Here is a 141002-nt window from a genome sequence, read left to right as displayed (position 1 = left end):
GCCCCTGAGAAGGACCTTTCTGTGATACCCTTTTGGGGAGGTTTCCACATTCTTCATGAAGAGGAGCCAAGATCATCTCTGTAATGGACAAGTGGAGAACCTGCACCCCAAGCCCATGGAGATGCTCCTCTGCATGGGCACGATGAGCCCCTGAGCCTCAAACCCACGGAGATGCTCCTCTGCATGGGCACGATGAGCCCCTGAGCCCCAAACCCATGGAGATGCTCCTCTGCATGGGCACGATGAGCCCCTGAACCCCAAACCCATGGAGATGCTCCTCTGCATGGGCATGCTGAGCCCCTGAGCCCCAAACCCATGGAGATGCCCCTCTGCATGGGCATGATGAGCCCCTGAGCCCCAAACCCATGGAGATGCCCCTCTGCATGGGCACGATGAGCCCCTGAGCCCCAAACCCATGGAGATGCCCCTCTGCATGGGCACGATGAGCCCCTGAGCCCCAAACCCATGGAGATGCCCCTCTGCATGGGCACAATGAGCCCCTTTCCATCCCCATGGGACAGGTTTGCAGAGCAGAAGGGCAGCCCATTCCTTCGGGATGGCCTGAACTCGCAGCCTCAGTGGTGGGTTTCCATATACCACTTGCAGCCATCGGGCAGATAGCTGCGGCTTGGGAGAGGAGAGGAGCTGGGGACCACAAGCACCCCAGGAGCTCAGCTTGGTCCTGCCCAGCTCCCCATCCCTTGCAGAACAAGGGGACATCCCTGCCGTGCAGCAGTCACTGGGAGACGTTGAGCCATGGGGGTGGGCACCCTGAAGGCTGGGGGTAGCCAAGGTCACAGCCAGGGTCCCAGTGGAGTCACCTCCTGCCCTGTCCCTGCACCATGCACCTGGCTCCTCTGCCCGGGGCTTGGCAGGAGCAAGAGCAGCCAGGGCTGCTCCTGCCCAGCACAGTGGTGGCAGTGGGGGACAAGCATCGCTGCCACTCCTTTGCTGAGGACCCCATATCCCGCTGGTTGGTGACCCACAAGCAAGCTCCATCACCCGTGGACCAGAGCTGGTGCTTGAGGGACATGGACTTAATTTGGCTGTACTGCTGGGCGTTTGGGTGGTGCTTCTCTCTTGCTCTGTGCCTCAGTTTCCCTTTCAAGCAGCAGCATCGTTGAGGGCCTCCCCTGGACTCCAGGGACTGAGTTTTGGTGGCTGCTGGCCCTGCTCTGACTCCAAGCCCTTTGAAGGGACCTCAGGTGCTCTGGTGTGCTCCATAACATGGAAATCACTCGTTAGCTTAGAATCACAGGATGGTTTGGGTTGGAAAGGACCTTAAAGATCATCTAGTTCCAACCCCCTGCCATGGGCAGGGACACCTTCCACCAGACCAGGTTGCTCCAAGCCCCGTGATGTGACGGGAAGAAGCAACCCTCATCGCTTCTCGCTGCCCTGACACAGACACCAGCCCACGGCCACCACCAGCACTCAGGGCACCAGCCGTGCCCTCCCATGGTGAGATGGATCCAACCAGCAGGACAAAACCATGACACATGGGCTCCAGAGACGGCGAGCCCCCAGAGAGCTGAGCCTGAGAGACAGGGCTTGGCACTTGGTAATTAATTTAATTACTAAATTAACATTTAAATTGACAAGACCTGGACGTGAAGCCAAGCACTGCTGCCTGCCAGGACTCACCAGACTCCAGTGACCGTGGCCACTCCCAGACTGATGTCCCTGGGTCCCGGCGCTTGGCCAGCAGCACCCACGGACCTCAAGGGCTCTGGTGCCCCAAACCACCCCCGTGTGCCCTGGAGGAGGCTGTTCCTGGCAGAGGGGTCCCCCTTTAGCAGGGGTAAGGGCAGCAGAGCCTGGCCTTGGGGTCCTCCTCTCCCTGCTGAAGCCCCCTCCGCTGCCCTGCACCCCAGCCCCAACCCATGTGGGTGCCCTTGGTTGTCCCTTGATGGGGGGGCAGGAGGCCAGCCCTGTCTGTCCCTCTGCACGGGCTCGTGGTGACATCCAGCGCCGGGTCCTGCAATTACAGAGCGGTGGAGCCTGCAGAGGCTCGGCCATCGCTGACCCCACCACGTCCTGGCCCCACCACATCTCCCCTTACCCCCAGCCCAAATAAACCAACCCCTCCATCTCCACGGCCAGCGACTCTTCTCTCATTTAACAACCACTCCGAAGGCTCCAGGGGTAGATGGGTTAAGTCTCACCCTGGAAAGCACCACGCGTTGTGTTGTCAGTGCAGCATGGGGGATAATTCAGAGCGAATTCTGAGGACCTGGCAGGAGGAGAGCGGTCCCGAGGTGGGGCAGGGGGGCTCTTCAGCCTTGGCAAGGAGAAAAAACAACGATTCACATGCAGAACCCTCTGGGATGAAGCCTGCAGCCATCACTGAAGGGATCACAGACTCACAGAGTGGTTGGGGTTGGAAGGGCCCTCTGGAGATCATCCAGCCCAACCCCTGCCAAAGCAGGGTCACCCAGAGCACGTTGCACAGGGTCGTGTCCAGGCGGGTTTGAATATCTCCAGAGAAGGAGACTCCCCCCTCCCTGGGCAGCCTGTGCCAGGGCTCTGCCACCCTCACACCAAAGAAGTTCCTCCTCATATTCAGATGGAACTTCCCCTGTCTCAGTTTGTGCCCATTGCCCCTTGTCCTGTCACTGGGCACCACTGAGAAGAGTCTGGCCCCATCCCCTTGACACCCACCCCTAAGGTATTTGTAAGCATTGATAAGATCCCCCCTCAGTCTGCTCTTCTCCAGCTGAACAGCCCCAGCTCCCTCAGCCTCTCCTCGCAGCAGAGATGCTCCAGCCCTCTGACCATCTCCGTACCCCTCCGCTGGACTCTCTCCAGTAACTCCTGGTCTTTCTTGAACTGGGGGGCCCAGAACTGCCCACAGTTACTCCAGGTGTGGCCTCACCAGGGCTGTGTAGAGGAGCAGGAGAACCTCCCTCGACCTGCTGCCCACACTCTTCCTCATGCACCCCAGGACACCATTGGCCTTCCTGGCCCCAAGGGCACGTTGTTGGCTCATGGGGAACTTGTTGTCCACCAGAACACCCAGGTCCTTCTCTGCAGAGCTGCTCTCCAGTAGGTCACCCCCAGCCTGTACTGGTGCATGGGGTTATTCCTCCCCAGTTGCAGGACCCTACACTTGCCTTGGTTGAACTTCATGAGGTTCCTTCTCCACCCAGCTCTCCAGCCTGGCCAGGTCTCGCTCAATGGCAGCACGGCCTGCTGGTGTTCCTCCTACACCAAGTCAGGAACAGTCACCTGCCAGCTCCGTTTTGGGGGCAATAGGGTTTGACTAAAGAAGACTGAAGAAACATGAAGGATTGCTACTACGAAGAGAATATTTTATTACTCATAACACTTCATTCAGCTAAATCCACATAGCAATAAACACAGAAATACTTCAGAAAAGTGCAACTTCTCACTCTGCATTTGTAATATGCCCTAATTTTACAGAAGAGACACCAGGTAAACAAGAGTACAGATCCAGAACTCCCCAGGATTCCAGACAAGGAGAACGATGCAACTTCAGGTACATCAATCCTCTTGAACAAAGCTACTCTTGAGCACGCAAAGGGCAGGGGAGGATGGAAAATGTGCTGTGCACCAGGGATTTGGTATCAGGATGGACTCTGATCATCCAGGCTTCATGCAAAGAGCTCCCCTCTCCTACTTGGGGGGAGAAAAGGGCAAAAAGGGGGGAAAGGCAAAATGAAGTGATGACAATAGTAGTTCTAAAATTAAAGAGAACATCCAAGGGCTTTCTAAACCAGACCACAACTTCCACCCCACTCCAAGTGACAGAAGCCACCATTCCGCCTCATGGCTTCTCCCTCAATACTCTGATGGTGTCACACAAACACACTCCCTTTAATAGGGCAGAGGCTGAAATCCCCAAGACTTCAGGAGCCAAAGAGGGGACGCAAAGCGCTACCTGAGAACTGCCAAATCATGCCATAAATGTCAACCTGCAGGTATCCTCTGAGTAAAGATAGAGCAACCGTTTGAGAGCCTCCAAGAGCTGCCCAAAGCAGGTGAAGGAGCCCCAGGCAGTGTGTACTGCATGTTGTAAGTCACCTCAACATCTGAAACAGAAACATGTAGAAATTTAATTCTTAATTTACTCTGTGGATGACATGAGTAAGTAATTCCTCTCCTTAAAAGGAAGAGCTGGGTATTTAAAATGAAGGAAATTAAGAGACCTACTCAGGCAAGATCCCAGTTCTCCTGCAGCCCAAGGGAAACCTGTACTTGGAGCTTCCAGTCAAACCCTCCCATGTTAAACACGCTCCCTCCTTCTCTTCAAGAAGGATTCTCTTCAAGAAGGATTCTCTTCAAGAGAAGAATCAAGAGTTTGATTCACTCATGCCGTGGCAAGAAGCATCCTTTAGAGGTGCAGGAGGAGAGACGTGAATAGCACTTGAAGCTTTTTAAACCACAAACTGGATGCTGTAACACAACTAGAACAAAAAATTCAGCTACGAGCTCTTTCTCGTTGACATTCAACCTTGTCTGGCATGTCTCCTGTACAAAGGTCCTATCGTAGGCCCACGGAAACACAACTTCACCACGTATCTGAGTGAGATGGAGATTAAGCCCGTCAGATCAAAAAGGGAAAAGACAAAACCAAGCCCTCCTCATTTTATCAAACGCTAAAACCAAACCACTGGCTGTTAAACTGCAGTTTAAGCCAACGACTCGCTGTAGACCAACCTTTGAAAAGGTGTATTTTAACTGGAAGCGCCTAATAAACAACATCCCCAGCGTACTTTGATCTATTATCTGCTTCCTCCTCAAGTCTGAAAAGCCTTTGTTCTTATCTGGGAAGTAGTAAAGACCAACTGACAACTGAAAGAAGGTTGTGCACAAGCCCCACAAACTCTAACCCACAATGCAATGAATTACAGTCGTTCACAGTAACACAAGTAAGGGAAGCAAGATCAGAGGGAGGAGATGAAGAGTTCCACAAATGGAACAGTATAAATATATCAAATACAGTAGGAAAACAACGGTAGCAGCAATTTAAAACCAGCAATAGTTACTATACCCTTAAAATACATTCAACACATTGTGCCTGTTGCTGTCACTCCAAAAGCACTACTACGTCTATAACTTACTGCTCAGATCTATCAACAAGAACAACCCCAGGTACTTTACTCCCCGTATTTGTTTTTTTTTTATATATTTCGACTATGAAAAGTTACCAACTTTCAGAATGTGATTTGAAAACATAAATCACAATTTTCTTCCCTACTGCATTTCTAACACTCGCCTGCTGATAGAAAACGGGTCTCTCTGGGAAATCGCGGGTTCCTGCTCTGTGTAGGAGCGTAAACGTAACTCACAAGACGTAACTCCTAACTCTAACTGCTACAACACACACCCAGCCGGCCTCACCGCACACGCTACGCTTTTTACAGTGCTCACCTTTGTTCAAAATTATGTTCCAAGTCACTTGTTCTCTTCTGAGCTACTAGTAGGCTACTTAAAAAAAAACAAAATCCAACACGCCTAAGGCTTTACTCTGCTGCCAGTGGAACAAACGGCAAGACCTCCTTCCAACTCGGTGTAGTCGGGATCCAGATCTGCACCTTTTCTTGAAAACTGACGACAAAGCAGCAGTCAGAAATGCCTTCACACCTTCTGAGACCTACCCAGAGCTGTACAATAACATAAAGAGTAAATGCTTTCACCCATTTTTCCCCACCGCATCAGTCAAATGTACAATCAAGGCAAAAAAAAATTAAAAAAAAAAAAAAGTTTTTTTGGCATTAGATACATTTCACTCAATTGCAGAACGTTTTGGAAATATTTTTCTCTGAAAATAAAAAAATAAATAAATACCGGTGGCAGGTAAGGATTTGTGCAACACAGACCTTCCGCAGCACACGTACATTCATATACAGCAAAATACTTCTCCGTGGTTATAGTGCAAAGCTGCTGTCAGCATGAAATACCCGCACGGACGCAGAAACCTCGGTGCTCTTTAAAGCCATCTAGATGCAACACCTCCAAACCCACTCCGTGCAATCCTGTGGCATCAAGCTGGAAGGGTGTAAGGAGATGGAGGATAAATTTAGATTTAACAATCGTGGCAAAACACTGGCTTTAACTTAAGTGCATCTTAGGTTCTCATGTAACCTTCAATACAGAGGTTGTTTTGTTTAATCGATTTTTTTTATCTAATTACTGTAAAGTGATAGCGGGGAGATGTCCAGAACATCCCTCACTTCATTCTGAAGGCTTATATCAGCAATTTAGTAGCACACATTAACGAGCATTATAGCAGTTAATCAAAATGTAGGTTTTTTTCAAGTGTTGTTTCAGTTAAAAGCATCTTCCACGGCTTTTCTGTGCCAAACCATGGCTTTTATTTGCTGAAATCCTAAATATCTACATGAGAATTTCTCTATCAGTCTGTCTTTTGAAAAAAGTGATTAGCAGCATCATTTTCTGTGATTAGCAGTATCATTTTCTGTGATTATCAGTATCACTCTCTGTGATTAGCACTATCACTCAAGCAAAGGTAGGAAACAGATAATGGGAAGTTGTTCAAAATTTCACAGAATCACAGATTTGCCCTAAAAATTTGCAAATTTGCCCTAAAAGATAAAGAATAATAATATTTGTAAACTGCTATTCTAAAAAATAAGCTTATAAGATATAAAAAAAATAATAATTATTTATTAACAAAAAAGAAAAGGATGTCAGTGTCTCCCTCTACTTTCTTCCTTTTTTTTTTAGACACAGACTGTATGAATTCAAGCCATCAAAAGTAAAAAAGTCACTAACTAGAATTTTCATACTGAATTTCTGAAACCTTTTAAAAAAAAAGCTTAAGATCCTTCAGAGATGTGGGACAAAAAATGGTTACAAAGCCAATTGTAGTTAGAATGGGCAATTTAACCAAGGAGTAACCAAGTTTCTACCCCTTTGGAAGCCGTGGAAAGGCACGATGTAATTCCAAACCCAGGCTGCGAGTGGAACTGCGTGTGTTGCCACTATTGTTTCACTGTCAAGTAAATATTTCAAGATACACACAGGAAAGATACAATGCACCGAGAGCACCTTTAACAACAGAAAGATACTTAAATAGCTGAAAAAATGTCATATTGAACAAGTTGCCTAAACAAGAAATGCTAAGCACTGAACTCTACTTCAATAATTTTGGAAATGAAGAGCTGCAACGACGATACCTACGCACAACAGCTACGAAGAAGCAGGCTTTTTTTGTCAGTTTGGAGCGATATTCTGACTACCCAATTGTAAAACCTTCTCACACAAAAGGTATTGGGTACCTGAAATGAGTTGAAGACAAGATCTACTGGTTAAGACCAGCTGTCTTAAACCCACTGGGGCAGTTCGTTTGTATTGGTGTGCTTAATTAGTCTTTTTAGTCAAAAGGACAGGAAATTGTAATAATAAATTCCGTCCTTTTCTCTCAGTTTCTTTCCTTATCCCAATTTTTTAGCCCAGACTTTGGTGAAAAGCCTGACAAAAGAGTGCTGCTTCTTTACAGAATCAAAGTGTAGCTGTTTGTTTCACACACATACACATATTAAACTGAGTTCTGTTCTTGGTTCCTTTGTTTCACATGCCGCAGTGCAGGTGGTCACTTCTTCAAACTCCACTTAAAGGAGATCTAAGCAGAGCGCCAGGTCAGTCCGTTCTTATCAGGCTCAAGAAAATTCTCAATCAAAGCTTCAATCAGCTTCTGAAGTTCTCCTTCCAGCACGGTTCTGTCACTAGGAAGAGAACAATACCATGTCAGATAAACACCAAGCATCTATTTCACAAAGAAATAAATAACAAGCAAGATCTGATGGTGATGAACTATAATCATAGAATGGTTTGGGTTGGAAGGGACCTTAAAGATCACGTATGATCCCTCTGTGCTCGGCAATGGTGAGGCCGCACCTTGAATCCTGTGTCCAGTTCTGGGCCCCACACTTCAAGAGAGATGTTGAGGTGTTGGAGCGAGTGCAGAGGAGGACGACCAAGCTGGTGAAGGGTCTGGAGGGTCTGACCTCCGAGGAACGGCTGAGGGAGCTGGGGTGGTTTAGCCTGGAGAAGAGGAGGCTCAGAGGTGACCTTAGTGCAGTCTACAACTACCTGAAGGGAGGTTGTAGCGCAGTGGGAGTCGGCCTCTTCTCCCAGGCAGCTAGTGATAGGACAAGAGGACACAGCCTCAAGGTTGGCCAGGGGAGGTTCAGGTTGGACATTAGGAAGCATTTCTTCTCAGCAAGGGTCATTAGCCACTGGAAGGGGCTGCCCAGGGAGGTGGTGGAGTCACCATCTCTGGAGGGGTTTAAGAAAAGCCTGGCCATGGCACTTAGTGCCCTGGTCTAGTTGCCATGGTGGTGTCAGGGCAATGGTTGGACTCGATGATCCCAGAGGGCTCTTCCAACCTGATTGATTCTGTGATTCTGTGACTCCAAGCTCCTTGCTTTAACAAGCTACTTTTCGGTAGACACTATTGCAATATTAATTTAAATTAAATTAATTAAATTAAAGAAAAAAGTAATCGCCACTAGAGGGCTCTAGGCTAGCACAGAGAACACCAGAACTGATGACTGCAAAACCAATGCAAGACTGGTCAGACACAGACTGTAAATGGATTAAAAACTGTTCAAGGCCAGGTTGGACGAGGCTTGGAGCAACCTGGTCTAGTGGAAGGTGTCCCTGCCTGTGGCAGGGGGTTGGAACTGGATGATCTTTAAGGTCCCTTCCAACCCAAACCAGTCTGTGATTCTATGATTCTAAAAAGTAAGACTGAGATACTAATAGAAGAGGTAGATACTCTATATTCTTCTCTACATAGCACCCAGATGCCCATCTCGGGTATCTGATTGTATTTTGACTAAAGTGCAGTTTTGAGGGGATTGAGTAATCAGGCCAAGTGTCACAGCTCACAAGAGGACACCCTAACACACTGATCCTTTCCCTATTTAAATGCCCAGACATTAATTTGAATAAAAAGACAACATCCACACACACAAACACTAACACATTGCAACAGCCCTTTACAAATGCATAATCCCTCTCCTACCCTCGAAGTCTCACTGGAGAGAGAGTGTCTTTTGAGGTTCCTACAGACCATTTCATGCCTTGAACCAGGAAAGCTTGAAAGCTTTGCACTTTCTTATTCCAGATAATAATTGTCATTAACCATAGGTTAATGTCACATGTAGTGACAGAACGAGGGGGAACGGTTTTAAACTGAAAGAGGGGAGATTGAGATGAGATCTGAGGAAGAAATTCTTGCCTGTGAGGGTGGTGAGACCCTGGCCCAGGTTGCCCAGAGAAGCTGTGGCTGCCCCCTCCCTGGCAGTGTTCAAGGCCAGGTTGGATGGGGCTTGGAGCAACCTGGTCTGGTGGAAGGTGTCCCTGCCCGTGGCAGGGGGTTGGAACTGGATGGGCTTTAAGGTCCCTTCCAACCCAAACCATTCTGTGATAGGTATCACTAAAATTAAGGGTAGCTGTATCTTTCTGATTTTCCAGAATGAACAACAGCACAAGCCCATATGAAGCATCAAAGCATCCTCAGGTACTTTGTTTCTCTCCCCTCTACTCTTACTCATCTGGCCTTCACTTGTGTTAAGATTAGGTCAAGGGCAATATTTCTAGCATTTATTTCTTCCTTGTTGGTGCAGCCGTTTGCCTCAACTTTATCTTACCTTTTCTTCAGCATTTACACCAAATGGTACCTTGCCCACTCCCAGGTTTAGGGCAGCATGTTCCAACTGAAGTGAGAACTTCCATACCCACGTAACAAAGAAGTGCATTCCTTATGGCAGACAATCAGAAAGCTTCTCTGACCAAATAAATACAAGCTTCTGACAAGAGCTGGCCTTCAGAGAATTGGGGTGTACAACTCCTACCACTGGTTGCCTAAGTCCAACCAGAACATTCAGTGATGAAAGTGTGCTCACCCTGAATTCCTGGCCCTGGTGAGGCCACACCTGGAGTAACTGTGTGCAGTTCTGGGCCCCCCAGTTCAAGAAAGACAAGGAATTACTGGAAAGAGTCCAGCGGAGGGGTACAGAGATGGTCAGAGGGCTGGAGCATCTCTGCTGCGAGGAGAGGCTGAGGGAGCTGGGGCTGTTCAGCTGGAGAAGAGCAGACTGAGGGGGGATCTTATCAGTGCTTACAGATACCTTAGGGGGGGGTGTCAAGAGGAGGGGACCAGACTCTTCTCAGTGGTGCCCAGTGACAGGACAAGGGGCAACAGGCACAAACTGAAACATGGGAAGTTCCATCTGAACATGAGGAGGAACTTCTTTGCTGTGAGGGTGCCAGAGCCCTGGCACAGGCTGCCCAGGGATGGGGGGAGTCTCCTTCTCTGGAGATATTCAAACCCGCCTGGACACGACCCTGTGCAACGTGCTCTGGGTGACCCTGCTTGGGCAGGGGGTTGGACTGGATGATCTCCAGAGGTCCCTTCCAACCCTAACCATTCTGTGATCCTGCCAATAAGTAGAAATAAATACCAAATCAGAGGCCCCTTCGTGCTATTTTAAATTCTCTGCTCCCGGAGGATGTAGGGATACAAGTCTAAAAGGAGGGGTATTCACACAATTTAGCTTAAGAATCCAATTCAAGAGCCTACTTCTCTCCATTAGCTAGACTGAGAACCCAGGCTCCTCATTTTCACTCCTGATTTCAATGGTGTAAACACACTATTTTTTTCCTTTTTAAACTGGAAGAAGCTGAACCCAGGTGGCTGTCAGAAGGGGAGAGAGCTCTAATTGCTATCTAGTAGCTCAGAGCAACACAGTAGATTCCCAAATGCAGTAGGAATCCACCTGGGTTTAAGCACACTTGCCAACAGCAGCAGAACTTTGTCACTTTTTAATTCACAGAATCACAGAATCAACCAGGTTGGAAGAGCCCTCTGGGCTCATCGAGTCCAACCATTGCCCTGACACCACCATGGCAACTAGACCATGGCACTAAGTGCCATGGCCAGTCTTTTCTCAAACACCTCCAGAGATGGTGACTCCACCACCTCCCTGGGCAGCCCCTTCCAATGGCTAATGACCCTTGCTGAGAAGAAATGCTTCCTAATGTCCAACCTGAACCTCCCCGGGTGAAGCTTGAGGCTGTGTCCTCTTGTCCTATCACTGGTTGCCTCATTCTAAGTGAATGAGGATTTGGGTTAATAAAACAAGTCTCCTACAGTACCAGGTGCTGAAAATTCAATTCTTTGTCTTATCCACTACAGAGGTGGTCTCTTAGGAGCAGGAATGTGCATCACTCTGGCCAGTTTAACAGGCTGGAACAGTCAGCTGAGGTCTCCAAGGAGGCAGCAGAGGAATCCATCCCCACCAGGCAGGGAATCAGTTCCTGCATACTGACCTTTCAGCCCAAAGGCATCTTGCAACCTGCGCGTGCAGACCTGCTACTGACCTCTGCTCGGGCAGCGCGCACATCTCTGCGTAGTACTTGATCTTTGGTTCCGTTCCGCTTGTCCGAAGGGTGGCAACACAACCATTTTGAAATGTAAAGGTGATCATCTGACTGCTTTTACTCACTGGCAGCACCTATATAAACAACAACATGTTATTACAGAACACCCCAAATAACAAAAAAGTGGGTTTTTTTTTTTTAAATACAGCATTTAGTACATACAAAGGTAAATAAACATGCTGAAACCCCCTGCAGTATGCATCCAACAGACTAGAACAAGTGCTTTCAGCCTGACAGGCCCATCACCTAGATCAGACTCAGCATTTCAGAATAACGGCACTGCGTCCTACTCCCATTGGAATTCCAACCTCTGGAAGCCTGCTAGACAGCTTAAGAGTTGGAGGTGCATCAAGCTCACTTCAACTGATGAAGTTCAGTCATTGCTATACAAAAATAGTCAACACAACAGCCAAGGCCTTTCACATTAGAATAGAATCACAGAACGGTTTGGGTTGGAAGGGACCTTAAAGATTATCTAGTTCCAACACCCCTGCCATGGGCAGGGACACCTTCCACCAGACCAGGTTGCTCCAAGCCCCATCCAACCTGGCCTTGAACACTGCCAGGGAGGGGGCAGCCACAGCTGCTCTGGGCAACCTTGCCAGTGTCTCACCACCCTCACAGGCAAGAATTTCTTCCCAAGATCTCATCTTAATCTCCCCTCTCTCAGTTTAAAACCGTTCCCCCTCGTCCTGTCACTCCATGCCCTTGTAAAAAGCCCCTCTCCAGCTTTCCTGTAGGCCCTTCAGGTACTGGAAGGTGCTAGAAGGTCTCCCTGGAGCCTTCTCTTCTCCAGGCTGAACAGCCCCAGCTCTCTCAGCCTGTCTCCAGAGCAGAGGGGCTCCAGCCCTCTGAGCATCTTCGTGGCCTCCTCTGGACTCGCTCCAACAGCTCCGTGTCCTTCTTGTGTTGGGGGCCCCAGAGCTGGACGCAGCACTGCAGGGGGGGTCTCCCGAGAGCGGAGCAGAGGGGCAGAATCCCCTCCCTCGCCCTGCTGGCCACGCTGCTGGGGATGCAGCCCAGGACACCGGTGGCTTTCTGGGCTGCCAGCGCACGTTGCCGGCTCATGGTGAGCTTCTCGTCACCCATCACCCCCAAGTCCTTCTCCTCAGGGCTGCTCTCCATCCATTCTCCACCCAGCCTGGATTTGTGCTTGGCATTGCCCTGACCCACGTGCAGGACCTTGCACTTGGCCTTCAAAGGCCAAGCAGTTTTCTTCCCAGTATATGTTGTTAAGCAGTCTTAATAGACAACGGTAATTACACTGCCATTTAGCTAACACAGGACATCTTTCTCCACAGTTCTTGGTGTATTTAACTTTGTCTCCTCAAAACCCAAACCCCTCCTGCAAAAAATACTTCATAACTCACCGATTTCTTATTTGGCTGACTGCTGTCGTAGCCGGTGGTAACATCTCGTACGTGTAATATATTGTAAATACCACAAAAGCTTGGGTAAGACTGAGCGGCATCAAAGTTTCGAAGCTTCTCAAATATCCTCTTGATAGTAGGAGGATCATAGCACAAGAAATAGGAAGTCTTTGATATGTGATATCCATACCTACAAGCAGATGAACATTTTCAGTTACAAGATTCAGGAGTTTTCTGCACATTTGGTATCTAAAGAAAGCCCCTGTTTGGAAAAGCAAGAACAGAAAAAGAATGGAGTTCTCACAGTTGTGGAAACAGATATTTATAGGCAAATGTTTGGACTCTGAAGCAGATTTCACTGCATTACTCGGATCATCTTCAGCTATTTTTAAATTCAAGCAAAGGTTTCAGTTCCAAAGAAATAAAAGCCAACCATTTGGCTAGGCGCAGCCTTGGTAGCCCTCAGGAAATTAATATGCAGTATGATTCCCACACCATCAAAAATTGTCTGCTGTAGCCACACGAGCAGCCACAACAGATGATTTCAACAGCCTCTGAGGGAAGTGACCAATTATTTCATCCAAGTTGAAATCACTATCCCAAATCAGACCTACTGCAAACACTCACCAGGTGCAGCAACCATGTTTGCATGTTGAAATTTAAGTTGTTCTTCACTATATTCTAGTTGCTCCTCATTCTACAGAGACCCTTCTCTGCAGTTTAAAAAATTAAGTGTGACTGGAAAATGAACCCCTCTGTTCCCATCATCATTGACAGCTTTTCAATCCAGCTGTGCAGAACTGGGTTTGCCACCGTTTGCATATGACAGAGCGAACTTCTGAGTGCCGGCAAGAGAAATGCTGACCATCGTTTGTGCTTCCTCGTTCCAAGTTTCTAAGGGCCACAGTCTGTCTTTCTGCTGGGCTGGCAGGAAAAGGAATGGCGTGTGTGATTTGCTGTAACTGTGCTGCCAGTTCCATTAAAGCACAGGAACTTCTCCTGATGAACTGGGCTTATCACAGAATTGATGTTGAGGTGTTGGAACACCTCAACATCACCAGAACTGATGTTGAGGTGTTGGAGCGAGTCCAGAGGAGGGCGACCAAGCTGGGGAAGGGTCTGGAAGGTCTGACCTACAAGGAACGGCTGAGGGAGCTGGGGGTGTTTAGCCTGGAGAAGAGGAGGCTCAGAGGTGACCTTAGTGCAGTCTACAACTACCTGAAGGGAGGTTGTAGCGCAGTGGGAGTCGGCCTCTTCTCCCAGGCAACCAACGATAGGACAAGAGGACACAGCCTCAAGCTTGGCCAGGGGAGGTTCAGGTTGGCCATTAGGAAGCATTTCTTCTCAGAAAGGGTCATTAGCCATTGGAAGGGGCTGCCCAGGGAGGTGGTGGAGTCACCATCTCTGGAGGTGTTTAAGAAAAGACTGGACATGGCACTTAGTGCCATGATCTAGTTGCCATGGTGGTGTCAGGGCAATGGTTGGACTCGATGATCCCAGAGGGCTCTTCCAACCTGATTGATTCTGTGATTCATTTTGTTGCTGTGAATTGTGTCCATAGCTGTTGAATACAGGCCATTCCTTTAACCTCTGTTCTATTACAAATCTCTGCAAGAACAACACGTGATCTTCTAACAATCCCCAGACCGTGTTTAAGTGAAAAGAGTAAGTGTTTAAAGAGAGGCACACAGACCACAACTAAGATATTGCTACCCATCAGAATATAAGAGAAGTAACACCGCATGGATCAAATAAGACAGAAAAGTTTGCTCTGCAAAAATTCTACTATTTCACAATTTCTTGGAGAAACATGATAGAAAGGGCCTCTTCAGTCCTTTGGGAGATATGGTATTGAAGTGGCACCTGTAATACTGAAGACTGTAGTCCATCATAGCATCAGAAAAAACAACTTAAAACGAGAAAACATCTGAGGGATGCATTAAAAATATTCACTAGATTATTCCCAGCTCCAAAATAGTTAAGTAGAACATACAAAAAATACAACTTACGTTTCATATATCTCAATGAGTTTCTGTGCTAGCGTTAGGTTCTTGCTCTCCAGGTAGGCTGCCATTTCAGCTATGACCACAGCTGCGCTTACACCATCTTTATCCAACACTGATGTGCCACACATAAAGCCTAGAAATAAAAAATTAATCGTGGAAAAATAACTATTACACTCACTTACTTGATTGAAGTTTTAAACTTTTCCCTGTAAAAGAAAATTGGCCGATATATTTAAGCTGTTTTTATTACTGTGTGTGCATTCCCCTTCTCTAAATCTAATTAACTCAGGGGTTACAGGGCTGGAAAGATACGTGCTATAATCAATTAATTCCAGGCTGATAACATCTGCTCTCTGAGGAGACCTCTCATAGCACAGTGCTAAACATAATGTGTTTATTTTGTGCAAGCACACCAATACTGCAAAGAGTCTTGCCAGTAACTGGAATCAAAGGAACCCACGTAGATACAGCCTTAGTAACCCATAAACCAGTGCTCCACAGCACTGCCAAGCTGCCTTCTTTCTGAAGGGATGCACGAGCAAGATCTTAACTCCTTATGGTTAAAGGAGCAAGTCCAGAGGAGGGTGTCCAAGCTGGTGAAGGGTCTGGAGGGTCTGACCTACGAGGAACGGCTGAGGGAGCTGGGGGTGTTTAGCCTGGAGAAGAGGAGGCTCAGAGGTGACCTTAGTGCAGTCTACGACTACCTGAAGGGAGGTTGTAGTGAAGTGGGAGTCGGCCTCTTCTCCCGGGCAACTAGCGATAGGACAAGAGGACACAGCCTCAAGCTTGGCCAGGGGAGGGTCAGGTTGGACATTAGGAAGCATTTCTTCTCAGCAAGGGTCATTAGACACTGGAAGGGGCTGCCCAGGGAGGTGGTGGAGTCACCATCTCTGGAGGTGTTTAAGAAAAGACTGGACATGGCACTTAGTGCCATGGTCTAGTTGCCATGGTGGTGTCAGGGCAATGGTTGGACTCGATGAGCCCAGAGGGCTCTTCCAACCTGGCTGATTCTGTGATTCTGTGAAAAGCTTCTTTAATTTTACGAATGAAACTAGCCTGGACACTCACCCTCTCTAGTGCATGCTTCATTTTCAAATGCCATATTATATATGAATATGGGGTCCCAGAAAGCTGCCATTTATCCTAAGAAGTGGAGAATTCCCATAGCCGAAACGTTCACTAAGCAGTTCTCTACAGATAAGTGGTGTCAGCAAGATTATCAAGATAAATAGAGCGCTCGAGGCAAGGTCAGCAGGAATATTCCTGGAGGAACTGCAATACTGGGACGATGGACAGTGTGACCGAAGCAAGTTCCACGTAGCCATGAATAGTGAGTCCTCACAGAGAGGACAGGAGGACACAGCCTCAAGCTTGGCCGGGGGAGGGTCAGGTTGGACATTAGGAAGAATGTCTTCTCAGCAAGGGTCATTAGCCATTGGAAGGGGCTGCCCAGGGAGGTGGTGGAGTCACCATCTCTGGAGGGGTTTAAGAAAAGACTGGACATGGCACTTAGTGCCCTGGTCTAGTTGCCATGGTGGTGTCAGGGCAATGGTTGGACTCGATGAGCCCAGAGGGCTCTTCCAACCTCATTGATTCTGTGATTCTGTGACCTGTAAGATACTGCACTAAGAACAGATCCTGTGCTTAATCTCAGCTGAAAGGCCACAACAGTAGTTTGGCTCTGGCAACTCAGGACTTTCAACCTGTATCAGAACAGGTTTGTAGCAGGAAACTGCAGAAGCACAACACCAGAACCAGAGATTCATATATCATTTATGATGATAGTTGGTGAGTTGATTTGATGAGAGCAAAGTACCAATACTAGAAACTACAAGAAGAAAAATTAAGTACTTCCGTGTTTCATTTTATAACTAAGATCACTCATTTTTCGTCGCATTTCCCCCACCCAGGTCTCAACATTTTTAAGTGATATTAACACACATACCAATAGACTCTTCAAATGCAAAGAGAACTTCTTTTCCATTATCTAGGAGATCTTTTACTCTGCTTCCAATCCATTTAAAACCAGGGAGTGTTTCCTGAAACAAAACAAAGAGTCCATTAAATACACACTTTCCATCTAGTTTCAAGTCAAAGAAGAAAGTGTAGCCACTATTCCCTTTGCTTGAGGACATTTTTCTGATTTTCTTGAAATAATTTCCCTGGATTTAAATCTAATTTAAATCTGATAGAAGGACAGTAAAGACAAACATCATACAAGTCATATCTTCAGTTTAGATTATGAATCTAAGGTAGAGTCACTGGATAGCATTTTACTAGTGGATACTCAGCTAGGACATGAATATTGAATTAAGGAGTAAGTGTGCTTGAGTGTGGTTCTCTCAGAGATCAGAGAAGATCTGCCATGGTGCTTATCAGAGGAGACAACAGTACAAAGCTATTCAAAAGGAAGAGTTACAGAAATATAAACAGCAATTTTGGGTGATGGGAGGAAAGAGCACTCCTTGTGCTCTTCAAATCATGCAAAAGCAGTCAAAAGCTTAGAAATGGATCTTCTTGGAGAGAGGGGAAGTACAAAGAGGGGAAGCTTTTAGAGGAGACCAAGGGGTTCTGTAAATTCCTGTATTCCAGTCAAATGTATCCCTTTCCAGAAAAAAAAATACGATCAGTATTTAGTGAGATAATGAAATTCCCTACAAGGAAGTGATATTCAAGCCAATTAAGCATATCTGGACAGTCAGTCACAGAATCCCAGAATCAATGAGGTTGGAAGAGACCTCTGGGCTCATCGAGTCCAACCATTGCCCTGACACCACCATGGCAACTAGACGAGGGCACTAAGTGCCATGTCCAGGCTTTTCTTAAACACCTCCAGAGATGGTGACTCCACCACCTCCCTGGGCAGCCCCTTCCAATGGCTAATGACCCTTGCTGAGAAGAAATGCTTCCTAATGTCCAACCTGAACCTCCCCTGGCGAAGCTTGAGGCTGTGTCCTCTTGTCCTATCGCTAGTTGCCCAGGAGAAGAGGCCGACTCCCACTCCGCTACAACCTCCCTTCAGGTAGTTGTAGACTATCATCTAGAAGACGTCATCAAAACCACACTTACTTCAAAGTGAAATCCCTCTTTAAGTGCAATTGCCCTCAAAATTTTCGAGGAGACCGTGGTCGCTAACATGTAAACATTCTTCACATCAGCATCTTCGGAGCAGTTTTCCTTCCAGCAAGAAAACATCCACCACCCAAACAAAGCCGCTAGCTCGTTGCCAGTGAACACCTTCCAGCAGCCACTGCAGACAGGATAGGAAACACAAGAGCTCTTTCAGGTTTCTCAGGAGCATCCACTCAGGGGAAGATGTTTTCTACAGTCACTGGAACAACAGGGATCGGAGCACACTACTGACAAGCTGCTCTATACAAAGCCACCGTACTAAGAGGACTCCACATTTATCACATCTCCATGATTTACAAGCCCAGTGCACTCTGTCAGCACACAAAGATACCAATTAAGTATCCTTGCTGTCAGCTTTAAGGTCTTTTCAATTTATCCAACAGAAGTAGAGCAGTCTGTACATTGCAGTCAGGCAACGCCTGTGCAACCACATGTTACAGACAGTTACTTACACAAGGATCAGAATTTTAGCCTGTTAGTGGAAGAAAAATAATTTCTATTCAATATGAAGAAGCCAGCAGAAAAAAAAAAACCAACCAAATAAAAAACCCCAAGAAAGCCCAAAACAGCTAACTGTCCCGAGGCAGAATTTGTTTGCCTAATAGAAGTGAAAAAAACCAGTAAGAACAAGATTTTACTGGTTTTAGTAACCACTTAACTCTTCAGTTAAGTTTTATTTGGCCAGTTACTGTAACACTGGTAAGTATTTAATCTATTCTGAGTTATTAACTGACTTTATTTAAAATACTTTATTTAAAGTATTTTATTCATTATTAACTGACTTTATTTAAAATACTTTATCTCAGGTCGAGCTACACCAGAAGATGAAGCTAGCAAGAGAAATACCCAAATAGCTAAGTCACAACAGGAAAGAGTGGGTTGAAGGTGTGTGCCTATCAATCATCTGGGGACACTCTGCAATTTTCACTACCTCTTCTGCAGAAAGAGATAAAATAAAAAGGTCCCATCACTTACTTCTGCTGTTCTGCCACTGCTAGTCTATCTGCATCTGGATCAGTGGCCACTACTACTCTAGCATTTTCTTTCTCTGCAAGTCTCAGTGACAACTCCTGGTGGGAGGAGAGGGAAAAAAATCATCACAAAATCAAATAAACCCACAGTCTTAATTATATATAACATGCAGTTAAAGAAAATCTCATCTGGATTGCCCACTGCATTAACACAGCTGAGAGCCAGGTACTCCCTGGTCTCTTCCCCAGCCAGGTACTTTTCACCACAGTATCATATACAAACAGAGAAAAGTCTACAGAAATACATAAATTTGATGAAGTAGAAACAAAAATACCAGCACAGATTCGCCTTCTTCAGGATTTGGGCATTTGACAGTAGAGAAGTCTGGATCTGGATCTTTTTGTTCAGGTACTGGAATGGGGGGCTGAAAGCCAAATGCTTTGAAAGCCAACTGCACATAGTCGTGTCCAACGCCGTGAAATGAGGTATGAACAAACTTCAGATTTGTTTGCATGTTTAGCTCCCTGAGAAGGAAAAAAAAAGAATTTCCAGAAGATTTCAGTTATTTAACAAGACTACTTTCATGTGGGAAAGCAAAGCAAAAGAAAACGCAATTACACTTTGTACTATTCTGCTGATTTCTGCATTAGTTTCAAAGGACTGAGTGAAAAATGCTCATTTGGACTTTCACTAGAAATTGCTGGTTTAAAGCTTCTTCTCCTGGAAAATGAGATATTTACCTTCTGCTGAATCAGCTGAAAGGCTCCCAAGAATGAACTGTTAAATCCTGCATCAAACTCGAGCCCTTCCACCACCCTGAAGATGTTACTCGGACTCTATTCTACCTACATTATTCATCCTCTTCCATTTATTCTTGTCTTCTGCCCCACCTAAGCTTTAAACTTCATCTTCTCACCTCTATTCCATGCATGAACACCTCACCTTTACTCCGAATTTCTACATTTTATGCAGAACTCCGGGCATATTCATTTGTATAAAATGGTTCACATCAGGGTGCTTTACTGTAGCCCAGTGTCCAAAGGCAGGCTCCTTTGTTGTCAAGAAGTATGGTTTACTCCTAATGATGGTGACCATCTAATTTAATGACACATTAGAGAAGGGATGGGCTGAGACAGATTAAAAATTATTCCCACCATGAAGAGCACAGAGCAATGGCCTCTAGCAGAGGGTGATGTCTGTGGCAGAGTGGAGCACCCAGCTTCTGTGAACCATAAAGACAGAAATCAAGTCACTGATTTGTGACAATAAAAATCACTACAGGCAGGTTCAAAACTGTTAAAATTTTGGAAGACAGCCCATGCCCTATAGCCAAATCAAAAATGTTTATGTATGGCAGCATGCTGTGCTTTATTACTGAAGTCTGTCTGTCAGCACTCCATTTTCCACTTGTAACCCAGAGCTTACTTAAAAACATAATTTAAGTACATTTTGCTTCATACAATACCTATGATAACAGATTTTTTTCAGATCTTCCATGTAACAGTCACAAATTTTCTTCAGAGGATCCTGTCTAAGGGGACTGGTGTCCACTAGATTCTCATTCCAGGAGCCATTCCATGGTTCAACGCACTCTTCTATACATTTTATAATTTCCTTATCGTGAGGAGAGGTGATCTGTGCCCCATTTTCCCAATAAACCTGGTATAAGTTTAAGGAAAACAAGACACAGTTTATTGACAGAGATTATCAACTTCATAAATTCTTTTAGCTATGGGATTCCACATACTTTCTGCTTCTTGAAGTCACACAGAAAAGGCTAGCATCACAAATCACAGAATCAATGAGGTTGGAAGAGCCCTCTGGGATCATCGAGTCCAACCATTGCCCTGACACCACCATGGCAACTAGACCAGGGCACTAAGTGCCATGGCCAGTCTTTTCTTAAACCCCTCCAGACATGGTGACTCCACCACCTCCCTGGGCAGCCCCTTCCAATGGCTAATGACCCTTGCTGAGAAGAAATGCTTCCTAATGTCCAACCTGACCCTCCCCTGGCCAAGCTTGAGGCTGGGTCCTCTTGTCCTATCACTGGTTGCCCGGGAGAAGAGGCCGACTCCCACTTCACTACAACCTCCCTTCAGGTAGTTGTAGACTGCACTAAGGTCACCTCTGAGCCTCCCCTTCTCCAGGCTAAACACCCCCAGCTCCCTCAGCCGTTCCTCGGAGGTCAGACCCTCCAGATCCTTCCCCAGCTTGGTCGCCCTCCTCTGGACTTGCTCCAACACCTCAACATCTTTCTTGAAGTGCGGGGCCCTTCTACATCACTAGTTTACGATTTTAGCATGCAATGACAGCTACTCAGCAACACAACCTATTCTCAAAAAAAAGCTGCTATTCAACTATTATGACCGAAATCATCAGGTCATGAGAAACTGAAACTGGGCACTTACATCTGAGAGTGTTGTGCAATCTGTAACAGAAGGAAAACATTACCCTTCACAGAGTCCCTGGCATTGCTTTCGAAAAAGAATTTTTGAAATCAACTCAAACCAGATAAGCGGTGTGCCAAGGTACATGTTTTTCCCTAACTGAACAACTATAATCTTTCAGCTGGAAAACACTATCAAACCCTGAACTATAAAAAGTCTTTGTTAAGGAATTATTTAGATGCCAGTTTTCCCACAGTTTGTTTCCAATAGCACGGCGGAGCTCACAGTGCAGACTTTCTACTCAGACTGATCTGTCTCTCTTCTTGTCCACTGGCTTTCATGAAACCCGTAGGTACTCAGTATCGTCAAATTTGGTTAGAATTGTCCAAAACCTTCAGAAGCTACTGAATTTACAGGGGAAATAGTGAAAGATAAAACAATTCCTGTGAAAGACTAGAAAAAACAATATCCTGACAAAAGTAAAATGCTTTGTATCAGAAGACACAAACATAATAGCTTCTTGATATATGAAGCACCCAGAAAACTGATGTGGCTTATCTTCTTACTCATTGCCATAGCTAAGCAGAAGTAAAGGCTGGTGAAGTACTTTACAACTTGTTCCACAGAGGACAAGTGCAGTGCAGGAGCATTGCAGTGCAGTGAGGGAGCTGGGGTTGTTTAGCCTGGAGAAGAGAAGGCTCAGAGGTGACCTTATTGCAGTCTACAACTACCTGAAGGGAGGTTGTAGCGCAGTGGGAGTCGGCCTCTTCTCCTGGGCAACTAGCAATAGGACAAGAGGACACAGCCTCAAGCTTGGCCAGGGGAGGGTCAGGTTGGACATTAGGAAACATTTCTTCTCAGCAAGGGTCATTAGCCATTGGAAGGGGCTGCCCAGGGCAGTGGTGGAGTCACCATGTCTGGAGGGGTTTAAGAAAAGACTGGACACGGCACTTAGTGCCCTGGTCTAGTTGCCATGGTGGTGTCAGGGCAATGGTTGGACTCGATGATCCCAGAGGGCTCTTCCAACCTGGTTGATTCTGTGATTCTGTGCAATCACCTCCAAGACTTATCTCTGTGCAGAGCAAGATTAATTTTCCTATCATTGCCATTACTCACTAACCTGTTACTAAGCTTCTAGAATGCTAAGTTGAGTTAAAGTTTAGAGTTTAGTTCAGATTTTTATAAAGTTTAGAAAGAAAATACTATGTTACCATCCTGCACAACTGGCATTTGCTATTACGGAGTGTTATAGCTTTCCATGCTTTCAAAATCAAGCCAACCACCTCTCTCCCAATGCCCAGAAAAACAACCTTACAGAGAACAACACACTACTACAAAGTTTTATTAATCAACTATTAAACCATCACCACCTTCAGTACGGTTACCTACTGTGTTGACTAATTCACCTAAGTTCTAGCTTAGTTTTAAACTCATTTGAGGTTGTAGTGAAGTGGGAGTCCGCCTCTTCTCCTGGGCAACCAGCAACAGGACAAGAGGACACAGCCTCAAGCTTCGCCAGGGGAGGGTCAGGTTGGACATTAGGAAGCATTTCTTCTCAGCAAGGGTCATTAGCCATTGGAAGGGGCTGCCCAGGGAGGTGGTGGAGTCACCATCTCTGGAGGTGTTTAAGAAAAGACTGGACATGGCCCTTAGTGCCCTGGTCTAGTTGTCATGGTGGTGTCAGGGCAATGGTTGGACTCGATGATCCCAGAGGGTTCTTCCAACCTGGTTGATTCTGTGATTCTGTAATACTGAAAAGCAGCTGGCTGTGGCATGCTACAAACTTCAAGTTCAAGCCTTACCTTGTATCCATTGTCCTCCTTCCGGTTGTGGGATGCTGTAATCATCACACCAGCCACAGCTTTGAGCTGCTGAACAGCATAGGGCTAAAAGGAAACCCAGAAATGTTGATTTACCCAAGAGTTCTGCAGCTGGTACAAATAAAATTATATTATTCGACAGATATGCGATAGGTTGCTACAAGAGAAGTGGCTCTTAATGTTTCACCAGTTTATCTGAAAAGAGTAAACAGAAAAAACAGAATGAAGGAATTCACCAAAAGGCTTGTTGAAAAACAAGTTACAGGGATTTCCAGCTAAAGAGCATCCACTCCTTTCAGCCCTCCCCTCGAAACAAGATCCGCAGAGTACACAGCACACTAGAAAAGCTTGCAGAATACAAACCAAGGATTTAAAACCCTGCAAGAAAAAGCTTCTGTGACTAAACCAGAAAGCTCTGCTTTCTGAGACACTAAAAGTAGAGGTAATCCTTCATTTCTTCCACTCTAAGCAGTAACCTTTTAAACACTCCCTTAACTGCGTGGTTCAACGCTATAATAGAGAAGATAACTCACCACAAATGGTGTGGGGACATAGGTGGAAAAGAAGTAGACAGGGACATCTTTAGCCAGCAGGACTGCAGCAGTGAGCTTGGCAAGTCTACCAACACGAAAAAGAAAACATACAGTCAACCCAGCTCCCCACAACAATCCAACAGCCATATGGCATTACTGTAAACTTCATTTCATTTGTTTCTTAAATCCCTTTTTTTTTTTCCTTACATTAAAAGTAGTATCCTACAGTTTGCACAGTCGATGTAATACGGTTTTCAGGTTGTAGAATCTGAGACAGTGCTTTTATTTGTGGTTTGAAGAGCACAAGGCACTTCAGTCAACGATGTAAATAAACCAGTGATAGCAAAAACAAAGATACAGAACCTCCTGGTGTGACACTTGTCTTTCATTCAAGGACAGAACCAACCTCCCACAAAGTTTTAAGTTGCCAAATGTCTGCAACAGCAGGTTTGGGAAAGGGTTCAGTATCCCAGAGAGCAAAGCTTGTTGGCCAGCCTTGTCCAGCAGCTTCAGACAATATCCATGAAGAAGATCTACTCCTAAAATAAACTTCTGCAAACCAGCACGCTCTTATTCCAGAAAGTTTAGAAACCATAACAGCATCTGTGTTCTTAAACCTTGCCTTTATAATGAACTTTTCCTTTCAAGCAGCATGGAAACTCTTTCAGGTAACTGTTTGATATGAAACTGTTTGTTTCAAATCAGCTACACACAATTAATTATATTAATCCCAATTAATGGGAAGTCTAGGGGGAAGAGTGGTTAGAAAGAAGCCCAGCGGAAAGAGACTTGGGGGTGCTGATCGACAGCCGGCTAAACGTGAGCCAGCAGTGCGCCCAGGTGGCCAAGAAGGCCAATGGCAACCTGGCCTCTATTAGGAATAGTGTGTCCAGCCGGTCTGGGGAAGGGATCGTCCCTCTGTACTGGGCACTGGTGAGGCCGCACCTTGAATCCTGTGTCCAGTTGTGGGCCCCGCACTTCAAGAGAGATGTTGAGGTGTTGGAGCGAGTGCAGAGGAGGGTGACCAAGGTGGTGAAGGGTCTGGAAGGTCTGACCTCCGAGGAACGGCTGAGGGAGCTGGGGGTGTTTAGCCTGGAGAAGAGGAGGCTCAGAGGTGACCTTAGTGCAGTCTACAACTACCTGAAGGGAGGTTGTAGTGAAGTGGGAGTCGGCCTCTTCTCCCAGGCAACTAGTGATAGGACAAGAGGACACAGCCTCAAGCTTGGCCAGGGGAGGGTCAGGTTGGACATTAGGAAGCATTTCTTCTCAGCAAGGGTCATTAGCCATTGGAAGGGGCTGCCCAGGGAGGTGGTGGTGTCACCATCTCTGGAGGGGTTTAAGAAAAGACTGGACATGGCACTTAGTGCCCTGGTCTAGTTGACAGGGTGGTGGTCAGGGCAATGGTTGGACTCGATGAGCCCAGAGGGCTCTTCCAACCTGATTGATTCTGTGATTCTTGCTCAGAGTCAAAACAGATGAGAGATTACATAGTGTAAGTTTGCTTTGCTCACTCTTTTTTCACAGACAAGCATTAATTCTTGCTTCCTTATCTCCCATGACGAGTATGCTGTAGTCTAAGTTTCAGTTACTCAGAATTTCACTATAGCGCCTATCAAATGAAGCCTGAAACCACTTAAAAAGAGTTTGAGAGCTCAGCTTGTAGTTGAAGTTACTGAAATTTTGCTTATGTATCACAATGGTTTACATCAATTTAGTTGCAGGATACAGCTGGATGGTCTGCCGTCTCCCTCAACGCTGGAACTGATGCAAAGACAGGGGTGCTCCTGCTCACACAGTGCTGGACAAGCACACTGATCCACCTGAAAACACACTTTTGGGGAGGTTCAGTTTGATTTTAGTACTATTACAGCTACGCATCAGTCCAAGGGGACAGAAGAAACATGTATTGAGAACTGATTTGCTCCTTCGACATGTGAAACATGACTGTGCTGCCATCAAGTCTGATTTCCAAGCTTTATGGGGCTGAAAATGAATGCTCTTCTTACACTTCCACATGTTTAAGCTGTGCCTAACCCAGACAATTTGGGTAATAGCCTCGCAAATACAGTGTAACAGGTGAGTTTAAAACCCTTATGCCAAAGCCTGGCGAATAATGTGCCGCAGATATTTGAAGACCACAAGATGTGGAGAGGCAGACTTCAGGGGAATGGAGAAACTCTTAGAAGGTCACTAGATTCTGTGCTCTGTTATACCAAGAACTTTTACAGCCCTAGAATATGAAATGTTGACAAAAATAATAAAAAAACCCTACATTAGTTACAACAATTAACTATAATAATGATAATAACTACACGAATTAGTTTTGGTTGAAATGGACCTTTAAGATCATCAAGTCCAAGCATTGACCTAGCACAAGAATTAACTACTAATTAACTGAAGAATAATGAGCTACAGCGTTGTTTTTTTGTAAAGTGTGCCATTACAAAATATGTTTTAGCAACCTGAATGACAAAGGATTAGGATTCCTTACGGAATTCAGAAAGCACTTTTTTTAGAGATCCTCTAGCCCCTTTCCCTGCAAAGAGCATCATCTTTGTCGGCGACACGGACAGTGGGATTGAGCGCGCCCTCAGCGAGTTTGGGATGACACCGAGCTGTGCGGTGCGGTGACACGCTGGAGGGAAGGGATGGCATCCAGAGGGACCTGGACAGGCTGGAGAGCTGGGCCTGTGCGAACCGCATGGAGTTCAACAAGGCCAAGGGCAAGGTCCTGCATGTGGGTCGGGGCAATGCCAAGCACAAATCCAGGCTGGGCGGAGAATGGATGGAGAGCAGCCCTGAGGAGAAGGACTTGGGGGTGATGGGTGACGAGAAGCTCACCACGAGCCGGCAATGTGCGCTGGCAGCCCAGAAAGCCAACGGTGTCCTGGGCTGCATCCCCAGCAGCGTGGCCAGCAGGGCGAGGGAGGGGATTCTGCCCCTCTGCTCCGCTCTTGGGAGGCCCCCCCTGCAGTGCTGCGTCCAGCTCTGGGGCCCCCAACACAAGAAGGACACGGAGCTGTTGGAGCGAGTCCAGAGGAGGCCACGGAGATGTTCAGAGGGCTGGAGCCCCTCTGCTCTGGAGACAGGCTGAGAGAGCTGGGGTTGTTCAGCCTGGAGAAGAGAAGGCTCCACGGAGACCTTCTAGCACCTTCCAGTGCCTGAAGGGGCTACAGGAAAGCTGGAGAGGGGCTTTTGACAAGGGCATGGAGTGACAGGATGAGGGGGAACGCTTTTAAACTGAAAGAGGGGAGATTGAGATGAGATCTGAGGAAGAAATTCTTGGCTGTGAGAGTGGTGAGACACTGGCCCAGGTTGCCCAGAGAAGCTGTGGCTGCCCCCTCCCTGGCAGTGTTCAAGGCCAGGTTGGATGGGGCTTGGAGCAACCTGGTCTGGTGGAAGGTGTCCCTGCCCATGGCAGGGGGGTGGAACTAGATGGTCTTTAAGGTCCCTTCCAACCCAAACCATTCTGTGATTCTGTGACTGGAAGTCTACGTTTTAAGCATTCCAGGTTGAGATATTCCCAGTGCAAAAATACACTGAGAGTGCAGACTACATAAGGGTATCAAATACCAGGTTACAGTAGGCTGAAGGTAGAAGCCTTCTCCCCCGAGCAAGCTTAAATCAGATGCATAATACAAAAGAACGACAGTGTTAACAATAGCACACTAACGTTTATTAGCCATTGGAAGGGGCTGCCCAGGGAGGTGGTGGAGTCACCATCTCTGGAGGGGTTTAAGAAAAGACTGGACATGGCCCTTAGTGCCCTGGTCTAGTTGACATGGTGGTGTCAGGGCAACAGTTGGACTCAATGAGCCCAGAGGGCTCTTCCAACCTGGTTGATTCTGTGATTCTGTTTAGGGATGTCAAGCTAGATGTTAGTATTCCAAATTTACCTTCACGTTCAAATTTCTCTCCGGACATATCAACTTCATAATGTCTGCCTAACGTTCTTGTGCACTTAGACTGTAAATTCTTTGGTGAAGTGACTAGCCTTACATTCCCCATTTGCTGGTAACTGGTATTATAAGGGTTTTAGTCCGTGCCTCTCTTCATTACTAATTAAATGGGCCAGGGGAGGGCCAAGAGTGTGTGAAGTTCATGCCAAAAATATTCTGATAGAACGGAATGCATTCAAAGCCACAATTTAATTTCGAGTCTTGCAAATGTAATCAATACTCATACTTCTTACTGCTGCAGTTGCTGGTCACCTGACCTCGTGTGTCATATCCAACAACAAAGCCTCTCTGTTTAAAGTCTGAAAAACACCTCTCGAGATACTTGTAGATCCCCTGGAAAGACAAAAAAGAAGAAGAAAAAAATAAAGAAGGGAAGAATTAGTGCAGCACACACTAACATTAAAAATGATTTTTCAGGATATCAAATGTCAGTAGTCAAAATACAGCTCAGCAAAACCATCAATAATGATATTCACAACAGCAGCATATTTCTTTTTCCCCAAAGTATTCACAGAAAGAAAGAAAGCAAACAGGGCAACAGCTGTGGGGAATAAAAGCAGCACAACAATAAGTGACCAAACAGCATAAACAGGAAGCTTGAGCCAACAAAATCCTCAAGGAGCAAACACTTGTTTTCAATCAGTCCTGGACTTTCATGTATTCAACCATCTTCTTAATGATCCAGTTGAGAAAGATCCATTTTTGAAAGTCCGTCCACTCAGGCAATATAAGGCTGGTGCTAGTCAGTGCTAGTCTTTATAGCATCATAGAATCGTTTTGGTTGGAAAGGACCTGAAGAAGAGGAGGCTCAGAGGTGACCTTAGTGCAGTCTACAACTACCTGAAGGGAGGTTGTAGTGGAGTGGGAGTCGGCCTCTTCTCCCAGGCAACTAGCGATAGGACAAGAGGACACAGCCTCAAGCTTGGCCAGGGGAGGTTCAGGTTGGCCATTAGGAAGCATTTCTTCTCAGCAAGGGTCATTAGGCATTGGAAGGGGCTGCCCAGGGAGGTGGTGGAGTCACCATCTCTGGAGGGGTTTAAGAAAAGCCTGGACATGGCACTTAGTGCCCTGGTCTAGTTGACATGGTGGTGTCAGGGCAATGGTTGGACTCCATGAGCCCAGAGGGCTCTTCCAACCTGATTGATTTTGTGATTCTGAAACACGTGTACTCAAACAAAGAGTTTAAATCTCATGCAGTTTACTTCAGAAACAAGTTCTAATCTGCTTCCCCGAGTTTGCTTTTTCTAACTTGATATAATGTTTTAATAAACAACTAAAAATAGAAGCTCCACAGAGGGAGCAAATGAAAACAACCCAGTTTGTTACTTTCAGAAACCAGCAATGCCCATGAAACAGAACTTGCAAACACATTCCCTGCTGACCAAACTGAAACTTTGCACTTTCTGCCAAGAATGCGGATCAGTCAGCCGATCCAAGCTCGGTCACGCTTTCACGAGACTGGAAACACAAAGGCAGCATGCAACGTTCAGGCACTGGGAGCGTGAGCAGCTCCAAACTCAACAGACTGCACAGGCCTAAAAGCAAAGTGACTATTATTAACTTCCCCTGCATGATCAAGGTGTTTACTCTGCTTCAAAGAAAAGTGGATTCGTTTAAAGGAACTTTGCTATTCTTAACAATTCCACCACTGGCAACAAACAATAAGTTTTTAAACTATTTTTTTATTAATTTCTTCAGCTCGTTCCCACAGGATCAGCAGAGATGACCTGTTCCACATCTGCAAGTTTCGTTCATACCACTACAGTATTAGTAGCAGATGAGTTTGGCATACTCAGATTAGTAAGGCTAGAAAAAGGAAGCATCATTCTATGGTGTGCCCAGTTTACAGGTTAGAAACGTAAAGAAAACTTTCTGTTAGACCCAGAATCACAGAATCAATCAGGTTGGAAGAGCCCTCTGGGATCATCGAGTCCAACCATTGCCCTGACACCACCATGGCAACTAGACCAGGGCACTAAGTGCCATGTCCAGGCTTTTCTTAACCCCCCCCAGAGATGGTGACTCCACCACCTCCCTGGGCAGCCCCTTCCAATGGCTAATGACCCTTGCTGAGAACAAATGCTTCCTAATGTCCAACCTGAACCTGCCCTGGTGCAGCTTCAGGCTGTGTCCTCTTGTCCTATCACTGGTTGCCTGGGAGAAGAGGTCGACTCCCACTCCACTACAACCTCCCTTCAGGTAGTTGTAGACTGCACTAAGGTCACCTCTGAGCCTCCTCTTCTCCAGGCTAAACACCCCCAGATGATACTGAAGAAAAAAAATGGTCAGATATAAGGTTGGGTTTGAAACCCTACCAATAAGCTCCAAGATGTTACTTCTCTTCTTTTCAAAGCCTGTCTAAACAGCTCTTGGAATTTGGTTTCACTGCAGAAGTCTGGGCTCCAGTTGTACAAGTCAGACAGCAGCAGTATGTCAAACAGCTTAACAGAGTCCCAGCTGTTCCAAGTTTTAAGCACACCACTTCATCCAGAGCCAACAGAAAACAAACTATTTCAGTCATGTCTACTGAGGGACTTGTATCAGAGCGTTAGCCTGCAAAGAGATAACTATTTTAAAATGTTTAAGTACACAGTATTAAATGAGAGATTTTATCAATCCTTTGTAAATCATATAATAAAACACCTTTTATCATATGGCTGAAGCTCCATTTATAAAAAAGCTACTTGACAAAGTAGATAAGATTCAGTGGGTTTGTCATAACGAAAACTTTGTATTGATGTCCCAAGGACAATGGTTACAAATCTATCAGTTCATTATATTTTTAATAGTTAAGACTAAAGTTGGGAAGAGATAAGATGTTTAAGTATATTTAATATACACAGCCCAAACCCATTTGTATTTTATATCACACAAAATCCCAGAATCAATGAGGTTGGAAGAGCCCTCTGGGATCATCGAGTCCAACCATTGCCCTGACACCACCATGGCAACTAGACCATGGCACTAAGTGCCATGTCCAGGCTTTTCTTAAACCCCTCCAGAGATGGTGACTCCACCACCTCCCTGGGCAGCCCCTTCCAATGGCTAATGACCCTTGCTGAGAAGAAATGCTTCCTAATGGCCAACCTGAACCTCCCCTGGCCAAGCTTGAGGCTGCGTCCTCTTGTCCTATCACTAGTTGCCTGGGAGAAGAGGTCGACTCCCACTGCGCTACAACCTCCCTTCAGGTAGTTGTAGACTGCACTAAGGTCACCTCTGAGCCTCCTCTTCTCCAGGCTAAACACCCCCAGCTCCCTCAGCCGTTCCTCATAGGTCAGACCCTCCTGAGGAAATGCGGAAAGGAAATATGGAACATCCATTTTCTGACTCATGCTATTCGTTTTCAAAAGGATTCAACACTTCTTTTTCCTCTCCTCCCACTACGTTCACTGGGGTGAGGGAAACCTCTGTTTTTCAGATTAAGAACCCAACTGCTTTTTGCTTAATATTTACCGGAATAAAGTATGTGCAAGAATGACTATCAAAGTCAGGAATTGTAGTTTAATGTGACTATAACCCTGGATAAATCAATGTTCAAATTCAGACTCATTTCATGTGCTCAAAGTCTGAACAATATCAGATCAATTTCAAATGTACTCTGAATTAATGTCTTATGAAGTTTAGTTGTGAAGAGTAGTCATTTATCAATTTTTCCCCAGAACAAGTAGATTTGAGGAACACATCAGCTGAAAAGTGCTCTGGTACTGTACAATAAGCAAATTTAAGAACAAAGCCACTACAAGACAGCAATATATAGAAAAGGAACATGAAGCACTTTTGATCAAAAACTAAATCAACATCAACTGTTCTTTCCAAAGGTGTTTATCAAAAAGGTGAGGAAAGAAATGAGACAACTTGACACCAAGTACTTTGAGAAAGGCTATATCATCTGCTCTTGAACAAAACAGTGCTTGAAAGAAAAGCAGACATGATTAAGCCTTATATTAATCAACAGGCTGATTCATTCAGACAACCACCACACATACAACTCATTAACATTGTTGAAAGAGAAGCAGGGAGGTAAACGGAGAAGAGTGCGATCATTTTCCAGCTCCCTTCTGGCATGCAAGACCAAAATCGACAGAGGAAAAAAGGAGGATAAAAGATATTGAAGAAACAAGTCCAGAAAATTGTATTTCTAGTTGTTAACTTAGCTCATCAAAAGAACCTAAAATATGGTTCAAGGAAAAGATGTGTCAGAAGTGAGGAGTCTCTGCCACCAGCCTTCCCCACCACAGCACTGATATCACTCATGTCCCCATGGCAGCCTCCATCCAGCTCCTCAACTCCACGTATCAGCTTTTGTGCCCTCCTAAATGCACGTCCAATGCCACCACCAAGCAGGGCCTAATCTCTGGCAGAAGAGCAGGAAATTCAGATTAAAGCCTCTCCGGCCAAAACTCTATCCCACATGCACACCATCCCATCAGACCCTTTCCAACAACACTAACATACAACTATCAAAATGGCAGTCTAGAATCACAGAATCAGCCAGGTTGGAAGAGCCCTCTGGGATCATCGAGTCCAACCATTGCCCTGACACCACCATGGCAACTAGACCAGGGCACTAAGTGCCATGTCCAGTCTTGTCTTAAACCCCTCCAGACATGGTGACTCCACCACCTCCCTGGGCAGCCCCTTCCAATGGCTAATGACCCTTGCTGAGAAGAAATGCTTCCTGATGTCCAACCTGACCCTCCCCTGGCCAAGCTTGAGGCTGTGTCCTCTTGTCCTGTCGCTGGTTGCCTGGGAGAAGAGGCCGACTCCCACTCCACTACAATCTCCCTTCAGGTAGTTGTAGACTGCAATAAGGTCACCTCTGAGCCTCCTCTTCTCCAGGCTAAACAACCCCAGCTCCCTCAGCCGTTCCTCGTAGGTCTAAGTTCCAAGATCTCCCTGTCCATATTCAAATCAAGAAGTCCAGCTCAAAACACTCGACTCCAAACTTCGAAGAACTAGTCCTTAAAAAGATCAACATCTGTTTACAGCGTTTTCTTAGCAAATAATTCCATAATGATATCTCTAAGCCAAATACACAAATACTAAATCATAGATAAACCATGAATCATCAACCTCTCTGATACAATATATAACACAAGATCCACAGTTTGAGAGTTTAAGTTCATATCACAGAATCACAGAATCATTTAGGTTGGAGAAGACCTTGAAGATCATCAAGTCCAACCGTTAACCCAGCACTGCCAAGGCCACCACTAACCCATGTCCCTCAGCACCACATCTACACGGCTTTTAAATCCCTCCAGGGATGGGGACTCCACCACTGCCCTGGGCAGCCTGTGCCAGTGCTTGACAACCCTTTCGGTGAAGAAATTGTTCCTGATATCCAGTCTCAAATTACTTTCTTGCATCTCTACTTAAAAAAAATGTCAAGAGCTACAGAGCTACAGCAATGTCAGTGCACTTAACCACAGTATTTTCTACAACTATCCAATCCTGTTGTCAGTAACACAGCCAGTGTTACTGGAAGGATTCCCCAGAAGTTAAACGATTTACAATACAGATGTTCTTCATGGTCAGTCTACATTTGCTTTTTCATAGAATCACAGAAGGGTTTGGGTTGGAAGGGACCTTAAAGATCATCCAGTTCCAACCCCCTGCCACAGGCAGGGACAACTTCCACTAGACCAGGTTGCTCCAAGCCCCATCCAACCTGGCCTTGAACACTGCCAGGGAGGGGGCAGCCACAGCTTCTCTGGGCAACCTGGGCCAGGCTCTCACTACCCTCACAGGAAAGAATTTCTTCCAATATCTAATCTAAATCTCCCCTCTTTCAGTTTAAAACCATTCCCCCTCGTCCTGTCACTCCATGCCCTTGTAAAAAGCCCCTCTCCTGCTTTCCTGTAGGCCCTTCAGGTACTGGAGGTTCCTTCAGGTTCCTGGAGGCCCCCTTCAGGTACACCTTCATCTTACTTCCTCTTCACTTTCTTCATAAAACCTGCTATTTTTGTACAGTTATTCACAAGTTTGGCTAAAAATGAAAGAAAAGGCTCATTTGGTTGAGGGTAGGTTTGCTTCTTGGGTTTTCTTGGTGGATTTTGTTTAGTTTTTGACAAATACTAGAAGTTCTCATGACAGCTAATGATTTCCAACTTCAGAGCAGTATAATAGACTCTAACTACTGGCCAAATTCCAGTAGAAGTGATTATATTCTGCCTCCTAGGATGCCCAGTTAAAGCTGTTCAAGCTACTTTATTTTCTTCCAGCACTAAACATTTCATGCTCTCACTCTACTGTTCAACGGCTGCTGCTTTTCACCCTCAGCTTGTATTTCAGTGGTACACTATGTGACCCAAACGTTTCCTGTGAAACCATCCCATTGTCTCCTGTGTTCAGCTTACCTGTGTTGACTGGATCACCGTAAGATCGTTGATGTAGCAAAAGCCTGCTCCCATAGCAGAGCGAAGCCCGGCAGTCCCAAAGGTCAGCCTGCAGCAGAGACGATCCCGTAACTCTTTATGCTTTCCATTCTGTAGCAAGCTTTCAATCTGTTCCTTTGTTTTTTGGTTCTGCAAAAGAAGATTAAGGTCTTCATTTAGTTCTTGAAATCAGGATCTGAACTATATTGGGGAGGTTCAGGTTGGACATTAGGAAGCATTTCTTCTCAGAAAGGGTTATTAGACATTGGAAGGGGCTGCCCAGGGAGGTGGTGGAGTCACCATCTCTGGAGGGTTTAAGAAAAGCCTGGACATGGCACTTAGTGCCCTGGTCTAGTTGACATGGTGGTGTCAGGGCAATGGTTGGACTCGATGATCCCAGAGGGCTCTTCCAACCTCATTGATTCCGTGATTCTATATGCTTATTGTTTTTAAATAATCCCTAGTTCTGCAGTGCAACAAGTTCTTCCCATCCTATAAAACGCCTGTCTGCACAAACAAGCCTTCACTGTCACTCTCATTTCTATTGTGTTCTCTTTTCTGTATCACACTTATTTATAAAAGATTCAAGAGCTCTGTCTGCCATTGATACACTGATGTGTTTGCCTAGACATTAATACACTCTCCAGCCACATGAAGCCTGGAAGTGAGGGGTGCAGACCTTACAACAGGTTTTTCCAAGGCAGGTAGCACAAATTAATTCTTGATCTGTGCTGCTGGAAGACAGACAAAAATCTGAACTTCAAAGCAGTATTTCCTTCCTCCCCACCCGCAGGAAAGGTCTGTAAACAGGCACAGTAAAATAAAGCTGACATTGTGAACTCAAAAATAAAGCTTGTCTTTTCAAGTTACATTACGCAGAACCACAGAATCAGGTTGGAAGAGCCCTCTGGGATCATCGAGTCCAACCATTGCCCTGACACCACCATGGCAACTAGACCAGGGCACTAAGTGCCATGTCCAGGCTTTTCTTAAACCCCTCCAGAGATGGTGACTCCACCACCTCCCTGGGCAGCCCCTTCCAATGGCTAATGACCCTTGCTGAGAAGAAATGCTTCCTAATGTCCAACCTGAATCTCCACGGTTAATCGTTAGTGAGGTAGGTACAAGAGAGTCAATGCTCCTGTTTACCACAAGCTCTCAAAAAAAGGTAGGTATTTCTGTCAGAAAAACCCAGCCACTTTTCACACTTTCCCTTCTTGGTATATACACTGGATATAAGTGGGTTGGGGGAAAAAAAAATAGTCCTACTGCTGAAGGTAAGTACCACATCCATCATTATAACAGCCACTTCACTCTCCAAACTTAGACTTTTAATGGTACTTCGGAGGGTCTCAAGAATCTCGTCAGTAAAACCCAGAGAATTGTCCTACTAGTGATAGGACAAGAGGACACAGCCTCAAGCTTCACCAGGGGAGGTTCAGGTTGGACATTAGGAAGAATTTCTTCCTAAGAAAGTGGTGTCTCACCACCCTCACAGCCACGAATTTCTTCCTAAGATCTAATGTATGGAGCAGCGTGGGCAAGAGAGACCGATTACTGAAATCTCCCCCTGTGCACTCAGTATTTTCCCCAAGTTTCCATCACTGTCGAAGCCATGAACCTCCAAATGTACACAACGCACGTACACACACACTATTTGCTCTTCGTAGTTATTCTGCACCCTCAACTAATATTGAGGCTAGGAAAACACGGGACAAACCAGGAAAACTTTAATATTAATTACCTATGATGATTAGAATTAGACAGTCACAGAATCACAGAATCAACCAGGTTGGAAGAGACCTCAGGGATCATCGAGTCCAACCGTTGCCCTTACACCACCCTGTCAACTAGACCAGGGCACTAAGTGCCATGTCCAGGCTTTTCTTAAACCCCTCCAGAGATGGTGACTCCACCACCTCCCTGGGCAGTCATGATAATACCGACCACACTATTCTGGGGAGATCTGGGGGAAAGTGAGAGAAGACAAGTCTAGTTTGATTAAAAAACCCCAATGATAGAAGAATATTGATGTCTGTCCTCTTACAACATGTAGTAACATGGAACGATTCACCCATAGATGCTGTCTTGAAAGAAGTGGATGAGTAAGGACCCGTGGTTTATAATAACAGGGATTTTGAAGGCTCTATAAATTCATTTAATCATCAACAAACTCAGCCTGTCGTATAGAGCTGTAAAAAACAACGACTCCAGCTGTGTAATAGTCCAGCTCAGGCTGCACAAGTGCTTCTCCGAAACGGTGTTGCTTCAAGCAGGGTCCTAAGGAAGGGTTAAAAAAGGCAAATGGAATGTGAAAGGCAAGGGTGAAGCACCCCTGACATTTAAAATAGAGGTCAGCCAGGCACAAGGCAGCCCCTGTAGCAGAGGGAAACATGCTCTGCTCAGAGGGAGGTTCTTCAGCAGGATTTGAAAAACGCTGGGAAAAGCACAATGATACGAGCTGCAGACTTGCATTAGGGGAAAAAAAATAAAACTTGGTGAAAAATCTGAAACTGTTTCCACAGCTTGACAACAGATCTTGAATGCTAACAGGACGAGACACACAAATTTAAAATAAATCTTTAATTTGTGCCTTAAAATAAAAAGGCAAGCCATTATTGTTCAGATGGCTCTGCGACCGAAGCGAGCCGTTACTCCCAACACAGCTAAAAAAAGGCCTAAACATAAACCAAAAACAATGGGGCACGACAGATATTAAATCCCAGAAGTGAAAGCTTCTCTTTTAGCTGTTCACAGGCAGTCAACCAGAAAACAAATGACTAATCTGAAAAGCATCTGAGGCAAGAGCGTATGAAAACCTCATTTCACACTATCATAATTCAATATATAGTTTTTCTTTAAAATAAGGTTATTGAATTACACAGAATCTTTAATAGCCTTTTAGGATACGCTGTGTTGCTTCCCTGCAAGAACAGAATAACGTGTAGTACATCACACAGTTTATGGTCTGGGGTTTTGCAAAACTGAGGCAAGACCTCTTCTCCCAGGCAACTAGTGATAGGACAAGAGGACACAGCCTCAAGCTTTGCCAGGGGAGGTTCAGGTTGGACATTAGGAAGAATTTCTTCTCAGAAAGGGTCATTAGCCATTGGAAGGGGCTGCCCAGGGAGGTGGTGGAGTCACCATCTCTGGATGTGTTTAAGAAAAGACTGGACATGGCACTTAGTGCCCTGGTCTAGTTGCCATGGTGGTGTCAGGGCAATGGTTGGACTTGATGATCCCAGAGGGCTCTTCCAACCTCATTGATTCTGGGATTCTGTGAAGACTTTCCCAAAGACTTTCCCATTTATTTTACAAATAGATTAACATATATTTTTGATTGAAGCTACCTTATTTCTTTCCTAGGGAACAAAAATGAGTCAGCCAAAATAACATCCAAATAACATTTTAATTCGCTCAGGTCGCATTCAGTTAGCTAAAATTTCCTGCAAGCAGGCAAGAAAAAAGGAGGAAAAAAAAGTTACAAGCTAAAGAATCACAGAACCACAGAATCAACCAGGTTGGAAGAGACCTCTGGGATCATCGAGTCCAACCGTTGCCCTGACACCACCATGGCAACTAGACCAGGGCACTAAGTGCCATGGCCAGTCTTGTCTTAAACACCTCCAGAGATGGTGACTCCACCACCTCCCTGGGCAGCCCCTTCCAATGGCTAATGACCCTTGCTGAGAAGAGATGCTTCCTAATGTCCAACCTGAACCTCCCCTGGCCAAGCTTGAGGCTGTGTCCTCTTGTCCTAGCGCTGGTTGCCTGGGAGAAGAGGCCGACTCCTACTCCACTACAACCTCCTTTCAGGTAGTTGTAGACTGCACTAAGGTCACCTCTGAGCCTCCTCTTTTCCAGGCTAAACAACCCCACCCCCCTCAGCCGTTCCTCATAGGTCATATCCTCCAGACCCTTCACCAGCTTGGTTTCCCTCCTCTGGACACTGAGATGAGAGGCTTACTAGGAGCTTTAAGCAGTTCATTGATGTATTCAAAAATAATTGTAACAGAATTTCTCGAGCTGCTGAAGCTAAGCAAGGCAGCAGCACGGTGTTAGCACCAAACTCAATTAGCTTAGGAACACAAACCCAGAACAACCCAAGTGCCTGCTCTTAACCGTTGCCTGGATTAGTACGTCAGTAAGCTCCGTTAATCACAACGCAGAAGCCTAGCGCAAGCAAAAGAGAAGTTCCTTAGAGATTATCAACTACAATAATCAGGCATTATTTTTAATATCCTTAAAAAAACCCAACACGGCTGCCTAAAGCTTCCTGTCTTAAGCAGAAATAAACTAGGCTGTTTCATGGAAAAATAATCATTCCTTAATAAAAGCAACAGTCTACAATATCTTTACGCCCCCAATGGCTTTAACAAAGAAATTCAAATTCTTCTCATGGATTTAGTGATTAGAAGAGCCCACAGAATTTAGTGCTTTGTCTGAAGTGGAGCAGTATGTGGATGTCAACGATATGAAAACAGCATTTATTTCCATACCCACCAAACATGCAACATCTCTGCACTGCTGGCCAACAGGACTTTCTGGAAGAGCAGCTGAAGCACTCCCGGACAGCAGAGCAGCTCAGGGAATGCAGGTCGGCGTAGGGACCCCAGGCACAGAATCAACCAGGTTGGAAGAGACCTCTGGGATCATCGAGTCCAACTGTTGCCCTGACACCACCATGGCAACTAGACCAGGGCACTAAGGGCCATGTCCAGTCTTTTCTTAAACACCTCCAGAGATGGTGACTCCACCACCTCCTTGGGCAGCCCCTTCCAATGGCTAATGACCCTTGCTGAGAAGAAATGCTTCCTCATGTCCAACCTGAACCTCCCCTGGCGAAGCTTGAGGCCGTGGCACTGTGCCAGCAAGGGCAGCATCACTGTTGGAGGCACAGCGGGTGGGAGACGAGGGCAAAGGTGCTGTGGTGAGCTCAGTGCCTGCAGCCTTACCCCACCAACACGACCTGTGGTCTTTCCTCGAGTCCTCCAGCTGCTCCAGAAGCGCTGGCGACTCATCTGGTAGGGATACCCCAAGGGGTTCAGGGGCTGACTGCCAGGTACTGGTTTCTCCTTCACTGCCCTGTGAAGTTGAGCAGGGAACATCCCAGTAACTAGTCTCCAGTTGCTAACCCACACTAGGTAGGGGTTAGGGAAGGGGGAAAAAGAAGAGGCTGAGTCTATTTCAGTCCCATGTCTTTGGCAGGGTCTGCTTGCTGCGACAGGAACACGTGTGCACAGGCCTGAGCCCAGCATCTGGCACAACGTCCAGCAGAAGCAGCACTGATGCTCCTCAAAGAAAGGACAGGTTGACCCTTCAAAGCCTCTGAGCCCCACACTGGCTTTCAGAGGATTACTGACTGGTGGAAAAAAGCATCTGGCAGAGAGCAAGGTCCTTCAAGTCCACAGGGAACGACCTCCCAGAGGCAAAGAGAGTGGGGAAGAAGGTGAGACCCACACACAGACACACACCCGACAGGGATGGGGAGACTGCTGCTGCCAAACAGCCTTCCACACATCTGACAAGCAGCCACCACGCCATAGGGCTCCCCCCCCACACATATATATATAGGTCAGGAGGCAGGACAAGGCAGCAATCAAGAGGCAACAGACACGGTTCCTCCTGCTCTGGGTGGGGAAGGGGTCCTGGCCTCTGTCAGCAGAGTGCAAGGAGGCAGCAGATAAGGTGATGGCGGCCAGGAGGGCCCTGGGAGGAGAGGCTCGTGCTACCTGAACGTACACTGTTGGGGCCAGAAAAGGGACAGGGAAGGAAGGAGGTGACTGGGCTGGAGTTGGGTTTCTGACTGTGGCTCTCGCCTTGGTTCAGCAGGGAGAGGATAAGTACGAGAAACAGCACCAGTTCCCTCACAGGGTGAGTGCTCCAGTCCCCTGACCATCCTGGAGCCCCTCTGCTGAACTTGCACCAGTTAGTCCATATCTGTCTTGTACTGGGGGGGCATAAAACCAGATGTGGTATCTGGATGCAGGCTCACAAGTGCTGGATGCAGGCCCACAACACTTCAAGAAAGATGTTGAGGTGTTGGAGCGAGTCCAGAGGAGGGCGACCAAGCTGGGGAAGGGTCTGGAGGGTCTGACCTACGATGAACGGCTGAGGGAGCTGGGGGTGTTTAGCCTGGAGAAGAGGAGGCTCAGAGGTGACCTTAGTGCAGTCTACAACTACCTGAAGGGAGGTTGTAGCGCAGTGGGAGTCGGCCTCTTCTCCCAGGCAACCAGCGATAGGACAAGAGGACACAGCCTCAAGCTTCACCAGGGGAGGGTCAGGTTGGACATTAGGAAGCATTTCTTCTCAGCAAGGGTCATTAGCCATTGGAAGGGGCTGCCCAGGGAGGTGGTGGAGTCACCATCTCTGGAGGGGTTTGAGAAAAGCCTGGACATGGCACTTAGTGCCCTGGTCTAGTTGCCATGGTGGTGTCAGGGCAATGGTTGGACTCGATGATCCCAGAGGGCTCTTCCAACCTGGTTGATTCTGTGATTCTGTGAGTTAAGGGAGAGAATTCCTTCCCCACAACGGCCCAGGATGCTGTTGGGGAGGCCGCTGGCTCCTGTTCAGCACGCTGCCCACAGAGCCTCCCAGGGCTGTCCCAGCAGAGCCCAGCCCCAGCCTGCACTGCCACAGGGATTCCTCTTTCTCCAGGGCAGCCTGTCCTCACTGAATTTAACTTCATGGTCCTGCTGGTCCCTTCCCCTGGCCTGACTGCTTCCCCCTGAACAGCAGCTCTGCCCTCAACTGTCTACATCCCACCCCGGCAGCACCTACAAATGTGATGTGAGTGCCCTCAGAGACATTAATCAACCATTTTAATATGTAAATTTGTGAAGCATTCTTAATTTTTAAATAGCTTTGAGGCTCGCCACTTGATACGTGGGAAGTGAAGAGCAACCAGAGGTCAGGCAATGTTTTCCTATCCCATTTCAAGTAGACTCTACCCAGCACATCCAGGGAGTCCTCTCACTCTCACACAGAGCAGGGTTTTGCATTACTGACAAGCTAGGAGGAAAGAATTAGACTATCAGAACCTCCCCCTCAGTGTTGATTCATTGTCACAAAGAAATGGAAACAAGAAACGTTTCTAGTTGCCATGGTGGTGTCAGGGCAATGGTTGGACTCGATGATCCCAGAGGGCTCTTCCAACCTGGTTGATTCTGTGATTCTGTGGTTCTGTTACCTGTGCTGTTTCTGACTTTAGTTCTCAGTCAGGAACTTTACATAATGTGTATTAGTGGTCCTGTGGAGTTAAATTTTGAAGTGGTTATAATGGTTTTTAATAAGAGAGAAGGAGATGAGCCTGTTGGGGGTGTGAGATATAGTTTAAACAGCTGTGTATAAAAATGTACTGGCAGAATCAGATATAGGACAGAACTGTGGGGTCATCTCCTGCAGCAGTCCAGTGTAGCACACAGAATCACGGAGTGGTTAAGGGTTGGAAGGGCCCTCTGGAGATCATCCAGTCCAACCCCCTGCCCAAGCAGGGTCACCCAGAGCACGTTGCACAGGGTCACATCCAGGTGGGTTTTGAGTATCTCCAGAGAAGGAGACTCCCCCCTCCCTGGGCAGCCTGTGCCAGGGCTCTGCCACCCTCACACCAAAGAAGTTCCTCCTCATATTCAGATGGAACTTCCCATGTTTCAGTTTGTGCCCGTTGCCCCTTGTCCTGTCACTGGGCACCACTGAGAAGAGTCTGGCTCCATCCCCTTGACACCCCCCCTAAGGTATCTGTAAGCGTTGATAAGATCCCCCCTCAGTCTGCTCTTCTCCAGCTGAACAGCCCCAGCTCCCTCAGCCTCTCCTCGCAGCAGAGATGCTCCAGCCCTCTGACCATCTCCGTACCCTCCGCTGGACTCTCTCCAGTAGCTCCTGGTCTTTCTTGAACTGGGGGGCCCAGAACTGCACACAGTTACTCCAGCTGTGGCCTCACCAGGGCAGTGTAGAGGGGGAGGAGAACCTCCCTCGACCTGCTGCCCACACTCTTCCTCATGCACCCCAGGACACCATTGGCCTTCCTGGCCCCAAGGGCACATTGTTGGCTCATGAGGAACTTGGTGTCTATCAGAACATCCAGGTCCTTCTCTGCACAGCTGCTCTCCAGTAGATCAGCCCCCAACCTGTACTTAACCTGCAGTTGAGGCTCTGCAACATCAACATGCTTAAGAAAGCCTTGAGGTTTTGTTAAAAAAAATATTTATTCTCTGCTGAATTCCATGTTATGCAGCTTCACCTTCGGTGTTCCACGTACTGCACAGTTGCCTACTGACACAGAATTACCCTTTTTTTGTAGCTCATCAGGATACATAACCTGAAACAACTGGAGAATTAAAGTACAAGGGCATTAGCAGAGTATCACTTACTGGTTCTTTCACTCCCAATCACATTAACAGTGTGTACTTAGTGCCAGAGTTAGGTTTCAAAGCTAATAACCTGTCAAAATTACTGGCAGATTACAAGCAATCATTTTTTGCTTTCCAGACACCCTTTGCATCTGCAGCCTGGAAGAAGGGGGAGAAAAGGTCTCAAATTCACTTAGAACTCAGCAAATTTGACAGCCACAAATTAAGTGCATCAAGCTCTGCCAGCGCCAGCCTTTGGTTTTTAACGACCGACTGTTTTAAGCTTTCTCCCAAATTAAATCAGGTTCAGTTCCTACTATCCAAACCTATCAGAGCATCTGTTTGTAGGAACTCCTAATGAAGACAAAAGCATTGGCCGGGGCATAGCTAATCACAGAATCAATGAGGTTGGAAGAGCCCACTGGGACCATCAAGTCCAACCATTGCCCTCGCACCACCATGGCAACTAGACCAGGGCACTAAGTGCCATGTCCAGGCTTTTCTTAAACCCCTCCACAGATGGTGACTCCACCACCTCCCTGGGCAGCCCCTTCCAATGGCTCATGACCCTTGCTGAGAAGAAATGCTTCCTAATGGCCAACCTGAACCTCCCCTGGCGAAGCCTGAGGCTGTGTCCTCTTGTCCTAGCGCTGGTTGCCTGGGAGAAGGGGCCGACTCCCACTCTGCTACAACCTCCAATCAGGTAGTTGTAGACTGCACTAAGGTCACCTCTGAGCCTCCTCATATACACAACTTAAGACCAGCAATGGCACTTGCATCAAGTTCTCATTCACAATTCCTTTAAGAAATTGTAGGTTCTCATTTCCTCTTGTTAAGCAAGAAATGGTTGTTTCCTAGTCAGCAACCACACCAACATTTTGATGTGAAAATCGGTTGGGTAACTGCAGGCAAGCAGTTACTCAGGCTAGTTACTGCAGTGGGAGAGGGAAAGGTGATGGTAGAGCAAAGCACAGCCTCTACATATGGCTGTAGGTACCGTACTTGAGAGGTAGACTGTTCCCTACGTAACATCCCTTGTCTCTGTCAACCCACTGAGAGTTTGTCTTGTTCTGTTTTGTTGCCAAATCCTGATCCCTCAATGAGCCACGACACCTCCGTAACAGTTGGCTTTTTCTGGTAGGGAGCCCATAAGAGTGTAGGAAGTCAAGAGGAAAGAACATTTTAGGCACAGTCTACACCCACTCTGCCTGTCTGGAGTGAGCTGAGGAATAGTTTTGCTCCATGCACCAAAAACAGTCCTCCAATTCTGTCCCCAAAGGCCCCATACCTCCCCCATACATCACACAACCCACCAACACAGGAATCATAGAATGGTTTGAGTTGGTTAATGGTTAAAGATCATCTAGTTCCAACCCCCTGCCACGGGCAGGGACACCTTCCACCAGACCAGGTTGCTCCAAGCCCCATCCAACCTGGCCTTGAACACTGCCAGGGAGGGGGCAGCCACAGCTTCTCTGGGCAACCTGGGCCAGGGTCTCACCACCCTCACAGCAAAGAATTTCTTCCTAAGATCTCATCTCAATCTCCCCTCTTTCAGTTTAAAACCGTTCCCCCTCGTCCTGTCACTACTTGGTTCTCTGCTCTTCCTGAGGGTTGTGGTAAGATTGCACCCAGGAAACAAGAGAACATCTTTCTGTTGGCATTCATTTCACTACTTCTATTTTTTGTGAAAGATTTTGTACAGTTTATATAAACAAGTTAAAGCAGATTTTTGTTTCACAGAACAGGACCTCCACAGGTCATCTTTTCCAAGCCCCCTGCTCAAGCAGGGACACTGACAGCCAGTTGCCCAGGACTCTGTCACAGAGTCAATCAGGTTGGAAGAGCCTCTGGGATCATCGAGTCCAACCATTGCCCTGACACCACCATGGCAACTAGACCAGGGCACTAAGTGCCATGTCCAGTCTTTTCTTAAACCCCTCCAGAGATGGTGACTCCACCACCTCCCTGGGCAGCCCCTTCCAATGGCTAATGACCCTTGCTGAGAAGAAATGCTTCCTAATGTCCAACCTCAACCTCCCCTGGCCAAGCTTGAGGCTGTGTCCTCTTGTCCTATAGCTAGTTGCCTGGGAGAAGAGGCCGACTCCCACTCTGCTACACCCTCCCTTCAGGTAGTTGTAGACTGCACTAAGGTCACCTCGGAGCCTCCTCTTCTCCAGGCTAAACACCCCCAGCTCCCTCAGCCGTTCCTCGTAGGTCAGACCCTCCAGACCCTTCACAGGGTGCTGCTGAGGGTCATACCCTTCCAGACCGCTGCTGAGGATCTGCAAGGATGGAGACTCCACCACCTCCCTGGGCAATCTGTACCAGGGCTCAGTCATCCCCACAGTAATAAAAGTGTTTCCTGGTGTTCAGAGGGATCCTCCTGTGTTTCAGTTTGTGCCCACAGCCTCTGGTCCTGGCACTTAAAGAGGCTGTAATACATTTGCAGTGAACCAACGAGACGGAAGCTAATTTATGGATTTTTTTTCTCCAGTGTCTAACCAAAGCGTGTAGCACAGGACAGGCCCTGGCAACATCTCTGGTTCATGTCAGGGAGAGAAAGATGCAAGTCCTGCAGTTCACACTGAGATCTCCTCAGGACCATCAGCAACTCATGGATGCAGGGTTTGGAGCCGGACATGTCTTTAATCTCAAACGTGTGAAATATTACCTCCAGTCAAACTTGACAAGGATTTTTTTTCCAGAATTTAGCCTTCAAACCCACACATCTCAGGAGCACAAGTCTTTGAAACTGGCAGGAGGTAGGACCTTTGCTGAGCTGCTGTTCTTTAAATTGTTGCTACAGCTATTTTCCCTCCCCAGCATTATCAGTCATTACTTTATTAATGTTTGTTTCTTCTTGCTTGAATGGTCCATGCCACCGTGATGCACCAGTCCTGGTGATATCACACCAGGCAGAACATTGGTGGTGGCCCAGGAGTTGGTGACAAGCCAGCCCCAGGTGGGCACACCAAGGGCTGGACCAGACAGGGCGGCTGTTCCTCCTTTGTTCCTTCTCCTGTGCATCACAGCTGGACACCCAGACAGGGATGGGACCAGACCGCAGCACGCTCCTGTCCTCTCTCTCCAGAGATTGGGATCCTGCCTGGATCCCACCACAGTCACACAGGGAGCTGGAAGCTCCCCACAGCCATGGGCAGCGGGAGCTCCCCATCCTTTTACCCTGGAGAGCTGTGGGCTGGACCCCACATGAGCTCCTGGCACCATCGCTAGTGATGCAGTGGCCAGAACACTGGTGGTGGCCCATGTCACGGAGAGGTGGGTGGCATGGGTAGCCCAGGAGGGGTGTCTCCTGGCTATCTGGGAGACATGGGATGGACAGCTTTGGCAGGAGGCTGGGAGAGCCCCAGGCAGGCAGGGGAGGTCTGAGATGATGGAAGGTGACTGGTTTTGTTGTTGATCCTCCCCTCCAACAGGTGCAGCCCCAGACACAACCAGACCAGAGCCTCCGCTAAGGAGAGCACTGCACCCTTCTACAAGGACACTGACCTAAGGACAAGAAAACACACACAGCCCCAGTCTGTACTGCATCATGGACCTACAGGCAGCTGGAAGCTCCCCACAACTGAGGACAAAAGGATCTCTGCACCACCTACCACCTCCGTACCCCTCCACCTCCACACCCCTCCAGCAGCTGGAGAATCCCCACAGCCATGAACAGAGTAACCTCCCCACCACCCACCTTAAGAACATAAAGTTCCTCAAAATAAAGTTTCTGATTCATGAACCCGTTGACTGGCTCCTCCAGTTTGTGCTGGTTTTTTTGGTAACCTTTTGGGGCTGTCCCTTGTTGTCCTTGTTTCCTTATATTTACAGAATCACAGAATCAATGAGGTTGGAAGAGCCCTCTGAGATCATCGAGTCCAACCATTGCCCTGACACCACCATGGCAACTAGACCAGGGCACTAAGTGCCATGTCCAGGCTTTTCTTAAACACCTCCAGAGATGGTGACTCCACCACCTCCCTGGGCAGCCCCTTCCAATGGCTAATGACCCTTGCTGAGAAGAAATGCTTCCTAATGGCCAACCTGAACCTCCCCTGGTGAAGCTTGAGGCTGTGTCCTCTTGTCCTATCGCTGGTTGCCTGGAAGAAGAGGCCAACTCCCACTCCACTACAACCTCCCTTCAGGTAGTTGTAGACTGCACTAAGGTCACCTCTGAGCCTCCTCTTCTCCAGGCTAAACATCCCCAGCTCCCTCAGCCGTTCCTCATAGGTCAGGCCCTCCAGACCCTTCACCAGCTTGGTCACCCTCAATCAATGCAGCTGCAGCAAGGATGACAAACAAAAAATCCACTCCCTTTCCCCCACCAGCCTCGATCCATTCCCTGAACAACCACATGAATATTGTGCCAGCTCTGGCAGGTAGTGAGGGGCAAGTATAGCAACGAGGAAGGGTGAGACTACCTTCTTTCTGCAATTCTCTCACTAGGACAAGAGGACACAGCCTCAAGCTTCACCACGGGAGGGTCAGGTTGGACATTAGGAAGCATTTCTTCTCAGCAAGGGTCATCAGCCATTGGAAGGGGCTGCCCAGGGAGGTGGTGGAGTCACCATCTCTGGAGGGGTTTAAGAAAAGCCTGGACATGGCACTTAGTGCCCTGGTCTAGTTGCCATGGTGGTGTCAGGGCAATGGTTGGACTCAATGGTCCCAGAGGGCTCTTCAACCTCATTGATTCTGTGGTTGTACCAAGATGGGTTTTGTGCCCCAGAATCAACTATTTCAATAATTCACAATTTTATCTTCCATGGTTTAATGTTAGAGCTTGTGACACATACATGTAATTTTGAAGAACTTCTCACTAGTGGCCAATTCCTAGACTTTATTTTCCCATTTATATTCTTAAAAATTCACTTAAAAGTCTTAATAAGAAAAAATATTGCAAGTTGAATGACAGGAGTAGGTTATTGGTCTGTAACTACTAAGTCCATTTCCTCTTGAAACACATGTTAAAAGTCACAAAAAATAAAAGAACACTGAGAGACACTTCAAAAAAACCCTAAAACCAACCAAGCCACCTTGTTAGCAATTAGGAAGCCATCCATGCCACGGTCGTGCACTGACAAGTCCATGAATTAGTAAAATAAAACAAAAGTACAGTGAATGGGGTCTGCACAAACAGCTCCTGCAGAACTAAATCAAGTTTTTCCCCCCATGTGATGTTCTAACAGCGCCTTTGTACTAACCACCAAACATCCCCTTCTCCCAGGTACGCTCCACCACAACCACCACAGCCCAGAAACAATCTGTGTACAAACTCTTCGTAGAATAGAATCACAGACTGGTTTGGGTTGGAAGGGACCTTAAAGACCATCTAGCTCCAGCTCCACTGCCACAGGCAGGGACACCTTCCACCAGACCAGGTTGCTCCAAGCCCCATCCAACCTGGCCTTGAACACTGCCAGGGAGGGGGCAGCCACAGCTTCTCTGGGCAACCTGGGCCAGGGTCTCACCACCCTCACAGGCAAGAATTTCTTCCTAAGATCTCATCTCAATCTCCCCTCTTTCAGTTTAAAACCATTCCCCTCGTCCTGTCACTCCATGCCCTTGTAAAAAGCCCCTCTCCCCTTCTCCATAGCTTTACTGAAGCTGCCCTGAGCACGACCAGGGAACAGGAGCCTTGTCAGCGATCCTGCCAAGCTGATTAATAAACCAGCAGCCAACAGCTTGAGCTCAGGCTTCATTTTCACACAGCGAGGACTTACCGAGGGAAAGCAAGAGGGTACTCATTATTTACTCTGACTTGTAGGCAAAGCTGCGAGTCCTTCTTTGGGACCAGGCTTTTGATTAAGTAGATCAGGATCTTCATCACAGTGTTCTCTCCCACCATCTGCTGAGCCAGGATCTGACCTTCAGACTTACACCGAAACCTCCTCTGCTGCTACACACAACAAACGCTCAGCTACTGAGCACACCGCATCTTCACGCTACTCTGTGTGTAGAACATTCTTGCCCCTCTATAAAGCCACCTAAGACAAGCACATAAAATCATTACTACAACCAAAGTCCAAAGTTCTAACATTTGCTCTAGAGAGATGTGGTTTCCTCAGAGACAACTGCTCTGACACGGCTTTCTACACAAGCCAGCCCCCGTTAAGAGACTCCAGGCAGATGTGGAAGTACAATAGGAAAGTTAGAGAGTGGATGAAGAGGAATTAAAGGGAGAAACTATAGAACAACGACTAATTGTTCACATAGTTTACCAATGAGGACCTAACAAAAGGCGGGTGCCTTGTGCCTCCAAGCCTGTCTCAAAGAAAAATGTAAACACGCAGCAATTAAGGAGAGAGAATGGGAAAGGGGGGAGATTTCGTTAATGATCTTCCTTTAAGCCAGTTGGTACAAGCATTAATGAAGATGTATGAGAGGAGGAAAGCAGAAAGCTCATCATCTGGTCAGGTTTCCTCCACCCTGCCAGTCATCAGCTCCAGTTTTAGAAGAGGTTAGCACATATACCCACATCAAAAAGGATGAAGAGCACAGCTCTAAGAATTAATTACAGCAAGTAATTTTCAATTAAGTTAGAGGACAAAAGCTCCCCACAGCTAAATACAGCTGTGAATGGAGTGCATAGATTTTTTCCTTCATCAGAGGCAGCTGAAGTCCCTCTGGTCAAGGAAGCTGGGAGTGGGGAAGGGGTGACACAGAGGCAGCTCCCTGTCAAGCTCTTTGATAAGCAGCACACCTCCAGAGACCTCATTTCTTAGGTTTGTGGTGAAATACGAGGGCATCAGACAGATAATCCTTCCTCGTGCCGTACTTGCTGGTTTCTCCTCGCCTTCCCATCCCACAACACCTTCAACTCTTTCATTTACATCCTCTACAGAGGGACTGCAAGTGCTTCTGAAGCGCCCATGCCCCCAGCCCCTCTCCTGCAAGAGCAGAGTCCTCCTTTCTCCAGGCAATTTTGAGTTGTCAAAATTCACAGGAACTCTCTTTGAAATCCCTCCAATAAGTTCAAGCAGCCTTGTAGGAAAGGTCACGATTATCACCTGAGGAAGCGAGGTTACACAGAAACAATCAAACTGACTCTTCAGTTTGTATTTTATCGCTTAATTTTGGCCTTAGAAGGAGCTAGAAAAACAATATTTCACTATTGCTGGTTTTAATGAAAATATTTTTCCCCAGTAACCTTAACATTAAAAAGTCCATGTTCTCCTGCTTCATACATTTTTAGGATAAACATGTATTAATCTGTTTTTAATAAAATCTTTCAATACACTAACCAGAAGATATAGCAAAAAAAACCCTATTTACTAGAGTTCAGTCTGGGTTATCAAGTGGATTATCAGGAATGCTATTTCCCCTTTTCCACTCCTTCCCTCCCCCGTGCCACTACTCCCAGATATTTTCACAACAGCAGCAGCTCCGGGGGCAGAACGTGCAGGTGGCAAGCTTTAATTCCTGCAAAAATGGGAAGATGCTCTTTCCTCTCAAGCAGCAGAAAGCTCATCTAAGGGCCATCACGCTGAATTTAGTCGTAGCCCTCCTGCTTTGATCTTGACAGAATGAAACTAAAAAGGAAATGGTATAAATACACCAAGAATCACTTTCATTAAAGTAAAAAGGATAAAAAAAGAAGCCACAGACAGAACCCTAAGCCACTGGTGCACAGATAGTCTACCCTCCCCCATCTCCAAGGTATTTTTTAAAGCACAGGCCATGATGCTTGGACAAACCAGCTAAAAAGAAAAGGAACCCTTTCAACAACGAGTTAAGCAAAATAACCTCCAATACCACATTATTATTACAGCCCCAAATTCACTTTGGATGGTTTAATCAGAGCAAACCAAGCCTACAGCCCTCTTGATGCCCTGTTGGAGCTGAAAAGGAAAGGATCGTGGTAGAGCTTAGACCTCTGGAGTCTTTTTTTCTTTCCTGGGGAGGGTTTTAAATTCAGGACGCTACAAAAAATACAAAATTATGCCACTCGACTCATTGCCATTAATTAATCCTTCCTTAAACCCGGGTTCACAACACACACACTCCCATCTTAACGAAGCGGCGGTACCAACGTGAAGCAGGTGCCGTACTCCATGTGCCAGCAAGATGACATCATGCCATCCCCTCCTCAGGTGCAGCCCCCTCACCTTTTCCCACTAATTAATTTTTCAGCCACATCAGCCTTTTTTAGCTGTTTTTCGAAGGGCACCCGCCACCCCCGATCTCAGGGCCCTGCTGAGGGCCGGCTGAGGGCCCCGGGGAGGGCGATGGGGCCGAACCCCACCCTCAGCACCAGGCGGGATGGGAAGGAGATGGCACAAGCGATGGGATCAACGACAAAACGACCCCGGGAGGGCGGAGAAGTCCCCACCGGGGAACGAGGAAGGGGGTCCCGCTGCCACCCCCCGCCACACACCCACCTTGTCCCAGCTCAGCCACTGCCACACCGCCTTGTCCAGCTGCGCATCGCCGGTGCTGCGGGCGACGAGCACGTTGGAGTTCACGTCCCCAGGAGCTCCGCACTCGCCCATGTCGCCGACTGGGGGGGTCGCGGGTGGAGGGACGACGACGACAGAGGCGGCTCCGCTTCTTCCCGTCGCTGCTTCACTTCGCGACGCCCGTCGCGGCACCGCGCATCGCCTGAGGGAGGGGGAGAGCGAGAGGCGGCGGGCCGGTGCCCCAACGCCCGGGTGTAGGCGGGGGGGGGATGGGAGAGGGGGCTCCCCGCTATTTACCGCAGCTCCAGGCTCCCGACGGCGAGTAACGGCGATCGCCGCCTCAGCCGGCAGCGGGAGCGGCGCGCGCCCGGCCCCGCCCAGGCACCGCCCGCCGCCGCCGCCGCTCGACAACAACCGCGGCCCCGCCCCCGCGCCGCCGCCCGCCCAATCCCAGCTCGCCCGCTCCACTCGGAGGGGCGGGGGGGAGCGTCGCAATGCCTGACGGGAAATGTAGTCCGGCCTCCGCCGCGGGCCGCAGAGGGGCGGGGCTGGCGGGCGGGGAGAAACTACAACTCCCGGCAGCCCTCGCGGCGCGGCGCATTCGCCTCAGGGCGGGGAGGGGGGCCGGAGGGCGCCCGGCTTTGCCCCCAGTCAGCCGGCGCCGATGCGGGGGGTTCGGCTTCTCCCGCCGCACGCCCTCCCCGGTAGCCATGTCTCGCCCCTCAGAGGCCCCGGCTCCGTCTTTCTCCCGGCCCGGGGTGGTGGTACCGGCCCCACGGGCGGGCAGCCGCTCAGTGTCACATAGCGCTTGGCCTTCAGGAGGCCTGAGTAGGGGGAGGCGGAGGGGGCTGGATGGAGGCTCCCTCCTTTTGATCTCTTACAGCCTCACTAAACAGGCGCTTTCGGCCCCCTGGGTGATACATAAGAAGAAAAGCTAAAACCCTCCTGGGCTGTGCCCCTCCTTCAGCCCCTGAGGCAGACTTTAACGCTGCCGAGGGCACCATCTGTTCCCTCTGAAAGGATAATGGAAACGGCACCACCCCGGGGGAAAAGCGCGTTGTTCACAAGCATTTCCAGAAGGGCTTCGGCAGCAATTAAATTGCCATTAGGAGGAAAATCGTAACCCCCACCTGCCCTTCGCAGGCCGCTTCAGTTCTAATTGAATTGTCTGTCCCCAAGCAGAAGGCCGCGGTGGTGACCACATCCCACAGCACATCCTCATCCCACAGAGCATCCATCCAGAGGGACCTGGACAGGCTGGAGAGCTGGGCCTGTGCGAACCGCATGGAGTTCAACAAGGCCAAGGGCAAGGTCCTGCACGTGGGTCGGGGCAATCCCAAGCACAAATCCAGGCTGGGCGGAGAATGGATGGGGAGCAGCCCTGAGGAGAAGGACTTGGGGGTGATGGGTGACGAGAAGCTCACCATGAGCCAGCAACGTGCGCTGGCAGCCCAGAAAGCCACCGGTGTCCTGGGCTGCATCCCCAGCAGTGTGGCCAGCAGGGCGAGGGAGGGGATTCTGCCCCTCTGCTCCGCTCTCGGGAGACCCCCCCTGCAGTGCTGCGTCCAGCTCTGGGGCCCCAACACAAGAAGGACACGGAGCTGTTGGAGTGAGTCCAGAGGAGGCCATGAAGATGCTCAGAGGGCTGGAGCCCCTCTGCTCTGGAGACAGGCTGAGAGAGCTGGGACTGTTCAGCCTGGAGAAGAAGAGGCTCCGGGGAGACCTTCTAGCACCTGCCAGTACCTGAAGGGGCTACAGGAAAGCTGGAGAGGGGCTTTTTCCAAGGGCATGGAGTGACAGGACGAGGGGGAATGGTTTTAAACTGAGAGAGGGGAGATTGAGATGAGATATTGTGAAGAAATTCTTGACTGTGAGAGTGGTGAGACCCTGGCCCAGGTTGCCCAGAGAAGCTGTGGCTGCCCCCTCCCTGGCAGTGTTCAAGGCCAGGTTGGATGGGGCTTGGAGCAACCTGGTCTGGTGGAAGGTGTCCCTGCCTGTGGCAGGGGGTTGGAACTAGATGATCTTTAAGGTCCCTTCCAACCCAAACCAGTCTGTGATTCTATGATTCCTCGCCGAGGTTGCCATAGTGACAGCAGGCAATGCAGATGGATGCGAGGCTTTGGAAAGAGGGCGGTGGGATGGCTGCCCAAGGGATGCTGGATGTGAAGGGAGGTACGAAACGTCGGGGTTGTGAGTGGCACAGGCTCCTGGCGGGGGTGGAAAGAGAGACTGAAGGGAGAGGAAGACACAAGGGGGGGATGACAAAGATATGGCGAGGAGGTTTGGGGTAGCCAAGCAGCACAGCAAAGGATGTTGTTGAAAACTGTAAATATAGAAGGGAACTATCCATCATAAGAAAGCTTAGAAATCTCAATTTAATATCTCTCCTCTTCAAAGCTCTCAAGTCCATGTCCTGAAGGGACCTCGTTCTTGGCTGCCGACACAAACAAATCCTCCGTTCCAGAGGTCTGACTCGGGTGTGGGGAGATAAACCTTTAAATTGGTCTATAACAGTAAATTACTGATAGAAGTCAACAGAAGATAAAGATAAGAAGAAGGAAGTAAGTCAACATAAGTCTTCTGTTATCACTAAAGGACTCTCCTGAGGTTGTTTCTGGTATAGAAGGAGGATTCTGAATACTCATAAAGTTAGGGTGAGGAAATCAGGCATGACAGATGAATCAAACAGTGAGTGAGTGGGATACTCCATCTCTGGATGGATTTGGAGGATCCATCCTTTGGTACTGATGCTTGGAGAAGGAGTAGGCCTGCGAGGCAGTAGGAAAGGACCCCACAACTAGAGCTGCCGTGTTGTGGGCCTTGCAGGACCACAAGCTAGAGATGACCCTGCCAGCCCAACCCAAGAGCAGGACTATGCAGCTCCACGCTTCCCACTAGCTCTGGCTTCACCCCATGGGCTTCTGTACCCGATGTCACCCCCCCCTGCCATGTTGTTTCCTCTCCCGTTCTTATTTTTTCTCTTTCTCATACAGCTCCACGTAAAGAGGTGACATCTGTAGCAGTGCTGATGCCATCCTGAGCCAAGCAGTCTGATTAAAACCGTGACCCAAACAGCCAGATGCTGGCACATTTCCCCAGACCTCAGAATAGCTGACAAGGGTGGCTCCTGCAGTGAATTTGCACCTCAGAGTCAGCATGAGACACAGCACTTGCTTTTCATACCTTTGCTACTCTTTTTCTCCTCTTTTCTGTTTTGTCTTCAAGGAAAAAAGGCCAAAGCCCAGCATGGCAGGAGCTCCAGCCCAGAAAACCTTTATTTTCCCCCCCCAAAAAAGACAATTACCATGTTAAATACCTCTCCAAAGCCTGCTAAACAGGAGTGTTTCTAACAAAAACTCTGTAGCTATTTAGAAAGGCAGTAAGAAATGTTGTTAAAATGACACTTCATACTTCAAATGCTTCAAGTCTTGCCTTCTTTTTTTTTCCTATGTGCTTAACAAAAGCTTTAAATTATTCTAAATGGTAATTTTTTGCCATCAGAGCAGGCAGGCTCCGTCTGCATGTGAAACCTTGAACCTCATGAAGTGGTTTCACGCAGGACAGTGGCAGCCGTGCCCACACCCTGCGTTATCAGTGCTCAGCTCTGTAGCCATGATTAAAAGTGGGATTTTCCCTTCAGGTATCTAGATAGGAGAATTATTCTCTCAGATGTCAGTGCTCCTCCATTATTATTTCCCTGAGGAACAGAAAAAACAGCCTCATGGAGGATAAAAGCCTCCACCTGTTATTTCTTTACCAGGAATAACCACAGCATGGAGGGTTTGAAACTTCTCAGGATCTCTCAAATGCATCTGAAATCAAGAGAGAGACGATCTGGCTTCCAAATATTTCCCCATGAGAGGACTTTGGTTATTTAGCTCTGAGGCACCACAGCGCATACAGCAGATGCCAGGCAGCCCGAGCAGCTCCAGAGCAGGGCAATGATATCAAAAGATTATAGCTGATATGGCTTAGATCACGCTTATGGAGATTTGCTGTGTTTGCCTGGAGAAAACACTGACCTCACGGGAGATGACAACTAAGTCCGATGTATTTGAGGGTTAATCAGCCACCAGAAGAATTTTTAAAGCTGATTATGTTGCTACAGGAAAGTTAAACTGAGTTCCATCTGTTTCAGTGCTGTCACAGAGAGCGATAGCGAAGAAGCTGGCATGATTCTGGACTGCGCCGCGCTGGAGCCCCATCACGGCTCTCCCAGGCACTTTGGGGTGATTGCAGAGCTCCCCGCACTCACCAGCTGTGCATGTTGCCAGCAGAAATCTCTGTTTTCATTTATTACTAATAACAAAATTTCCAGTCCTCATGGCCGTGGAGGAAAGCCAGAAAATAGGAAATTAATATGCAAGTGAAGGAAACATTTCTAAGCGTTCACCCTCACGTATCATTTTGCCTAATTGAGGCACAGCGTGCTCAGACCAAGCTGAGCAGCAACAAACAGTCTGGGGACTAAAAACCAGGGAGAGGCCACATTGCCAGCGATGAATCTGAGCCAGGCTGGGAGGAGAAGGGCTGACAGGCTGCTGGCAGCCGGCAGCTCGTGTGCTGGGAGCTGCCAGAGCCAGCGGGGACCGTGGCAGAGCTTAGTGGGGGGGAATGGCTTTTTCCTAGCCAAAATGAGCGGCTGCATCCACATATGCATATGTATGACTGTGTGCATGTGTGGCTTGTGCTGTCAGGGAAAGGCCCTGCTCTCTGTGCTGCTGTTGTGAAATTCAGAGTTCCCACACGTAGCAGAATTGCAACTATGAAATGGCAGATAACTGTCTGTGCCCCCAAAATGAGAGTTTTATTCTAATGTAAACAAAATAATGTAAGTTAACAGACTCATTAATAACATATAGCCCCTGTTTGGGATTTGCAGTTACACAATCACAGAATCACAGAATCAACCAGGTTGGAAGAGCCCTCTGGGCTCATTGAGTCCAACCATTGCCATGACACCACCACGTCAACTAGACCAGGGCACTAAGTGCCATGTCCAGTCTTTTCTTAAACAGCTCCAGAGATGGTGACTCCACCACCTCCCTGGGCAGCCCCTTCCAGTGTCTAATGACCCTTGCTGAGAAGAAATGCTTCCTAATGTCCAACCTGAACCTCCCCTGGCGAAGCTTGAGGCTGTGTCCTCTTGTCCTATCGCCAGTTGCCTGGGAGAAGCGGCCAACTCCCACTTCACTACAACCTCCCTTCAGGTAGTTGTAGACTGCACTAAGGTCACCTCTGAGCCTCCTCTTCTCCAGGCTAAACACCCCCAGCTCCCTCAGCCGTTCCTCGGAGGTCAGACCCTCCAGACCCTTTCCCAGCTTGGTCGCCCTCCTCTGGACTCGCTCCAACTCCTCAACATCTTTCTTGAAGTGCGGGGCCCAGAACTGGACACAGTATTCAAAAACATCTGTACAGTCACGTTCGCATCCTCAGCGATGTGGTACCACAGACCGAATCCTCACCCACAACAAACCCGTTTAGCTCTGTTGATCACACAGCTCTGAGCCGAAGAGCCTCGGGACTGAACCCACCCAGTACAGCGTTTCCATGGCAATTTTACCTCACACAGTTTATTCCACATCGCCTGCAAACAGCCCGGGGCTCCCATGATATTCCAGGTTATTTTTCTGCTCCTGGTTTCTTCAGTGAGCCAGGATGAACCCAGCGCATCCTTCCAGCTCGCTGCCGAGCCTGTGCATGCCCTCGCTCTGCGGCACATCTTTTGTTTTATTATTTATGTATCCTGAACATCCTGTTCTCTGGTGCCTCTTGGGTTACCTGCTAATAAAACAGCAACTCCTATCCTTTCATTTCTCTCTCTCAGAGTAAATTACTGCCAGGAAGGCAGCGCAACTCTAAACGCAGGCAGTAATGACATCCCTGCCAGTTCATAGCATGCTGTACAGGGAGGGGTGGGTGCCTTTTTGGGCCTGAATGCCATTTTTAATCCGTTCTGGGGTCAAAGCAACGAAAGTGCTTTGTTCTGAAGCAGAGCATGAAGAAAAGGAGCGGGCTGGCAGGTGGGAAGGGTGCAGCAGGGACTGCTGAGATTAGGAAATGGCTTTCAAATTCTTCAGCTGCTCCTGGCTTGGCGCTTCACGATGGCAGGGCCGAGGAAGGCCTGATCCTGCACCCACCGGCACTGACAACATGTTCCTTGGCTTCCTCAGGAGCGTAACACCCTAAATACCCACGCTTTAAAAGCAGTATGTAACGTGCAGCTCAGAGCTGCTGGAAAAACCTCTGCTCCCAGCCCAAAGGGAGGGCAGGGAGCAGCTCTCAGAATCACAGAATCAACCAGGTTGGAAGAGACCTCAGGGATCATCAAGTCCAACCATTGCCCTGACACCACCATGTCAGCTAGACCAGGGCACTAAGTGCCATGTCCAGGCTTTTCTTAAACCCCTCCAGAGATGGTGACTCCACCACCTCCCTGGGCAGCCCCTTCCAATGGCTAATGACCCTTGCTGAGAAGAAATGCTTCCTAATGTCCAACCTCGCTGTTGCCACAGTCTCGCCTCCCTGGTTCACGGGCCCAGACACAGCCAGTGAGACCTTTCCTAACAGGCAGCTTGGAGCCAAAACCACACCACAAATCCAATTGTGCCCGTGGGCACGTGTCTGAGGCAGCAGCCCTGAGCCAGCAAGTGGAGAGGAACTGGGGCTCATCACCCCTTCCCACCCTAATCTTGTGTCCTAGCTGATTAAAAAAAACCATTTTATAGGCTCTAGTGACTAAGCACTTAATCTAAGGCTTAATCACATAGGGGCAATGGTATTTAATGAGGCCTAGTGGCACAGTGGGTTAGTGTGCCAGGCGTAGCTGCCAGAAAGCTGCGGTGAGCATCCCCGTTCCCAGCATCCCTCCGCAGCAGGCCCTGATCCAGCTCTCCACGGCTGCCCTTCGCTCGGGGCACGGGCTCCTTCCAGGGCTGCTGTTTTCCTGGGGGATATTTCAGCACCTCCTGCTCGCTCGGGTCTCAGCACCCCGGGGGAAGCTGGCTTCGGTCACCAGTCCCCTCGTATATCAATGCCTGTCCTTTACAAACCAGAAACCAAACACAGACCTGGTTATTTTTAATCCTCCCCTCTAGGTATTAATAGCCTACGCGCGTGCTTTGCTGAGCTGTTGTCCAGCAGCTGCATCCATCTGCAGAAAAGAGATGTGATGGGCCCATTGCCTCTGGTGAGAGAATGAGAAAGGAGTACGGATCAGGCTTTTCACCCCCATTTATCCCGTTGATTAATCCCCAAGTATGGGATAAGTTGTGTGGAACTGAGGAAATTTGTACTGGAAACTTTCTGCAAGGGGAGTATGTGAGATCCCGGCTGCCCAGGATTTCCTGATTGTCAGTAAAAATAAATTATGCCTTGATCTTTACTAAGAAATGCTGCTTTTTCTTACCATATCACAGAATCAGTCAGGTTGGAAGAGCCCTCTGGGATCATCAAGTCCAACCATTGCCCTGACACCACCCTGGCAACTAGACCAGGGCACTAAGTGCCATGTCCAGGCTTTTCTTAAACCCCTCCAGAGATGGTGACTCCACCACCTCCCTGGGCAGCCCCTTCCAATGGCTAATGACCCTTGCTGAGAAGAAATGCTTCCTAATGTCCAACCTGAACCTCCCGTGGCGAAGCTTGAGGCTGTGCCCTCTTGTCCTATCGCTAGTTGCCCGGGAGAAGAGGCCGACTCCCACTGCGCTACAACCTCCCTTCAGGTAGTTGTAGACTGCACTAAGGTCACCTCTGAGCCTCCTCTTCTCCAGGCTAAACAACCCCAGCTCCCTCAGCCGTTCCTCGTAGGTCAGACCCTCCAGACCCTTCACCAGCTTGGTCACCCTCCTCTGGACTCGCTCCAACACCTCAACATCTTTCTTGAAGTGCGGGTTTTGTAGGTACCCCTAGAGAAGCCAAGCTGAGCTGAACTGCCCCATGATTGCACAGTCCCAACGGTTAGTTTTATGACCAGACATAAAATTGATAACGTTGCTATAGCTTATCACAAGTACATGTAAATCATCCTTCAGCTGGACTGACCCCAGGTCTCCCTTTCCCCTCACCTGGATGAGAACAGGGGAGGAAAAGGGAAAAAAAAGGAGCAGAAAAAGGGGGCCAGGGCCACGTCTTACCCATGAGTGCAAGATGTCATGTAGAGAGGGTCCAATGTAGCCCCAAATCCTGACTCTGCTTGCTGAAGGCTCCTCCACTAATTAATTTGGCAGCTCTCAGTGCCAATTTGGGAGCATACGCAGACAGCCTCGCCGTTGCACATGCAGGCCACCACAGTACCAGACCCCAGGGAAGGGAGATGCTGCTCTGCCTAGAGGCTTGGAACGCCAAAGTCTCCTGAAAACTGCATTTTTCCATTGTATGCTTTAAAAAAAAGCTTTTAAAATGACTTGCAATTCCTGCAGAGCTTCCAAACGGGTCAGATTCTTTGGTTTAAGTCACTTTTGTTTCTCTCATCCCTCTGGACAACGGTGTTGCTCCAGCTGTCATGCTGCAGGGCTACAGCAAGGCAGGTTGTAGGAACAGGCTGCACCTTTGGTGAGAGGAACTGATGTATTTAGAAGGAATGGATGTGTTTGAGACACTGAGGGTTTCTGACATGAAGGAAGAGCTTGTGTGTCCGGGAGTGGCCCCATTCCCGTAATAATGACCTCGTCACCTTGCAGAAAATCATAGAATCACAGACTGGTTTGGGTTGAAAGGGACCTTAAAGCCCATCCAGTTCCAACCCCCTGCCACGGGCAGAGACACCTTCCACCAGACCAGTTTGCTCCAAGCCCCATCCAACCTGGCCTTGAACACTGCCAGGGAGGGGGCAGCCACAGCTTCTCTGGGCAACCTGGGCCAGGCTCTCACCACCCTCACAGGAAAGAATTTCTTCCTCAGATCTCATCTAAATCTCCCCTCTTTCAGTTTAAAACCGTTCCCCCTCGTCCTGTCACTCCATGCCCTTGTAAAAAGCCCCTCTCCAGCTTTCCTGTAGCCCCTTCAGGTACTGGAAGGTGCTAGAAGGTCTCCCCGGAGCCTTCTCTTCTCCAGGCTGAACAGCCCCAGCTCTCTCAGCCTGTCTCCAGAGCAGAGGGGCTCCAGCCCTCTGAGCATCTCCGTGGCCTCCTCTGGACTCGCTCCAACAGCTCCATGTCCTTCTGTTGGGGCCCCAGAGCTGGACGCAGCACTGCACAGAGCAGAGCAGAGGGGCAGAATCCCCTCCCTCGCCCTGCTGGCCACGCTGCTGGGGATGCAGCCCAGGACACCGTTGGCTTTCTGGGCTGCCAGCGCACGTTGCCGGCTCATGGTGAGCTTCTCGTCACCCATCACCCCCAAGTCCTTCTCCTCAGGGCTGCTCTCAGTCCCTTCTCTGCCCAGAGATCCAAGTCCTTTTAAGGTAGCCCTGGGAACGCCCAACCCCATCTCCGAGCAGCGCTGGTTGAGTTACCTTGCAGGAGGACATCACGTCTGCTCTCCCTCCGGAGGAAGATGGGCAATAATGAATTAGTAATATCACGGCTTGAAGCCGCCCGTGTTTCCATAGGATGCTGTGAGCTGTGCCGCAGGGCTTTCATCCGATACAGAATCACAGAATCACAGAATCAATGAGGTTGGAAGAGCCCTCTGGGATCATTGAGTCCAACCATTGCCCTGACACCACCATGGCAACTAGACCAGGGCACTAAGGGCCATGGCCAGGCTTTTCTTAAACCCCTCCAGAGATGGTGACTCCACCACCTCCCTGGGCAGCCCCTTCCAATGGCTAATGACCCTTGCTGAGAAGAAATGCTTCCTAATGTACAAGTTGGGGACAGACCTGTTGGAGAGCAGCGTAGGGGAAAGGAACCTGGGGGTCCTAGTGGACAGCAGGATGACCATGAGCCAGCAGTGTGCCCTTGTGGCCAAGAAGGCCAATGGCATCCTGGGGTGGATTAGAAGGGGTGTGGTCAGCAGGTCAAGAGAGGTTCTCCTCCCCCTCTACTCTGCTCTGGTGAGGCCGCATCTGGAATATTGTGTCCAGTTCTGGGCCCCTCAGTTCAAGAAGGACAGGGAACTGCTAGAGAGAGTCCAGCGCAGAGCCACGAAGATGATTAAGGGGGTGGAACATCTCCCTACTGAGGAGAGGCTGAGGGAGCTGGGTCTCTTTAGCTTGGAGAAGAGGAGACTGAGGGGTGACCTCATTAATGTTTATAAATATGTAAATGACAAGTGTCATGAGGATGGAGCCAGGCTCTTCTCAGTGACATCCCTTGACAGGACAAGGGGCAATGGGTGCAAGCTGGAACACAGGAGGTTCCACATAAATATGAGGAAAAACTTCTTTACAGTGAGGGTGACTGAACACTGGCACAGGCTGCCCAGAGAGGTTGTGGAGTCTCCTTCTCTGGAGACATTCAAAACCCGCCTGGACGCGTTCCTGAGTGATATGGTCTAGGTAATCCTGCTCCGGCAGGGGGATTGGACTAGATGATCTGTCGAGGTCCCTTCCAATCCCTAACGTTCTGTGATTCTGTGATTCTGTGTAATGTCCAACCTGAACCTCCCCTGGCGAAGCTTGAGGCTGTGTCCTCTTGTCCTAGCACTAGTTGCCTGGGAGAAGAGGCCGACTCCCACTTCCCTACAACCTCCCTTCAGGTAGTTGTAGACTGCAATAAGCTACCCACAGCACTGAACCCCATGGCCTTGCACCTGCGCACCCAGGACATGTCCCATTTCTTGTGGGCAGCGATTGCCACTGATGTATGAACTGGCCTTAACCCCCTCCCGAGCTCTTCCACCCCTCGCTTTGTAGCATTTAGTTGTAGTTCTATGCGTGGAACAATTAGAGTTCGTTAGGACTCCTTAGTAGCTAACAGTCATTTAATTAGCAAATAAACAGTCTACAACTACCTGAAGGGAGGTTGTAGTGAAGTGGGAGTCAGCCTCTTCTCCCGGGCAACTAGCGATAGCACAAGAGGACACAGCCTCAAGCTTGGCCAGGGGAGGTTCAGGTTGGACATTAGGAAGCATTTCTTCTCAGCAAGGGTCATTAGCCATTGGAAGGGGCTGCCCAGGGAGGTGGTGGAGTCACCATCTCTGGAGGGGTTTAAGAAAAGACTGGACATGGCACTTAGTGCCCTCGTCTAGTTGCCATGGTGGTGTCAGGGCAATGGTTGGACTCGATGATCCCAGAGGGCTCTTCCAACCTCATTGATTCTGTGATTCTGTGTAAACATCACCCAGTGGCATCTATGCACCAAACCTATCAGCCAAATGGTGCTGCAGTGCCTACTCCAGGTCGCAGCGTGCTCCAGCAGCACAATGAGCATAACCAGCAAGAGCAGCTGACAGGGAGGGTGAGAAGGGCCTGGGAAGTTACCCCGGGAAGCACAGGGGAACCTCCTGCTGCAACATGGAAGCTGCTTGTCCAGCATCCATCTGCTGCAGTGCAGGGGATGCTCATCTGGCATCTGTCTGCTGCAGTGCAGGGGATGCTCACGCAGCACGTCTCTGCCCTGCCATGAACTGGGAGCACATTCCCTTTCCCTCTCTTTTCTTTTTTAATGTTTCCCAAGATTAACTTTCCCCATCGCAGCTGCTGTCGACCACAGGCTGCAAACCCTGCAAATAAGTGTTTTGGGTCCCTCATTACAAGAAAGACCTTGAGGTGCTGGAGAGAGTCCAGAGAAGGGCAACGAAGGTGGTGAAGGGTCTGGAGCACAAGTGTGATGAGGAGCGGCTGAGGGACCTGGGGGTGTTTAGCCTGGAGAAAAGGAGGCTGAGGGGAGACCTTCTCGCTCCCTACAACTACCTGAAAGGAGGGTGTAGCGAGGGGGTGTCGGTCTCTTCTCCCAGGTAACAAGCGATAGGACGAGAGGAAATGGCCTCAAGTTGTGCCAGGGGAGGTTTAGATTGGAGATCAGGACAATGTCTTCCCAAAAAGGGTTGTCAGGCACTGGCACAGGCTGCCCAGGGCAGTGGTGGAGTCCCCATCCCTGGAGGTATTTAAAAGCCGTGTAGATGTGGTGCTGAGGGACATGGGTTAGTGGTGGCCTTGGCAGTGCTGCAGTCCCTCTGTGCTGCATATTCACCTGCCAAAACCAGTACACCACAGACTGCCAGAGGCGCCTCTCGCCGTTAGCTAAACACTCACCGATACCCGCTGGCATCGCTCGGCGATCCCATCGCTATCAGCCCCTGCACCGCTACCCTTTCACCTGGCACATTTCTTATCGAAACGCCCAGCATCAAAGCGGTCCCAGCAAAAGGCCTCCACAATTCCCATCGCTCCAACAATCCCACTGTGGCTTCGCTCAGCCAAGGTCAGCCTGAACTTCCCCTGCACACGACATTTCGATATCCTTTTCCAAGTACCAGGCAAAGTGCTACAGACATCATGTCACCCGTGACTCCTTGGTGCACGCCAAGGAAAAAATCTTAAATAAATTGGCCTCCCAGGAGCCCTAAAACCCGAATGCAGTCAGCTAGGATCTGCACGGTTGGATTTAGGGGTTCAGACGAGACCAGCGCTTCCCCAGCTCTCCTCTCTGTGTCCCCAAGCTCATCTCCTTGCTGTTAAAACAAACTCCATGAGTGTTTCCAAGAAACCGTCTGCTCCTGGGGCTGCAGCACAGGGAGCGAGGCCAGAGCCCCATCAGCTTTGACGAGGAATCTCTGAGCTCTGGGATGAGCACCTAATTAGTCTCGAAATCCTTCCCTCATCAGCTGAAGCAAACGCATTTCAGGAGGCTCCTAAATCCATCCTCCCTCCTGTATCAGTCTACAACTACCTGAAGGGAGGTTGTAGTGGAGTGGGAGTCGGCCTCTTCTCCTGGGCAACTAGCAATAGGACAAGAGGACACAGCCTCAAGCTTCACCAGGGGAGGTTCAGGTTGGACATCAGGAAGCATTTCTTCTCAGCAAGGGTCATTAGCCATTGCAAGGGGCTGCCCAGGGAGGTGGTGGAGTCACCATCTCTGGAGGTGTTTAAGAAAAGACTGGACGTGGCACTTAGTGCCCTGGTCTAGTTGCCATGGTGGTGTCAGGGCAATGGTTGGACTCGATGATCCCAGAGGGTTCTTCCAACCTGGTTGATTCTGTGATTCTGTGATCCCCATGTTTCCTTACGCCTCCAAACATCCTCAGCAGCCCAACACAGCCCCCTGCTGAGGATGAGTTTGTGAAGCCGATCCGGAGCCATGAGTCCCATGGGGACAACAGCCAGCCTGGAGCTTTGGCCATCATGGGGACACCAAACCAACCTGGAGGTGTGGGTCCCAAGGACACCAGCCAGCCCAGAGCTGTGGGCATCATGGCGACACCAAACCAACCTGGAGGTGTGGGTCCCAAGGACATACCAGCCAGCCTGGAGCCATGGGTCTCATGGGGACAACAGCCAACCCAGAGCCGTGGGTCCCATGGGGACAACAGCCAGCCCGGAGCCATGAGTCCCAAGGGGACACTCAACCAGCCCAGAGCTGTGGGTCCCAAGGGGACAAGCGTGGCTGCTCTGGCCCCAGGGGTGCCAAGGTGCCCTGGCGAAGGAGCAGGTGCCCGTGGTGTGGGGACTCTGAGGCAGCTGCCACAAGGTGGCACTGGCACCTTGTCACCCAGCCTGGTGGTGTCCAGCTGGAGGCCCCAGGGTGGGGACACCCAGGGCATCCCCCCAGCCCTGCTGCAGGCTCTGGTCTGAATTTAATTGCGGGGAAGGACGGGAGGAGCTGCCAATAGACAGGAAATGGGGTGAATAATGATCACCACAGGAGTTAGGTCTTGCAGGAGCATTTTCCCCCCTTCAGGGTCTTCTGGATTAGGGAAAAGCAGGATTTTAAAGTTTTTTTAGGACTTGCCACCCTGTAACAGACTTGTCCCACCCCGGTCATGGCAGCAGAAGGGACTCTGGGGTCACCAGATCCATGCCAGCCTCCCCCTCTCCCAGGAGGGCCGGTGGCCATCAGGAGAGGCAAGAAGACCACATCACACAGAATCACAGAATCAACCAGGTTGGAAGAGCCCTCTGGGATCATTGAGTCCAACCGTTGCCCTGACACCACCATGTCAACTAGACCAGGGCACGAAGTGCCATGTCCAGGCTTTTCTTAAACCCCTCCAGAGATGGTGACTCCACCACCTCCCTGGGCAGCCCCTTCCAATGGCTAACGACCCTTGCTGAGAAGAAATTCTTCACCAAGGGGGGTTTGGGTGCTCACCATTCAGCACCCGTCCCAGGATGGGACCCCCCCCATCCTGACTCCACAGCTCATCCCAACGGAGGAGCTGGTACTAGAGGAGGCCAAACACCGCGGCGGTGGAGAAGACCCGAGCGCGGTGTGCGGTGGCACAAACCAACCCGGCAGAGCGTTGCCGTCTCGGCTCTCCCTGCCTGGCCCGATTCCCCCGATTTATTTGCAGATAAAAGGTTTATTTTCCTTTCCCAGCCGCTGCGACTGCAAAACAAACACGGCGAAGCCTCTCAAGCTACTTCCCGCTTGGGCCAGCTGCCAGGGGGACGTTGGTGCCGTTTGACCCCGCACCCCTGGGAAGCCCCACTGGCACCACACGCCCAGCTCAGAACTCACAGCGGGTTCAGCCCCAAAGCGGGCAGCCCCCGAGGGCTCCCCAAAACCCCCCACCTTGGGTTTTGTGCCCAAGCCGAGGGCATGGGACATCAGGAACCGGCTGCTGAGCTGCTGCCGTCGCGGTGCCCCCGGTGCCAAGGCTTCCAGCCCTACCCCAAACACACATCCAGTATTATTTTTTTGGATTAGGGTTTGGCGTCACTGTTTGGGCTCAGGCATCGCCTGAATGCAGGCGGAAAGACCCTTACGGGACAGTTAATCTAGCTGCAATTAAAGACATTAATTATGCCATTATTAACAGGTTAAAACGTGCGAGGGACCGGGTCACCAGTGCTGCCCCACAGCCTGTTTTGAAGGACAGGGACGTTTACTGTCCTGGCCACCGGCCACTCCATGCCCCAGTCCCAAACCTGGCCAGTTTAATAGCGGAGCCGAAGCCAAGGAGCGCAGCAGGACCCGAGGACATCCCCTTCCCGTCCGCCGCTGCGCCCTCGCCCCGTGGAAAACACATTTGGGACCTGTGGTACAAAAGGCCAAAGCTACAGCCGACAGCAGGAAGGAAGCAGGAAAAACTTCGGCAGCACCGGCCGGAGCCCGGAGAGACCTTCGGGGACGCGCAGAGCCGGAGGTTCGGGCCACGCTCGCAGCGTGTGCCCGCGGCTCGAGCGATGCTCCCCGGCCAACAGCGGGGAGAAAGCGTCTCGTGTCCTGGGAGGAGGGCTGCGATGCCAGCAAGGGGTTGTCCATGAATCACAGAATCAACCAGGTTGGAAGAGCCCTCTGGGATCATCGAGTCCAACCGTTGCCCTGACACCACCATGGCAACTAGACCAGGGCACTAAGTGCCATGTCCAGGCTTTTCTTAAACACATCCAGAGATGGTGACTCCACCACCTCCCTGGGCAGCCCCTTCCAATGCCTAATGACCCTTGCTGAGAAGAAATGCTTCCTAATGTCCAACCTGAACCTCTCCTGGCCAAGCTTGAGGCTGTGTCCTCTTGTCCTATCGCTGGTTGCCTGGGAGAAGAGGCCGACTCCCACTTCACTGCAACCTCCCTTCAGGTAGTTGTAGACTGCACTAAGGTCACCTCTGAGCCTCCTCTTCTCCAGGCTAAACACCCCCAGCTCCCTCAGCCGTTCCTCGGAGGTCAGACCCTCCAGACCCTTCCCCAGCTTGGTCGCCCTCCTCTGCACTCGCTCCAACACCTCAACATCTTTCTTGAAGTGCGGGGCCCAGAACTGGACACGGGATTCAAGGTGCGACCAAAACACACCTTGATGTTCCCTCAGCAGCAGGTTCAGCCCTTATAGCATCCCTCGGACTCCAGCAGCCAGGGTAGGGCACTGGCATGGAGACGTGCCCCACGGATGACCCCCAACGCTGACTTTGCTTGGAGAAGAAGCAAACGTGACCGCACTGGAAACCACCACCTGCTTTAATTCCCCGCCAGAAAAGTGGGGCCCAGCCCGGCTCAAAAATTACAGGGTTTTAGCACCAGAAAAGCCCGCTAGCCCAGGTCACGGTGCTGCTGGCAGCCCATGGAGGTCAACGCTGGCCAGTCCAAGCAGGCAAATGGTGAACTTTTCTTCTGGAAGACCCCTGTGAGCCTTGGCAGGCCACGGTGGGAAAGGAGCTGCCTCAGCCATCCCCGTCCCCCCGGGGCTCAGCCGAGGTGGATTTGAGGGACTGGGACCTGCCCGTGGGTCACAGCCTGCCAGCTCCTGGCAGACGGGAGCTGTAGCCTGGCCAGGATGTCCCCGTGGTGCTCACACCGGGGCTGAACGTCTCCATGGGGACACCAGGGAGGGGGTTCCCAGCAGCTTTGGGGCCGGGCTGGCCAGCAGCGCTGCCCCATCCCACAAGGAGCGGGATGCGCAGCAGCAACGTGACCCCAAACCCACCGGCTCCTGGGGGACAAGGCGTCGGGGCCGGGCTCAGATCATGGAGACCCTGTTCTTGATGTAGACGTGGTACGGGTCGCTGCGCTTGTCCACTTTGCGGGAGCGGGTGTAGCCCAGGATGAGGCTTCCCACCGTGGCGGCGAAGAGCGTCATGACGAAGAGGATGTACATGTAGGCGTTGTCGTTGCGGCCGGGACGGCCAACGCGGGTGCTGGCGTTGCGTGCGGCGGCGGTGGTGATGGCAGGGCGGTCAGTAGCGCAGAGGACAGCCCCGTGCAGCGTCTGGTTCAAGACATTAAGCACTGCCTGGAGGCTTCGGTGCCAGGTCTCCGTCCGGTTGTCCTCCACCATGTCCTCGCCCAACCTGTGGGGAAGGACGAGGATGCTCAGCCCAGGCTGCCCCCGCAGCGGTGGTGCCCCCAGGATCACAGAATCACAGGATCAACCAGGTTGGAAGAGCCCTCTGGGATCATCGAGTCCAACTGTTGCCCTGACACCACCATGGCAACTAGACCATGGCACTAAGTGCCATGTCCAGTCTTTTCTTAAACACCTCCAGAGATGGTGACTCCACCACCTCTGGATGGTGCTGGGGATGTCCTGCCAGACCCCAAAATGGTCCTTGAAGCACCTCCTCTGCCACACAGCGAGGGTAGAAGTGGGGGCATCCAAGCCCTTTGCATTCCTGGCAGCCCCCTCCCCAAATTTCACTCCTTCCACAGAGGGGATAAAGGCCCCCGGAGCTTCGAGGCAGCTGCCTGCCCCCCTCTCCTCCCCAGGGCTGGGGACAATGGGGGGACACAGCTATCCCAGGGGGCCTGAAGAGTCGAGTTCAAAGCTTGCTTCCCTTAGGGGAGTAGGGGACAGTGGGCACCACCCATGTCCTGCACCCCTGCAGGGTGCAGAGCCAGCACCCAAGGGACCCTGGGGGGGCTGTCTGGGGTCCCCCATCCTAAATAACAGCTCCAGGACTGATCCTGCCATGCATCGACCCCACTCGCTCTGGGCCAGGTCCCCCAGGATGGGCAGGGACCCCCTTTTCTCCTCATTGGTCCTAGCCAGTGGCCAAGAGCCGTGACCACCTTGGCAGGGGGGCACAGCTTCCCACGCACCCCCATGGACCCACCCTGAGGGGTTTCTGCCCTAATCCCCCCTGGGGATTTCTCTCCCCATGGATCCCAGACCCCCTCTGACCCCCCCCCCACCCCAGGACACGGTGTCCCTCTTGCCAGCCCACCCTGGACCCCCAGGTGCCCTCTGCACCCTCGTGCCTCGCCGGGGCCTCGGAGCAGGACAGGAAGGGACACGGGGACATGGGGACATGGGGACACGGGGACATGGGGACACAGGGACACGTGTGCCATCCTTTGGGACTCACTGGCCTCACAAACCTCTGTCGTCCCCCAGGGTGTCCACCCCGACCCCCCCTGGTCCCAAGCACCCCGTGCCTGCAACACCAGCAGCTCTGCCCCATGCACAGAGAGCTGACCCCCTTCCCCCAAAAAAAGGGTCACCCCAAACCCAGCAGTGAGGAGGAGGAAGGGGCTGAGCAGCCACGAGGCCACGGCGATGGGCTCGGACCCGCCTGTCTTCCTGACTTACAAGACCAGTTTAAACCAGGAGGAGGCTGAATTGGGGAGATTTAGGGTAAAATCTGGGTTTATCCCAGGAGGGGATGCAGCATGGGGGGGACCCCGAGTTGGGGAGGGGGTGTAGGGCCAGGGAGGGGAAGGGGGGAGCTGGAGGGGTGGGAAGGGGGGGTCACACTCACCCGGGTGCCCTCCGTGCCTGCGCGGCTGCCAGGCTGAGCCGGGACTGAGCATCGCGGGGCGGCCGGGGCTGCCGGCGGGGCTGGGAGTGCCGGGCAGCCTCCTCCCCTTCCCGGGGCAGAGCCACCTGCCAGGGCCACCCAGCCCCGCCACGGGCCACCAGCCCAGCCCCAAGCCCAGCCGGATACCGGAGGCTTTAAGGGGCCGGGGGAGCCGGACCCCGCGTTTCCCTCCCGGCACACGCTGCCGGTCACGCTTTCCTGTCCCTCCTCCGTGTGTCCCCGCTGTCCCCAGGGCACCCAGCCTGCCCGGGACACCTTCGTCCCCACTCGCCATCCCCACGCGGAGCTGAGCCAGCTCCATGAAATGGGCTTTTCCTCCCCATTGCCACCCACCCCGGGACCCTTCCAGCCCCATCGCTCCCAGCTGCACCCTTCGCCCACCCAAAACCCCCGGGCAGGCACCCACGGGTGGCTCGCAGGGAGAGACACCCCAAAGCTTGTGGGGCAGAAAGAAAACCCAGAGCAGCGGTGAGGGGCTGCGGGAAGGGCCAGGTCCTGCTCGGAGCACGGCACAGGGACTTTATTTGCCATTTCCCATTTCTCCTGACCCCAAAGGGGTCCCAGCCACCCGTGATCGGTGCCTGCAGCACAGGCTTCGGGTCTGCCAGCAACGGGGGACTCAGAAGTGGCTGTAGTGATGCCAACAGGGGAAGGTTTCAGGGAGCCCAGACCCCACTGCACCGGGAGAGCCGTGAGCATCCCCAAGGGGCAGCAGGCAGCTCTGGGGAGCTCAGTCTCAGGTTGGCGTCTTACCCCTTAAGAAACCCGTTGATTAAAATCAGTTTATGTGTGTCTACCTACAGGTTTGCATCGACAGGCACAGACCCCAGTGCCATCGGGACCCCAGGGTGGGCACAACCCTTCACCCAGGACAGCTGCAGCGATTTTGGAGGAGCCCACACCACCTGCACGGACCCTGGTGGCATCTCCAGCACCATGGACTCAGCAAGAGCAGGTCCCCATTGCCCAGCCAGGATGCTCCATCCCACACCGCGTGGTACCATGGGGTCCAGGATGGTCGTGGCTCCTCTCCTCAGGCACCCCGACCCCTTCCCTTCCTCCTCCCGCTTTCCCACCACACCAGCATCGCTCCAGTGGCCTTTTAATCACTGTTTACAGCCTCTTATCAGCGATTTTTCCACCCGCCCCGACACCACGGCGAGGATCTTGGCCACGCAAGGATTTCTGCAGGCGCAGGGCAAGAAAAAGGTCGTTATTCATAAAGTCTGGGGGTAAATAAATGAACAAGGGATCGGCAGCTGAAGTTCCCAGCAACTCTCTTTATAGAAAACCTGCCTCTTTTTACGCAGCGGTGAGCGGATGCTCGACGAACCCGTCCCTCCTCCTCTTCTCCAAAGGGTGTGTGAGTGTTCACCTGAATTTTGGACTTTTTGAGGGAGAGAGGCAGAAAAAATCCCCAAAAGTGCCTGTTTGAGCATTTCCCCAGCGAACAACGGGGACGTGATACCCTTGGGAGTCTCAGCCGAGGGATGGAGACCTGTGGGGCTGGGGGGAGAAGCCCCGACGGAGGTTTGGGTGTTGAAGCAACAGCCCGAACCTCTGTGCCACCGTTCACACATGGTCTGTAGGCGAAGGCACGAGAGCTCTTGTCTTGGAGTAACGCCCCGGGTGGCTGCCGCACCATCCGTCGGCCGCGCCGAGGGTTTGCCGAAACACCCAGCCGAGGCGCCGCGTCTCTCCTAGTCCCCGGGGTCTTCCGAAAAGACCAAGGTGCAGTCGAACACCTCCTGGAAGGAGTCGAGGAAGGGCTGGAGGACGTGCTCGACGGCGACGTGCCGCCCCAGCTCGCGGCTCAGCGAGGTGACGCCTTTCCCCTCCAGCCCGCAGGGCACGATGTGGTCGAACCAGGTGAGGTCGGTGCAGCAGTTCAGCGCCAGCCCGTGGGAGGTGATGTGGTGTCCACAGTGCACCCCTGCGGGGGTCAAAGCACCCACCCGTCAGCACCCATCCCCAGGGACGTCGGGGACTGAGACATTTAGTGACCACGCTGCTCAGGCATGGGGTGCAGCGTGTCTGGCTCCCTCCACTCCAGCCCCACATCCCTCAGCACCTCCCACCGTTGGGGTTTCAGGTGGGCTCAGACACGGCGCCGCGGTGTAAAGGCGGGGGGGGTCCGGGCTGGCAGGACCCGACTGGGGGTGCAGGGCTCCAGGAAGGGGTACAGGACGTGGGGCTGCGGTGTAGGGTCTGCCTGGCTTGTAGGGGAACAGCACGGGGGCTGGGGACCATGGGGCAAGGAAAGGGGGCAAGGTTGGGGGCAAGGAAAGGGGGTGAGGCTGGGGACCATGGGGCAAGGAAAGGGGGCAAGGCTGGGGACCAGGCTGCAGGCACCCAGCCCTGGGTGCAAGGGTGCAGAGGGTGCAAGGCGCTGGGTGCAGGGCCCTGGTTCTGGGTGCAAGGCCCTGGCTGGGGTTCAGGGGCCCAAAATCGTGCTGACCCCCCCTCCTCAGTGCACACTCCCCCGTGCATACCCCCCCGGTGCACCCCGTCCCGTACGTGCCCCCCTCCCTCGGTACATGCCCCCTCGGTGAACCCACCCTCCCGGTGCACCCTCCTCCGGTGCATGCGCCCCCCCCCCCCCCACCCCGGTAACACAACCCCCGCCCGCCTCCAGTCCATGTCTACCCCCGGTGCATACTCCCCGGTGCACCCCGCGCCCGGTACATCTCTACCCCCGGTGCATGTCTACCCCCGTGCACACCCCCCTCGACGTCACGCCCCCCCCGCCCCGGTGCACGTCTACCCCCGGTGCACGCCCCCCCCCCCCCGGTGTACCCCCCCCTCCCGGTGCACGTCTACCCCCGGTGCCCCCCCGCCCCAGTGCACGCCCCCCCCCCGGTGATCGCCCCCCCCGGTTCCCCCCCCTCGGTGCACACCCCCCCGCCCCGGTGCACGTCTACCCCCCGGTGCACCCCCCTCCCGGTACACCCCCCCCCGGTGCAACCCCCCCCCGGTGCACGCCCCCCCCCGGTGCCCCCACCCCGGTGCACACCGCCCCCCCCGGTGCACGTCCCCTCCGCCCCGGTGCACGTCTACCCCTGGTGCCCCCACCCTGGTGCACATCCCCCCGCCCCGGTGCACGTCTACCCCCCGGTACACCCCCCCCCCCCGGTGCCCCCTCCCGGTGCACTCCCCCCCCCGGTTGCCCCCTCCCGGTACACACACCCCCCCCGGTGCACACCCCCCCGGTACACACCCCCCCCCCGGTGCCCCCACCCCTGTACAGCCCCCCCCGGTACACGCCCCCCCCGGTGCCCCCTCCCGGTGCACGCCCCCCCCCGGTTCCCCCACCCCGGTACACTCCCCTCCGGTGCCCCCACCCCGGTACACACACACACACCCCCGGTGCCCCCCCCCGCTCACCGATGGCGCACAGCTTGCTGTCGCCCACCCAGACGCCGGTGTAGGGCGGCGGCAGCGCGCGGGCGGCGGGCAGGCCGAGGCGGCGGCTCAGCCGCACCACCAGCGCCTCCAGCGCCGCCACGTACCCGCGCAGCGGGAGGCGGCGCCGCCGCAGGTCGAGCACCGGGAAGGCGAGGAGCTGCCCGGGCCCGTGGAACGTGATCCGCCCCCCGCGCCGCGCCGCCGCCAGCCCCGCGCCCCGCGCCCGCAGCCGCGCCGCCTCCGCCGCCTCCGGGGCCCCCCGCAGCCCCCACGCGTACACGGGCTCCGCCGGTTCGCTCAGCACCACGCTCTCCCCGGGGCTGGAGCCGGGACCGGGCCGCGCCGCCCGCACGCAGCGCTCCTGCACCCGCAGCGCCTCGGCGTAAGGCCGCAGCCCCAGGCGGAGCACCCGCACCGGCCCCCGCGACATGGCGGCGGCGGGGGGGGGGGACCGGCCCGGGGAGAAGGGAGTGGAACGGGTAAGGCCGCGGCCGCCGGGGCCGCCGGGAGGGGGCGGGCGGGGCGGAAGGCACCGAGATCCGGGGTGGGGGGGCGCTGGTGGGAGATCCCGGGGCGGCGGGGGGACGGGGAGGAGGGGATGGGGATGGGGACAGGGATGGGGACAAAGGATGAGGGATAGGGGACGGGGATGGGGACAGGGATGGGGACAAAGGATGAGGGATAGGGGACAGGGATGGGGAACAGGGCAGAGGGGACAGAGGATGGAGGACAGGGGACAGGGATGAAGGGAACAGGGGGATGGGGACAGAGGATGGAGAATCATAGAATCACAGACTGGTTTGGGTCGGAAGGGACCTTAAAGACCATCTAGTTCCAACCCCCTGCCACGGGCAGGGACACCTTCCACCAGACCAGGTTGCTCCAAGCCCCATCCAACCTGGCCTTGAACACTGCCAGGGAGGGGGCAGCCACAGCTTCTCTGGGCAACCTGGGCCAGGGTCTCACCACCCTCACAGTCAAGAATTTCTTCCTCATATCTCATCTCAATCTCCCCTCTTTCAGTTTAAAACCGTTCTCCCTCGTCCTGTCACTCCATGCCCTTGTAAAAAGTCCCTCTCCAGCTTTCCTATAGCCCCTTCAGGTACTGGAAGGTGCTAGAAGGTCTCCCAGAGCCTTCTCTTCTCCAGGCTGAACAGCCCCAGCTCTCTCAGCCTGTCTCCAGAGCAGAGGGGCTCCAGCCCTCTGAGCATCTCCGTGGCCTCCTCTGGACTCTCTCCAACAGCTCCGTGTCCTTCTTGTGTTGGGGGCCCCAGAGCTGGACGCAGCACTGCAGGGGGTGTCTCCCGAGAGCGGAGCAGAGGGGCAGAATCCCCTCCCTCGCCCTGCTGGCCACGCTGCTGGGGATGCAGCCCAGGACACCGGTGGCTTTCTGGGCTGCCAGCGCACGTTGCTGGCTCCTGGTGAGCTTCTCGTCACCCATCACCCCCAAGTCCTTCTCCTCAGGGCTGCTCTCCATCCATTCTCCACCCAGCCTGTGTTTGTGCTTGGGATTGCCCCGACCCACGTGCAGGACCTTGCACTTGGCCTTGTTGAACTCCATGCGTTTCGCACAGGCCCAGCTCTCCAGCCTGTCCAGGTCCCTCTGGATGCCATCCCTTCCCTCCAGCGTGTCACCGCACCGCACAGCTCGGTGTCATCCCAAACTTGCTGAGGGCGCGCTCAATCCCACTGTCCGTGTCGCCGACAAAGATGTTAAACAGGACCGGTCCCAATCCTGACCCCTGAGGAACACCACTCGTCACTGGTGTCCACTGGGACATCGAGCCGTTGACTGTAACTCTTTGAGTGCGACCATCCAGCCAATTCTTTACCCACCGAGTGGTCCATCCATCAAGTCCATGTCTCTCCAGTTTAGAGACAAGGATGTCATGTGGGACAGTGTCAAATGCTTTGCACAAGTCCAGGTAGATGACATCAGTCTCTCTTCCCCTGTCCACCAGTGCTGTAACCCCGTTGTTGAAGGCCACCAAATTTGTCAGGCACGATTTGCCCTTGGTGAAGCCATGTTGGCTGTCACCAACCACCTCCTTGCTTTCCGTGTGCCCCAGTATAGTTTCCAGGAGGATCTGCTCCATGATCTTGCCAGGCTGAGGTGGGACTGACTGGCCTGTAGTTCCCCGGCTCTTCCTTTTTCCCCTTCTTGAAGATGGGGGTTATGTTTCCCCTTTTCCAGTCAGTAAATGGGATAGGGATGGGGGGAGAGGGGACAGGGGACAGAGATGGAGGGCGGGGGACAGGCACAGAGGATGGGGACAGGGATGGGGGATAGGGTATAGGAGAGAGGGGACAAAGTTGGAGGATAGGGGACAGGCACAGAGGATGGGTATGGGGGACAGAGGACAGAGGAGAAGGGACAGAGATGGAGGACAGGGGACAGGGATGGAGGATAGGGGACAGAGGATGTAGGACAGGAATGGGGTGACAAGGGGATGGGGACAGAGGATGGAGGACACAGGACAGGGATGGGGGGATAGGGGAGAGGGGACATAGGGAACAAAGATGGAGGATATAGGGGACAGTCACAGGGGATGGGGACAGAAGATGGAGGACAGAGGGGACAGAGATGGAGGGTAGGGGACAGGCACAGGGGATGGGGACAGAGGATGGGGACAGAAGAAGGGGGACAGAGATGGAGGACAGGGAGAGGGGACAGGGGGACAGAGGATGGTGGTTTGGGGCACAGAGGACAAGGCCTGGGGACATGGGACACGGCCTGAGACAGGGGTCCGGGGATGGGACCTGCAGTGGGGGATAGAAGACATGGGATGGAGACAGGATAAGAGATTGGGGACAGGGGGATGGTGCCTGGGGACAGGGGTTAGAGATAGGGGACGGGGCCTGGGGAGGGGGAATAAGGCACGGGGAGGAGGTCAGGGGCCTGGGGGTGGCTGATAGGGCCCAGGGCTGTGGGGAGGGCATGGGGGGGAGAGATAGTGCCCCAAGGTTGGACCTTACTGAGTTCAGCCATTGAAACCCAAGCGAAGCGCTCCCAGCCCGTGGTCCTTCCGACTTACCGACCCCGTGAAGCGTGTGAAAGTGCGGTTTGGTTTTATAGAGCAATCGACTGGGTTAATAAACTCTTATTTTTATCGAAAATACGCCTCGCTGGTGATCTGCCCTGTGTCGCCACAGATAATTCAGCTGTTGTCCGACAGCAGCGTTAACTTCGGTGTGGGTATTTGTGAGGAAGGGAAGGGGCTTCCACCCAGAGGGACCTGGACAGGCTGGAGAGCTGGGCCTGTGCGAACCGCATGGAGTTCAACAAGGCCAAGTGCAAGGTCCTGCACGTGGGTCGGGGCAATCCCAAGCACAAATCCAGGCTGGGCGGAGAATGGATGGAGAGCAGCCCTGAGGAGAAGGACTTGGGGTGATGGGTGACGAGAAGCTCACCAGGAGCCGGCAACGTGCGCTGGCAGCCCAGAAAGCCAACGGTGTCCTGGGCTGCATCCCCAGCAGCGTGGCCAGCAGGGCGAGGGAGGGGATTCTGCCCCTCTGCTCCACTCTTGGGAGACCCCCCCTGCAGTGCTGCGTCCAGCTCTGGGGCCCCCAACAGAAGAAGGACACGGAGCTGTTGGAGCGAGTCCAGAGGAGGCCACGAAGATGCTCAGAGGGCTGGAGCCCCTCTGCTCTGGAGACAGGCTGGGAGAGCTGGGGCTGTTCAGCCTGGAGAAGAGAAGGCTCCGGGGAGACCTTCTAGCACCTTCCAGCACCTGAAGGGGCTACAGGAAAGCTGGAGAGGGGCTTTTTACAAGGGCATGGAGTGATAGGAGGAGGGGGAATGGTTTTAAACTGAAAGAGGGGAGATTGAGATGAGATCTGAGGAAGAAATTCTTGGCTGTGAGGGTGGTGAGAGCCTGGCCCAGGTTGCCCAGAGAAGCTGTGGCTGCCCCCTCCCTGGCAGTGTTCAAGGCCAGGTTGGATGGGGCTTGGAGCAACCTGGTCTGGTGGAACGTGTCCCTGCCTGTGGCAGGGGGGTTGGAACTAGATGATCTTTAAGGTCCCTTCCAACCCAAACCATTCTGTGATTCTATGATTCCCTTTGTTTCCCCATTTTCTCGATGAAAAGCAGCGAGCACTATAATGGCTTATAAAATTAATACAGCCCAGGGAATAAAAAAATGAGGAAAAATCCACCATAAACCTCACGAGGTCATCGGGTCAGCTCATATTCGAGCACACGCAGCAACACCCAGCTTGCTTCGGCTCTGATCATCACCTCAACCACCCGCTTCAGGAGAGCTGCTCCGGGTCTCTTGGCAGGAGAGACTCATATTTTGCACCAACATCGTGCGTCTATCAAGCTATTTCCTTTTTTTTATGATTAAGCATCAACTTCTTCCCTGGAGATCAAAGCCCAACGCTCTTCCTTTTTGGCTCGCGGCGGTGCTGCCTGCGTAAGATGAGGAGAGTTGTGTGTAATAGGGCCGGGATCCTCGTAAATAAGACGCCAGAGATGAGCGGCGGTTGCGTTGTTGGGGTATTTACTGTCAATATCCTGCTTTTGAAGAAGGAAGGAAATCTGGATGGACGGGAGCTTCACGTTTTATCCTTCTGTTGGGGTTGGAGTATTTTTTTTAAGGGTTTTTTTTTGTTTTTCCTTCATGATAGGGTAATTTGCTGTCAGGTCGTACCTTTTCCTTTGAGTACCTTAAACATTAGCCGTGTCTCTTGAATCCTCACAGAATCACAGAATCAATCAGGTTGGAAGAGCCCTCTGGGATCATCGAGTCCAACCGTTGCCCTGACACCACCCTGTCAACTAGACCATGGCACTAAGTGCCATGTCCAGTCTTTTCTTAAACACCTCCAGAGACGGTGACTCCACCACCTCCCTGGGCAGCCCCTTCCAATGGCTAATGACCCTTGCTGAGAAGAAATGCTTCCTAATGTCCAACCTGAACCTCCCCTGGCCAAGCTTGAGGCTGTGTCCTCTTGTCCTATCGCTAGTTGCCCGGGAGAAGAGGCCGACTCCCACTTCACTACAACCTCCCTTCAGGTAGTTGTAGACTGCACTAAGGTCACCTCTGAGCCTCCTCTTCTCCAGGCTAAACACCCCCAGCTTCCTCAGCCGTTCCTCGGAGGTCAGACCCTTCAGACCCTTCCCCAACTTGGTCGCCCTTCTCTGGACTCGCTCCAACACCTCAACATCTTTCTTGAAGTGCAGGGAAATTCCTTTTCACGAATTCCTTTGCTTGCGCAGCCGTTTTTCCTGCACGAGAGCATCCCTTGGGGAGCTTTAGAGCTGCTGCGACTCAGGGCTTAATAGCAGGAAGGGGAGGGGAGGGCAAAGGTGGTGGCTGTGAAACAGGTGCCTGGCAAGAGGGACTGTCACAGCTTGCGGAGAGCTGCAGACGGATGCAAAGGGCAACATCTTGGCTCCGGGAAAGTCCGGGACAAAATTCCTGTTGACTTTGGCAAGGTCGGGATGTCACAGAGAGGTGACCGGGCTGGCCCAACGTCACAGGCAAAGCCAGGAGTGGAGTGCCCAGCCCGGGCTGCCCCTCGTACCTCCTGGTAGGGCATCCCCCTCCCCACACAGCCCCAAGGCTTTCAGCAAAATCCCTTTTTTCTTTTTTCCCCGCAAGCAAATTGTCCTTGAGGGCCACAGCAGCAACGGGGCAAACTGCTGCTCAGCTTGCATGGACTAAGGACATCAATTATTTCATGGAATCATAGAATCACAGAATCGTTTTGGTTGGAAAGGACCTTTAAGATCACAGAATCACAGAATCAACCAGGTTGGAAGAGACCTCTGGGCTCATCAAGTCCAACCATTGCCCTGACACCACCATGTCAACTAGACCAGGGCACTAAGTGCCATGTCCAGGCTTTTCTTAAACACCTCCAGAGATGGTGACTCCACCACCTCCTTCAAGACCAGTGATGCACAACCTCCCTGGAGCTCTGTCCCGCCGCTTGACCATCTGCATGGAGAAAAAGCTTCTCCTTCTATCCAGTCTGAACCTCTCTTGTTTCAACATCTGCCCATCTATTTACCTCAGAGTGTAAAGCAGGTGCGAGTGAGATCACAACCAGATCCCATGGCATTTTCATAAACAGAAAAGAAATCCTCAGCTAAGAACTTCGGTAAACTCATTCTTACCCTCAAGCCAATACCCAGACACACACACACTGTGCCCTGAAGGTGAAAAGTGTAGTTTTACAGTTACCAGGTGCGTCAACCCAGGTCAGGAAATCATCCCGAAAGCTGAAAGCAGGAAACTTAAAGGAGGAAAAAACAAAAGATGAAAAGAGACTTTTTTTTTTTAATGCTGAGGAATGTGTTAAGACTTGCACGCTCCTCCCGTAAATCAAACACAAACATCAGGCCAGGAGCAAAATGTCGCAAGACAAGAATAACTACAGTGAAATGAAGAAGAAGAGAGAAGAGGAGTGTGAGAGAAAGTGCACGGGACCGCAGGAGGAAGAGGATGTTCCCAGCAAAACAAACATGATGCCAGCTGAGTAATGCCATTGTTGTGACCAGGAGAGGAGCTCGCTGCGGGGCCATGTGCGTCACGTGAGCTTATTTTAACACTTATTATGTGCAATTTCCTTCCCTGACCTTTGCCAGGTAAAAAATGTTGCATTCGAGTGAGGATCTGTGTCTGCCTGAAGTTCTCAGGGAGTGAGTGCCTTCATCTGGAGCAAGGCACGCTCCTGCTAAATGTGGCTCCCGTCCAGCGGATCTTCTCTGGGGCTCTGTGCCCCTCGGAGCTGTGCAAGAGCACAGTTGCTCCTGGGATCACGCAACCCAGTTCACCCAAAAACCAGCTGTTTGCTTATAATGGGTTATTCTTCAGCTTGCTCAGCTCTTTAAGGCATCACAGCAGTGATTTGGCTCTTCAGCCTGGAGAAGAGAAGGCTCCAGGGAGACCTTCTAGCACCTTCCAGTGCCTGAAGGGGCTACAGGAAAGCGGGAGAGGGGCATTTGACAAGGGCATGGAGTGACAGGACGAGGGGAAATGGTTTTAAACTGAAAGAGGGGAGATTTAAATGAGATCTTAGGAAGAAATTCTTGCCTGTGAGGGTGGTGAGACCCTGGCCCAGGTTGCCCAGAGAAGCTGTGGCTGCCCCCTCCCTGGCAGTGTTCAAGGCCAGGTTGAATGGGGCTTGGAGCAACCTGGTCTGGTGGAACGTGTCCCTGCCTGTGGCAGGGGGGTTGGAACTAGATGGTCTTTAAGGTCCCTTCCAACCCAAACCAGTCTGTGATTCTATGATTTCAGGAGTGCCAGTGCACACCATGCAGTGGGGATGAAGGGGAGTGGGCAATCTCAGCCACAATTTGCATGAGCTGGAGCTGCTGTGAAGCAGCAACTGTGTGAGGTTCAACAAGGCCAAGAGTTGGGTCCTGCACTTGGGGCACAACAATCCCCCACACTGCTAAAGGCTGGGGGAAGAGTGGCTGGAAAGTGCCTGGGGGAAAAGGACCTGGGGGTGTTGGTCGATGGCGGCTGAACATGAGCCAGCAGTGTGCCCAGGTGGCCAAGAAGGTCACCAGCATCCTGGCTTGTATCAGCACTAGTGTGGCCAGCAGGACTAGGGCAGGGATCGTCCCCCTGGACTCGGCACTGGTGAGGCCGCACCTCGAATCCTGGGTTCAGTTTTGGGCCCCTCACTACAAGAAAGACCTTGAGGTGCTGGAGCAAGTCCAGAGAAGGGCAACGGGGCTGGGGAAGGTTCTGGAGCACAAGTGTGATGAGGAGCGGCTGAGGGACCTGGGGGTGTTTAGCCTGGAGAAAAGGAGGCTGAGGGGAGACCTTCTCACTCTCTACAACTGCCTGAAAGGAGGGTGTAGCAGGGCGGGGTCGGTCTCTTCTCCCAGGGAACAAGTGATAGGACGAGAGGAACCGGCCTCAAGTTGTGCCAGGGGAGGTTTAGATTGGAGATCAGGGACAATGTCTTCACCAAAAGGGTTGTCAAGCACTGGCACAGGCTGCCCAGGGCAGTGGTGGAGTCCCCATCCCTGGAAGGATTCAAAAGCCATGTAGATGTGGTGCTGAGGGCCATGGGTTAGTGGTGGCCTTGGCAGTGCTGGGTTAATCGTTGGGCTTGATGATTTTAAGCATCTTTTCCACCCCAAACAATTCTGTGATTCTATGATTCTGTGATGCCACCACTGCAGCAACACTTTAACTGGCATGAGCCCGCACGCTGTCAGACACAGCAGTGCCACTGTCCAGCTGCTCCCCAGCAGCAGCATTTGTGAGCTAGGGTGTCACACAGAATCACAGAATCAACGAGGTTGGAAGAGCCCTCTGGGATCATCGAGTCCAACCGTTGCCCTCACACCACCATGTCAACTAGACCATGGCACTAAGTGCCATGTCCAGTCTTTTCTTAAACCCCTCCAGAGATGGTGACTCCACCACCTCCCTGGGCAGCCCCTTCCAATGGCTAATGACCCTTTCTGTAAAGAAATTCTTCCTGATGTCCAACCTGAACCTCCCCTGGCGAAGCTTGAGGCTGTGCTGTCGAGCTGGTTTGGGAGCTTGATCCAGACTAAAATTAGACCAGGTCTGTCTTGCACAAGCTGAAGAGCACTGTAGCTCTCTCGCTATTCCCAGCAGTAGCAGCAGAGCTTCATCGCCGAGGCTGGTGGCGTGCAGCTCCAGGGCTGCCAGGAAAGCGTGGTGTCCAGCTGTCACCTGCTGACTCGACAGGGTATAGCATGGAAGAGATGATTTGCCATCTGCAAGCTCTGTGAAGCAGATGACCCCTTTCACAACTGTAGTGGGTCTTTTTCAGAATTGCTGTTTCTTGCTGCCACTTATTAACTCTGTTATGGGTTATTTTCTCCCAAATCTACTAACCAGCTTTTTTTGGCAGTTGAATCACAGAATCCCAGAATGGTTAAGGGTTGGAAGGGACCTCTGGAGATCATCCAGTCCAACCCCCTGCCCAAGCAGGGTCACCCAGAGCACATTGCACAGGGTTGCGTCCAGGCAGGTTTTGAATATCTCCAGAGAAGGAGACTCCCCACCCTCCCTGGGCAGCCTGTACCAGGGCTCTGCCACCCTCAAAGAAGTTCTTCCTCATATTCAGATGGAACTTCCCATGTTTCAGCTTGTGCCCGTTGCCCCTTGTCCTGTCACTGGGCACCACTGAGAAGAGTCTGGCCCCATCCCCTTGACACCCCCACTAAGGTATCTGTGAGCATTGATAAGATCCCCCCTCAGTCTGCTCTTCTCCAGCTGAACAGCCCCAGCTCCCTCAGCCTCTCCTCGCAGCAGAGATGCTCCAGCCCTCTGACCATCTCCGTACCCCTTCACTTGACTCTCTCGAGTAATTCCTTGTCTTTCTTAAACTGTGGGGCCCAGAACTGCACACAATTACTCCAGATGTGGCCTCACCAGGGCAGTGTAGAGGGGCAGGAGAACCTCCCTCGACCTGCTGCCCACACTCTTCCTCACGCACCCCAGGACACCATTGGCCTTCCTGGCCACAAGGGCACACTGCTGGCTCATGGTGAACTTGTTGTCCACCAGAACACCCAGGTCCTTCTCTGCAGAGCTGCTCTCCAGTAGATCAGCCCCCAACCTGTACCGGTGCATGGGGTTATTCCTCACAAGGTGCAGGACTCAGAATCTCACCAGCAGCTAATAAAGACATCAAAGAACCCATCTTCAGCCTATTCCCAGAGCTCAGACCCTACAGTGCAAGGGGTAGCTTATATTTTCTCATTACTTTCTTTGGCTGGGGTATAAGATAGGGAGGAGGGAAGAATGGGTAGTCATTCTTCAGAGGATTTTCATTATTTCCTAGCTCTGACTCTTGTTTATCTGCTTTAATAGCCTGTCTGCTCGTGGGAACAGATCCACATAGCTGCTAGCAAACAAGCTGTTCTGCCACAGCTCCTTCTGTGCCCATCCTACTATCGAATAAATGTCAAATACTCCATGCTGAGGCACAATAACCATCTTGAAATAAAAGACATCAAGAACAGGAGTCCATCGGGGAAGTATTCCATCCATCTTCCCATGCAAACAGTGCAGAGAACATGCTCGGAATGAGATGTGGGTGTTCGTTAACAACATGACGTCAGAAATGCCAGCTACTCACCGAATCACAGAATCAATCAGGTTGGAAGAGCCCTCTGGGATCATCGAGTCCAACCATTGCCCTGACACCACCATGGCAACTAGACCATGGCACTAAGTGCCATGTCCAGGCTTTTCTTAAACACCTCCAGAGATGGTGACTCCACCACCTCCCTGGGCAGCCCCTTCCAATGTCTAATGTGTCCAGTTCTGGGCCCCGCACTTCAAGAAAGATGTTGAGGTGTTGGAGTGAGTTCGGAGGAGGGCGACCAAGCTGGGGAAGGGTCTGGAGGGTATGACTTATAAGGAATGGTTGAGGGAGCTGGGGGTGTTTAGCCTGGAGAAGAGGAGGCTCAGAGGTGACCTTAGTGCAGTCTACAAGTACCTGAAGGGAGGTTGTAGTGGAGTGGGAGTCGGCCTCTTCGCCCAGGCAACTAGCGATAGGATAAGAGGACACAGCCTCAAGCTTGGCCAGGGGAGGTTCAGGTTGGACATTAGGAAGCATTTCTTCTCAGCAAGGGTCATTAGCCATTGGAAGGGGCTGCCCAGGGAGGTGGTGGAGTCACCATCTCTGGAGGTGTTTAAGAAAAGCCTGGACATGGCACTTAGTACCATGGTCTAGTTGCCATGGTGGTGTCAGGGCAATGGTTGGACTCGATGATCCCAGAGGGTTCTTCCAACCTGGTTGATTCTGTGATTCTGTGACCCTTTCTGAGAAGAAATGCTTCCTAATGTCCAACCTGAACCTCCCCTGGTGAAGCTTGAGGCTGTGTGACTAAACACGGGAAATTCATCATGATGCTTTTGAAGACGTTCACGTCAGTCATCTTTGTTTAGATGGGATAACATGTACTTGGTGGTAGCAGAAATCATATTCTTCTGGCAGACACATTCCCGGTTGGCAACACGTGCCTTTTTCTACTATAGTGCTTAAACCTTGCGTTTTTATTGTTTGAGAAGGGACTCCTAATACAGAAGTACAAGAAATCTGGGCCCAAAAGCCTGTCCAAAGTATAAAAGTAAATCTATCTGCTCATACCAGAGGCAACATTTCTCTTTATGAAGGCTGGCACTGTGACACGCCACAAAACACGTGAGTGGACTGGGAACCAGCTCCAGATTAAGACATTGAAATTTAGGTGTCTCCACATATGCTGGGTGTCTAAAACTCTGTTTCACTAGTGGAGAGAGTAGGCAGTGCTGTCAGCGGTGCCAGGAGTGATGTGGCTGATGGAGACAGACAGCGACCGGCTGTCGGCTGCTGTCCTCCACTGGTTGCCACAGGAGAGATGCATTCCTGCTCATATATCCTTCTTCCACCCAAAAACTTACCTCAGTAGTTCTTTAGATGCCTCTCCTTCGTCAGCATTATTGCTGCCTCACTCTTTGAGCATCTCGAGATTTTTTTCTTGTGAACACACATAGAAAAGAACATAGAAAAGGCGATGGAGCCGTGCAAACATACACATCTGTCTCAGATCATAGAATCATAGAATCATGGGATTGTTTTGGTTGGAAAGGACCTTTAAGATCATCAAGCCCAACCCTTAACCCAGCACTGCCAAGGCCACCACTAACCCATGTCCCTCAGCACCACATCTACACGGCTTTTGAATCCCTCCAGGGATGGGGACTCCACCACTGCCCTGGGCAGCCTGTTCCAGTGCTTGACAACCCTTTCAGGGAAGACATTTTCCCTGATCTCCAATCTAAACCTCCCCTGGCACAACTTGAGGCTGTTTTCTCTTGTCCTATCGCTTGTCTCCTGTGACACTGATTTTTGTTCTAGTTTATGGACATGCCTGTTCTGATTCTGACCCTTGCAAGCCTAGAAGCAAATTAATTATTTCCTTATTGCAGTCTACAACTACCTGAAGGGAGGTTGTAGCGCAGTGGAAGTCGGCCTCTTCTCCCAGGCAACCAGTGATAGGACAAGAGGACACAGCCTCAAGCTTGGCCAGGGGAGGTTCAGGTTGGACATCAGGAAGCATTTCTTCTCAGCAAGGGTCATTAGCCATTGGAAGGGGCTGCCCAGGGAGGTGGTGGAGTCACCATCTCTGGAGGTGTTTAAAAAAAGCCTGGACATGGCACTTAGTGCCATGGTCTAGTTGCCATGGTGGTGTCAGGGCAATGGTTGGACTCGATGATCCCAGAGGGCTCTTCCAACCTCATTGATTCTGTTATTCTGTAATTCCCTCTGTTTTTCTGACCGTGTTTGATCCTAAGTCTTCCAGCGATGATTATCTCTTTGATACAGTTCAGGAAAGCGTCATTGCCCTGACTCCTTCCTTAGCTCTGACTTGCCCATCACACAGGTTTGCTACTGAAAGGCCCCACTGGTTCTACCTGGTTATTTGTAATTCATCCTGGTGGCAGAAAGGAGGCGGCTCAACCTCTGTCTTACGTATCTGTCTTCCAACTTTCATAACCAAAATCCCCCACTTCTGCGCAGATGGGATGAATTTCTGCCCCAAAACTGGATCTTCAGAAGCCTCTAATAGATCTGATGCGCTCCCAAAGGAAATGGGTGCTGGTATCGAGATGATTTTTGCTCAGATTCAATTAACTGTGCTTTGATTGGGATCTCTGCATTTCTGTTCTCCCTTCAGCATCGCTCGGTTGCTCAAGGAAGTCCCCCCTCACACGGCATTAATTAGAACTTCAACAGAACTCCTTTCACTCCAGCTCCTCCTCAGGCAGATGCTTGCCAGCTACTATATATAATAAATTTCCAGAGACTCTGCCCATTCTTTTCTGTTTTTTTGCAAAGCGCTGGTGAAACAACCATTATTGTGAGTCCTTGGGCACAGTTTCTCCTGGTGCTGGTGGTTTTGGCTGTGGGCAGCTGTCAGGACAAGATATTTTGTTACTAACAAGAAATCTTTGAAAGAATCCTTTATAGTGCTTTGGGAAAAAAAAAATTGGGGAGTTGGGATACTTGGGCTTTACACCTGGGAGTACTGAAAGATTCTTGGATAAATCACATAACCTCTCTGTGTTTCAGTGTCGTCATCTTTGAAACGCGGATAACACTTCTCTGCTTCTTCAAAGAGGAATGTACGTTTAACATACTTTTTTCAGAGCCTCATATAAGAGTTCAGAGTCACAGAATCACAGAATCAATGAGGTTGGAAGAGCCCTCTGGGATCATCAAGTCCAACCATTGCCCTGACACCACCATGGCAACTAGACCAGGGCACTAAGTGCCATGGCCAGGCTTTTCTTAAACCCCTCCAGAGATGGGGACTCCACCACCTCCCTGGGTAGCCCCTTCCAATGGCTAATGACCCTTGCTGAGAAGAAATGCTTCCTAATGTCCAACCTGAACCTCCCCTGGCGAAGCTTGAGGCTGTGCCCTCTTGTCCTAGCGCTAGTTGCCCGGGAGAAGAGGCCAACTCACACTCCACTACAGCCTCCCTTCAGGTAGTTGTAGACTGCACTAAGGTCACCTCTGAGCCTCCTCTTCTCCAGGCTAAACACCCCCAGCTCCCTCAGCCGTTCCTCATAGGTCAGACCCTCCAGACCCTTCACCAGCTTGGTTGCCCTCCTCTGGACTCGCTCCAACACCTCAACATCACCTCCAAGCATCCATCAGTTTGCTGCATTACCATGAGATCATTTATCTTTGTTCCCATTTTTCCTTCTTTTTAAAATTACTTTATGTATTTTAGCTATGAAAGATCATTTACAAGTGTTACCAGCCAGGAAAAGAAGACAGGGTAAGTTCTAGTCTTCAGCTCCTCGTTCAAGTTAACGAGCCAGTCCATAGCTACATGGCTCTAATGTGCAACAGTAAATAATCATAGAATCACAGACTGGTTTGGGTTGGAAGGGACCTTAAAGATCACCTAGTTCCAACCCCCCTGCCACAGGCAGGGACACCTTTCCTCTAGAACAGGTCGCTCAAAGCCTCATCCAGCCTGGCCTTAAACACTGCCAGGGAGGGGGCATCCACAGCAGCCCTGAGGAGAAGGACTTGGGGGGGATGGGTGATGAGAAGCTCACCATGAGCCGGCAACGTGCGCTTGCAGCCCAGAAAGCCACCCGTGTCCTGGGCTGCATCCCCAGCAGCGTGGCCAGCAGGGCGAGGGAGGGGATTCTGCCCCTCTGCTCCGCTCTCGGGAGACCCCCCCTGCAGTGCTGCGTCCAGCTCTGGGGCCCCAACAGAAGAAGGACACGGAGCTGTTGGAGCGAGTCCAGAGGAGGCCACGGAGATGCTCAGAGGGCTGGAGCCCCTCTGCTCTGGAGACAGGCTGAGAGAGTTGGGGCTGTTCAGCCTGGAGAAGAGAAGGCTCCGGGGAGACCTTCTAGCACCTTCCAGTGCCTGAAGGGGCTACAGGAAAGCTGGAGAGGGACTTTTTACAAGGGCATGGAGTGACAGGATGAGGGGGAATGGTTTTAAACTGAAAAAGGGGAGATTGAAATGAGATATTGGGAAGAAATTCTTGGCTGTGAGGGTGGTGAGACACTGGCCCAGGTTGCCCAGAGAAGCTGTGGCTGCCCCCTCCCTGGCAGTGTTCAAGGCCACGTTGGATGGAGCTTGGAGCAACCTGGTCTAGTGGAAGGTGTCCCTGCCCATGGCAGGGGGTTGGAACTAGATGATCTTTAAGGTCCCTTCCAACCCAAACCATTCTGTGATTCTGTGATTCTATGAAAATCTCCTGACGAGTGGTTCCGTCCCATAAGTCATGGCACTCCATATCGACCTCTCAAGTTCCCGAAGCCAGGACTCCTAGAGATGATATATAAATCAGGAGAACATCCATACACCCACAAAGGTAACATTTCAGTGATCTGTTCATCAGAGGAACTCTCTTCTGACCCTAAAAGCACGTTTTTCAGCCCAGCACTGCATCCCACCTGAAAACACAGAGGGCAGAGGAAACACACATCAGTTCTCTCCCGCAGAAACGGATGTCGTGGTGGTGTTAGACACTAAGAACTTATTTCTTTTGTGTTGCTTTTACCTAACTGTCAGTAAAATGAAGGAAGCCACCTGCGTGCCGTGGTGGTTTCATATGTTATAGACTATTCCCGACCATTTAAATCTTAGGCTTAATTTGTAGGCAACACTTTGCTGACCTGACTAGATGGTAGGTGGAAAAAAGCAATTCATTGAGCTAAAACAAGATGGTAAATGCGCAGGAGACAGAAGGATTTGGGTCAGTGAGGTCCAGGGAGGGTGGGAGAAGCCAGATATCCCTCTTCCAGCAGCAGCAATCCCTTAGAGCCAGCCAGTCCCCACGTTGGGGACAGTGTGGGGCCGTGGGGCTCTGAGGGAGTGGCGTGGGGACATGTGAGAGGACAGCAAGGGGACGTGGGGCTGTGAGGGGATGGCGTGGGGACATGTGAGGGGACAGTGTGGGGCCGTGGGGCTGTGAGGGGATGGCATGGGGACGTGTTGAGGGGACAGTGTGGGGCCGTGGGGCTGTGAAGGAGTGGCGTGGGGACGTGTGAGAGGACAGCATGGGGACGTGGGGCTGTGAGGGGATGGCGTGGGGACATGTGAGGGGACAGTGTGGGGCCGTGGGGCTGTGAGGGGATGGCATGGGGACATGTGAGGGGATGGTATGGGGCTGTGAGAGGATGGCGTGGGGACATGTGAGGGGACAGTGTGGGGCTGTGAGGGGATGGCATGGGGACGTGTGAGGGGACAGTGTGGGGCCGTGGGGCTGTGAGGGGATGGCATGGGGACGTGTCAGGGGACAGTGTGGGGCCATAGGGCTGTGAGGGGATGGCGTGGGGACGTGTGAGGGGACAGTGTGGGGCCGTGGGGCTGTGCGGGGATGGCATGGGGACATGTGAGGGGACAGCGTGGGGCTGTGAGTCTGTGAGGGGACGGCGTGGGGACGTGTGAGGGGACGGCATGGGGACGTGTGAGGTGACAGTGTGGGGCCGTGGGGCTGTGAGGGGACGGTGGGAGAATGTGTGAGGGGATGGTATGGGGCTGTAGGTCTGTGAGGGGGTGGCGTGGGGACATGTGAGGGGACAGCGTGGGGCTGTAGGTCTGTGAGGAGATGGCGTGGGGACATGTGAGGGGACGCGTGAGAGGACAGCACGGGGCTGCGGGTCCATGAGAGGACAGCACGGGTCTGTAGGTAAAAAAGTGGGTCCCTGGGAGGACAGGGTGGGTCTGTGGGTCCGTGAGGGAACAGCATGGCTCCATGAGGTGACAAAGTAGGACCGTGGGGGGACAGCGCAGGGCCTTGTGGGGACAGTGTGGGGCTGTGGGTCCGTGAGGGGACAGCGTGGGTCTGGTGGGGCAGGACGGGGTTGTGGGTCTGTACGGGGACAGGGTGGGTCCGTGGGGCTGTGAGGGTACAGGGTGGCTCCGTGAGGGGACAGGGCGGGGCCGTTGGGCCGTGAGGGGACATGGCGGCTCCATGAGGGGACAGAGTGGGGCCGTGAGGGGACACGGTGGCTCCGTGACGGGGCGGTGCGGGCAGAGCGGGGGGCGTGGCCGGGCCGGGGCCGCACAAGGCCCGCGCGGCACCGCCCCGCCCCGCGCGCTCCGGTTTGTCCCCGCGCGGCTGCCGTCGCGCCCGGCCGCGTCCCGGCGGGTTGCCATGGCGGCGTGCGGGCGGCCGCGGCCCTGAGCTGCGCGGGAAGCCTTCCTCCCTCCCTCCCTCCCTCCCGTCTGCGGCCTACCCGCCCCGCCCCGCCATGGAGGACGAGCTCTACCTCGAAAACATCGACGAGTTCGTCACCGATCAGAACCGCATCGTGAGTCCCACCTGCGCGGGGAGGGTGCGGGAGGCCGCCGCCGTGGCATGGTCCCCTCAGCAGGGAGCGATCCCAACCCCCCCCCCCCCAGCCTCTTCCTACTTTCCCCCTCAGCGTGGCTGCCGTTTGGGGGGGGGTTCAGCCTGCATGTTTGGGGGGGGGGGGGGCATCAGGGTGGGCCCCAAACCTTGCTCCGGGGGTGCTGGAAGCGGAGGGGGCTGCAGTGCCAGGCAGGGCCTGGGGTCGCACCGCGGCAGGTTTCCCCCGGTCTGGTGAAGCCCAAACCCGCCGGCAGCAGCCGTTGGCAGTCGGAAGGTGAGGCAGAGGCAGTGGCCCCCCTCGTCCCCATCGCACCCACCTGCGGGACACGCGTGGGTGCCCAGCCTGCTGTCAGCAGGCACAGAGGAGAGGCGGCCTCCGAGCTGCAGCTGCCTTAGCCCCTCAGGGCTGTTTGCTCCAGTTTAAATCAGTTTTGGGGCTGTACCTGCGGTGCCTGGCTGCGTTTATAGTGTTTGCTTTTCCACAGCTCACAATGGAGAGTTAATACTGGCTTTCTGTCAAGCTGGACAAGAGATGCCTTTCTTGTCAGGACTTTTTTTTCCGCCTTTGACTTTAAATTAATTTAGTCTCTGAAGAGAATTGGTAATGGCATCATTTATAGCGCAGGAAAAGCAGCTCTCCCCAAATTCCTTGTGCTCCCTAATAGATGTCCTGGTTTTACCATAGAATCACAGGATGGTTTGGGTTGGAAGGGACCTTAAAGATCATCTAGTTCCAGCCCCCCTGCCACAGGCAGGGACACCTTCCACCAGACCAGGTTGCTCCCAGCCCCATCCAGCCTGGCCTTGAACACTGCCAGGGAGGGGGCAGCCACAGCTTCTCTGGGCAACCTGGGCCAGTGTCACACCACCCTCACAGTCAAGGATTTCTTCCTAATATCTCATCTCAATCTCCCCTCTTTCAGTTTAAAACCGTTCCCCCTCATCCCATCACTCCATGCCCTTGTAAAAAGCCCCTCTCCCGCTTTCCTGTAGCCCCTTCAGGTACTGGAAGGCGCTAGAAGGTCTCCCTGGAGCCTTCTCTTCTCCAGGCTGAACAGCCCCAGCTCTCTCAGCCTGTCTCCATAGCAGAGGGGCTCCAGCCCTCTGAGCATCTTTGTGGCCTCTTCTGGACTCAATTCAACAGGTCCAGGTCTTCCTCAAAAAAAAAAACCAACCCACTGTAGTGACAGCAGTGTTTTAGCTCAAGGTATGAACGACAGAAGTGTATGAAACTGGTTTTCCCCATGAAAGGCTGAGGCAGTCTGGACCACTATTTCAGCTTCAAAGTAAAATTACTACTTATCATCTGTAGCCTCTTGAAGCCTTGCTATTTTTAGGACAGTTCAGAAAAAATGGTAGGCATGCATGTATGTTTCTTTGAAAATAAAGATTTTTGCCTAGAAACTGATGCAGTAAAGTTGGTGCATCTTGTCTGTCAAAGTTGTTGTCTTAAGATGAGCTGCTGACGGCATTATAGTTTATTTCAGTAAACTGCTAGACTAGTAAAATTCAATTTAATTGTTCTATTTGAAACAGGAGAGGCTGTAGCCTGAGGATTAGTTTAAAAAGGTGGAGTGGGAGAAGAAACAGGTATAAAAAACATACCTCATCTAAATAATGCAGCAAGTCAGTGGCAGGGCTGCATTTAGAGCTGTAGTCTCCTGAGATTTGGCACACTGTGCTGTCAGATTTGTGATACAGCTGGAGATCCCCATGGCCCTGTGACAGGCGAGGGTGGCCAAAATCTGATAAATCCTTGGCAGTTGTTTGGGAGAGCAATAAGAGCTTCACACAATTAAAAATTGTGCTGTTTAACTTTTTTTCTCCTTTGTGAAGCTCAGCAGGGCAGGTGTTTTGAAGCACTTTTGTTCGTGCAGTGGCATTTCAGGAAGGTGTTCACAAAACCATGTCTTTTAGGGTAGTTTGTTTAGTTCTTAGGAATTCAATCTACTAATTAAAGCACACGTGGGTGGGTGAGTGTCTGTGCACTCTCACTAACAGGTTTTGCTGTGGGTTTCTTGGAGGGGGGGTCTAAAGAGTTCGATTTACCCATGAAACGAGGAAAGGAGGGTGGTTTAACAAATCAAGAGAGGGTTTATTACTCAAGTTGTTATTTTTCTTGTACAGGTGACGTACAAATGGCTGAGCTATACTCTGGGAGTTCACGTCAACCAGGCTAAACAGTAGGTATTAGTGCATCCCACAAACTTTTTATTTTGTGGCAAAGCCTTGTTAATTACTGTTCTCATGATTGTGGTTAATGTATTAAAATGATCTCTCTGGAAATATTTAAAAATCCTGTGTGGCTTCTCAGGTACAGTCATGTTATTCAACATGCCTTACTCCTCCTGCAGGCAGATCTTGCATTGACTTTGGTGGGAGTTGTGCTTTAGAGAGCAGAGCCTCAGTTGGGCACCTTATGCTGCTTTATATCATAAATACTTAGGTCAGGATAGATGTTTTAGAGTTATTTTACTACAGGAATGAATGTAGGTCCTTTCAGCCCGAAATGCAGATGTGTTTTGTGACCTTGGCTCCAGTCCTGCCAACAGAGCTATGAAGAATCTGCCACTGCATATCTCAGCTCAGGATGCTGTACGTTATCCACAGATATTGCTGGGAGCAGAGTCAGGAACATGCACCAGCACTAACAGTAACTGTGGCTTATGTGTGTGGCAAATACTCATCTGCTCTGATCACCTTGCTGCGTAGTGCATGACCCGTTATAAATATCTACTTACCAGGCTTGATGGGCACAGGGAAATGTTTGAAGGATGAGGAAGTCAGCTGTACTGTCAGAATGTTTTTACTTCTCCAAATTTAGCATAAATATGTAACCTTGTCTTGGTGAATTTTGAAGAACAAAAATTACTGTAACCTTTTAAATATCCTATAAAACAAAGAATGAGCTCTTGAGGATTCCGAGGCTGTTCCTACACCGCAAGGTAAAAGTTAAGCATAAGATTTGGTGACCTTATTGCAGTCTACAACTACCTGAAGGGAGGTTGTAGTGCAGTGGGAGTTGGCCTCTTCTCCCAGCCAACTAGCAATAGGACAAGAGGACACAGCCTCAAGCTTGGCCAGGGGAGGTTCAGGTTGGACATTAGGAAGCATTTCTTCTCAGCAAGGGTCATTAGCCATTGGAAGGGGCTGCCCAGGGAGGTGGTGGAGTCACCATCTCTGGAGGGGTTTAAGAAAAGCCTGGACATGGCACTTAGTGCCATGGTCTAGTTGCCATGGTGGTGTCAGGGCAATGGTTGGACTCGATGATTCCAGAGGGCTCTTCCAACCTGATTGATTCTGTGATTCTGTGATTTGAAGGCTCCATAAGAGTGTCAAGTCCCATGATACAAATATTTTCTCTCCTTGTTTTTGGCTATAGCTTGGACCTAAAGGGGTATTTGCTGCGTTCTCAGTGGCAGTGTACTGAGCCCAGCTTCACCTGTCTTGTCCAAACTACTACAATATCAACTCGGGCATCTAATGTTATGAAGAGATTGTTTGGTCTCTTTCCTCTGCGTGTGTTTGAACAATTTAGATGATGTGTAAATCTGAGAATGCTTCAGTGATGCTGTAGACCTGACTGGAGAGCTCTGCTGGGAACAATCCTGGTCACACAGTAAACTAGAAGGAGCCAGAGAACTTTCTGCTGTGCAGAAGAAGAAGATGACCCAGGTGAAACGGAGGCACCTTCTCAGACCCTTAAAAGCAACCTGGAGATGGAGAACTCACAGAATCACAGAATGTTAGGGATTGGAAGGGACCTCGAAAGATCATCTAGTCCAATCCCCCTGCCGGAGCAGGAATCAGTGGCATAAATGGGAGCTGAAATCTTGAGTCTCAGCTCAGTCTCCTCATCACTAATCACCCTTTTTCATCCTGTTTCTGATCACCGGGTCAGTGGATGTAACTGGGGTTGTGTATGTACACCTGGCAATGTGATCAGGTACCCACAATCACCAGTTCCTCTGTCAGGCGTTTCAGAATGCTGGGTTGTAATGAGGGAAACTGCCTTCTGGAGGGGGAGACTTTGGAACAAGCTGCTCAGAGGGTGTGAGACCATCTGCAACCAACCATTAAAGCTTTGAGAGTTGTATTCATTTCACCTTGAATTTATATAGTTGTTGGACTCAAAGTGGCAGAGGAGAAAGGTGTCTCAGTAAGATTAATTTAATCCTGGTTAAAATAACTGTGCTTATGTGAAATGTTTCCATATCAGGCTGGCTTTGCTCTTTCTATGTAAGCTTCCTGGAAGGGGTGGTGAGGGGCCTTTTCCTTTCTAGGTGATTAACACTGATTTCTTTTGTGCAGGATGCTGTATGATTACGTCGAGAGGAAACGGAAGGAGAATTCAGGAGCTCAGCTTCATGTCACCTACTTAGTAGCAGGAAACCTCATCCAGAATGGACACGTTGTGAGTGTTTTATTTCTCAAAGGTGTCTGTGAGCTCTTTGTTCTTGTGTCTTCTGTCTTGTTTCGTAATCTTTGGGTCAAAAGCTGAACCTGCTTTCTTTTTCCACTAACTGGCACAGTGTGCTAGGGCTTCTGTACATGTACAAAACTGCTTGACCAACCTGGTCTCCTTCTATGACCAAGTGACCCACTAGTAGATGAGGGCAGGGCTGTGGGTGTATCTATCTAGACTTCAGTAAGGCATTCGACACTGTCTCCCACAACATCCTCCTAGACAAAGTGTCTGCCCGGGGCTTGGATGGGTGGACTTTTTGATGGGTTAAAAACTGGCTGGATGGCCGAGCCCAGAGAGTGGTGGGGAATGGGGCAAAGTCCGACTGGCGGCCGGTCACCAGCGGTGTTCCCCAGGGCTCAGTTCTGGGGCCGGTGCTGTTCAGTATCTTTATAGCTGATCTAGACGTAGGGATTGAGTGCACCCTCAGTAAATTTGCAGATGACACCAAGCTGGGTGGGAGTGTCGATCTGCTGGAGGGTAGGAAGGCCCTACAGAGGGATCTGGACAGCTTGGATAGATGGGCCGAGACCAACGGCGTGAGGTTCAACAAGAACAAGTGCTGGGTCTTACGCTTGGGCCACAACAACCCCCTGCAGCGCTACAGGCTGGGGGAAGAGTGGTTAGAAAGAGCCCTGGGGGTGCTGATCGCCAGCCGGCTGAACATGAGCCAGCAGTGTGCCCAGGTGGCCAAGAAGTCCAATGGCATCCTGGCCTCTATTAGGAATAGTGTAGCCAGCCGGTCTGGGGAAGGGATCGTCCCTCTGTACTGGGCACTGGTGAGGCCGCACCTTGAATCCTGTGTCCAGTTCTGGGCCCCACACTTCAAGAAAGATGTTGAGGTGTTGGAGCGAGTGCAGAGGAGGGCGACCAAGCTGGTGAAGGGTCTGGAGGGTCTGACCTCCGAGGAACGGCTGAGGGAGCTGGGGGTGTTTAGCCTGGAGAAGAGGAGGCTGAGAGGTGACCTTAGTGCAGTCTACAACTACCTGAAGGGAGGTTGTAGTGAAGTGGGAGTCGGCCTCTTCTCCCAGGCAACTAATGATAGGACAAGAGGACACAGCCTCAAGGTTGGCCAGGGGAGGTTCAGGTTGGACATGAGGAAGCATTTCTTCTCAGCAAGGGTCATTAGCCATTGGAAGGGGCTGCCCAGGGAGGTGGTGGAGTCACCATCTCTGGAGGGGTTTAAGAAAAGACTGGACATGGCCCTTAGTGCCCTGGTCTAGTTGCCATGGTGGTGTCAGGGCAATGGTTGGACTCGACGAGCCCAGAGGGCTCTTCCAACCTCATTGATTCTGGGATTCTGTGAAAACAAGGCGCTCTCTCTGTCCCAGCATACAAGTGATGGGGAGGAAAGATCAGTTGCTCATGATTTGGTAACACAGTGCTGAATAACACACCAGGGTTTTTATTTATTTCATTTAAATCCTGTTACAAGTCATCTCTCAATCTTACCACTATTATTGGACAGCAAAGATTATAAAATAGTCTGGGGGGACCCTTGTGAGATCAGCTAATCCCTTTCCCAGGGTCTGCTGTGGAGTGGAAGTGTGCTAAGTAGTGTTTGGAGAGAGCTTGGAATTCAGTTAGAATAGAATAATAAATAAATAGAATAATAAATAAATAGCTGAATTTGTCTTGTTAAATAAAGTAACTTTTTTATCCTGGTATAAACAAATTTATAAACAGTATTTTGTATTTAAAACACATTGACTTATTAAGGAAAGGAATCACTACTTAATATATTTATTTTTTCTCGTTGCTGCTTGTCAGATTTTCAAGAATCTCATCGAAAATTTCAGACAGGTACCCCAGGGGTTTTTGAAAGAAGATGAGCAAACTGAGTGCTTGTTTCTCTTTGCTCTCAGAAGAATTCAACAGCCAAACACTAACTGCCTGTGACATTCCACCAGGTGTCTATTTGTATCTTTAGATACCCAAATATGTCTTACAACACAATCCACAGTTTTCATTTAGAATTTGTACATCTCAGGGTGTCCTGGCTTTTATTTGGACATTAAAAAAAAAACAACCTTTTTTTTGTTTTCCTAAATAATAAACTGATTCACACGCATAGAATATTCTCTTTACATCTCCAAATTTGCCTGAAATTGAAGATAATTATTCCATTAATTCTGTATAATGGTGTGCTGGTTTTGGCTGGGATAGTTACTTTTCTTCATAGTAGCTAGTATGAGGCTGTGGTTTGGATTTGTGCTGAGAATAATGTTGATAACACGCTGATGTTTTAGTTGTTGCTGAGCAATGCTTACATTAAGCCGAGGGCTTTTTCATCGGTTAGTGGGTGGTGGAGGATGATGCTGGGCATTACTTGTTTTGTATATTCTATTATTATTATTATTATTCCTTTTCTGTCCTATTAAACTGTCTTATCTCAACACACAAGTTTTTTTTCCTTGATTCTCAAGGACTTGGGGCAAAGTGCAACTGGCGGCCGGTCAATAGCGGTGTTCCCCAGGGCTCAGTTCTGGGGCCGGTGCTGTTCAGTATCTTTATAGATGATCTAGACGTAGGGATCGAATGCACGCTCAGGGAATGTGCAGATGACACCAAGCTGGGTGGCAGTGTCGATCTGCTGGAGGGTAGGAAGGGTCTGCAGAGGGATCTGGACAGGTTGGATCGATGGGCCGAGACCAACGGCATGAGGTTCAACAAGAACAAGTGCTGGGTCTTACACTTGGGCCACCACAACCCCATGCAGCACTACAGGCTGGGGAAAGAGTGGTTAGAAAGAGCCCTGGGGGTGCTGATCGACAGCCGGCTGAACGTGAGCCAGCAGTGTGCCCAGGTGGCCAAGAAGGCCAATGGCATCCTGGCCTCTATTAGGAATAGTGTAGCCAGCCGGTCTGGGGAAGTGATCGTCCCTCTGTACTGGGCACTGGTGAGGCCGCACCTTGAATCCTGTGTCCAGTTCTGGGCCCCGCACTTCAAGAAAGATGTTGAGGTGTTGGAGCAAGTGCAGAGGAGGGCGACCAAGCTGGTGAAGGGTCTGGAGGGTCTGACCTGTGAGGAACGGCTGAGGGAGCTGGGGGTGTTTAGCCTGGAGAAGAGGAGGCTCAGAGGTGACCTTAGTGCAGTCTACAACTACCTGAAGGGAGGTTGTAGCACAGTGGGAGTCGGCCTCTTCTCCCAGGCAACCAGCGATAGGACAAGAGGACACAGCCTCAAGCTTGGCCAGGGGAGGTTCAGGTTGGACATTAGGAAGCATTTCTTCTCAGCAAGAGTCATTAGCCATTGGAAGGGGCTGCCCAGGGAGGTGGTGGAGTCACCATCTCTGGAGGGGTTTAAGAAAAGCCTGGACATGGCACTTAGTGCCCTGGTCTAGTTGCCATGGTGGTGTCAGGGCAATGGTTGGACTCGATGATCCCAGAGGTCTCTTCCAACCTGGTTGATTCTGTGACTTGAGCCACTTGAGCAAGTGGCTGTGTGGTGCTTAGTTGCCAGCTGGGGTTAAACCATGACAAATGGAATATATTTATTTAAAGCTGTACAGATAGTGTCACATTTATAGCCTCAGTTTAAGAGGTTTTCCCCCAATTTCTTTTGGAAATAATAAGGCAGCATCTCTTTGCTCACCGAAATCAGTGAGAAATTTGCAAACATATTGTGGTATTTTAAAATTTGCCGTAATGTATTTAAAACAAGCGAGTGAATTCTGACATAGGACATATATACTTGTTTGTTTGGCTTTAAATATCTTATTTTTGAGTACTGCAGTCCCAGAGGCTGCTAGGAAAAGTGACCTGCAGTTGCAGTAGGTTGTTAGGGGCAGAGGTGAAGCAATGCCAGGGTTAGGAATGCCACACAGGAGGAGTTTAAAGCTCCCCAGACCGGGTGTCTGAGGGCTAGCTGGAGCAGGAAGGAGAAGCGATCAGATCTCGAAGGTACTTCACAGAATCACAGAATCAACCAGGTTGGAAGAGCCCTCTGGGCTCATCGAGTCCAACCACTGCCCTGACACCACCATGGCAACTAGACCAGGGCACTAAGTGCCATGTCCAGGCTTTTCTTAAACCCCTCCAGAGATGGTGACTCCACCACCTCCCTGGGCAGCCCCTTCCAATGGCTAATGACCCTTGCTGAGAAGAAATGCTTCCTAATGTCCAACCTGACCCTCCCCTGGCCAAGCTTGAGGCTGTGTCCTCTTGTCCTATCGCTGGTTGCCCGTGAGAAGAGGCTGAAGACGACGTGGTAGGTAATATCTGGCACAAGTCAATTTTGGGTAGGGAAGGGATGCGAGCACTTCAGATGCAACCTGTGCTTGCTGGTAACGCTGCACTACTGTGTGCTGTCAGTAGGTGTAGCCACAAGGCCATGGATTCAACTGTGAGACTCATCTGAAGGGAGATACGGCTAAAAATCAGTCACAAATAATTCTCATCGTATCTTAAGCACTGCACGCTCTGTACTTGCAACTTTTTATCTGCCTCTGTGAGAGACCAAGACTCTCAATCTTTACTATTTCAGGTTGCCTACATTTTCTTGCCCTTTTGCTGGCTGGTCTGTGGTATCAGTTAAACACAAACCTAATGGCTGGATTTCACAGAATCACAGAAACACAGAATCAACCAGGTTGGAAGAGCCCTCTGGGATCATCGAGTCCAACCATTGCCCTGACACCACCATGGCAACTAGACCAGGGCACTAAGGGCCATGGCCAGTCTTTTCTTAAACCCCTCCAGACATGGTGACTCCACCACCTCCCTGGGCAGCCCCTTCCAATGGCTAATGACCCTTGCTGAGAAGAAATGCTTCCTAATGTCCAACCTGAACCTCCCCTGGCGATGCTTGAGGCTGTGTCCTCTTGTCCTATCGCTAGTTGCCTGGGAGAAGAGGCCAACTCCCACTCCACTACAACCTCCCTTCAGGTAGTTGTAGAGTGGGTGATGACTGTTTTAAGACATTGGCAGAGTTCTTTGCAGCTATAAAGCTGTACCTATAATCCGTAGGCTTTCTTATTCAACAGATATCTGAAAATACTGGCTTTATGTACAACAGGCCTTTTAAAATTTTAAAATTGCCGTTTATTTATTTTTTACAGTGCCACAAGGTTGCAGTAGTGAGAGAGGATCAACTCGAAGGTAAGCAGATCGTGAAAATTGTGTGGTTTTAAGTTTTCTTCTGTGAAAGAACAGCAAAGTGAGTAAAGCTCAGAAATTGCCATCCCCACATAAATGCCTAGTCAGGCTGGTGGGTTCAGGTGTGTGCTTTTTGTACTGGCTTTTTCTCAGAATTTTGAATATCTGAGCCAACAGCTGTGTAACTTCAGACTTGTAATTTGGGTCTGATTTTTTTTTATGTTGAACATTTTAGTCAGCGATTTTTTTCCACCTCCCTGCCACTGATAGACAGCTCCTCCTTGAAAGCAACCATATCTGAGCAGTGTGCAGCAGTGTCTCACAGTGTTTTAGAACAGAATCACAGAATCAATGAGGTTGGAAAGAGACCTTTGGGATCATCGAGTCCAACCATTGCCCTGACACCACCATGTCAACTAGACCATGCCACTAAGTGCCATGGCCAGGCTTTTCTTAAACCCCTCCAGAGATGGTGACTCCACCACCTCCCTGGGCAGCCCCTTCCAATGGCTAATGACCCTTGCTGAGAAGAAACGCTTCCTAATGTCCAACCTGACCCTCCCCTGTTGAAGCTTGAGGCTGTGTCCTCTTGTCCTATCGCTGGTTGCCCGGGAGAAGAGGCCGACTCCCACTTCACTACAACCTCCCTTCAGGTAGTTGTAGGCTGCACTAAGGTCACCTCTGAGCCTCCTCTTCTCCAGGCTAAACACCCCCAGCTCCCTCAGCCATTCCTCATAGGTCAGACCCTCCAGACCCTTCACCAGCTTGGTCGCCCTCCTCTGGACTCGCTCCAACACCTCAACATCTCTCTTGAAGTGTGGGGCCCAGAACTGGACACAGGATTCAAGGTGCGGCCTCACCAGTGCCCAGTACAGAGGGACGATCACTCCCCCAGACCGGCTGGCTACACTATTCCTGATAGAGGCCAGGATGCCATTGGCCTTCTTGGCCACCTGGGCACACTGCTGGCTCTTGTTCAGCCGGCTGTTGATCAGCACCCCCAGGGCTCTTTCTAACCACTCTTCCCCCAGCCTGTAGCGCTGCAGGGGGTTGTTGTGGCCCAAGTGTAAGACCCGGCACTTGTTCTTGTTGAACCTCACGCCGTTGGTCTCGGCCCATCTATCCAACCTGTCCAGATCCCTCTGCAGGGCCTTCCTACCCTCCAGCAGATCAACACTCCTACCCAGCTTGTGAACAATTGTGAGCCTTCAGGCTCCCAAGGATGCTGAAGTAGGTAATTCTAGTTATTGGTTAAATGCAATTTTGCCCTGTGTGATGTGGGTATTAGTTAAATGTCCCATGAGAACGTTCTCACTTTTGTCTGGGGTATTTGCTTTCACAATAAAAGGTGAAAAACCCCACCACTGTAACACTGCTTTCCTGCAACTGCTCTCCATCTTACTATCTTTCCAGGTCTGGTCCTCCTAATGAGATCTGATCCGTAGCGATTGAAACACAACTGCAGGCTCTTCATCCCTTTCAAATAACATCTTATGCATTTGACAACGTACTGTGGCGTTTGTGACCTTAAATATCCATACTAATGATCTAACTTTGCTTGAAAGACTTGTGTGATTTTCCTTTTTGAAATCTGAAGTGGATTTCTAGCTGAAGGTTGTCTTCATCAGTGTAGCGTGTTGTCAAGCAGTGCAACTGCTGTCTGTCATGTTTGTTGGATTGTGTGTGCTGCCTAATGTTCTGTTTTGCTGTGGAGGAAGGGGTTGTTCATGTTTTTTGTATTAGAAGACAGGCCAAAGGTATGAGTTACATCTGGAAGAGGCTGAGATTTGTGATGGGAGTAGGGCTGCATCGTCTAGGACTGGCCCCAAGAAATGATTACCTGTGTGTTTTTACAGTGCCTAGATGCTCTGTCTCGGACCAGGACTGTGCAGGAAGAACAATATAAGCAATGACCAAAGAATTCCTAAAAACCAGCTCTTGTCTCAAGGGGGTAACAGTCTAAACAGCACAGAAGAGACAAAGGATTGATTCCAGCAGACTACCAGAGAAGACACTGTGACTCTAGCTGATATGGTGGATGCTACCTTAATGGCAGAGGCAGTTCCAGCAGGGCAGGGTTGTGACCATCTATTTTCTTCCTTAGCTTTAGGTAGTCGTATAGACATTCTGGATCCTAAACACCAGATATTTTGAAGGTAAACACAGAGAGATTGCTCTTAATTCAGTTGTGAGAGAACCAAGGGTGTACAATGGCAAACATATTTGCCAGGCTTGTGGAGTCTGTTACCTTGAATTCTCAGTTAGTGAGCACTGGGAGAACGTACAATTACACATTTTTATTTTCAGGTCCTTGCTGTCAAGTGGTGCTCCCAGGCAACTAGCGATAGGACAAGAGGACACAGCCTCAAGCTTCACCAGGGGAGGGTCAGGTTGGACATTAGGAAGCATTTCTTCTCAGCAAGGGTCATTAGCCATTGGAAGGGGCTGCCCAGGGAGGTGGTGGAGTCACCATCTCTGGATGTGTTTAAGAAAAGCCTGGACATGGCACTTAGTGCCCTGGTCTAGTTGCCATGGTGGTGTCAGGGCAATGGTTGGACTCGATGATCCCAGAGGTCTCTTCCAACCTGATTGATTCTGTGATTCTGGTCTGTCAGTCTTTCTCCATCCTTGGTAGAGCCTGATACTTAATGTTGCCACTTGATTCTGTAAAGGCTGTGCTAACAGAGGACATTTTTTCCTTTTTCCTCCCCAGCAATGAAGTCTAAACTAGCCACGATTGCGAGTGTGCATGTCTACAGCATCCAGAAAGCCTTGCTCAAGGACAGTGGACCACTCTACAACACAGACTATGATATCGTCAAAACAAACCTGCACAACTGCAGCAAGTGAGTTGCATCTTGGTTTTTCTTCTTATGCTATTTGATTTAGCCTGGAGAAAGGAGGCTCAGAGGTGACCTTAGTGCAGTCTACAACTACCTGAAGAGAGGTTGTAGTGGAGTGAGAATTGGCCTCTTCTCCCAGGCAACCAGAGATAGGACAAGAGGACACAGCCTCAAGCTTTGCCAGGGGAGGTTCAGGTTGGACATTAGGAAGCATTTGTTCTCAGCAAGGGTCATTAGCCATTGGAAGGGGCTGCCCAGGGAGGTGGTGGAGTCACCATCTCTGGAGGGGTTTAAGAAAAGACTGGACATGACACTTAGTGCCCTGGTCTAGTTGACATGGTGGTGTCAGGGCAATGGTTGGACTCGATGATCCCAGAGGGCTCTTCCAACCTGGTTGAGTCTGGGATTCTGTGATTCTGAGACCGATGAGATGTTGCTACATAGTGCACTTCAGCAGAAGTCAATGGTTACCAGATATGCCTGGATTTTTAGAAAGCTGGAAAAAGATATCTTCTAAATCCTGCCAGACCAGTCCCCAGACAGCACATTGTATGATTGTTTCGTAAACTGAGCTATTTCCAGCTTACAGTTGGTTCACTTGCTCCGTTACTCCAACGGGCAGACGGTTCCAGTACCTTTCTTCTCTGATGGCTAGAAACGTTTTTCTCATTTCCAGGCCACACTTCATCATGACCATTTTTATCCAGTTCTCAGTCACACAGGAAGAGTAAATTGAAACAGACTGACAAAAACATGACTGATGCGCTCAGCAAAGCACTAACATGAGCTTGCCTTCTGTTTTGTGAGACTCTTTTCATCCACTGGACTTATCCACCTCTCTGAAGATGTCTTCACAGAATCACAGAATGTCAGGGATTGGAAGGGACCTTGAAAGATCATCTAGTCCAATCCCCCTGCTGGAGCAGGATTACCTAGATCATGTCACACAGGAACGCGTCCAGGCTGGTTTTGAATGTCTCCAGAGAAGGAGACTCCACAACCTCTCTGGGCAGCCTGTGCCTGTGCTCTGTCACCCTCACTGTAAAGAAGTTTTTCCTCATATTTATGTGGAACCTTCTGTGTTCCAGCTTGCACCCATTGCCCCTTGTTCTGTCAAGGGATGTCACTGAGAAGAGCCTGGCTCCATCCTCATGACACTTGCCCTTTACATATTTATAAACATCAATGAGGTCACCCCTCAGTCTCCTCTTCTCCAAGCTAAAGAGACCCAGCTCCCTCAGCCTCTCCTCAGAAGGGAGATGTTCCACTCCCTTAATCATCTTCGTGGCTCTGCGCTGGACTCTCTCTAGCAGTTCCCTGTCCTTCTTGAGCTGAGGGGCCCAGAACTGGACACAATATTCCAGATGCGGCCTCACCAGGGCCGAGTAGAGGGGGAGGAGAACCTCTCTCGACCTGCTAACCACCCCCCTTCTAATCCACCCCAGGATGCCATTGGCCTTCTTGGCCACAAGGGCACACTGCTGGCTCATGGTCATCCTGTTGTCCACTAGGACCCCCAGGTCCCTTTCCCCTCCGCTGCTCTCCAACAGGTCTGTCCCCAACTTGTACTGGTACATGGGGTTGTTCTTGCCCAGATGCAGGACTCTACACTTGCCCTTGTTATATTTCATTAAATTTCTCCCCGCCCAACTCTCCAGCCTGTCCAGGTCTCTCTGAATGGCTGCGCAGCCTCCTGGTGTGTCAGCCACTCCTCCCAGTTTGGTGTCATCAGCCAACTTGCTGACAGTGCACTCTATTCCCTCATCCAAGTCATTAATGAATATATTGAATAGTACTGGTCCCAGTACCGACCCTTGCGGGACTCCGCTAGATACAAGCCTCCAACTGGACTCTGTCTTGCAGGAACTCACTTTGCATGTAGAAGATGAGAGCCTGAGGCATAGGGGAAGCACACAAAACAGACCAAGCAGCACAAGTGTCCTTCATGGTTGAACTGGAGAAAGGTTGTCCTAGAATTCAGAGGGACTTCAGTCTCCAGGGGTCATTGTCTCTCCTCCTGCACAGTGCCTGGCAGCTGTGGCTTTTCAGTTCTATATGTTTCCACCACGACAGCTTCAGCTTGATGTAAACAGTACGTACAGTGCCGTGACCAATCTGGTTTAGAAGGGGGATGCCTGAATGTTGTGTCATAGAAAGAGTATAGAATTAGTAGAAATGTAGCTGTCTGCAAAATGTTGACAAGAGAGTGGCTGAGAAAATAATGTCCTAGAAAGTGTGTTTCAAATGTGAGTGTCACAGAATCCCAGAATCAACCAGGTTGGAAGAGACCTCTGGGATCATCCAGTCCAACCATTGCCCTGACACCACCCTGTCAACTAGACCAGGGCACTAAGTGCCATGGCCAGTCTTTTCTTAAACACCTCCAGAGATGGTGACTCCACCACCTCCCTGGGCAGCCCCTTCCAATGGCTAATGACCCTTGCTGAGAAGAAATGCTTCCTAATGTCCAACCTGAACCTCCCCTGGCGCAGCTTGAGGCTGTGTCCTCTTGTCCTATCGCTGGTTGCCTGGGAGAAGAGGCCGACTCCCACTGCACTACAACCTCCCTTCAGGTAGTTGTAGACTGCACTAAGGTCACCTCTGAGCCTCCTCTTCTCCAGGCTAAACACCCCCAGCTCCCTCAGCCGTTCCTCGGAGGTCAGACCCTCCAGACCCTTCCCCAGCTTGGTCGCCCTCCTCTGGACTTGCTCCAACACCTCAACATCTTTCCAGAAGGTTTAGACAATTCAGATTCTGAAATAGCTTTCTGCAGCCTGTGTGTAAATCTCTGCCTGGCTTTGGAGCAGAATTTCCCAAGTAATCTAAGAAAAATTCAGCTTCTTCATTTGTGACCTGGCTGAACTAAATTCAGACTGACCATGTTCCCTCTCCCTTGTCAACTACATGAATTGTCTTTTACACTTGAGACAAGATTCCTGCAAAAGACAGAGGTTTAACTATGCATGTTTATAGCAAACAGAACCTGCTGCCTTCTTATACTTCCCTGGCAGTCCATACATCTCACAAGCTCTGCAGCAAGGATCTTTATTCTCTTCTGTGTTTATGTGGGACCCGTTATGCTGTGAGGATGGTGGAGGTAGCAAGATGTATTAATATAAATAACTGGATTTAATGCCTGTTGCTAATGTCAGCTTCCCAAGCGGAAGCAGCTCCTTGCTTGCAGAGCACAGTCGAAGCATTACTTGTTTTCTTTTTTTCAGTGATTATTTAGTGAATTTTGGATCAAGCCCATAAGCTATAGTCACACAGCAGCATTAAGGCAAGCTAACTTGGAATGTGGGAAGTTGAGATGTGCTGGCTGCACAGTCAATACAATCATTGATGATAAAATATTTGCACTCTGGAAGGTTGGTGGTGTTGCTTACGGGTGTGTTTGGAGTAGGGGTGAAAGCTGTCCCGAAAGCAGGGTTGACCATGGTGAAAACAGATTGAAAGTAGAAAAGAAAGTAGGAATATTTTTCTTCAATGTCTTCTTTCCTTCCTTTAAAGGTCTGAATGTCAAGAGGTTGCTGCTGCAGCCTAGAAATGCTGTGGAGATGGTGTTGTTTTGTTAATACGTTACAGTTTCTGATCTCAGTAGAAGCGGGCTGTGCATGTGAGCTGCTAGTGCTGAGGCACAGAAATGAATTGGCAGAAAACTGGTTTATTTCTTATGCAAACAAAATATGCTGTGTAATTCAGTGGATTGGAAGGCGTGAGTCTGTGCTCTTTTGTGGCATTTCTGTAGGAAATCTGGAAAGCCTCGCCTGTGACTTGCACAGTGGGGAGCAGAGTTCAGTTATTTTTGGGTACTGCTATTCCTGACTGTCAGGGAATTGTATTGTAACTGTGAGCACATCGTTTAATTCTTATATCTCCCTATCCCCAAACAATCACGTTTCAGACTGTTAGAAGCTGAGCTGCATCTCTGTCTACCAGTGATTACATGGAAATGACTTTATATAGTTAAGTCTGAACGTTGTGGGTATCTTCTGAGCCATTTAAGTAGTTTAGTTTCAGTCGTGATTTACTTACCTGGCCAGTACGATTGTGGCTGCTTGGTGCAGCAGTAGTGGACTCTGTCAAACCATCTGAAAGCTTTAAATGTTTTAGATCATCCCTCTGTACTCGGCACTGGTGAGGCTGCACCTTGAATCCTGTGTCCAGTTCTGGGCCCCGCACTTCAAGAGAGATGTTGAGGTGTTGGAGCGAGTGCAGAGGAGGGCGACCAAGCTGGGGAAGGGTCTGGAGGGTCTGACCTCCGAGGAACGGCTGAGGGAGCTGGGGGTGTTTAGCCTGGAGAAGAGGAGGCTCAGAGGTGACCTTAGTGCAGTCTACAACTACCTGAAGGGAGGTTGTAGTGAAGTGGGAGTCGGCCTCTTCTCCCAGGCAACCAGCGATAGGACAAGAGGACACAGCCTCACGCTTCGCATGGGGAGGTTCAGGTTGGCCATTAGGAAGCATTTCTTCTCAGCAAGGGTCATTAGCCATTGGAAGGGGCTGCCCAGGGAGGTGGTGGAGTCACCATCTCTGGAGGGGTTTAAGAAAAGCCTGGACATGGCCCTTGGTGCCATGGTCTAGTTGACAGGGTGGTGTCAGGGCAACGGTTGGACTCAATGATCCCAGAGGGCTCTTCCAACCTCATTGATTCTGTGATTCTGTGAATGCTCCAGCTCTTGCTAACAGGTTCAGCTGATCTTTTCAGTAGAAGTCTCCATCACTCTCATTCTGTGCCAGCCTTTCTTTCTTGTCCCATGCACAAATTAATTTTTCCCCCATAACAGGAGAACACAGGACCAGAGAAGCAAGGTGCTACCAGGGGAGGAAACCAAGGTGAAAAATAAGAAGTTAAAAGGCTAATTACATTTTTCACTCCGTCACACAGGTTTAGTGCCATTCAGTGTGCCGCCGCGGTCCCCAGGACGCCGGCCGAAGTTTCTGAACCGCAGACGTCTGTGCAGGCTGGTTCCCAGACACCGAGTGACACGAATGCTGCCAGAGTACCTGTGGTCAACGGCCATGGTCCATCAACCTCTAAGCAGACCTCGCAGCAGCCCAGAGGGATCATGGGAATGTTTGCAGCGAAAGCGGCTTCCAAACCCCAGGACACAAATAAAGAAACTAAAGCAGAGGCGAAGGAGGCCCCAGGTGTAAGTTACCTCACACCCTTTGGCAGCCCTCTGGGTTAATAGCTTAATGAACCGCTCTTACTCGACCTAAATAACCTTAACCACCGCAGTGCAGCCTCGTCCACTGCTTCTAGTGCTAAACTTGCTGTCCACTGAGAGTGCTCGGTCACTGTTTTGTAAGTATTTAACTGTATAGTACAGATGTGCCTTCTGTCAGTCAGCTTGGGCAGAAATATATTGTGCCACACTCAACCTCTTCGCACAAGTATATTTGCCATAACTTTGCTTTGAAATTCCTCCTTGAGCGATCTCTCAGAATCACAGACTGGTTTGGGTTGGAAGGGACCTTAAAGATCATCTAGTTCCAACCCCCTGCCATGGACAGGGACACCTTCCACCAGACCAGGTTGCTCCAAGCCCCATCCAACCTGGCCTTGAACACTGCCAGGGAGGGGGCAGCCACAGCTTCTCTGGGCAACCTGGGCCAGGGTCTCACCACCCTCACAGCCAAGAATTTCTTCCTAATATCTCATCTCAATCTCCCCTCTTTCAGTTTAAAACCGTTCCCCCTCGTCCTGTCACTCCATGCCCTTGTAAAAAGCCCCTCTCCAGCTTTCCTGTAGCCCCTTCAGGTACTGGAAGGTGCTAGAAGGTCTCCCTGGAGCCTTCTCTTCTCCAGGCTGAACAGCCCCAGCTCTCTCAGCCTGTCTCCAGAGCAGAGGGGCTCCAGCCCTCTGAGCATCTCCGTGGCCTCCTCTGGACTTGCTCCAACAGCTCCATGTCCTTCTTCTGTTGGTGGCCCCAGAGCTGGACGCAGCACTGCAGGGGGGGTCTCCCGAGAGCGGAGCAGAGGGGCAGAATCCCCTCCCTGACCTGCTGGCCACGCTGCTGGGGATGCAGCCCAGGACACGGTTGGCTTTCTGGGCTGCCAGCGCACGTTGCCGTCTCCTGGTGAGCTTCTCGTCACCCATCACCCCCAAGTCCTTCTCCTCAGGGCTGCTCTCAATCCATTCTCCGCCCAGCCTGGGTTTGTGCTTGGGATTGCCCCGACCCACGTGCAGGACCTTGCCCTTGGCCTTGTTGAACTCCATGCGGTTCGCACAGGCCCAGCTCTCCAGCCTGTCCAGGTCCCTCTGGATGCCATCCCTTCCCTCCAGCGAGTAGAAACCAGCATAGCTGCATTATTGAGACAATTGTTCCGTTGTCTTCAGTCATGCCAATATATACACCGGTTGAGGATCTCGCTCTCTCCGTTGTGCTTAAAAGGATTTGTTTTGAGCAATAAGTGAAATGTGAGAAGTCCAGGTCTTAAAAGTATCAAGGTGTTTAAACTTGGTCTGTGAGGGAAGTTTCAGAGCTTGACCTGTGCAAGACTAAATTGTTTATCTTCTCAACTGCTGTTCTTCCAAGATAGGATTACGTTTTAATTTTAATTAGTATAATTGTTTTTAAAGCAATGTGGCCAGTAAATGAGTATTAAAATGGTAATGTTCCCTGCATATGGTTTGGCTTTTTTATAACAGCTGAGTACATTTTGGTCCATTTTTCTAATTTTTGTAGTGAATTTAGAACTGGTGAAATATGCTTGTCTGAGTGTTTTGGGAACTTTAGTGTCTGGTTGCCTTTTGTGCATGAAAATAAATGGGATTAGAAGGCCAAGCTTCCTTAGGTGTGGGATTTTTGTGTATGTGTGTGATTTTTCATTTTGGTGGTGGCTATATTAATGGAATGGAGCAGTGATATTTTTTGCAAACGACTCAGCAGAACAGCATACGTGCCAGGGTAGCTGGATAAAGTCTTCATGGTTTGGCCAATCTGTGTTCTTTCCTCTGTCGGTTACTGGGAGTTGAGGCACTGATAGTTTGCAAAAAGCACAAGTTCTTTACTGGGAACTGACCCAAGTCCTAACCACTTATTTCAGTAACGCTGTCAGCCATCAGATGGGAATGTAACCCAAGTTAAATTTGAAGGCCTGGCTAAGGAGTCCTGAGTAACTTACTCTCCACCCTTTGATGCATGTCATATCCAGCATCTTCAAATTCTCCCAACCAGATACTGAAATCTAAGACACTGAGTAGTCAACAAATTACACATATTTATTTTGCTTGTCCAGAAGCAGTACTATGCATTTTGAGGGCTGGGTTGCATGAGTAATTCCTGTGGTTACTCCTCTGTTTGCTTCTAGGTGTCTGCAGTAAGCAGCAAACCACCAGCGAAGGCCAACATAATGAACAACTTCTTTGGAAAAGCTGCCATGAGTAAGTGCTTTATAACACGCGTCTGTTTTCACAAACCATTGTGGTCAGGGACCAGTCTGCTGGAGTTTTTTTTTAAAAAAAAAAATCCTGAGGGATATTGGAAATCTCTTTTTCTTTTTTTTTTTTTAAAAAAAAGCTAAGTAGCAATTAAAAAAATCAGTGATATCAGGTGTCTTGTTATACAGCTGTGATGGGAGCTTATTGCAGTCTACAACTACCTGAAGGGAGGTTGTAGTGAAGTGGGAGTCAGCCTCTTCTCCCAGGCAACCAGCGATAGGACAAGAGGACACAGCCTCAAGCTTGGCCAGGGGAGGTTCAGGTTGGACATTAGGAAGCATTTGTTCTCAGCAAGGGTCATTAGCCATTGGCAGGGGCTGCCCAGGGAGGTGGTGGAGTCACCATCTCTGGAGGTGTTTAAGAAAAGACTGGCCATGGCCCTTAGTGCCATGGTCTAGTTGCCATGGTGGTGTCAGGGCAATGGTTGGACTCGATCCCAGAGGGCTCATCCAACCTGATTGATTCTGTGAGGCATAAACAGAAAGGAGCAGAACTCTTCCTACCCCATCCCCACCAAACTTGTTGGATTTTCTTTATATCCCCTCTTTTCTTATAGTTTTCCATACTCTTCTCCTGCTCTTTTGGACTCAGAGGGGTTAATGTTTTTGCATGCAGCTCTTAAGGCAAAAAAAAATTGAAAGTTGTAAGTGGAATTTTTCAGACAAAAAGCTTGCTGGATGGAGATCAATTAAAATGACATATTTGTGCAGACTAACCCAGGAAGGATTTTTAGTGCAGAAGAAATCTGATTTAAAGTGAGTAGTTCTGGCTGGAAGATTAGCTATTGGTAAAATGTTTGCCAAAACCTGTTACGCAGGGAGTGTTAATGATGCTGGCTTTTCATCACAAATCACTGAGGAGTCTATAGTTAGATTTAGAGTTAATTTCTTTACTGAAAACCAAAGAGCTAATAATTGGAGGATAAAAATGAGGGTTGGCATTCCCCTTTGAGCAGGGGTGTGGAGTAGGTGGCCTTTGGAGGTCCCTTCTGACCTAAATTATTCAAGTCTGAAGAAAATATGCTGAAGCTTTTAAATAGACGTTGGAAAAGGACTGTAGGACTTTCTTCAAAGATGCCCTTATAATAACGAGTACAAGAGGGTTCCAAGAAGAGTTACTGGGAGAGAGTAAACAGCAAAGTTCACTTTCTAACAGACATCTGTCAGAGTTTGCAGGGTACGGTTCCAGCGCTGAACACACAAGGCACAGTACTGTTGGGCACCTTTGAGTTCCTGTTTTTGTGAGTCTGAGGGAGCTGAGGACACTTTGCACCTAAGTTTCACAAGCCTAAGCACAGTTACTACAATTAACTTGAGTAAATTCTTAAGATCTTGTTGTAGTGAGGCTGATGTTAGTCTCTTCTCCCAGGTAACAAGCAATAGGATGAGAGGAACCGGCCTCAAGTTGTGCCAGGGGAGGTTTAGATTGGAGATCAGGGAAAATGTCTTCCCCAAAAGGGTTGTCAAGCACTGGCACAGGCTGCCCAGGGCAGTGGTGGAGTCCCCATCCCTGGAGGGATTTAAAAGCCGTGTAGTTGTGGTGCTGAGGGACAGGGGTTAGTGGTGGCCTTGGCAGTGCTGGGTTAATGGTTGGGCTCAATGATCTTAAAGGTCCTTTCCAACCAAAACGATTCTATGATCTGAGAAGAGACCTAGACCAAAGTTCATATACTGAAAACCCAAGAAGTTGAAATTGCGTGGTGAAGATAACCCAGTGGTGATGGAGAAAGCTTTGTGGCTGCATTTCCACGATTTCCAGTGGGGTTCTTTTCTCTGCTGAGTCCTGTCAAGGAGCATTTCAAGGAAACTTGTGAGGTGTCTGCAGGGAAGGAGCAAACCGAGCAGAACTGGAAATGATTATGTGTATAGAAGAGACAGGGTGATTCCAGGAGTAAGATTTATTCCCTACATGTTGTACATCTCTCCTGGCTTCAAAGATTTCATTATTGCCAGCAAGTCCTCAGTTAACAATAATTGGGTCCCTCGGCTTTCTTCTATTGATCATAAGTAAGAGTTGTCATTCAAGTTCTTATGTATGAGATGTTTTCCCTTCACAGAATCAATCAGGTTGGAAGAGACCTCTGGGCTCATCGAGTCCAACCATTGTCAACTAGACCAGGGCACTAAGTGCCATGTCCAGGCTTTTCTTAAACCCCTCCAGAGATGGTGACTCCACCACCTCCCTGGGCAGCCCCTTCCAATGGCTAATGACCCTTGCTGAGAAGAAATGCTTCCTAATGTCCAACCTGAACCTCCCCTGGCCAAGCTTGAGGCTGTGTCCTCTTGTCCTATCATTAGTTGCCCGTGAGAAGAGGCCGACTCCCACTCCGCTACAACCTCCCTTCAGGTAGTTGTAGACTGCACTAAGGTCACCTCTGAGCCTCCTCTTCTCCAGGCTAAACACCCCCAGCTCCCCCAGCTGTTCCTCGTAGGTCAGACCCTCCAGACCCTTCACCAGCTTGGTCGCCCTCCTCTGGACTCGCTCCAACACCTCAACATCTCTCTTGAAGTGCAGGGCCCAGAACTGGACACAGGATTCAATGTGTGGCCTCACCAGTGCCGAGCACAGAGGGACCATCACTTCCCTAGACTGACTGGCCACACTATTCTTAATAGAAGAAGGGCTCCCAACCCTTGTGCAGTGCCTTAGGTCCTGGTGACTGTAAGGGCTTCTGCCACTGCCTCCTAACCCTCTTCTGCAGAGGTTAACTGCTGCGGCACTCTCGGCTTGCAGCGTGCTTAGGCTCTGCCATGAGGAAGAGCAGAACCAAAATGGTCAATCAGATAGAAATTTAAGCATGTCCTTTTTTTCATGTATGACACAGCTTGGTCAGTCTCGATCCCGAATGCTTTTATTCATCTTCTGTGGTGTTTGCACAGTGTTTTGTTTAGCCAACTCCTTTTTAAGTTGTCATTCATACTGAATGCCCAGTGTTTGTTCTTTTTTAATGGTTTATTCACAGATAAACTCAAAGCCACCTCTGTGCCTGAGCAGCCAAAGGAGAAGAAAGAAGTAGTTAAGCCTTCAGTTCCTGTAGCAGAACCAGAGTCATCCCCTAATACTGTAGTAGAGAAACCTGGGAAGAAAACAGAGTCGTCTAGAATTCAACAAAAGGACAAAAAAAGGTGGGCCATGCCGTTCAGGGTCCCTGTAATCTGTTAACCTGCTTGTTGATGGACTGCATGGTCACACAATGCTGGCTCACCTCTTGTTTCCAGCAACTAAATTGCATTAAACCTGGCTAAAATTATCTCTCTTAGAATTCTTTCCTAATACTTCTTTTCCATTTAGTGCTGTAGATGCCTCAGGGCCATTTGTGCCATCGCAAAAGAGAAGGGACGTGATCCAGGTAGTCTTCAGTGGGGAGTGGGTGGCTTTCCATGAGACAACCTCATGCTGTGAGCAGACTTAGTATAGACCCCGCAGGCGATCTGTGGGGCCTGGCAGGAGCACCTGTACTGCAGGGAAGGTAGTATATTCCCAAGCTTATATGTACACAGCTTCCAGCACACAAAGTTCTGCTTGTTGATTTCCATAGCTCATGTACTGCTGCTTTCAATGCCCCTGGTTTACTTTGGGCTGCAACTCCAAGTAAATTTTAAGTTCAGCCCTTTGTGTTTAATCCAACCCAAACTGACAGAGACAAAAAATCATTACAGTCTGATGGCTCTCTGGTGGCCTATGAGTAATTAATTGGTGGTCTCAATCTGGTTCTAACTAACTAGGTAAGCACACCACCCAGCCCACCATCGCAGTTGGTGCTAACTGGTCTTCTTATTGATAGTCTTATTCAAAAAGCCAAGGGCCTGGAAGCTGCATGTTGGCAGCGTGGTGTTGGGAAGGCCGCTTGGGCTGTACCAGCTCTATGAGGATACGTGGGCCTTTAGCCTCCAGGCTTGTTAGTCTGACACGTCTCGCCAACATTAAAAAGAAAGAAACTATTTTATTTTTCCAGTAGTCTTTAAAAATGGCTCCAGGATTCTGAGACACTACCTCATAGTCAGTCAGTGGCGAGCAGTCTGTCAAAAGAGCTTCTGAGCGATGCTGTTGGGGACATTAGTGTTTGGGAGCCTGAGCTATAGAGACAAGATCAGAAATGTGCACTTGCCAGGTTGCTGTGGCCAAGCTAGGTGAGGTACTGGGCAAAACATTGAACTGCAGAGGGGCTAAAGAAATCCTCCTTGTTTTGGAGAACTGGATATGGGTAAGGATGAGAGGCTTGAAAATGCTCGTGCACCCATGCCAGATTCTATAGGTGAGTACACTTCAGCGTATCTTGAATCCTGTGTCCAGTTCTGGGCCCCGCACTTCAAGAGAGATGTTGAGGTGTTGGAGCGAGTCCAGAGGAGGGCGACCAAGCTGGGGAAGGGTCTGGAGGGTCTGACCTCCGAGGAACGGCTGAGGGAGCTGGGGGTGTTTAGCCTGGAGAAGAGGAGGCTCAGAGGTGACCTTAGTGCAGTCTACAACTACCTGAAGAGAGGTTGTAGTGGAGTGGGAGTGGGCCTCTTCTCCCAGGCAACTAGTGATAGGACAAGAGGACACAGCCTCAAGCTTGGCCAGGGGAGGTTCAGGTTGGACATTAGGAAGAATTTCTTCCCAGCAAGGGTCATTAGACATTGGAAGGGGCTGCCCAGGAAGGTGGTGGAGTCACCATCTCTGGAGGTGTTTAAGAAAAGCCTGGACATGGCACTTAGTGCCCTGGTCTACTTGGCATGGTGGTGTCAGGGCAATGGTTGGACTCGATGATCCCAGAGGTCTCTTCCAACCTCGTTGATTCTGTGATTCTGTGATTCTGTATGTGGTGCTCATGTTTTAAGAGGTACAGAGGTATTTGATTTCCTTGCTAGCAGTAGTTCTATCATGAACATGCTTGTGTGAACGTGCCTGACGCTTTCATGCACGCACAAGGCATAACACGTGTTCATTCCTTTTTTCTTTCCTTTTTGTGGCAGTAAAATGAAGAGGGTGGACAAGTCGGATAATGAGGAAGAAAGAGAGCCCGAAAATCTAAAGAAAAAGAGGAAGCGAATCAAACAACTTGTGTCTGACAGCAGCGAGGAGGAAGGTAAAAAGATGTGTAAACCACGAGGCATGTAGGTCAGGGGCCTGATTTCGACAATATTACTATCCAAGGCTGTTGGTCAATGATTGAGGGAAGAGTTTAGAGGGCTAAAGACTGTGCAAATGGCTGGAGTTTGACCTTTCTGTTTATCTGTGCTGCAAGCACTTGGGCGTACAGTTGACATGCCTCAGTCATTCAGTCTTTGTTTTAGCTTAGCTCAGATCTGGCTGTCTCCTCACCAAGTGTGCTGCCAGTCACACTGATGTGTGGGAAGGAGGTTCTTAAATCTCTTGTGAAAGATAATGCTCCTTCCAGAATTGTAAGACTGGTCGTAACCAGTTTATTTGGTGAGTAAACACTTGCAAAGTGACCTCCCCCCACCTCCCAGGGTCATTTTTAGTATCTTTATTCTGTTTATAGCAGTGGTTTGGAAGACAGCATTGGAAGCAAGACTTCAAAAAAAAAAGATAATAGAGAAACTGGAGGCAAAACAGTTGAGCCATATCCGATGCGACTCTACGTCTCCTCGGTGGCTGTTGGCTTTGATAGGAGTAGGGTGCCCAGAACGTCACAAGATTTGGGCTTATAATGAGCAACAGCAGGGCTGGATTCCAAAGAATTTGGATAATTGAGGTGACAAATGCTGTTGAATATAGATAACTGGAAAAGAAGCTGGGATCGAGCTAGGGAGTGTGTGCTAAATGGAGCAGTCATCCAACGAGCTGATCAGGAAGAGAATTTGGGGATCATTATGGACGAATAATTGAAACCACCAGTTTGGTGTACAGCTCCAGTAAAAAAAGGTGGAACAGTAAATAGGTTGTAGTAGCGAGGAGGTGGACTGCAGCAGGAGAACTGAAGCTGTTTGCTTATTTAGTGTGACTGGCACGTGAGAAACAACCATGAAATGAAGAGAATTTGTAAGTCAAGTTAGAGAGGCGAGTGCTGTTGGATATCTGAGCAGTCGCCATGCTACCTTAGGCCTATTTTCATGGTTTCTCTTTTGCCCAGCGTAATTTCAAGTGATCTCTGTCATCAGGCATCCATCCCTTCTACTCAGACTATCCCACAGGATGATAAATCTCTCAGGAAGCTGTTCTTCGTGATCAGCCTTAATTTCATCACATTCCTGTGTGCAGCTCCTTGTTTGGCCGTAAAAAATACATATGCCCACACTCTTTGGTATTTATTGCTTTAAATGTTTGTAAGCTATTATGTGGTCTTTCCATTTACTCATCACTCAGCCTACTGACAAGCTGCGTTGTTTAACTCTGAAGAGGGAAGACTGAAATCAGCCTGTTTAGCCACTTGCTCCTTGCTGGGCTGGATCTCTCAGCTCCTCTGGTCTCTCCTAACGAGAGCAGGCAGTAATGAGCCCCGTGTTTCAGACGTGGGGTAGGGCTGTGCGGAGAGGCTCCTCTTTGAAGCACAGAGGCTTGTTGATTCAGTCTTTTGTGCTGCTGTGAGTTGGGGACCCCCAGCCTGTGTTCCTCACAGTGCTCTGAGCACGTAGCAGGCTGAGAGGTGATCTCAGGGTCTGCTTTCCTTATCTCTTTCTGTTAGGACTCTTTTTTTTTCATGTCTGGAGACTTTCTGTAGAGAGTACTGCCAACTTCTGCTTGCTGCATACCCACTTTTGGGTTTGAATATTAGAGCTCTCCGGTCTCTTGATGAATAAATACCTACGTTAGCATGTGTTGAATAGTTAATGCCTTTGAATGTGGTGCCTTGTTTGTTTTTTTTTTTTTTCCAAAGTGTGGTCCAGACTCCTGCTGTCAGTGCACGCAGTAGGTCTGTTTAGTTGTTCTCTCTTGTTTTATTTGTACTCTTAAGTGTATGTTATATGGATTTACAATTACAGAATCACAGAATGTGAGGGATTGGAAGGGACCTCGAAAGATCATCTAGTCCAATCCCCCTGCCGGAGCAGGATTGCCTAGACCATATCACACAGGAACGCGTCCGGGCGGGTTTTGAATGTCTCCAGAGATGGAGACTCCACAACCTCTCTGGGCAGCCTGTGCCAGTGCTCTGTCACCCTCACTGTAAAGAAGTTTTTCCTCATATTTATGTGGAACCTCCTGTGTTCCAGCTTGCACGCATTGCCCCTTGTCCTGTCAAGGGATGTCACTGAGAAGAGCCTGGCTCCATCCTCTTGACACTTGCCCTTTACATATTTATAAACATTAATGAGGTCACCCCTCAGTCTCCTCTTCTCCAAGCTAAAGAGACCCAGCTCCCTCAGCCTCTCCTCATAAGGGAGATGTTCCACCCCCTTCATCATCTTCGTGGCTCTGCGCTGGACTCTCTCTAGCAGTTCCCTGTCCTTCTTGAACTGAGGGGCCCAGAACTGGACACAATATTCCAGATGCGGCCTCACCAGGGCAGAGTAGAGGGGGAGGAGAACCTCTCTTGACCTACTAACCACCCCCCTTCTAATCCACCCCAGGATGCCATTGGCCTTCTTGGCCAATTAGAAACCATGGGTCTGGTCCTCTGGTCAGGTTGGGAGCCCAGTTGTTTTTTAACCTCATTCTCAACAGCTTTAAACATTAAAAACATATCAGGCCACCTACCAACTCATCTGTGGGGAGGGTTGGTTTTTGGTTTACTCCTACTTAACCTACTGGAGATGTATGCAGAAAATTTGTCTTTCTGTTTGGAGGATTTTCTTGTCACTGCTGTTGCTCCTCTTCCTTCTTTCTGTTGAGAATCAGCTTTGTCTTGTGTATTAGAATTGTAAATTTATGCATATTATGCTTGTGTATACAAATTTGTATATTACTCAGATTAGCTTAGGACCACTCCCTCTTTCAAAAGGGAAAGATTAGAATTGAGAGAGCTTCTTTCTTCTTAATTTTTAAGCTAAGGGCTTTCTAAACCAGCCTGTTGAGGTCTGCGTTCAGCCGTTCGGTTCCGCTACAGCCCTTCTAAATCCAACTGAATGAAAGAAGGTAGATTTGAATTATTTGAGATATTCATACTGAATATTTGACTCGATGATCCCTGAGGTCCCTTCCAACCTGGCTGATTCTGTGAGTCCAAACTGGGAATGTATATTCAGTATTCAAGTATAAGAATGTAAGTTGGATAAAGCAAATAATTTAAAAAAAAAATATACAGCAGCTGGACTTTGAGAGTGTTTACCCTTGGAAAGATTGGAAACAGGTTTCTCCTGAGAGCAGGGGCAGTTTTAATCAGCATCAGTGAGAAAAATGAGGCCTGGAGTGACATTGTTCCACGCTGCATCCCTGTGGGAGCAGGGAGGAAGGTGCCATATGCTGCGCAGCATTTGGCGATCGCTGCCGGACAGGGCACGGTTCATCCGCCACCTGCGTAATTCACCCCCCAGATGATCGAGGGGTAAGTTTTACATATGCAAAATGCAATATGGGAAGCTGCAGCACCAGAGGAGATATCAAAGGCTACCAGTCTAGCTGCTGCTTGTGCTAACGCACCACGCTGACCTGGCTGACCTCAGCTCGAGGTGCTTGCGCAGGCTGCTCCCGAGTGTTAACCTTTCCTTCGGGTGCAGCTGCAGATACAAGGGGACGCTTGTCCACAGCCATTCCTGGGATTAAACGGCGTTCAGACAGGGCTCCACCTGTGTAACTGCTAGTAAAACCCCTGCCCTTTTTCAGGCAGACTTAGTGACGTTTTGTGGGTTTGAAACTAGGGCCGTCGGACTGATGCGAAGCGCTGTATGGGCGCTCTCATGTCGGGGCAAGTCTTTTGCGTTGTTCTATATTAGTCTGCTCTTAATGTACTGAAATTAGCCCAAAATAAGCTCTTCTTACACGAGTGTCAGCACATTGTACCAAGTTGCAAATACAGAGAGGGCATAAGGCACAATCCTTTCCATTTAAATGATTTTTTCATTAAAAAGTTATATTGGTATGAGGGTGCCTTAGTCACTGCAGGTTGTTTTGCTTCCAGTGCCAGAATAAACTACACAAGTGTGTCCACAGAGAACAGGAGGTTTTGGCAGCTTCAGCTATACCAACACAGGCAGCGTTTCGCAGTGTTGACAAGTGTTTTACAGCCACTTTGGAGGGTGATTTCAGTGGCACTGTAACCTACAAACTCTATCGGTTTCGGAGAGCCGCAGCAGAAGCACTAAAGCTTCTCACAGTTTTTCCAGGCAGGGTCAGAGCAAACCGAACAAAGCCAGGATTTACATCTTTGGTACGTCCAATTGCCCAACTTGTATCCATTTCATGCAGCTGTTGCTGTTGAGTAAACTGTGGGCAGCAGCTAGAGGTTGACTCAGGAGTTATCACATGTCAGAGGGCTGCGTTGGCTAGAAGAGGATAATAAAGTAATAGAGACGCAGCTTGATGGTAGCCTGAAACACTCTGACGTGGGGAGAAGGTGCCTTCTGCCTGCCAAAAGCTGGGGGAACTCGCTTGAAGAAAAGCCCACATTTCCCCCAAGCAAACATAATGGAGCAAACACACTGAAAACACCTTCAGCAGCCTCTGCTCGAGCACTGCAGAGTTTTTCACCAGGCTGGTTTTCAGCCCTCTGAGAATCTGCTCTCTTAAAACTATTTTCAAATTGATGTGGCCAGCTTGGGTAGTCTGTGAAGCAGGTTTGGTGCTGTGCAGTACGTGGACGCTTCAGCCTGCAGTTGCTGTGAGACTGTGATAAATATTGAGAATTTTGAGTTCCCCGCAGCTCCTCGGCTGCGGTCCCGGCTGCCCCAGCACTTAGCACCTTCGAGCAGGTCTGTTGTTTGGTTTTATCTTTGCACGGCTGCCAGACCCAGCTCTTTGGAGCAAGGTGAAATACCGAGTCATGTTATCCCACTCTGTTTGCATTTCTGTGCCTCGCTTACTGAAGTAGTTAGGAGGTTGAGTCCTTGTTTGAAGAATGTAATTTATTATTTCGCTTTGGCAGCCAACCACTGTTTCACTTGAGCCCTTCTTAACCTATGAAGGTCAGTTGGCTGCGTGCCTGGCACAGTCATAACTCTTAACACTGACCTAATCGGTTGGGACAGCTACAGATCCAGAATTTGCGTTACAATGACAGGATGAACGCAGTGCTCCAGCCAGCAGTGCTGGGAGGAGAAGCCAAGCAGGCACTCTGTCCCCCTGTCCAGCGGCATCGTTGTTATTATTAAGCAATAGGTCAGATGAGGAGTTTCTTCCCCCCCCTGTTCCTAGCTCTCCCCCACATTTGAGGACTTGCATGGCAGTGTTTCTCCCTTGGACTTGGAAGGGATTCCTTAAAGCCATTTAAATTAGTCACAGTGCCTGCTGCGTGGTGCAAGGTGCTGCTCCTTCCCCTCTTGCCCTGCACTCATTTTTCTCCACCGTCACGGCTCTGTCCCTCTGCCAGCCCCACAGAAGAGTGACCCTGGCTTTCTCACTTCTCTGTCAGCCCTGCTAGTCTCACTAAAGCCCTGTTTGACGTTGCTGGTAGAGGCTCCAGAGGCTGGTTTTGCTCTGTACAAATTTGTGAAGGTGGCCTTGACCATTTCAGTCAGTTTTGGCATTGAAAGGATTCCACTGTCTCTGTCCTTGCACCTGGAGGAGAGCAGAGATGATGACAGATGAATGGGCTTAGTTTTTTGGGGTGGTTTGTTTTTTTTTGTTTGTTTTTCAAATGAAAGGTTGGAGTGTCCCTTAACAATCTTTTAGGGTGGGTAATAGTAGATTGCACTTAATTCTTGGATTAAGGTAGTTCCAAGCTAATAGCATTGATTGTTTGGGATGTGTAGCACCACCTGTGGAGCAATGGCTTTTTACCAGTGGGGAAGAGGTAGAGAAAGCTACGGTCATCCAGGGTTTTGGGAATATATAGTCTTAAACCCTGACTCTTTCAATTTCTAAAGAAATTACAGTCCCTCTTTTTAATGAGCAAGTGAAATATGTGGCTAAAACATGCCAGTGTCTGCGCCTGTTTTTAAAGTTTCATTTGGTGGAACTGATTTTGACTTACCAAACCTCCCAAATCACAGAATCACAGAATCAACCAGGTTGGAAGAGCCCTCTGGGATCATCGAGTCCAACCGTTGCCCTGACACCACCATGGCAACTAGACCATGGCACTAAGTGCCATGTCCAGGCTTTTCTTAAACCCCTCCAGAGATGGTGACTCCACCACCTCCCTGGGCAGCCCCTTCCAATGGCTAATGACCCTTGCTGAGAAGAAATGCTTCCTAATGTCCAACCTGAACCTCCCCTGGCCAAGCTTGAGGCTGTGTCCTCTTGTCCTATCACTAGTTGTCTGGGAGAAGAGGCCGACTCCCAGTGCACTACACCCTCCCTTCAGGTAGTTGTAGACTGCACTAAGGTCACCTCTGAGCCTCCTCTTCTCCAGGCTAAACACCCCCAGCTCCCTCAGCCGTTCCTCGGAGGTCAGACCCTCCAGACCCTTCCCCAGCTTGGTCGCCCTTCTCTGCACTCGCTCCAACACCTCAACATCTTTCTTGAAGTGTGGGGCCCAGAACTGGACACAAATCCACTTCTCCCACCCTCCACCCTCCTTCTTTTGGGAACTGTAGTGCATGGCACCTTAGCGTAGGGTGAGCAGTCTGGCTGGAGGCCACCTGCGTCAAACAATTTGTCCTGTCTTGAATTAAACAAATCTGAGTGAGAACTTGTAAACCTCGATCTAAATACAGGGTACGAGCAATTGCTCGAAGTTAAATGAAATTATCTAAGACAAAAGTGTAGCTGCAAGGGGCATTAGACCCACATGCTATCAAAATGTTCATCTTCTTAGCAGATGTCCCACCATCTCCCACACCTGAGGAAGAGAAAGCTCCATCTCCACCTCCTGTACCTGCTCTGAAAACTGAACTGGAGCCTGCATCCACGGAGGTAAGAGCATATTAGGGTGATTAACTTCTGTTTTTATCTGACTCCGAGGGGGTTGTCCAACCACTTTTCAGGTGCTAGGGGAGAGGTCCTGTTTGCCTGTCAAGTCCCTCATGTCATCCTGCTTGGAAGAATCCACCATGTTCACTAGCTCATGCTTTTTCTAGACCATTATTTAAACTCCAGCTTTTCTGCTGACATAGTGGAGGTTTCTGTTTTCTTCTCTTTTTCCATCCTAATGGTTCTATGGATTGTGGCTCGTGTTTGAACACTTTTCCCTTTTGAATCTTGGCCTCAGGAGTCAGGGCAGGGCCAGAAATGAAACCAGAGACTCTTGATATTCAACCTTATATCGCAGGGAAGCGGCTGCGTAAGGGAGGTGTCTGGGCTACGAGTGGTAAGAAGTTAACCTCTGAGCTGAGAAAATACACGTAGTTTTACTGAAAGTGCAGCAGTTTCTCACAGCAGGAGACCTGATGTCTTGCACACCTTGTTATTTCCTCATTCTTCAGAGGTATGATGGGACAACCCCAGTGCCACCTTCTCGCATATCTAAACACATTTCAAAATGTCGCATGCCCCAGAAGGATGTGTCCCCTGTGCTGGCAGACAGGAAAGCTTGCTGGCTCATTTAAGTTGTATTTTGTCTCTCTCAAATTTGTCCCGGTAGCGTGGAGAGAATTGTGGCATTAGCAAAAATGAGACTAGGATATCCTGGGAAGGGACAGAATTAGTTATCAAATCATTTCAGTTTCATTAGACTAGATTTCACTCCTGGAGCTGACACTTTTATGACCTGTGTACGTGCATGGGGCCTCACCTCTTGATTTCTCACAATACTTCAATGTCCTTCAGGTTTCGGCTGGAGGGAGGAAGAGGAAACGGAAGCGTGTGCTGAAATCCAAAATGTTTATTGACGAAGAAGAAGGCTGCATGGGTAAGACTAGCTGTCTCCTACACCTCAGTGGAACTAAATTTATTGAAGATGTATTGAAGACTTTTATAGACCAGCCTCTCCCAGGCTTAGAAAGAGATTCACAAAGTTGCTTTGTTATTCCACTTCAATCTCATGCTCCCACGTTGAGGTACCTGCCCTTCTGGTGAAGGGCAGGGTAGGGAGTCACGGAGCTGTGGGTGAATCCTTGCTCTTTTTTTATTATTCACAGCTTCTTTTCAGTTCTCCCTTCCCTCCTGCCAACATGAGCACCTCCTTCATTTGCTCTCCTCGTTTAAAGATGATGCAGATAGAGGTCTAGGATTTGGGGTAAATTCTGGCTGAGCTGTTTGTTGGAGTGGGATTTTTTTTTTCTTTTCTGTTGGGGGATAAATCCAGAGCTGTGCAGCAGAGCTTGATTATACATTAATATAAACTTTAAGTATCCCAAATAAACAAGGAATAAGTTGGGGCTTAAATCCATGAGAGGATTTCTGTTTCTGATAAGGATGGCTCTGCTTTCAGGAGGGAAGAGAGTCTCTACAGAAGTACAGAGGGACAAAGGCTTTGAATTCCAGCCTGACTGGACACTGCTTCCTCCTGTGACCAGGAGAAAGCTGCATAACACCTCTCTACTTCTTCCTTCTCTGTGTCCTGACGTTGAAGTAGAGCTGCAGGAATTCAGAATCTTTTTTCTTTTTTTTTTTAAAAAAGGTTTTTAAAATTTAAGAGAGTGGAATGTGTTTGTTGTCAGCTCAATTCTATGGGATGCTTAACGTTCTCCAGCCTTGCTGATCTGAGTAGATGTCAAGGGAGCTCAGCCAGTTCTAGGAGGAGATGTGTTGCCGTTGCACAGGTTTGTCATCGTGCATAAGCGTGGATAGATACAGGCTTGCTTGGCCCAGATTTGGAGCTGCCTGGACGTGAGTCAGCTTGTGTCTGTTTGCACCTATCTGTAAAGTTGTATCTTATGTTTCCTATTAACTTGGTGTGTCTCCTTTAAAGAAATATAAAGCTAGCACTCAGCAACTGGCTACGCTAGTAACTGAGATCTCAAGTACTGGATTTCTGTCAAAGAATTGGACTTGCACAAAGTTTTTGACTGCTTTTGCTTTGGCTAGTTGGGTTATGGGGTGTTTTGCTCTCCCATCCCAGATAGAACCATTAAAACACTTGGAAGGAAAATGGAATAAAAAAAGCATTAGCTGGGGAGTTGAGTTGAACAAGGTCTGCGTCCAGAGCTCGCAGTAAGGACTGTTCCGGGTTCAGCTTCCAGCAAAGAGTGCTCTTCTCTTTCTGCTCAACCCTCTCCAAACGTACCAGGGCTGGGAAAATTGCCTTTCTTTCTCTTCTCCCCACCCCCAAGGGGTTTAATAGTCTCTTGTGAAATCCAGACCTTTGGTTTTACAGTTCGTATCCACTATCACTTTAGGAAAAGGGAAATGCAAGCCCCTGTTGTGCCTGTGGGAGACACATCCTCTAGGATGGAGAGAGGGATGGACCTGGGATACTGAGGCACTGGGTAGGGAGGAGACGCTGCTCTCTGTACTAAAAATCTGCCAGTCTGTTGGGCAGAATTTGCTGTCTGGTTATTGTCCAGTTTCTCTCCTCCCCTCCCTTCCCCACTCTTTGCATGCACAGGCCTAACCACTCCAAGGCTAAATAACTTGCAAATCTCCCAGGCTAATGTAAATTGTTGTTATTCTTTGAAATATAGGGGCTTTTTCCCCTCTTCCTGCTGTCCTTTTTTTTTTTTCTTTGAAACCTAGTCCTTGTTTAAGAGACATTAAATCCTGACATTAGGATTAGGCTGTACTTTATGTTTCTCCATGATTTGAAGTGATCATTTTCACAATAGCTGCAATAGCAAGGAATCGGTGTCAAAAAGCAAAACTAATTTAAGGATTAGCCCCGAGGGAAATTGAGCAATTAAAGTATCTGTGGAGTTAAGCACGAGGCATGTTACCATGCGTCACAGAATCACAGAATGGTTAAGGGTTGGAAGGGCCCTCTGGAGATCATCCAGCCCAACCCCTGCCAAAGCAGAGTCACCCAGAGCACGTTGCACAGGGTTGTGTCCAGGTGGGTTTTGAATATCTCCAGAGAAGGAGACTCCCCCCCTCCCTGGGCAGCCTGTGCCAGGGCTCTGGCACCCTCAAAGAAGTTCCTCCTCATGTTGAGATGGAACTTCCCATGTTTCAGCTTGTGCCCATTGCCTCTTGTCCTGTCACTGGGCACCACTGAGAAGAGTCTGGCCCCATCCCCTTGACACCCACCCCTAAGGTATCTGTAAATGTTGATAAGATCCCCCCTCAGTCTGCTCTTCTCCAACTGAACAGTCCCAGCTCCCTCAGCCTCTCCTCATAAGAGAGATGCTCCAGTCCTTTGATCATATTTGTAGCCCTTCACTGGACTCCCTCCAGTAATTCCTTATCTTTCTTGAACTGGGGGGCCCAGAACTGCCCACAGTTACTCCAGGTGTGGCCTCACCAGGGCCGTGTAGAGGGGCAGGAGAACCTCCCTCGGCCTGCTGCCCACACTCTTCCTCATGCACCCCAGGACACCATTGGCCTTCCTGGCCCCAAGGGCACATTGTTGGCTCATGGGGAACTTGTTGTCCACCAGAACACCCAGGTCCTTCTCTGCAGAGCTGCTCTCCAGTAGATCAGCCCCCAACCTGTACTGATGCATGGGGTTATTCCTCCCAAGGTGCAAGAGTATAGTCCTCTCTATACTTGCCTTTGTTGAACTTCATGAGGTTCCTCTCTGCCCAGCTCTCCGGCCTGTCCAGGTCTCAACTGGAACTCAGTTAAGTGGCTGCTCTTAGTCTATAGCAAAGGGAACTAATGAGGTTTAAGCCAGTGTATTTCTGCCCTGCCCTTTCTAAAGCTTGAGACAACTCACGTGGACTTGTGTATTGGAATATGTGTGTGTATGTTGTAGGTAAATTCATCTCACAGCACTGGGTTAAGTTAGAGCTCGTGTAATTTGGGTTACTGATTTCGTGAGTCTGGCTGTGAGCTGAGCATCAGTAACTGCAAAGCCAGTTGCCTCCGAAGGGAGGTTGGTTTGGGTTTACAGTCCCTGTTTGAGCATCCCCTAGCACTGCAGAGCAGGATTTCATACCATTCCTCTCCCGGTCTCTGGTTACGTAGAAAACCTTATTTAATTTGATGCTTTAATACAAGTGAAAGCCAGTTTCCCAGAAGAAGGGAAGTTAGGACATCTGTTTAAAAGAATACAGTCGCTGAAGAAAAATGGCTTACTAGAAGAATCCCAGAGCACTGCTGGGAAAGCTGATCTAACAACATTTACCAGTATCTAACGGCTTTCATCAGTGGAGCTGACTCCACTTTAATTTCCGTGAGTGTTTTTTTATATCCCGTAGCTTTCCATCACCAGCCGCTGACAGCAGTGAGCTGGCAATCCCATTCAGCCTTGATTTCAGTCATGGGTTTGGTTTTATTTTTTTAAGGGATTCCTTTATGTTCGCCCTGCTTGCCCACTTGTATAGCAAGAAGCTGCCCCCAAGGTTTTCTGCTGCTTCTCTCATCTCTGAGATGAGCTTCACCAAGGGGAAGTCATGCTTAACAACTTGATGGCCTTTTATGAAGATGTTGAGGTGTTGGAGCGAGTGCAGAGGAGGGCGACCAAGCTGGTGAAGGGTCTGGAGGGTCTGACCTATGAGGAACGGCTGAGGGAGCTGGGGGTGTTTAGCCTGGAGAAGAGGAGGCTCAGAGGTGACCTTATTGCAGTCTACAACTACCTGAAGGGAGGTTGTAGTGGAGTGGGAGTCAGCCTCTTCTCCCAGGCAAGTAGCGATAGCACAAGAGGACACAGCCTCAAGCTTGGCCAGGGGAGGTTCAGGTTGGACGTTAGGAAGCATTTCTTCTCAGCAAGGGTCATTAGCCATTGGAAGGGGCTGCCCAGGGAGGTGGTGGAGTCACCATCTCTGGAGGTGTTTAAGAAAAGACTGGACATGGCACTTAGTGCCCTGGTCTAGTTGCCATGGTGGTGTCAGGGCAATGGTTGGACTCGATGATCCCTGAGGGCTCTTCCAACCTCATTGATTCTGTGATAACCCGGTGGATAGATGATGGTAAAGCTGTGGATGTGTCTATCTCGATTTCAGTAAAGCGTTTGACACAGTCTCCCACAGCATCCTCGCAGCTAAACTGAGGAAGTGTGGTCTGGATGATTGGGTAGTGACGTGGATTGTGAACTGGCTGAAGGAAAGAAGCCAGAGAGTGGTGGTCAATGGGACAGAGTCCAGTTGGAGGTCTGTGTCTAGTGGAGTCCCTCAAGGGTCGGTACTGGGACCAGTACTAGTCAATATATTCATTAATGACTTGGATGAGGGAATAGAGTGCACTGTCAGCAAGTTCGCTGATGACACCAAACTGGGAGGAGTGGCTGACACCCCAGGAGGCTGCGCAGCCATTCAGAGAGACCTGGACAGGCTGGAGAGTTGGGCGGGGAGAAATTTAATGAACTATAACAAGGGCAAGTGTAGAGTCCTGCATCTGGGCAAGAACAACCCCATGTACCAGTACAAGTTGGGGACAGACCTGTTGGAGAGCAGCGGAGGGGAAAGGGACCTGGGGGTCCTAGTGGACAGCAGGATGACCATGAGCCAGCAGTGTGCCCTTGTGGCCAAGAAGGCCAATGGCATCCTGGGGTGGATTAGAAGGGGGGTGGTTAGTAGGTCAAGAGAGGTTCTCCTCCCCCTTTACTCTGCCCTGGTGAGGCCGCATCTGGAATACTGTGTCCAGTTCTGGGCCCCTCAGCTCAAGAAGGACAGGGAACTGCTCGAGAGAGTCCAGCGCAGAGCCACAAAGATGATTAAGGGAGTGGAACATCTCCCTTCTGAGGAGAGGCTGAGGGAGCTGGGTCTCTTTAGCTTGGAGAAGAGGAGACTGAGGGGTGACCTCATTAATGTTTATAAATATGTAAAGGGCAAGTGTCATGAGGATGGAGCCAGGCTCTTCTCAGTGACATCCCTTGACAGGACAAGGGGCAACGGGTGCAAGCTGGAGCACAGGAGGTTCCACATAAATATGAGGAAAAACTTCTTTACAGTGAGGGTGACAGAGCACTGGCACAGGCTGCCCAGAGAGGTTGTGGAGTCTCCTTCTCTGGAGACATTCAAAACCCGCCTGGACGCGTTCCTGTGTGACATGATCTAGGTAATCCTGCTCCGGCAGGGGACTGGACTAGATGATCTTTCGAGGTCCCTTCCAATCCCTGACATTCTGTGATTCTGTGAGCTACGTTTGCTTTGCTCTTCCCTGATGTGCGTGGAGCTGGTGAGGGAAGGCTGGCTCTGTCTCTGGATTGTTTTGTCTGAATTTCAGGACAATCTAATTGCTTTGGCCTCGGTGGGAACCAGGCCAAGTCAGAATGGTGGTTTTTAACCATAAAATAGATGTTCCATCATCTCATGCTGAACAACGGATTCTGACCTCTTTCAGATTCATCACTTCCTGATAGCTGCTTGTCAGCCTGTGCAAGACAAATTGGTGGCTGCGGGCCAGTCCTTGGTTGAGAACTGTTTTAGCTGTGGAGGTCTTCAACACAGTTGACCCTTGTTTCTAGAAGAGGGCAATGCTTGAATAGGTTTGGAGAGGGAACTGTCCTCTTGAGGGCCCTTCACAGTGGGGAGCCTCGGGGTGCTGCTGTTTAAGGTGTGCATATGGCCTGTGAATGAATGTGTAGGGTGACACCAAGGCATTTTGAAAGATCTGGATGACATTAAAGCTCCTGAGTCATTACCTCAAGCTTCTCCAGGGGAGGTTCAGGTTGGACATTAGGAAGAATTTCTTCTCAGCAAGGGTCATTAGACATTGGAAGGGGCTGCCTAGGAAGGTGGTGGAGTCACCATCTCTGGAGGGGTTTAAGACAAGACTGGACATGGCACTTAGTGCCATGGTCTAGTTGCCATGGTGGTGTCAGGGCAATGGTTGGACTCGATGATCCCAGGGGGCTCTTCCAACCTGATTGATTCTGTGATTAACCTGCCATCTTACACTTGAGAAAGAGGAGAGCCAGTTTGACTCCGTGTATGGGAGGCCAGTCCAGTCATCTGGATCTACTGCATAACCTTGAGCAATGGCCTTAATTCCTGTATCTGGACCTCCTTAAACCTGAAATGCTCATTTCCAGCAATGCAGTGGGAAGGCTCCAGTGGGGAGGTCTCTGCTCTTTGCTACTCATGCTCAACCATCATCATCTCTTCTTCTTTTCTTTTAACCAGTGACTGAGAAGGTTTACGAGAGTGAATCCTGTACAGATAGCGAGGATGACTTCGCCAAGGCCAAGCCACCACCTGCACACAAACAGCCAGCGCCGCCTGTGAAGAAAGAACCGAAAGAAGAAAGGAAGAACCTGAAGAAAGGGGCAGCTACTGCCAACAGAGCCAACAAACAGGTCTCCATCATGGGGTTTTTTCAGAAGAAATGAGCTGGGTCTTTCTCCTGGTCCTCTTGGCAGCTTGGGAACGTCGTTCTTTTCATGTGGCTTTCTGAAAGCTGCTGCGTTGGAGGAGGACAACATGCAATCTTCAGTTACGTAAGATATCTTGCTTACTGTGTAAGTAAGCCCTCTGGACTAGATTTTGTATCAGAGAAAAGTTTTGTTACTGCAATAATTTTGATCGTCTTTACTAAGCAGTGTGGGAATCACCAGCTAGAAGCAAAATCTAGGGGAACTCTGGAAAGACTGTTAAACTATTCACATGAAATTTTATTTTTTTAATATGCCCTTTCGCCTGTTCAGTGCTGAAGGCCTCTTCCACAAGTGGTAGATGGACTAAATTAGTTGTGGCATTTTTTTCCCCCTTTTTTTTACACCCCCAGCTCTCCAGATCGATCTGAACGTTCACGTTGGGTAGAAGCTGTGATGTAGCAGGTCTTCAGGCGTACACACAAACACTGAACATCTGCTTCAGCTTTAACTGAATGAAATGAACTTAATTTCCCCCCTAAGACTGGTAAATAGTTTTTGCTCTGCCTTTCATAATCTTTTTTTGGACAAAGCAGTGCATATAAAATTCTCTTTTCTTCCTTGAACGTATCCTCTGTAAATTGCTCAGATGCCTAATTATAGCCCGGGACGCTGTTGGTGCTCTGTCTTTGCAAAAACATCTTGGAGGCTTCCCACACAATTGGCTCTGGTGTAATTGGGGGAAGACTTCACTGCTCTTAGGAAAGCAGCTGTTATCTTTAACCTTAAAAATTAATCAGCCAAAGGGAAGGGTGATTAGAGGGCACTTCTGATAACACCCATCAGGGACCTGCTGTTGTCGTCTGTGAAGAATTACACGCTGCTTTTTGGTTTTGTAGGTTTTGGTTTGCCTGAAGTTTTTATTTACAGGCATAAACTAGACAACAGAAGAGTTGTTTTCTAGGACATCTCGTCATCTGCCTGCTGAAGGAAGCGTGTCCCAGCAAATGGTCCTCAGGAACCGGTTGTTGGAGATAAATAAAGCACTGCAGTCCTGTTAATCCGAAATGAGTCGTCGTTTTGGATGCCTTCTGGCTTTCTGGTGCTAAATCTGGTAGAAATACAGAGATATATAAAAAGCCAGGTTTTCTAGAGGATGGGTGCTGAGCGTTTCTGAAGCTTGGCCTGGTGAGGGCTCCCAAATGGGCAACTGATGTCATCAGTGGTAGTTTGAGTGGTGTTAGGCCAACGTACGTATGGGTGTGTATGTGCATGTTGGTTTATAAAGAGTTTGTGCTTGGCAGAAAGGTAGATAAAGTCTGAAAAATGTGAGCCAAGACATGTCTTCAGGACCCAGCTGAAAGTATTCTGCCCTGTGGCCAGTAAAAAGGCCAACTGAGTGTATTTACACAGTCATTTGGGCCAGGAGATCAGGTTGGTGGCTTGAGAAACTTGAACACGCACCTAATAGTGACCCGCAGTTGACTTGGTGGACGTCACGTCCCCCTGGGCAGCTGAGAAGGGTTTCATGCTCTCGTGGTGTGTTTGAGTGAGGTGGGCAGCAGAGGTCCATGGGGAAAGAATGGACAACCTTGTTCTGATTTTTATGGAGAAAATTTAACTTCAAAAAAAAAATACTGCTCTCGTGTTTCTGTTTTTCTTGGTAGAATTGGGGGTGTGTTTTGAAAATGATGAGTAACAAAACCCATTAAATACAGATTTTTCTTTTGTCTTTGATATTCATTAAATGATGTGCTACACCCTGATTTCCAAGGGTTGCTGTGACATGTGACCTCATGAAAGAACATCGCTGGTGAAGTGGGTAACGAGTTCTTCCATCGAAACCAGGGCTGGGAGCGTTAAACTGAGCATTTGAGGGCATCTGAAATAGGGGTGAGAACATCTCAAATGATCAGGATCTGTATGAACTCACCCCTCACGTCTTATTCCTGTGGCAAATGTTGACAGGACGTGGTGTCCTGGTGCTCTTGCACCTCACCTCTACCGTGGTCTAGCTGGAGCTCGCTGCTCCACCCCGCCTCCCTCTATAACCAGCTCAACGTCATATGCGACTTCCTCAGGAAAATGACTTAATGTCTGAAGAAGCAGGACATAGGCGACCTTCAGACTTCCAAAAAATCATGATCTAATACTCCCCCCGCTCCTGCACTTCATCAGCTGCCAGCCCCAGGGGGGCCTCAGGTCCCTGGATGCCCCCATTGGCTAGGCCGCAGCGTCCCCAGACGCTGTGTGGGAGCGAGGAATGGGGCTGGGGCCCCAAGTTGCTGGTGAAAGGGAGAAGGTTCCTTCTTGCTGCCCTGGGCAGATGTCACCCATTTGGCACCCGGTGACTGGTGGGGGGCGAAATGTCTGGAAGGCGATGGCAGCTCCGTGCAACTTGGAGCAAGGAGCACAGCTCCTGCCTTGCAGTTGGCTCAAGACTCTGTATTGATGGTGCTCAGGGTCCAAAACCTCGTCCTGGAGATCCAGAAATGTTTTGGGGTTTCCTCTCCTCTTCCCCCTGCATTTGCACCCTGAGGAGGGCAAGGCCTTAGAGGCAGTGGGAGAGGATGTTCATTGTTTTTCTTCTCAGCAAGGGTCATTAGCCATTGGAAGGGGCTGCCCAGGGAGGTGGTGGAGTCACCATCTCTGGAGGGGTTTAAGAAAAGACTGGACATGGCCCTTAGTGCCATGGTCTAGTTGACATGGTGGTGTCAGCGCAATGGTTGGACTCAATGATCCCAGAGGGCTCTTCCAACCTGATTGATTCTGTGATTCATTCAATATTCTGCTAAATAACGCATTTTATAGTGTTTCTTTTAGCCTTTTTTCACACGGAGGAAGCTTCATCCTTGTTTTCCAGGAAGAAGTTGCACCATCAGCTTCTCTGGGGCAAAGCTATCGCTGCCCCAGGCTCCTGTGGGCCGAGGGAAGGGGCTAGAAACGCTGCTCCTGGGGCTGAAAAATCCCCATCCTTTGTTCCGGAGGGAGCTGAGCTGATTTACAACCCTCCTTCCCAGTGGGGCCGAGCCTGCTCGGAACAAAAACCCTTCTCCACTTCCCGCTCCGGGGCTGCCTGGCCTTTATCTAAAGAAAAACAGAGCGGGGGGGATCCGAGGAAGAGCTGCTGGGTGCTGAGGTGGGGTCACACCCGGAGGGTGTCCCGGCGGCGTGCGGGGAATTGTTTTGCTCTCCCAGCAGAGCTCGGCCGCCGATACGGGAGAGGGGAGCGCGGAGCAGGGCCTTATAAGGAAGCAAAACGCGGCTCGGAGGGGAGAGCAGGCGCTTGCCAGGGCCGTGCGTCAGCGCCTGGCTTCTCCTCGGCTGCGGGGACGGGGCTGCGGCACCCCGGGGTGCTGCTGGGCTGGATTCAGGGCACCCCCTGACACCCTGGGGTCTGCTTCGGGGGCAACGGGTCGCGGCGTCTGCAGCCCTTGATGCTGAGATCCCCGTGGAAGCTCGATGGTGGCTCTCACCCCGTCTGTCCCTCCTGAGCGCTGCCCCGGTGGCCGCTTCAGCTGGGGAGGGATTTAAAAAGCATTAAAATCAGAGCCTCAAAGGTGGGTTTCTCCCACTTATTGGGGTTTTTTTCCCCTTTCCAAGGTGTGTAGAGCCAAAGGGAAGAGGGTTTGTGCAGAACCACAGACTGGTTTGGGTTGGGAGGGACCTTAAAGACCATCCAGTTCCAACCCCCCTGCCATGGGCAGGGACACCTTCCACCAGAGCAGGTTGCTCCAAGCCCCATCCAACCTGGCCTTGAACACTGCCAGGGAGGGGGCAGCCACAGCTTCTCTGGGCAACCTGGGCCAATGTCTCACCACCCTCACAGCCAAGAATTTCTTCCTAATATCCCATCTAAATCTCCCCTCTTTCACTTTAAAACCATCCCCCCTCATCCTGTCACTCCATACCCTTGTAAAAAGTCCCTCTCCCAGCTTTCCTGTAGCCCCTTCAGGCACTGGAAGGTGCTAGAAGGTCTCCCCAGAGCCTTCTCTTCTCCAGGCTGAACAGCCCCAACTCTCTCAGCCTGTCTCCAGAGCAGAGGTTCTCCAACCCTCTGAGCATCTTGTGGCCTCCTCTGGGCTACTTGCTTGTACAGACACTATGTCAGATATTTCGGTGGCTGCTTTCCAGAAGATGGAGGTGGTTCTGCTGATCCTACTTGGCCAGTGGGCAGGGACTGGGTTGAAGGACGGGGTTAAATGCAGGGCAGTGAGGCTGAAGTCCAAGTGAGTTTTGGAAACCCCCTCCCATAGGAGACTCTCTTAATGCTTGTCTCAGCTCCAAGTGTCACACCAGGGCAGGGAAGAGCAGTCAGTGCTGGTCCTGGACCAAGATGGGCCACGTTGACCTCTGACAAGATCCACTTCATCACCCATCCCCAGTCTTTGACTATTTTAAGGAAGGTTATGGGTGATATCAGGAAAAATGTCTTCCCCAAAAGGGTTGTCAAGCACTGGCACAGGCTGCCCAGGGCAGTCGTGGAGTCCCCACCCCTGGAGGGATTTAAAAGCCGTGTAGATGTGGTGCTGAGGGCCATGGGTTAGTGGTGACCTTGGCAGTGCTGCGTTAACGGGTGGACTTGATGATCTTAAAGGACCTTTCCAACCAAAATGATTCTGTGATTCTATGGTTGTATGATTCTGCCCATATTCATGTCCCCTGGCTGCAAGGCACCAGAGATGCTGAGCTTCAGCAGAATTTCTTCCAGGGTTGCTGGTACCATTATTTGATGTTTTCAGCCCATGTCCCACCAGGAACTGCGCACAACTTGCATGTCTTAATTCGTTATTTCAGTTTTTTAAGAGGTTTCCCATCTTAAACTGCATCTTCTGCCGGGGAGCAAAGCTGCAACATGCAAGGAGAAAAAGCATCCGTGGGATTTTGGAGATGGTTTTTCCTCATCTTCCTCCCACGGTGGGTACCACATCCCCCTTCCCACGGTGGGTACCACATCCTCCTCCTGTGGTGGGTACCACATGCAGTAGCCAAGCATCCCATCCCACTCACTGAGTCCTGAAGGCCCCGGGACCACGATGCTGTGGGAGATCAGCCATTCTGCCTGGGTGCTGAACATCCCTCTTGGGTGCTAGGCATCCTCCCCCCCACCTCAATACTGAGCACCCTGGGGCCCTCAGAGCTCAGCATCCCCCTGGGTGCTGAGCATCCCCCTCAGGTGCTGAGCATCCCCCCTGGATGCTGAGCATCCTTCTCCAGGGTTGAGCACCCTATCTCGATGCTGAGCATCCCCCTGGGTGCTGAGCACCCTTTCTCAGGGCTGAGCATCACCCAGCCTTGGCGATGAGCATCCCCCTGGGTGCTGAGCACACCTTCTCAGGGCTGAGCAGAATCACTGAATCAATGAGGTTGGAAGAGCCCTCTGGGCTCATCGAGTCCAACCATTGCCCTGACACCACCATGGCAACTAGACCATGGCACTAAGTGCCATGGCCAGTCTTTTCTTAAACACCTCCAGAGATGGTGACTCCACCACCTCCCTGGGCAGCCCCTTCCAATGGCTAATGACCCTTTCTGAGAAGAAATGCTTCCTAATGTCCAACCTGGGTCACCCAGCATCACCCAACCTTGGTGCTGAGCATCCCACCTTGGTGCTGAGCATCTCCCTTGATGCTGAGTACCTTCCCTCTGGGCTGAGCATCCTCCCTCGGTGCTGAGCATCTCCACTCAGGCCCTGCAGCCCTTTTATGTGACCCCACATCTCCTTGTGGCCACATCCTTGGCTCGTGGTGGCCCACGATGTCCCCATCTCTACGAGCATCCTCGGAGCCGCAGCTTCCGCGCTGCCCAGCACGTCCCCAGTGCTTGTTTACTCCTCGCATCCCTCCTCCCCAGCGCTTCCTGGGCTGGTGTCTGAAAATAGATATTTTTAACCTTTTTAAAAATAGCAAAGTCTCGCAGAATCGCAGCTCCTGTTTTTCCAGTCCCTTCTCATTTCATCTTACGGCGAAGGAACCTGAGCTGGGGGTTGGTGGGAACCCAGCCCCGTAAACAGGCTCCTGCAAAAGGGGCGCTGGGGAAAACACACGTGTGTCCTGAGAATGAAAAGAAAGGAGAAAGAGAAGAAAAAAAATCCACCAGAACGAGCGGGCACCTTTTGCACGGAGCCTTATTTGGTGTTTTCAGGAGAAGTTGTATCTTCACGCTGTAAAAAGTGCCACTTATTACTCATGCTTTACTAGGTAAGTGTATTTTCCTTGGCATCAAGCGCGTTGGGGTGGGTTTTTTTTACTCTCTCTTCACTACTCCTGTAGAAACTATTTCGAAGGGCTCATTAGTTTCTCCGTCAGAAGTCTCTACGCACAGGGCAGGCTTTCAGCCCCGTAACCAGCCGCTGCGTGGACGTGGATGTGCCCTCATGGCCAAGAAGGCCAGTGGGATCCTGGGGTGCATGAGGAAGAGTGTGGCCAGCAGATCGAGGAAGGTCCTCCTCCCCCTCTACTCTACCCTGGTGAGACCTCACCTGGAGTATTGCGTTCAGTTCTGGGCTCCCCAGTTCAAGAGGGACAGAGATCTACTGGAGAGAGTCCAACGGAGGGCTACGAGGATGATGAAGGGACAGGAACACCTGCCTTAGGAGGAAAGGTTGAGAGACCTGGGGCTTTTTAGTCTGGAGAAGACTGAGAGGGGATGTGATTAATGTGTATAAATAGCTGAGGGCTGGGTGTCAAGAGGAAAGGGGCAACCTCTTGTCACTTGTGCCCTGCGATAGGACAAGGGGCAATGGATGCAAGCTGGAGCCCAGGAAGTTCAACCTCAACATGAGGAAGAACTTCTTTACTGTGAGGGTTACAGAGCCCTGGAGCAGGCTCCCCAGAGAGGTTGTGGAGTCTCCTTCTCTGGAGACTTTCAAGCCCCGTCTGGATGCGTTCCTGTGTGACCTGCCCTAGATTGGTCCTGCTCTGGCAGGGGGTTGGCCTCGATGATCTCCAGAGGTCCCTTCCAACCCCTCACATTCTATGATTCTATGTCACCCCCTCCGTGGATGCATGGATGTCACCCCCATCCCCGTGGACATCAGCCATCCCATGGTCCATCCCACATCTAGGTGTCACCATTGCTATGTGCACACAGTCCCCTTGGTCACAACATACACATGGGCATCACCACCCTGTCCCCGTGTCACTAGTGCGTGGATGTCACCCCGTCCCATGGTCACTACAGATGTGTGGGTGTGACCCCATCCCCACAGTCACTAGGTACGCATTGGTGTCACCCTGTCCCCATGGTCACTGCATACATGTGGACATCACCTTGTCCCAGGGTCCCTGCACACAGACATCATCCTGTCCCCATGGTCACTACATGCACATGGACATCACCTTGTCCCCAGGGCCAATACATGCACACAGATGCCACCTTGTCCCAGAGTCCCTGCACACATGAGTGTCACCTTGTCCCCATGGTCATTGCATCCACAAGGACATCACCTTGTCCCCAGGGCCACTACATGCCCACAGGTGTCACCTTGTCCCCATGGTCACTACATGCACATGGACATCACCTTGTCTTCAGGGCCACTACATGCACACAGGTGTCACCTTGTCCCAGGGTCCCTGCACACACACGAGTGTCACCTTGTCCCCAGAGCCACTACATGCTCACAGGTGTCACCTTGTCCCCATGGTCACTGCATGCACATGGACATCACCTTGTCTTCAGGGCCACTACATGACCACAGGTGTCACCTTGTCCCTATGGTCACTGCATGCACATGGACATCACCTTGTCCCCAGGGCCAATACATGCCCACAGGTGTCACCTGGTCCCCATGGTCACTGCATCCACAAGGACATCACCTTGTCCCCAGGGCCACTACATGCCCACAGGTGTCACCTTGCCCTCATGGTCACTACATACACAAGGACATCACTTTGTCCCCAGGGCAACTACATGCCCACAGGTGTCACCTTGTCCCCATGGTCACTACATACACAAGGACATCACTTTGTCCCCAGGGCAACTACATGCCCACAGGTGTCACCTTGTCCCCATGGTCACTGCATCCACAAGGACATCACCTTGTCCCCAGGGCCACTACATGCCCACAAGTGTCACCTTGTCCCCAGGGCCACTACATGCCCGCAGGTGCCACCTTGTCCCAGGGTCCCTGCACACACACGAGTGTCACCTTGTCCCCATGGGTCACTGCATGCACATGGACATCACCTTGTCCCCAGGGCAACTACATGCCCACAGGTGTCACCTTTTCCAAGGTCCCTGCGCACACACAGACACCACCTTCCACCTCCACCTCCCCGGGAGCCACACAGCCCTCCTGCCCCGCCGCGGGGAACACGAGCTGCCGAGCAGCCTCCCCACCAGCCCCGTGCCCGTCCTGCCAGCCACCGCCGCCGGCCCCACGGCCGCCTGGCCCCGAGCCGCGCTTCCCAGCCGCTCTAAAAGCCAGCTTTGTGTTTCACAGCCGGGCCCTCGCTTGGCGTACGATTTTAATTAGAGTCTGGTTACACGCCTCGGCAGATGTGGAATGTATTTCTTAGCCCAGGTGGAATAAATCTATTGCCATAAAAACCAACCCCTCTGTTATTAAATTCTCCCTTCTAAATAGCCCAGTATTGAGGTGCGTGGCCTCCCCCAACCCCCCGCCCACACCCCCTCAATGCAAACCCTTCTCTAAGTGCTTAATGAGCTTTAATTTTATTATATTCCCCGGCTTCTGGTCCCGGCGCAGGTTCCCAGCTACTGGCCCTGCTGCGAGGGGGGGGGCAGGCTGCCAGGGAGGACCCCGGCGTTGGGGACAGCTCAGCCCCACAGCCAAGGGGTGGTTTTGGGGGGGCTGGCACAAGGGTGTCACCCTGCCCTGCACCCACAGAATCACAGAATCAACCAGGTTGGAAGAGACCTCAGGGATCATCGAGTCCAACAATTGCCCTGACACCACCATGGCAACTAGACCATGGCACTAAGTGCCATGTCCAGGCTTTTCTTAAACACATCCCAGAAAGGGATGCTGGAGGCTGGGGGTGGCAGAGCTCAGCGCCAGCTGCTGATGGACCATCATGTCATCCCTGGTGACAGGGATGCTCATCAGGACTGGACACCCCCCCCAGTTTGGAAACCTGTGACCACTGAGGGGGCATAAGGACCCTCTGCAAGGTCCCAGACACCCCAGGGACATCTCTGCTCTTCCCAGGTCACCTGCGCTGCATGAGATGGCCACGAGCGTGTCCCTGGGGCTGAGCCCCATCCCCATGCCAAGGTCCATCCATGGCCCTTGAAACACCCCAGTGTGGGTAGGACGAGAGGAAACGGCCTCAAGTTGTGCCAGGGGAGGTTTAGATTGGAGATCAGGGACAATGTCTTCATGGAAAGGGTTGTCAAGCACTGGCACAGTCTGCCCAGGGCAGTGGTGGAGTCCCCATCCCTGGAGGGATTCAAAAGCCGTGTAGATGTGGTGCTGAGGGCCATGGGTTAGTGGTGGCCTTGGCAGTGCTGGGTTAAGGGTTGGGCTTGATGATCTTAAAGGTCCTTTCCAACCAAATGATTCTGTGGTTCTGTGCAGGCAGAGCTGCTCTGGGAGGCAGGCAGAGGCGTTAACGGGGAGACCTGGTCCCCCAAACCTGCAATCTCAGCCCTACGCCTGCTCTTCTCCCGGGCAACTAGCAATAGGACAAGAGGACACAGCCTCAAGCTTGGCCAGGGGAGGGTCAGGTTGGACATTAGGAAGCATTTCTTCTCAGCAAGGGTCATTAGCCATTGGAAGGGGCTGCCCAGGGAGGTGGTGGAGTCACCATCTCTGGAGGGGTTTAAGAAAAGCCTGGACATGGCACTTAGTGCCCTGGTCTAGTTGACAGGGTGGTGTCAGGGCAACGGTTGGACTCGATGATCCCAGAGGGCTCTTCCAGCCTGGTTGATTCTGTGATTCTCTTATCCCCCTGCATCCCAGCCACGGTCTCTGATGGCTGCTCCACCATCCCCCACCAAGCCACCCCCAGGGAGGGGACACAGCCCCTGGACAGGGTGCCTGGCATGGCTGCTTCCAGCGTGGCTCCCTCCTCATCCCTCCCCACGGACACGGCATCGCAGAGGGTCTGGCTTGGTGCCACCCGGTGCCCACCCCTTGCCAAGGTGCAGGATGCCAGGAATTGACTCACAGGGATATTATTGTAACCCTGGCAACCAAAAAACCACCCCATGGTCCCAGCCTCTCCCTCCCCGTGAACGGGGCCGAACCACTATGCTACACCCGCTGCGGGGTGCCGGGGTGTGATGGAGCCGGGAGGATCAGGACACAGCATCCCACCCCCAGGGAATTAGATCTTCTCCACCTCCCCTCTGTGTTGGGGGTGCCAGGGGGCTGTTTGCAGGTTTTTGGGAGTTGTTTCCATGGGGTTGGGGGTTGCACCCAGCACACAGCCTCCAGCAACACCCGTTGACATGCCCTGGCACGGCACACCATCACCACGGCACCTGCTCACCCATGTCCTCCTAAATTTGGGGTCACACAACCTGCTAAATTTGGGGTCTTGAAGACTTTGGACCTGTTTATCCAAGAGCAGACCTGACCCTCCTCCTCCATCTACTCCTCATCATCATCCTTCTCCTTCTTCATTGCTGCTCCTTCTCCAGGTCCTGCTCGCTCACCACCACGATGTGTTCTGCTACGGCGGCCATCCCCACCATACATTTTAAATAATAATATTCAAATAATAAGATTATTCTTATAATGATGAATTTCTGACGTTCCTGCTGTCCTACATGGCCACGCTCAAGCCCAAGGGACTGCATCTCTCCAGCCCTGTACCTGCACTCACCACATCCATCGATGTTGAGCACAGGGCTGTGCTTCTGAAAGGACTTTAGGAGTAAATTTGGGTGGGATGGGACCCAGCAGATGTGTCACAAAGGAGCCCAACATCACCTTCAGCCATCCTCACCCGCTCCCATCCTCATGTCCCAGGGCTACCTGTTGTAGGGGTGTCCCTTACGCCCCACGATGCCCTGGTTTTGGCCATGAAGATGCTAAAGGAGATGAAGTCTCCTTGAAACCAAACAGTTTTAAACTGAAAGAGGGGAGATTTAGATGAGATCTGAGGAAGAAATTCTTGCCTGTGAGGGTGGTGAGACCCTGGCCCAGGTTGCCCAGAGAAGCTGTGGCTGCCCCCTCCCTGGCAGTGTTCAAGGCCAGGTTGGATGGGGCTTGGAGCAACCTGGTCTAGAGGAAGGTGTCCCTGCTCATGGCAGGGGGGTTGGAACTAGATTGTCTCTAAGGTCCCTTCCAACCCAAACCAGTCTATGATTCTATGATGTCAAAATCTTTGCTAAAATCCCAGTGAATCCCATCACTGGCACGCAGCTAGAGGTCAGGTTGGTCCTGATCCATGCTGGCTGTCCCCGTCCTCTTCTCACCCTTTGCCTGGAGGTGACGTTCTCCAGCTGAGCTAAGCAGTGGTGGCAGAAGTGGGATCTTCGCTGCTTCAGCCCCAAATACAAGCCCGCTGCCCTGCCCAGGGATGGAGAAGAAAAGGGGTGCTGATGTGTTGTGTTTGGGGGCACTCAAATCCTTGCCACTGCCAAAGGAGAGCTCCTGCTGGCTCTGCAGTGCTGCCCATGGCAGTGCTGCCCACCACAGTCCAGGGATGGCCCACCTGAGTCCATCCCATGCCAGCATCGCTGGTTGGGCAGATAAAGCTGCTCTAACCCTGCAAAAAAGGCTTTGCCATGATAGGACTGGCCAGATCCTGGGTCAGAGCTGAGTCCTGGAGAGAAAAATCCGGTTCCTGCAGGTGGGGAGCAGCATTTTGGTCTCCTGGGCTGGTTGGACATCCTCCCTTGATGCTCCACCAGGCTGGACAAAGCCTCTAAATGCTTCCTGAGATGGCAACTCAGAAACTTTATATATATATATTTAAAAAAAAAAACGTTTCTAACCAAATCCCCAAGTTCTGGGGGTCTCACCCGCCTGGGTGTAAACCAGGAGTAATCAGGGTCCAAAGGCGTTCCTGCAGGTCTGCAGCAGTGAATTCAGCCTTTCTTCAAGACCTTGTGGAGGTCAAAATTATGTGTGGGTTCAAACACGGACCAGGTGAGTACATGGAGCTACTGGTGGCTATGGAGCATGATGGTTCTGGATGTGACATCCACCTCCAAACTCCGACCCAGCTCCTGCCAGGAACCTGGGGAGTACTCCAAGGAAGGGTCATCTCCCACTCACCCTATTTCTGGTGGTTTTCCTTAATTTGGGGACACAAGTCTAGCAGGGGGGGTTGTCCGCATGCTCCCCTCCAGCAGGCTAAGCAGTTGCAAGAGATGCCTCCTCCCTCGCCGTATCTTGGGATAAAGGGAATAAAGCCACAAGCTCTGTGAAAAGCAGAGCCTGAGCCCTCCCCACCAATTCCCAGCTGGGAGACTTGGCGCTGGGCTCACCCATAAGTTTTCCCCGAGCTGGCCTCTCTTCTGGCCTCCTGGCTGGGGTTTTGCGATTGCTTTTGTGCCAAGGAGCTGCAGATGACGTTATCCCTCTTCCCCGGACCAGGTGTGGGGAGCACGGCTGCTCCCCGGGGGTGCAAAACCTCATGGAGGGGGGGAGGAATCATCCCCACTGGGAACTGGGACCCCAGCGCTGGTGAGAGCATCACC

At 50.4% G+C, this 141002-nt stretch overlaps 4 protein-coding genes across 7 annotated transcripts; 1 reads left to right on the top strand and 3 right to left on the bottom strand.

Moving 5' to 3' along the window:
• Positions 1-3290: 3290 nt before the first annotated feature.
• PGM2L1 (phosphoglucomutase 2 like 1) lies at positions 3291-51125 on the bottom strand. The gene is made up of 15 exons (XM_068419010.1): positions 51046-51125; positions 50731-50950; positions 33978-34145; positions 27845-27951; positions 23660-23744; positions 23109-23192; positions 20382-20575; positions 19251-19440; positions 18920-19014; positions 17882-18062; positions 16758-16851; positions 14816-14945; positions 12807-12996; positions 11377-11510; positions 3291-7712 (listed from the first exon to the last, which is right to left on the bottom strand). The coding sequence occupies exons 2-15, from the start codon at positions 50839-50841 to the stop codon at positions 7610-7612; spliced, it is 1866 nt and encodes a 621-aa protein (XP_068275111.1). The 5' UTR covers positions 50842-50950; positions 51046-51125; the 3' UTR covers positions 3291-7609.
• A 16092-nt stretch (positions 51126-67217) lies between these two features.
• Positions 67218-69114, bottom strand: KCNE3 (potassium voltage-gated channel subfamily E regulatory subunit 3). Its single transcript, XM_068419297.1, has 2 exons — positions 68983-69114; positions 67218-67575 (listed from the first exon to the last, which is right to left on the bottom strand). The coding sequence occupies exon 2, from the start codon at positions 67560-67562 to the stop codon at positions 67245-67247; it is 318 nt and encodes a 105-aa protein (XP_068275398.1). The 5' UTR covers positions 67563-67575; positions 68983-69114; the 3' UTR covers positions 67218-67244.
• Positions 69115-70302: 1188 nt separating this feature from the next.
• LIPT2 (lipoyl(octanoyl) transferase 2) lies at positions 70303-72916 on the bottom strand. The gene is made up of 2 exons (XM_068419215.1): positions 72427-72916; positions 70303-70975 (listed from the first exon to the last, which is right to left on the bottom strand). Exons 1-2 carry the CDS (start codon positions 72875-72877, stop codon positions 70743-70745), a joined length of 684 nt encoding a protein of 227 aa, XP_068275316.1. The 5' UTR covers positions 72878-72916; the 3' UTR covers positions 70303-70742.
• Positions 72708-129445, top strand: POLD3 (DNA polymerase delta 3, accessory subunit). 4 transcript variants are annotated; one of them, XM_068419029.1, is made up of 12 exons: positions 72708-72926; positions 91400-91455; positions 93584-93686; positions 98797-98836; positions 101547-101679; positions 106562-106826; positions 108991-109063; positions 112083-112245; positions 114073-114185; positions 120915-121012; positions 121865-121946; positions 128197-129445. In XM_068419029.1, exons 1-12 carry the CDS (start codon positions 72876-72878, stop codon positions 128400-128402), a joined length of 1383 nt encoding a protein of 460 aa, XP_068275130.1. In that variant the 5' UTR covers positions 72708-72875; the 3' UTR covers positions 128403-129445. The 4 variants fall into 4 exon arrangements, with proteins under 4 accessions (XP_068275130.1, XP_068275124.1, XP_068275119.1 ...); XM_068419023.1 differs by lacking the exon at positions 72708-72926 and adding an exon at positions 89044-89231 and having other exon boundaries at positions 120918-121012; XM_068419018.1 differs by lacking the exon at positions 72708-72926 and adding an exon at positions 89044-89231.
• Positions 129446-141002: the final 11557 nt, after the last annotated feature.

The sequence above is a fragment of the Nyctibius grandis genome, chromosome 2, assembly GCF_013368605.1.
Source record: "Nyctibius grandis isolate bNycGra1 chromosome 2, bNycGra1.pri, whole genome shotgun sequence".
Classification (NCBI taxonomy): domain Eukaryota; kingdom Metazoa; phylum Chordata; class Aves; order Nyctibiiformes; family Nyctibiidae; genus Nyctibius; species Nyctibius grandis.
The sequence above is the reverse complement of the archived record's forward strand: the minus strand, read 5'-3'. Positions and strand labels throughout refer to the sequence as shown.

Coding starts and splice junctions, on each gene's coding strand:
- PGM2L1 (XM_068419010.1), bottom strand. CDS start 50,841: ATGGGCGAGTGCGGAGCTCCTGGGGACGTGAACTCCAACGTGCTCGTC. Junction 23,193..23,659: donor ATGTCCCCACACCATTTGTG/GTGAGTTATCTT, acceptor GTTTCCTTTTAG/CCCTATGCTGTTCAGCAGCT. Junction 14,946..16,757: donor TGCATTTGAAGAGTCTATTG/GTATGTGTGTTA, acceptor TTTTATTTCTAG/GCTTTATGTGTGGCACATCA.
- KCNE3 (XM_068419297.1), bottom strand. CDS start 67,562: ATGGTGGAGGACAACCGGACGGAGACCTGGCACCGAAGCCTCCAGGCA.
- LIPT2 (XM_068419215.1), bottom strand. CDS start 72,877: ATGTCGCGGGGGCCGGTGCGGGTGCTCCGCCTGGGGCTGCGGCCTTAC. Junction 70,976..72,426: donor CAGCAAGCTGTGCGCCATCG/GTGAGCGGGGGG, acceptor TGACCCCCGCAG/GGGTGCACTGTGGACACCAC.
- POLD3 (XM_068419018.1), top strand. CDS start 89,172: ATGGAGGACGAGCTCTACCTCGAAAACATCGACGAGTTCGTCACCGAT. Junction 101,680..106,561: donor AACCTGCACAACTGCAGCAA/GTGAGTTGCATC, acceptor TCCGTCACACAG/GTTTAGTGCCATTCAGTGTG. Junction 121,947..128,196: donor CGAAGAAGAAGGCTGCATGG/GTAAGACTAGCT, acceptor TCTTTTAACCAG/TGACTGAGAAGGTTTACGAG.